The 125,450-nt window shown below is 41.4% G+C and overlaps 8 protein-coding genes and 2 pseudogenes across 18 annotated transcripts; 4 read left to right on the forward strand and 6 right to left on the reverse strand.

The window, feature by feature from the left end:
* The first annotated feature begins 17,626 nt into the window (after nucleotides 1–17,626).
* On the forward strand, nucleotides 17,627–20,541 carry LOC107390802 (tubulin alpha-1B chain-like; annotated as a pseudogene).
* Nucleotides 20,542–26,119: 5,578 nt separating this feature from the next.
* Nucleotides 26,120–44,582, reverse strand: kcnc4 (potassium voltage-gated channel, Shaw-related subfamily, member 4). 2 transcript variants are annotated; one of them, XM_015967737.3, is made up of 4 exons: nucleotides 43,835–44,582; nucleotides 32,919–33,855; nucleotides 31,433–31,570; nucleotides 26,120–26,330 (listed from the first exon to the last, which is right to left on the reverse strand). In XM_015967737.3, exons 1-4 carry the CDS (start codon nucleotides 44,447–44,449, stop codon nucleotides 26,263–26,265), a joined length of 1,758 nt encoding a protein of 585 aa, XP_015823223.1. In that variant the 5' UTR covers nucleotides 44,450–44,582; the 3' UTR covers nucleotides 26,120–26,262. The 2 variants fall into 2 exon arrangements, with proteins under 2 accessions (XP_015823223.1, XP_015823222.3); XM_015967736.3 differs by having other exon boundaries at nucleotides 31,433–31,621.
* Nucleotides 44,583–45,850: 1,268 nt separating this feature from the next.
* On the reverse strand, nucleotides 45,851–48,450 carry LOC107390799 (heat shock 70 kDa protein-like; annotated as a pseudogene).
* A 1,524-nt stretch (nucleotides 48,451–49,974) lies between these two features.
* On the reverse strand, nucleotides 49,975–64,264 carry ahcyl1 (adenosylhomocysteinase-like 1). 2 transcript variants are annotated; one of them, XM_015967727.3, is made up of 17 exons: nucleotides 63,895–64,264; nucleotides 58,537–58,651; nucleotides 57,647–57,790; nucleotides 56,932–57,032; nucleotides 56,754–56,856; nucleotides 54,816–54,910; nucleotides 54,621–54,727; nucleotides 54,099–54,215; nucleotides 53,948–54,011; nucleotides 53,759–53,847; nucleotides 53,530–53,600; nucleotides 53,268–53,362; nucleotides 50,817–50,915; nucleotides 50,633–50,701; nucleotides 50,466–50,544; nucleotides 50,244–50,364; nucleotides 49,975–50,148 (listed from the first exon to the last, which is right to left on the reverse strand). In XM_015967727.3, the coding sequence occupies exons 1-17, from the start codon at nucleotides 64,084–64,086 to the stop codon at nucleotides 50,142–50,144; spliced, it is 1,668 nt and encodes a 555-aa protein (XP_015823213.3). In that variant the 5' UTR covers nucleotides 64,087–64,264; the 3' UTR covers nucleotides 49,975–50,141. The 2 variants fall into 2 exon arrangements, with proteins under 2 accessions (XP_015823213.3, XP_070400744.1); XM_070544643.1 differs by lacking the exon at nucleotides 63,895–64,264 and adding an exon at nucleotides 60,377–60,486.
* Nucleotides 64,265–65,775: 1,511 nt separating this feature from the next.
* nfyal (nuclear transcription factor Y, alpha, like) lies at nucleotides 65,776–73,838 on the reverse strand. 9 transcript variants are annotated; one of them, XM_054745856.2, is made up of 10 exons: nucleotides 73,701–73,838; nucleotides 72,933–73,031; nucleotides 69,521–69,589; nucleotides 68,754–68,900; nucleotides 68,543–68,674; nucleotides 68,089–68,191; nucleotides 67,847–67,998; nucleotides 66,353–66,526; nucleotides 66,167–66,277; nucleotides 65,776–66,062 (listed from the first exon to the last, which is right to left on the reverse strand). In XM_054745856.2, exons 2-10 carry the CDS (start codon nucleotides 73,011–73,013, stop codon nucleotides 66,000–66,002), a joined length of 1,032 nt encoding a protein of 343 aa, XP_054601831.1. In that variant the 5' UTR covers nucleotides 73,014–73,031; nucleotides 73,701–73,838; the 3' UTR covers nucleotides 65,776–65,999. The 9 variants fall into 9 exon arrangements, with proteins under 9 accessions (XP_054601831.1, XP_015823216.1, XP_015823217.1 ...); XM_015967730.3 differs by having other exon boundaries at nucleotides 67,829–67,998; XM_015967731.3 differs by having other exon boundaries at nucleotides 69,518–69,589.
* A 289-nt stretch (nucleotides 73,839–74,127) lies between these two features.
* On the forward strand, nucleotides 74,128–75,546 carry ngrn (neugrin, neurite outgrowth associated). Its single transcript, XM_015967726.3, has 3 exons — nucleotides 74,128–74,579; nucleotides 74,648–74,758; nucleotides 74,830–75,546. The coding sequence occupies exons 1-3, from the start codon at nucleotides 74,347–74,349 to the stop codon at nucleotides 75,398–75,400; spliced, it is 915 nt and encodes a 304-aa protein (XP_015823212.3). The 5' UTR covers nucleotides 74,128–74,346; the 3' UTR covers nucleotides 75,401–75,546.
* A 1,693-nt stretch (nucleotides 75,547–77,239) lies between these two features.
* On the reverse strand, nucleotides 77,240–90,819 carry sort1b (sortilin 1b). Its single transcript, XM_015967724.3, has 20 exons — nucleotides 90,347–90,819; nucleotides 89,014–89,073; nucleotides 88,842–88,915; nucleotides 88,661–88,763; nucleotides 88,418–88,579; nucleotides 87,455–87,528; nucleotides 86,088–86,137; nucleotides 85,691–85,818; nucleotides 84,500–84,644; nucleotides 84,021–84,176; nucleotides 83,682–83,788; nucleotides 83,495–83,597; nucleotides 83,241–83,412; nucleotides 80,984–81,174; nucleotides 80,728–80,917; nucleotides 80,404–80,520; nucleotides 79,976–80,087; nucleotides 79,791–79,903; nucleotides 79,587–79,716; nucleotides 77,240–77,471 (listed from the first exon to the last, which is right to left on the reverse strand). The coding sequence occupies exons 1-20, from the start codon at nucleotides 90,611–90,613 to the stop codon at nucleotides 77,457–77,459; spliced, it is 2,469 nt and encodes an 822-aa protein (XP_015823210.1). The 5' UTR covers nucleotides 90,614–90,819; the 3' UTR covers nucleotides 77,240–77,456.
* Nucleotides 90,820–98,511: 7,692 nt separating this feature from the next.
* On the forward strand, nucleotides 98,512–105,695 carry LOC107390795 (sodium channel and clathrin linker 1-like). Its single transcript, XM_015967723.3, has 7 exons — nucleotides 98,512–98,647; nucleotides 98,813–98,915; nucleotides 101,482–101,577; nucleotides 101,817–101,882; nucleotides 102,498–102,568; nucleotides 105,099–105,183; nucleotides 105,382–105,695. Exons 1-7 carry the CDS (start codon nucleotides 98,598–98,600, stop codon nucleotides 105,499–105,501), a joined length of 591 nt encoding a protein of 196 aa, XP_015823209.3. The 5' UTR covers nucleotides 98,512–98,597; the 3' UTR covers nucleotides 105,502–105,695.
* An 882-nt stretch (nucleotides 105,696–106,577) lies between these two features.
* sypl2b (synaptophysin-like 2b) lies at nucleotides 106,578–109,681 on the forward strand. Its single transcript, XM_015967721.3, has 6 exons — nucleotides 106,578–106,745; nucleotides 106,887–106,964; nucleotides 107,379–107,497; nucleotides 107,569–107,770; nucleotides 108,389–108,577; nucleotides 108,658–109,681. Exons 1-6 carry the CDS (start codon nucleotides 106,728–106,730, stop codon nucleotides 108,778–108,780), a joined length of 729 nt encoding a protein of 242 aa, XP_015823207.3. The 5' UTR covers nucleotides 106,578–106,727; the 3' UTR covers nucleotides 108,781–109,681.
* A 4,371-nt stretch (nucleotides 109,682–114,052) lies between these two features.
* On the reverse strand, nucleotides 114,053–118,001 carry amigo1 (adhesion molecule with Ig-like domain 1). Its single transcript, XM_015967719.3, has 2 exons — nucleotides 117,861–118,001; nucleotides 114,053–115,909 (listed from the first exon to the last, which is right to left on the reverse strand). The coding sequence occupies exon 2, from the start codon at nucleotides 115,801–115,803 to the stop codon at nucleotides 114,265–114,267; it is 1,539 nt and encodes a 512-aa protein (XP_015823205.3). The 5' UTR covers nucleotides 115,804–115,909; nucleotides 117,861–118,001; the 3' UTR covers nucleotides 114,053–114,264.
* Nucleotides 118,002–125,450: the final 7,449 nt, after the last annotated feature.

Consider the following 125,450-nt stretch of genomic DNA (forward strand, 5'->3'; position numbering starts at 1 on the left):
GAGTAGCCTACAACATTAAAGACATGAAAAGTAAAAGACAGAACGAGACAAACGTGCTCATGTTTGCTTCTAAAAGGTTTTCGCTGTGATGTCATAGAGATAAGAAACGTGGCCTCTGCATAATGAGTTCATGTTTGTGAGAAGAAACAATTTTATTCACTCAGAACTCTGGTACGATTTATTTACCTTCCTCCTTTTAAACATCTTCCTCATTTAAATGATTCAGATGCTTGGCTCTGGTCCAGATGGGTCGGAAACAGAAAATCTTTGTAGTTTTAAACATTTGTAGGCTAGTTTTCTAAACCACCAGGAATTAAAATATCCCAGCACTGACATAAAGTGGGCCTGCTGCCAGAGCAGAGGCTGTACATCCGCTACAGAAACACTCTTCTGCCTCAGCTCCCCCAGGGGAAGTCAGGGCAGCCAGGTAGAATTCATGTTAGCGCTCATGTATGGGGTGCTGCATGTAAAGTTCAACAATCAAAATTTCACATCAATATTTTGGGTTATCACAAAAGAAAATAATAGATGTATTTTCACAATGTCATTATATATTCATAAATGTCACAGTTCTAAACTAAATGTTTTATTCATGGCGCTATGATTATCTTGGAAAAACCAAATATTTGATCAGACGCTAGCTATTTGTTTTGTAAAAAACAAAAAATTTGATTTGGAGCTAGATTTTTATTTTGTAAACTAAATAATTACCTAGGAGCTTAATATTTAGTTGTGAACGAAATATTAAGTTTGGAGCTAAATGTTTTGTTTGTAAAATACATATTTAGATCCAAATAAATTATTGTGCTTGCTAACTGAATACTTAGTTTCGAACTGTGGCATTTATGAACGTATGATTGAAATAGTGAAAATATTACTTTAAATGAACACCCATTTCTTTTTCTCTTGCAACAAACTAAATAACCCAAAAAATTGCTGTAAAATTTTGACTGTGTACCTTTACGAATGGGACCCCATATTTATATACATTTAAACAGAGACAATGTGTAGTTTTTACCATTAATTTATGGAAATATCCATCAAAATCTTGCTGAAAATGAATGAAATAATACCCAGTTGTTGAAAAATAGTGGCGGCTTCGTAACATATAACCATAAAAAACAGGTCTAAAATAGACATGGGAGTGGGTCTAAGTCTCTGGGTGACGCCATATTAAATGCCATGTTTCCTTCTACGGGAGTCCATGAGGACAAAATGCATTTCCTGATTTGTAACATTTCAATTTAATTCAATTCAAGTTTATCTACATAGCGCCAAATCACGACTAGAGTCATCTCAAGGCACCTCACATAATAAACATTCCAATTCAGGTCAGTTTATTAAGCCAATCAGTAAAAAGTTTCCTATATAAGGAACCCAGAAAATTGCATCAAGTCACTGACTAGTGTCAGTGACTTTACAGCAATCCTCATACTAAGCAAGCATTTAGCCACAGTGGAGAGGAAAACTCCCTTTCAACAGGAAGAAACCTCCAGAGGATCCTGGCTCAGTATAAGCAGCCATCCGCCCACGACTCACTGGGGATCGAGAAGACAACATTTCATCATTCATAAATGTTGTTGTTTTACACATCTACTTCTTCACTTGTTGCCAGTGATGAAAAGGAGTCTGATGTGCTTGTTGTTTTGCTAAAGTTTGCACTCCCCAAGGTTTTTTGACCCTAATGGGCATCCATTGGTAAGGTCTTACTCCAACACAAAAATACTGCTTGCTTACAACAGTTTAGGTATCTACTGTTCCCCTATTACCAGGAAAAATACACACTGTCACTTTAATGATGGATATTTCCATTTCCGGGCTGTGCAGTGGCACAGTGGTTAGAGCTGTTGCCTTGCAGCAAGAAGGTCCTGGGTTCGCTTCTCAGCCTGGGGTCTTTCTGCATGGAGTTTGCATGTTCTCCCTGTGCATGCGTGGGTTCTCTCCGGGTACTCTGGCTTCCTCCCACAGTCCAAAAACATGACTGTTAGGTTAATTGGTCTGTCTAAATTGTCCGTGTGTGTGTGTGTGTGTGTGTGTGTGTGTGTGTGTGTGTGTGTGTGTGTGTGTGTGTGTGTGCAAGATTGTTTGTCCTGTGTGTCTCTGTGTTGCCCTGCGATGGACTGGCTGTCTGTCTTGGGTGTACCCTACCTGATTGCCCATTGACCACTGGAGATAGGCGCGATCCTACATGGACAAGCGGGTTCAGAAAATGGATGGATTTCCATTTCCATCTAAATATTTATTTTTAAAATGAAATGTGTTGAAATTTATGATAAAACGTACTGACTTAGAGAGTGTATGATGAGAAAAACACCCGTAGCTTCTCTTAAAGATATTTGTTCCACAGAAACACACATCCAGGAAGATGCAACCTGATTTCTCACTGCCCCACCACCTAAATCTAAGAAAACACTGTGTCAGTGAACACTTTTCACACTTCATCTTTAGGGCAGACAGGGTTTGTGTGGGCAGGGATCCATCACTTATACTTTCACTCAACTCTCTCAGCTACAATTTGATTCTACAGCAGAGCCAGACTGTTGAAAGGACAGGCCCGAGAGCTATGGCAGCATCAAGGTTTGACCAACGATGAGTAAAATCCACAAACACCACGGTCAATTTCATGCTGTCCTGAAGCTATTAGGTTCTAGCTTTCTCTTTGGTGCAGGAAGGTGTGGGGACTGGTTGAAGCATTGTGTGCAAGAATGAATCAGAGTGACTCCTTGGACTCACAAGCATCTGAATAAAATTTGGTGATCTTTGTAAAATTGTAGCTTTCTTTGTGACAACAAGGAAAATGTTTCCATTATCCAGGCATATCCAGCTGTTTTGTATTATTATGCGTGTGTCAGGAAAAATGGGTGAAGTCATTATCAGCTGGCTGTTTGGAGACAAAGAAAAAGGTCAAGAAGGTCACGTGTTTCTCTTCCATTTGTTTTTTTTCCCTGTTGGACAAGCATCAAGTTGTGTACGAGGCTCCATGCACAGCTGAGAGGGCTGGAGGTTAATTATTTGGCACCAAGTGAAGGAAAGCAGGAAGCAGCAGTGAAACTTTCAGAAACATCACTGTTTACGTCAACTGAAAGAAAAGGTTGTTGGAGCATCAGGTGAAAGTTATCCTGAGCTGATGTTATGATTCTTTGCAGAGAGAGATAAAACCTCAGAGGAGCATCACGTGGGCTCCAGCTATTATCTTGAGCTCCTGGTGGACTCATGCACCTTGTCTCACTGATCCCAATTAGGTGTCTGAGTCCTGAAAACCTGCTGACAAGCAGCAACCTCAGCTAACAGCAGCATCATGAGAAAATGACTGCTTTATTTGTTTTCATACAGACAGAAAACTTACTAGTACCTGAAATTTTTAGGTTTTCCACATATAAAACATACCTACATGCTTCAGTGATGACAAAGATAACATTTGCATTATCATTATCTGCTAAACTGAAGGATCATAAATAAACAGGAAGATTTTAAAAAGCACCAGGAAGTAACAGGAGGTCTGCAGAGGTCACAGGATGTATCAGAGGTAAGAAAAACAAACAAGCTCCTAATCAAACGCTACCATCAACCTACAGCATTTGTCGTTTCATTTCTGAGAATACTTTTTAGAGCCCATGCGAAGCATGTGTGTGTGTTTGTGTGTGTGTGTGTGTGTGTGTGTGTGTGTGTGTGTGTGTGTGTGTGTGTGAGTGAGTGAGTGAGTGAGTGAGTGAGTGAGTGAGTGAGTGAGAGAGGGACTATGTGCCACATCAAACTCATACTTTAGTCTGACATCCAGTAGTGCCCCAAAAAGATGGCCAGGGGGGCCATGGCCACCCTGAGGCTACCCCAGAAAAATTTGCTGCCTTAATAAATGACATTCATGTTTAAATAAACCCAAAAATGAATCTCTGTTAATCAAGACATAAATGTCTAAGCTAATAAACGATTTTAATACATTTTCAATAAATAATCTATTTAGTGACTTACCGTTTTTTTTCACACATATGTGTGTGTAACAGAAGTTCATCCCTACCCCCCACCCCCAAAAAACTATAAAATCCAATCTTTTTGTGAATATTTCTGTTGAAACGGCAACAGGAAAATTAAAAATGATGAATTCTAAAACAATAAAATTTGAAACCATAACTGAGAGAACTGTTCAAAATTTTGTCATTTTCTGAAATGTTCATGTTGGTCAAATTTGAAGTAGCTGTGTTGGATGAATTTTGTTTTTTAATGAAAAAGAATAAAGGCGGAATGAAGAAGAAGAAGAAGAAGAAAGAAGAAGAAAAGATCTTTTCTATAGCACCTCTCAAGATAAAAATCACGTGGCGCTTCACAAAAAACGTAAAAACATAAAAAAGAATTTAGAAAATGGTTAAAATATACTTAAAACGAGCAAAAAATAGACACTTTTGATTAAAAAATGTAAAGAGAGAGACAGTGAATAGGAAAGAGGGAAATCAGTGGATCCTGAGGAAGGTGGAATAGGTGGGGGGAGCAGAATAAAGAGAGTGGTGAAGAAGGTCATGCAAAATCCAGCTTGAACAAGTGAGTCTTCAGCTGCTTTTTGAAGGAGTCCACTGAGTCCACTGATCTCAGGCTCAGGGGGAGAGAGTTCCAGAGTCTGGGGGCCACAGCAGCAAATGATCTGTCACCTTTGGTCTTTAGCCTGGTGTTGCACAACCAGTAGGCTTTGATCACTGGACCTCAGGGATCTGCTGGGGGTGTAGGGACTAAGAAGATCACCAATGTAAGATGGTGCTTGTCCATGTAAGACCCTATGGACCAGAACCAGGATATTGAAATGAACCCTGAAGTTGACTGGCAGCCAGTGAGGCTGGAGGAGAAGTGGGGTGATGTGGGTGTGTTTGAAGGACTTGGTCAGAAGCCGAGCACAGGCATTCTGAATCACCTGCAGACGGTTCAGGGAGGTTCTGCACAGACACGTGAAAAGAGAGTTACAGTAGTCTAAGCGTGAGGAGATGAAGGTGTGGATAACTGTCTCAAGTTCAGAGCGAGACAGAATGGGACTCAGCTTTGCAATGTTCCTGAGATGGAAGAAGGAAGAGCGAACAAGAGAACTGACATGAGAATCCAGGGTGAGAGCTAGGTCAAAGGTCATGCCAAGATTCCTGATGGAAGGTTTGGTGTGAGAAGCAAGCTGACCAAGAGAGTCTCTGACTTTGGGAACCAGCTTGTCTGGGGCACAGATGAGGATCTCAGTTTTATCTTCATTCAGCTGAAGAAAGCTCCCAGCCATCCAGGCTTTGATAGAGTCTAAGCAGGTGTGTAACAGCTGCAGCTTAGACATCTCATCGGGCTTAAAGGAGATGTACAGTTGGATGTCATCTGCATAAAGATGGTAGGAGATTCCTTTGAAGGAGCTCAGGATGTGCTGAAGAGGAAGCAGATAGAGGAGGAAGAGCAGAGGCCCCAGCACAGAACCTTGTGGGACACCATGGGTAAGAGAGGTGGTGGAGGACCTAAACTTGGAGACGGCCACAGAAAAGGAGCGTTCAGAAAGATAAGAGGACAACCACTCCAGAGCAGTTCCTGATAGGCCTACCCATTCTCTCAGCCTCTCCAGTAGCAGGTGATGGTCAACAGTGTCAAAGCTGCAGTCAGGTCCAATAGGACCAGAACAGAACAGTACTCTGCATCACTGTGAGTCAGAAGGTCATTAGAGACCCTAAGAAGAGCTGTTTCAGTAGAATGAGCTCTACAAAAACCTGACTGGAAGAGATCATAGATGTTATGTTGATCCAGAGCAGCTGCGAGCTGTTTAGCCACAACCTTTTCCAAGATCTTGGAGATGAACGGAAGTATAAAGATAGGTCTGAAGTAAAACTCGGTTTCTTAAGAAGTGGGTTAAAGTAAGCAGGGACCTGACCAGAAACCAGAGAACCATTAATTATGAATTATTCCATCTCAGCTGCATCGCACAGCTACAGGCTAAACTTTGGTGGAGCACCCTTAAATTTTCACTGGTCTCCCATGGAAAATCTCTGGGGCCGCTCCTGCTAACAACAGTAGAGAAGCTTTTGACTGTCAGATTATTTTTAACGGACTTCCAGAATATAAATCAATTGAAACATGTTGTCACATGTCAGCGTTTTGTTTTGTGGCAGCCGTAAAATGTGTTTTACGTCATCCTTCTCTGATAATACACTTGAACATCCCTCAAACACGTCGTTATGTGAACTCTGACCCCCCTACTGTAGTTCATAATTGAATTTCTCTCCTTGCACCTTTCCTGTGTATTTCTGGTGTGACTCTGACCTTCCCTGCTCCACCTAATCAACCTGACAACTCACCCAGGCTGCCAAATAATAGACACAGCCTGCGTTAGCTTGTAATGGTCTAGATTATTGTATTTCTGTGCCTCTAATTCCTGATCCCTGCTTCTCACCTCCAAGGTGAATTGCCTTAGTCTCTAGATTCCCATGTCCATGTTCAGTTTTTCCTGCTGCATGGTCTCCAACAGTTTAACCTTTCAACCTTCCCTGACACTCCTTAAATGCAACTTCACGTCATATAATCCACCCACGTGCAATCAAAGCTGCCTTCATCTGACAGAGCAGCAATTAGTAGGAAGATATAGGAATATCAATATTTAACAACATGATATTGAACACTGAGAAGCTAAAGGTACCACAGTAATTCCTTGGTGAAAAACGTGTGCACCTAATGGCTTCCTTCTTACCTGGTAGTGGGCGTAGAAGGTTTCATCATTAATGCATTTGCCATTTTATGTGTAAACGCCACATCAGAGGGAATAATTGCAGCCATTCAGGCATTCTGTTGGACTGGAGCTCTGCAGCTCTTTTGTAATGACAGCTGAAGAGCATTAGGCTGCTGATTAGACCACTGCTGAGCAGAAAACCCTGCTCTCAGAGTCTTCATTGATTCAGACACAAGTAAAGTGTGTCTAAAGAAGAAAAACTTCCGCTTCCAGTCGGTAACAAGATGGCGCCTGTGCTTGGCTTAGCCACAGTCACCGGCCACTTTTTCAAACTTTTCTCCACTAAACTCCTCTTTTCCACCTTGCTCCTGTCTGAGATCCTCTTCAGTAGTGTCCCTGCTACCATCTCCTATGATCGGCAGACTCTTTTGTCCTTCCGTTCGTTCACGTTCAAGATGCACCGAGGACGTACCTCCCTGTTTATTTGAGTGGTGCACTGGCCTGGAGCCAAACAACAATTCCAACCAGGGCACCTCCAGCAATGTTTATCCGGTCCCGGGAAAATGTCGGAGGAAAAGAGGTAAACGAGCAGGAATCCAGGTGAGAAAAAGACTTCTCTTAAAGTGTGGTTTATCTAGTAAACAATGGCGTGATCTTCTAGCTTCTTGTCCTTTGTTTGGCGACTTGAGCGCCACTTCCGCATTCCCGCCAGGCCGCGTTGCGGTGCGATTTCTCCGTCCAAGTTTTTTAAGGTTGATTTATCCTCATTCCTCAGTGGTTTCTCCTCCTGTTCCCTCCATAAGTGGTTTTTATAAACACAGTGGATCTAACCCTGCTCATTTACGTCCACTAACTTCATCTGTTTCTGTAGTTTCTGATTCCTCCACCTCACTCAGCATGGCTCTATTAAATACCCGCTCTGTTAACAATAAGTCCTTCCTGCTCAATGATTTAATTCTCTCTAAAAACCTGGATTTTCAATTTCTGACTGAAGTTTGGCAGCAAACAGCTGATTATTCTGCTCTGATTGAACTCTGCCCGAGTGGTTATTCTTTTCTTAGCCAGCCCCGGGGTTCCTGTCGTGGTGGAGGCTTAGCTGTTGTTTTCAGAGACCATCTTTCATGTAGATCTACAACCTCTGGTCACTTTGCTTCCTTTGAACTGCAGCTGATTAAAGTCGGGCGTAAAGACCCGTTCTACTGTGCTGTGGTCTATCGTCCACCTGGTCCAAACAGTTCTTTCCTTCAGGAGTTTAGTGACTTTCTATCCTCCACTGTGAAGCTGTCCAGACTGGTGATTGTGGGGGACTTTAACATCCACGTTGATGATCCCTCTGATCACTTTGCCATGAATTTCTCCAGTCTTATGGGCTCCTTCTAGCCTAGTGAACTAGACCAAATTCTTGCTTTGCAAAGTTAAATAATACATTAATTTAGTCTGGTTTGCCAGGCTAGACTCCTTCAGCTTTACCCAGCATGTTCTGGCCCCACACACACCAGGGATACCACATACCACTCTAGACCTTGTTTTTACCCTGAGTCTAAATGCTGACAGTGTTTGTCCTGAGGACGTTTATATTTCAGATCACCATTGCATTTTCTTTAACTTGTCAGTTTCTGCATCCCTACCTCCTGCTCGCCGTATGGTTAGTTCTCGTTTTCTTAATGAGAGCACAGCTAGCAATGTTTCTGCTGCTTTTAATCCACCCTGTTCTTCTGATAACGACCCAGATTCCTTAACTTCTCAGTTTAACGAGCACTGCCTCTCCATTCTGGACAACATCTGTCCTGTCAGAACCAGATCAGTTCCTGCAGTGAACCCTACTCCCTGGTTTAATCACAGCCTTCGCAGCCTAAAGCACCAATGTAGAAAAATTGAGCGCTTGTGGAAGAAAATCCATCTCCACGTCCATCTGCTGCACCTAAAGGACCTTCTGACATCCTTTAACTCTGCAGTCAGAGATGCTAGGGTTTCCTATTTTTCCAACCTGGTGTCCCAGAGCAAAAGGAACCCCAAGGTGCTGTTTAACACCATCAGCAGCATCGTCTCTCCTGCCTCTCCTACAGCCTCCATCCACTCTGTTGCAGACTGTGAGAACTTTCTGACTTTCTTTGTGGACAAAGCCAATAAGGTTAAATCTAGCATCTCTCCTTCAGCCTTATCGCCGCCTCTCCCAACTCCAACTAGGCCCATCATCCTAGATAGCTTTGCTCATGTTTCTTTGCCTGAGTTAACCAAACTAGTTAACTCTATGAAGACCTCTGCATGCCCCCTCGACATCTTACCCTCATCTTTGTTTAAAAGTGCTTTTCTGTCCATCGGTCCCAGTGTGCTCTCTATAATTAATGCTTCTCTGGTTTCTGGTCAGGTCCCTGCTTACTTTTAGAATGCTGTAATCCACCTGCTTCTTAAAAAACCGAGTCTTGATGCCTCTCTCCATAGCAGCTTCAGACCCATCTCTAAACTTCCGTTCATCTCCAAGATCTTGGAAAAGGTTGTGGCTAAACAACTCACAGCTGCTCTTGATCAACATAACATCTATGATAGCTTCCAGTCAGGTTTTCGTAGAGCTCATTCTACTGAAACAGCTCTTCTTAGGGTCTCTAATGACCTTCTGACTCACAGTGATGCAGGGGACTGTTCTGTTCTGGTCCTGCTGGACCTGACTGCAGCCTTTGACACTGTTGACCATCACCTGCTACTGGAGAGGCTGAAAGACTGGGTAGGCCTATCAGGAACTGCTCTGAAGTGGTTCTCCTCTTATCTTTCTGAGCGCTCCTTTTCTGTGGCCATCTCCAAGTTTAGGTCCTCCACCACCTCTCTTACCCAACAAGGGTGTCCAACAAGGTTCTGTGCTGGGACCTCTGCTCTTTCTCCTCTATCTGCTTCCTCTTCAGCACATCCTGAGCTCCTTCAAAGGAATCTCCTACCATCTTTATGCAGATGACATCCAACTGTACATCTCCTTTAAGCCCGATGAGATGTCTAAGCTGCAGCTGTTACACACCTGCTTAGATTCTATCAAAACCTGGATGGCTGGGAGCTTTCTTCAGCTGAATGAAGATACGACTGAGATCCTCATCTGTGCCCCAGACAAGCTGGTTCCCAAAGTCAGAGACTCTCTTGGTCAGCTTGCTTCTCACACCAAACCTTCCGTCAGGAATCTTGGCATGACCTTTGACCTAGCTCTCACCCTGGATTTTCATGTCATTTCTCTTGTTCGCTCTTCCTTCTTCCATCTCAGGAACATTGCTAAGCTGAGTCCCATTCTGTCTCGCTCTGAACTTGATACTGTTCTCCACACCTTCATCTCCTCATACTCAGAGCCGGATTAACGCAAAGGCAAAGTAGGCACGTGCCTAGGGCCTGATTGGCTGGATGGGGCCCCGACAGAGGAACAAAATTACAAATAAATAAATTAAAAATTAAATGTACAAATGTCCTATGATAGAATTTGTAGCTAGGACTCCAATCTACAATTTGTTTAAATAATTTATCAATTAACTAAAAATAGTGACAATGTTTATCTTAACCATAGACCGTTTCATTGGCTACGTCACACCTCTGGGGTCCACGGACAAGTATACGCGTCTTTTGAACAGGTCTGATTTGGGATGCTGTAGCAGCAAGACTCCGCCTCCCTGAGTTTCGGTTTCAATTCGGCTTTAAAAAGGAGATTATAAACTACACCCCAGTTTTTAAATTTTGTTAATAGGCAACGTAAAAGCGGAGTTATACTAAACTAAAAAATGACCTATTTTTAGACAATCTGATAACTTGTCAAAACAGCGGTTTAGTAATCTGTGAGCGGGAATGTGCTTGTGAACATTAAAAACCCACAAAAACACGAGATCCTTTTGCTGTTGGTGGAAGTCTCACATATTCAGCTGACAAAAAGTATTATGTAGCTGAGAGAGAGAAAGGAAGGCTGCACGAGTAACGAGATGTGCGCAAAAAGGAGCCGCTTCGCAGGGAAAGTAGTGGCGCGAACGGAGTAACAACAAACAATTAGACAGATATTGACGGTAAATGTATTTTGGAGCGATCCGGACAGATATATTGTCGCTGCAGTTTAGTAGGCTTTTATTAGGCTTATATAAAGGATGATGAGAAGGATAAATGTCCACCAGGCAGTTCAGATAGTACGGCTGTTTTTTGAACTGGAAGCAGAGGAAGTGGACTGAGACTCGCAGCCGGAGTCTGAGGCAAATAGCGAGGATGTTGATGACGATGTGGCAGATCCATCCTTCCTCATAGAAGAGTTGGGTCATGATGAGGTAGAGGATGAAGGCAGAGATCCAGCTCCTCGGAGATCCAACAAGAGGAGTGGGCGGCGCCGCGCAGCTGTCAGATCTCGGCTGAGACGGAGCCACTCTTCTCTCTCCAAAATCCATGTATATTATTGCCAAATTAATAAATAAGTATAAATTCAGATAGTCCAGGTTGTCCTGAAATTAATGATACCCCATAAGGCAATATTTATTGTTTTTATTAGAAAATACAAAAGACAAACCAAAATGAGTCAAAAACGGTGATTTACACTCTGGATCCCAGAGAGCTAATAATTTTTTTAAATTAGTTATTTGCTATATTTAGTCACATTTTTTATAAATGTACAGTCTAGATTACCAGTCTAAATGATAAAAAACATTCGTCATAAATGTTTGTTGGTTTCACAGTAAAATAAACAACTTTTTTCCTATTCAGATTTTATGTTTGTGAGTGATTTAAGGTCTAATATGCAACCCCTTTATGTCCAAATATAAAAAATAAGCATAGATTCATAAAGTCCAGGTTGTGCTGAAAAGATTGATACCACATAAGGTAGTGGTTATGGTTTTTATTTTGGAAATACAGAGGAAAACTCACGGCAAATTACACCCTGGACCCCAGAGGGTTAAGGCGCCACCCAATGAAGGACGTCAGAGAAGCGGTCAGAGTCAGAGCGGGACACAACAAAGCTAGCAGGTGTTTTTGAGTAGGCTAACTTTCACGATGCTTTCGGGTGTGGCAAAACGTAAAAAAAAAAATGAAGAGGAACTAAAGAAGAGACAGCCGGGGGGGCTTTACAGAAGTTTCTGTCGGGCTGCTCGGGCAGCCGTCCGACAGCTGTGAACATGCTCGAGTCAGCAGAGCCAGAGGCCGGCCCGAGCAAGACCCGGAGGAGACACAACCCGAAGACGCAGTGGAAGATGCGGCGGAAGACGATGTAGCGCCAACGCCGTCAACATCAGCGCCTTCACAGAAGGACAAACTGGAAGAACAGCAGCCAGCCAGAAGTGAGCCCAATATAGTCTTATAGGAGCCTCTAGACCCAGACAGGGTATTAACAACTAGCTACCCATCTGATCCTGCAAAGTGGTACCAAACTGATGAGTACTTTGCACTAAACTATCCCTCTCAAAATATTGGATATTCTTCTGCATCACAGAGGAAATCTGGAGACATAGACTGAAGCTTAACCAAGGAACATTTCTTTAGACGTGTTTCTGCTGTGACTGAGGCCATGTGATGCTGGAAGGCTGAAGATTATCCCAGAGTAGATAATGCTAAATGGTTTCCTTGGTAAGTGTTGCTGGTTTTATTAATTATTTGTCAAATAATTTTATTAATGTTCAAATAGCAAAACAATAAGTTCACACTCAGAAAATTGACACAGAATTTCTGATTCAGCAGAGGCAACAGCCTACAACACATGACTTATTTTGGCATACAAACAACCAATTTGTAACCAAAAACTAGGCTATGTAAAATGTGAATGAACTTTTATAAGTACATTTTGTAAGTTTCAGATTTCAATTCATTACATAACATCGATGAGGGGGGGGGGGGGGGGCTAAAAATGCAGCCTGCCTAGTGTAGTCCATTTATTTAATCCGGCTCTGCTCATACTTAGACTACTGTAACTCTCTTTTCACGTGTCTGAGCAGAACCTCCCTGAACCGTCTGCAGGTGGTTCAGAATGCCTGTGCTCGGCTTCTGACCAAGTCCTCCAAACACACCCACATCACCCCGCTTCTCCTCCAGCTTCACTGGCTGCCAGTCAACTTCAGGGTTCATTTCAAGATCCTGGTTCTGGTCTATAGGGCCTTACATGTACAAGCACCAACTTACATTGGTGATCTTCTTAGTCCCTACACCCCCAGCAGGCCCCTGAGGTCCAGTGATCAAAGCCTACTGGTTGTGCAACGCACCAGACTAAAGACCAAGCGTGACAGATCATTTGCTGCTGTGGCCCCCAGACTCTGGAACTCTCTCCTCCTTAGCCTGAGATAGTGGACTCAGTGGTCTCCTTGAAAAAGCAGCTGAAGACTCACTTGTTCAAGCTGGCTTTTGTATGACCTTCTTCACCACTCTCTCTTTATTCTGCTCTCCCCACCTATTCCACCTTCCTCAGGACCATTGATTTTCCTCTTTCCTATTCACTCTCTCTCTTTCTTTACCTTTTTTAATCACAATTGTCTAATGTTTGCTCATTTAAAATATATTTTTAACCATTTTCTAAATTCTTTTTTATGTTTTTACTTCTTTTGTTTTTATGAAACCCCTCGTGATTGTTATCTTGAGAGGCGCTATAGAAATGAGATTTTCTTCTTCGTCTTCTAAAGACTTCATTACGCATGAGTGAGGACTCTCAGGTTATTATCTGCAGGAATGATCTGAAGAAAGCCATATAAGTGATATAAATTCAGCAGCCTTCAGCTGTTCACTGCTCTTATTTATCTTCAAATTCTTTTCCTTTTCAGGAAGTGAGTGTGTAGGAATGGATCTAAATGGACCCGGTATTTCAGAGGCCTCACAGGGCAAACGCACACGCTAATGGCTGTTTTATTTCCTGTCTGTCTTGAGACATAATGGCCGAGCTTCCACACAACACGCTACTCTGCTCAGAGGAATCTTGTCGACGGTAACATGAAATAAAAGCTTTGAGCTGTCCGGCTAATGCATGAAGATGTTTCATGGGCCTTCTGGATGTTTATTTGCCTTCTGGTTTAACAGAAAGCTCCTCAACTGCAGCTGTCTCTGTTTCATTGACCTATTATATTAAAGTTGTTTTTCCAAATGATATTAACCTGTTAAAATAAAATGTAAATTTTTCTTTTGCTTTTGTCATTTTCATTCATATGTGCCAATGGGGATTATAAAAATAATAATATGATGAAATGCAAAAACATTTAAAGCTTTGTCCAAACATTCAGATGTTACACACACACACACACACACACACACACACACACACACACACACACACAGAAGTCCAGAAGAGACTATCCTTCTGTGGAACAAGTAATTATTTAGGGTTGATTTAACTTATTGCTTAATGTTGTTGTTGTTTTTTTTTTGGGGGGGGGGGGGGGGGGGGTAAAACAGTGATTTTAAGTCATTAAGTCAAATTATTTTATTAAAAGTAATTAGAAAATGTAGGTCACCAGTCAACAATTCATAATTTTACTTTAAAGCTGTGTTTTTTGACCCTGTTCCTATAGGGAACTGTCCTTCGTGTTTTCCATGTTTCCCTGAGGACCAACGCTTTAAAGGAATGGTGTTGTGCAATTTTAAAGCTTTCAGAGGAAGGATGGGTCCATGAAAGCAGAAATTTTACTATTGGCAACATGGAGACATCATTTGTTCTGAAATATGAGTTATTTTCTTGAGACATTTTATCAATGTGTGGATTCACTGAAATCTCACCTCCATCTGTGTGAATTCCACCCATTTCACAACGTAACCCCTGATCTCCAGCATACCATGGACCATGAAGAAAACAAACTATGAGTGCAATACCCCCATTCTCTGTCGAAGAACACACAACTCAGATGTTGAAAAGGTGGCCGTTATGAATCGTCATCCCAGTCCGTCCCTGAGGCACACACACTCACCCACCAAACTTTATCACCATTCATCTAAAGGCTGGCGGTCAGCATTCTGGTCATACTCACCTCTGTGGCCTCTCCATCAGCTGGTTTTAAAGTTGGAATGGCGCCGGTTTGAAGAAGTATTTGTCTGAAAATCCACTCCAGTACTGGCGAGGGACGGCAGTCTGTGAAATCAAGGTCATATTCTGGCTCCGTTTCTAAGAGCTCCTGAAGACAAGATCCAAAAATGTTGGTGGTTAAACTCTTCTACAGGAAAACTGGCCAGGGATCCTGGTCTCTCGCAGACAAAAATGCATTTTCACGCTCTAGGAATCTTATAACGTGCAGACTAAAATAGAAAAAAAATAACTTTTTCACAACTGTGGATTCATCTCCCAGCTAGATTCTCAGAGAGAGTGGGTGCAATGAAGTGATTTTCATTTCAAAAGAGGACACACACACACACACATACACACAGGCTTTGAGCGGTGGTGGTGGAGGGGAGGTGTCAGGATCCACATTTTAAACAAATTTTTAGAACATTTGGTCTCTAGACTTCATCAAAAGAAAAAACATAACATCCTAACACATTTTAGTAAAAATAAGTAGAAATCATGGAAGGATCAAAACAGAAAAAGTGTTCTTAAACTCATCTTTCAGCTGCTGGACCAGTTGGAACCAGAGTTACAATTTAAAAAAGAACTTTAACAACAGAAGCAATGCTAAGAATTGCATTATAATAATGAAGCGATCTCTCTCTCTCATTGGTTAGGAGTCACATGTTTCAATCAGTATAAATAATCAGTCTTGATGCTGCTCACCTGTTCCAGTCTGGTGAAAGCTGACCGATATCTTCTCTTCCCTCTAGAACCCAAATTTCTCAATTGCAATTGTAAGAGAATAATTGTTGGTGTGATAATAAACCTTAGTGTTTTTTTATTTTTAGCTGGAAAGTGAAATGAGATGTTTAACATTTCTAAATGCAAGAAAGTCTCTTTGGCCACCATGAAGTTCTTGTTATTTTGAAAAAAAAGTCTGTTTAGTTAAACGTGACGTGTGTCGGGTGAAGGTAGTCATGAGTTTCTTTCACTAGAGTACCATTTCTTTATTTTTGTAAGTGAACAGAAGGCAGATGTGTGATTTATGACTCTCAGAAGTCATTTGAAAATGGGCCAAAGTACAGATCTCTTTTGCCCCCCAGCGTGAGTGCATCTCAGTGCTGCTGGTGTCCAGATTGGCAATGCCTGCTGGGAGCTCTTTTCGCTTGGACATGGGATTCAACCTGATGGCCAGATGCCAAGTGATAAATCCAATGGAGATTGAGGAGGAGGAGGAGATGATTCCTTCAACACCTTCTTCAGTGAGACTGGATCAGGGAAGCACTCCCCAGAGCCATCTTTGTGGATCTGGAGCCATCAGTTATCGGTAACAATTGTCCTCCAAACTGAGTTGTATTAAAGCACAAATGTACAGTATTTACTACTTACTACAGTTTGAAGGTGCAAAGTGTTCCATTTGAATTAGGATTGATGCATCCGTGTGGTATGGTGTTGGTATTTACAGAGTAAGCTGGTTCACTGTTGTTTAACCTCTCCCTGTCTCATGCTTCAGTCCCAAGCTGCCTCAAGTCTGCAACAATTATTCCCATCCCCAAAAAATCTTCCATAGACAGCTTAAATGACTATCAACCAGTTGCCCTCACACCTGCAATCACAAAGTGTCTGGAGCGACTTATCTCCAACCACATCCAAGCCTGTCTCCTCACCTCCTTCGACCCCCATTCAGTTTGCCGGGGAAACAGATCAACAGAGGATGCCATCGGCCTGACGCTGCACACAACACTGAGCCACCTAGAGGCCAGAGGAAGCTACGTCAGGATGCTCTTTGTTGACTTCAGTTCAGCTTTCATTACCATCATCCCAGACATTCTTATCTCAAAACTGCTGAGCCTTCAGATCCCTCCCTCCACCTGCCACTGGATAAAAGACTTACTCACAAATCGACCACAGCATGTTAAACTTGGCTCCCATCTCTCCTCCTCCATCCTGCTCAGTACTGGCTCTCCTCAGGGCTGTGTGCTGAGCTCCCTACTGTACACTCTGTACACATCGGACTGTACCGCATCCCACCCATCCACTGCCATCTTCAAGTTTGCAGATGACACCACTGTGGTCGGCCTCATCACAGACGAAGACGAGGCAGCGTACCGGGCAGAGGTCAGTAAACTGTCAAGGTGGTGCTCAGATAACAACCTCACTCTGAATATACAAAAAACAAAAGAGCTCATTCTGGATTTCAGAAGACACAGTCACACACACGCCCCTCTCCTCATAAATGGAAAGCGTGTGGACCGTGTCCCCTCCATCAGGTTCCTCGGCACCATCATCTCTGCTGACCTGTCCTGGTCTGCCAACACCAGAGCTCTGGTTAAAAAAGCTCAGCAGCGGCTGCACGTTCTCCGGGTCTTGAGAAGGTGTGGCCTGGATCAGAAACTGCTGCTGGCTTTCTACCACTGCTCCGTGGAGAGCACCTTCACCTACTCTCTGAGTGTGTGGTATGCAGGCTCCACTGCTGAGGACAGGAAGGCTGTTCAGAGGACAATAAACACTGCCCAGAGGATTATTGGCTGCACCCTGCCATCCCTGGAGGCCATCTCCAGAACCCGCTGCTATCCTCTGTGACCCCACCCACCCTGCCCACTGCCTGTTTGCACTGTTGCCCTCAGGGCGCTGCTTAAGGTCAGTTAAATCACATACCACCAGACTTTCCAACAGCTTCTTCCCTTGGGCCATCAGAACATTCAACACAACAGCACCATTCAACCCCCCACAGCCCCATCAGTAATGTGGACTAATCTGTTTTAAATCATTTTAACTTATTGTTTTAGCAGATCCGAATCACTGGTTGTACTTTCTTGTTGTTGCTAAATGTTTTGAAATTGTTTTTAGCCCTTTATGGTTTTCACATTTATTGTCTTGTGCGCTGTTGATGGCGGACCATCTGTAATTTAATTGCCATGAGCAATTACAACAAAGTCTATTCTATTCTATTCTAGATCCGCCCTACAAGGGATCGTTTCTAATTTGTTGTGAACGAGAGCAACATGCATGTGGTGTATAAAGATGGGAACAAAGAGCTTGGTAATGACTTTACTGCTAACCTGAGCTGATCTGAACTGTTTGATCCAGTCCCCAGTAAATGCGGTCATGTTGTCTTCAGATGAAGTGCGTACTGGAACCTACCGCCAGCTGTTCCACCCTGAACAGCTGATCACCGTTATGGAGGATGCTGCCAATAACTACGCCCGCGGACACCATCGGTAAAGAGCTCATCGACCTGGTGCTTGATTGGATTCGCAAACTGGTAAATGTTTGAGCAGTTTTAATGATTATTTTAATGATTATCCTCAAAGTGATGTGAATTGATGGACGTTTCCTCCTCAGACTGACCAGTGCACTAGTCTTCAGGGATTCCTGGTGTTCCACAGCTTTGGTGGAGGCCCCGGCTCTGGTTTCACCTCCCTGCTGATGGAGCATCTCTCTGTGGACTACGGCAAGAAGTCCAAGCTGGAGTTCTCGGTCTATCCGGCTCCCCAGGTGTCCACTGCTGTGGTGGAACCCTACAACTCTATTCTGACCACCCACACCACCCTGGAGCACTCTGACTGTGCCTTCATGGTAGACAACGAGGCCATCTACGATATCTGTTGCAGGAACCTGGACAATGAGCATCCCACCTATACCAACCTGAACAGGCTGATCAGCCAGATTGTGTCCATCACTGCTTCCCTTCTTTTTGACGGCGCTTTGAACGTTGATCTGACGGAGTTCCAGATCAACCTGGTGCCATATCCTCGGATCCACTTCCCTCTTGCCACCTACGTCCCAGTCATCTCTGCTGAGATGGCCTACCACTAGCAGCTGACTGTGGCAGAGATCACAAACGCCTGCTTTGAGCCAGCCAATCAGAAGGTGAAATGTGACCCTCGCCATGGCAAATACATGGCCTGCTGCCTGCTGTACCGTGGTGACGTTGTGCCTAAAGATGTCAACGCAGCCATCGCTTCCATCAAAACGAAGCGCAGCATCCAGTTTGTGGACTGGTATCTCACTGGGTTCAAGGTGTGCATCAACTACCAGCCATCCACCGTGGTTCCTGGTGAAGATCTGGCCAAGGTCCAGAGGGCTGTTTGCATGCTCAGCAACACCACCGCCATCGCAGAGGCATGGGCTCAGCTCAACCACAAGTTTGATCTGATGAATGCCAAGCGAGCCTTTGCACATTGGTATGTGGGTGAGGGAATGGAGGAGGGGGAGTTCTCTGAGGCCAGGGAGGACTGGCGGCTCTGGAGAAAGATTACAAAGAGGTGGGGACCGACAATTTGGGAGAGGAAGATGAGGAAGAACATTGACATCACTTCATTAAATAAAATTCTTTGCATTGACAAATTTTATTTTGGTTATTTTAATTGAAGCTGCTGAAATCAAGTTAGCTTCTCATAACTTGAAGCAAATTATTATTTTAAGCAAATTTCAACATGGAAGCTAGTTTCCACTGCTAAGATCTACATTTTACTCATACATCAAAAATCATTTTGTCATTTGGTTTTGAACTCATTATGAGGCTAATGGCTAATTATAGGACAGAACACTGGGCAGACATGGTGAGGAAGAAGGAAGTGCACAAAGATTGCAGTAGAGTTTAGGAAGGTGCTGATCTGGAGAGCTGGGTCTTGAAGACGAGACGGGTGTGCACCTGATCTGGGGGGTCTAGAGTGAAATTTTAATGAGGGAACTTAGTGAAAAGGTAACTAAAGGTCCAAAAAGTGGATTTTTGCATGACTTATTCCTTAAAATCTAAACTTGTCTGTTAAGTGCACAGTATCTTGTTAAATTGAGTGAAATAAAGAACATTTATAAGATTTTGTCATCTGTAAGGACAAAATGCAATCAGTGAGAATTGATGGGGGGTAAAGATTTATTGATCACCGCTCTGGTTTCAGCATTTAGAGTTCCAGTTGGTGGTGAGGTAAGCCTCTCAGCCATGTTGGAATCTTTGAGGCTTTGCTTGAGCTGCTTGGGTCATTTTTTTTTCACACATTCTTTCAACAGTATCCTGATATAAATGCTTTCATGTTTCTACAGCTTCAACTGTGATTTAAATATCAAAGATAAGTGATTACATTTATTTTATTTGTGAAATATTGTAACCATTTTTCAGATTTTAACTTCCTCTTTGAGCCTTAAACTAAGACATTTATTAGAAATAAGTCTATGTTGGTTTTTCCACTGTGCCACATGAAATGATTCAAAATGAAATGTTTCTGAGACCTTCTCCATGGAAACGCTGCTCATCATTGTCATGACAACCTTTGACAGAGAGGAAGGGAAAAATAAAACGAGGAGTAATCATAAAAGGGAGAACAGAGGGCTAACGGGACAAGCCCTGACCGATTTTTCCTTCTCACCTTCAGCTTTAGTGCTTTGTTTTTCAAAATCACATCCCGACAGATCGGAGTGTCGTTATTCCTCTGGACTTCCCGGAGCAAGAGGTGATGCTTCGCTAATGAATCCTTCAGGTGGAAATCTATTAGTTGCTAGGAGACGGGTCCTCTGTGGTGATAAAATAATCAAAACGTGGCATTTAGTTAAATTAAAACATCCAACTGAGCAGGAAAATTAAAGCAGATCCCAACTTAAAAGGGCATTATGGAAGTTTGATAGCCAAAACATGTATAGAAATAATAAATGTCTTCTTCATATATTCTCCTAGCCTGGCAAGCCAGACTAAATAAATGTATTATTTAGTCTGGCAACGCTCCATTGACGGCTCTCGGTTGTGGGGCGGGTTCTACCGTTGTCTTTCAAAAGATCTCCGCATGCTACTGGACAAAGAATGTGACATACTCTTGTTTCACTCTGTTGCATCATCCCACCCACCAGGCATATAGAGTGCCCTGATTGGCGCACAAAGCGAATAAAGCTCTGTGATTTGTTCACTTAGCAGATAGAACACAATGATTGGCCCACCATTATGGACCAATCACAGCTCTTTATGTGTTTGAAAGCCCACCCTGGTAGGAGCTGCGGAGGCTCCAATGGAGCGTGCCTAGACCAAACTTTGCAAAGCAAGAATTTGGTCTAGTTCACTAGGCTAACATTCTCCTGCAATGCCCTGGTCCTGTAGAATGAGCCCAGGCATTTTTACTGTGATTGCCTATTTTTCTGTAAAATCACAGAAAAAGAGAGCTGCTTGGGTCGAGCAGGCTGCTTCGTGCACGTTCACGTTCAGGCATAGCCCTCCAAACCATTCTTAAATGGTACAGATACGAGTGACGTCACTGGCACGTTAGCTCGCCTGGTTAAGGTTGGTTTATGCTTGACGCATCCGCGAGGTCCGCACGGCTCCGCACGGCGAAATTGCGTCATTTTAACAACCACGCCCCTCCACCGCACCTCCGCACGGCCCACAATTTCCGCAACGCGCACCTAGGAAATGTTCTAACCACGCGGACGGTCGGACGCGGAAAAACATGGCGGATCGGCAAGATCTAGTACGGCAGAGGTTCGTAAATACAGACATTTGTATGATTCAGCTCTCAGAGATCACCGTGATCCACATGTTGTTAATAATTCTTGGAGAGAAATAGCTCGCACTGTCGTAAAAGACGAGGAAGCTGTTAAAAATGCTGGAATGCCATGTTGTAAACAACAGTAATTTCTACTTCTACTACGGTGTTGTGTTGAGTGCATGCTGTAGAGCTCCATGCTGCCCCCTACAGTTTGGGACAATATTGGCTCACCGCAGAGACAAGCCGCATGAACCATAAACGCTGCGAGTTGTGAAGCGCGTTCCATCCGCGAGCCGCATCACCGCGCGGAAAGTGAATGCGTCAAGCATAAACCAAGCTTAAGACTTCGGACTTTCGTGCAGAAGACCCGGGTTCGATTCTGGATGTGAACATAGTTTATTTAGAGTTTCCTTTTTACATTACTGGTATATTTTTTTACAGTAAGATGCCCAAATTTTTATTTGAGACTTGCCGAAAGGCATTGAATTCACAGATAAAAAAGATGTGGGTTCAACTTTCATTTTGGAACAATTTTTCAAGAGCATGCAGGAGGACTGACCCATCTTAAACTAGGGGTTGTTTGAACTAGTCGACTAGTCGACTTCACGGCTCTGTAGTGACTTTTTATGCCTGTCATCGACTAGTCGCTGTCACGTGATAATGACTGACAAGATGCAGTCCTCCAGCAGGTGATGAGGATTACTTGGGGAAGGGGACTGGGATGGAAGTATGGGATCTATGGGGCCATTTTAATCTGTAAAGCACTTTGAGTTGCATTTTTTTTGTATGAAAAGTGCTATATAAATAAAGTTGATTTGATGAGCCCCTGCGTCGGGAGGTGGAGGCGACATGCTGTGCCAGAGCGTCGGTACTGACACCGGCGGTAAAACGGTCATTTAACCAAACTGTGACCTTTTCCCTCTTGCAATTTTACCTTCCCCTCACCCCCATCCTAATCTTAACCAGTTTGCGCATGCAAAGCTCTGATCGTTGACGCGCTCCAGACATCTGCGTCCTGAGCACCGCCAAATCAGGTGTCACCACCTCAAAAACAAATTAAACACGCGATCGTTCATGTAGGCTCATTTCCTTTAATGTTTTCTGTCTGTTATTTGTGTCTGATGCGTTTCGCTGCTGCGGAGCGAGGCTCATCACATGTTTTGTTCTCCGGTGATGCACCCCCAAAATTCCACTATCTCCGCTCCGCTCCGGCACAAACTCCGCAACAAAAACGGTCCCGTTGTAGTCGGCCGGCGAGCAGCGGCACTCGGCTGTTTTTGTGGTCGGTAGATCTTTTAGAACTGCAGTTCAAAGGTAACTCATAAGGTGAATATAAATGAACCCAGGTAGCAGTTTTTCTTTAGGATTGAGAGGAGATGCGGAAGATAATAAACAGGCAGGACAGAAAAATAGTCAAATAAAAACAAGTTAGTTTTTGTACCTGGTGGTTGCAACAAACAGACACCATTGAAGGTAATCAGAAGTGAGGAACAGAAAATGAAATAACTATTTTAATGTTTAGAGCAGCAGGAACTCTGAGAGGCTGCAGGCGCACCAGTGAGTTTGCGGCCGCTGCGCAGGGGGAGGGGGGAGAGGGCTGAAGCAGAAACTACCGTTGTTAAAAGAAATGTGTTTAACTTTGAAAATGTGGGCGCAATTTTAATTGTCAAAAACTCCAGCGAACCTACCCCCCCGCGCGCGCCGCTTCAGGTGTATGACGTCATCAACGACTAGTCGAAGTCGACTCGATTTTCATTACTTGACTGTCGACTTTAAAAAAAATTAAGTCATGCAACCCCTATCTTAAACCTTTGTCGGCTGTGCTGAAGAGAAAGTTACAGAACCAAATTATCTGCACGTTCTCCCGTCCTCTGTCCTCCGGGCCACACACACACACACACGGAGCTGACTGTCTCAGCTGTTATTTTCGTTAAGGAGTGTGCACGTACAGCATCCGCGCCTTGTGCACGAGCCTACTATTCAAGCTGCTGTTACACTTTTGGCCTGAGGGGGCAATCGCGAGCAAAAAAATTCAAAACTCCGTAAAGTCCCTTTCAATTCCAGGAGAAATTTATTTTTCAATAATTTATTTAAAAAATTATATTATTCCTGGGATAGAAGGCCTGAAATTCTATGTTTGGTTATTTGGGTTTTGTTTAATCGAACATGAAAGGCGAGGGCCTTCATAGATTTTACATTTTAGCAGCAATTTTCCCAATATTATTAAAAAGCATTTTATTATTAAACTCATCCAGTTGATCTAATTAAATGAAAAAAAAATCTGCTTAAATCTAAAATAATCGATTCACTTTATTAACCCGTTTTTCTACTTTCGTTTTGGTTGCACTTAGACTAGCCGTTAGCTCATCAGTCCTATAGGATGTAAACAAAGGCTGTTTATAATGAATCAGATGGTAATTCTAAGCTTTACACAGTTTTAAAAAGCAGAAAACATCATTTTAACCTATGAGCAACAAAACAGATTTTTTTATTTATTTCCTCAAGCAAATTTTTTTTCATGGTGTCCCTCCTATGCTTTTGGTAATTTAAGATTTCACACAGTAGGATAAATTTCAACCTTTACTTCCTGATTTTATACTGTTAAACAACAAAAACATTTTATTCAATGAATAAAATCAACCATTTTTATGCAAACAAAATATTGATTTAAAATCATTAAAATGAATTATTTTAGATTTCAGGGGGATTTCTTGTTTTTAGCAGGTGAAATGCAGCTCAAAGGTTGAATCTGGAGATCTGATTAACTTTTTGGTAGTTTTGGTGCTTATGAGGAAAGCAACAAGAATCCTGAACCTATACCAAAAATAAATATATCTGCTTATTTTTATTTTTTTTTAAAAAAGCTCAACTGATGGAAACTGTGATCCTAATCTAAACTAATGATCTTTTGGAATAAGAGCCTCTTCTTGGTGCTTTTCTCTCTAAGTTTATGAAAGCTCTGGTAGAAACCACAAGCTGTTGCTCGTATCCATGTGCTGCTCATGCTTTCGACTCCCTCTGACATGCTGCTCTCCTTCTTCCCCCTCTGCAGCAGAGTGTGCTGCAAAAAAGCATCCCCAAGCATCAAACATCCCCTCCTCTCAGGGAGCGACTGTAATGATAATCCTGCTTATAGGAACAGAGGATGAGTGTATATATGAGAGAAAAAGAGCTCAGCGTTTATTTGCATGTGACAAAGGAAGGGAGAGAAAGGATGCAGGCAGCCGAGCATTAATTAGTGTTGCCTGTCATCCCAGATCTCCATGGAGACGTGTTCTGTGTGCCATCTACACCTTTGGCACATAATCACAGACGCTGGAGAGAGCAGGAGGCACATCTGTGGTTGTTGTTACAGTGCTGCGAGCAGCACAACGCTGTCTGCTAGCTGGTTTATAAATAGCTGAACAGTTAACGGACTGAGCAGCTGGAACTTTGATTTACAGAAAATATAAAATAACACCAACTTCTCTTTAACACCAGGAAAAGGATGAGTTTTATTTGTATTTCTGCATAGAGAAACATGCCTTCATGATGTGACACACATCTCTCTCTCTCTCTCTCAAACGCACACACAAACAGACCAGACAGTTTGGGCTTTAGTTCATCACTAATACAATCCATAATGAGTAAATATCAACATGTGCTTGTCTGATAAGAGAATTGTCATCAGCAAAAACAGAAAACAGGTGTTAGAAATATGAATTATCAAAATAATAATCTTTCTTTGTTGGTTAACAGCTCTTTATGCATCATTAAAGGGTTGAATGATTCACAATATTCTACTGTGCTACATAATTACAGCTTCATCTACAGAAAAACAGACTCTAGGTGTAGAAATAGTCTAACAATAACACAAACTTCCTTTTTGTTTATTATTCAACATAAGGCCTCTATGGTAGACCATGAGGAAATGTTAAACAGACAATAATGCTGCTGCTTCTGGGGTTTTAACAGGTTCAACGTAAGCTTAAGCAAAAAGACACAAATTAAATAACATTACTGCAGACATATAAACTCCATTACGCACCCATGGAATTGTGACGTTTTTACTTGCATACGCCCTGTAATGTAATCAAGTCTGCTTTTTGGTCCAGAGTCAGCCACTAGTGAAGCATCAGCTGAGCAGAGATGAAGGAAAACACACAGATAATACAGCCAAACCATTTTTTTTAACTTTCCTGTTGTTGAAGAGTTTATGGTGAGTGATACGAGGCAGAAACAGGAAAACCAGATCATCCAGACTTCTTACTCAACATCTCTGATGTTTCTTCTGAAGGATGATGCGTCTGAGTTCAGCAAGGATGTTGAACAACCGCGGGGCTGACATAAAAGGTTATTAATAAAAGTTGCCGTCATGGACTAAAGTTGCATTGTGAAAAAGAAAAAGTGTCCTGGTGATTTTCTGTCAAAGATACATTTACTGTTCATTCTAATGCAGATTTTAAATGAAAAAGCATAAATTACACATAAAACATGTCTGAAAGTCACAGAATATTCAATCTGACTTTTAGGCACATTAAGCAGTGTGTGGTTTCACCCACTGGTCCAAGTCTGTGTGCGTCATCTGGACATCACGTCACATTAATTTTTATGGGAATGACTGACAGCCTCCTCAACCCTGCAGAACTCTACCACTGGAATTTGTCTTCTCTTAAAAAAAAGACATCTAGAAATGTAATTTTACAGTATAAATACCAGAATAAACCTTGTTGTACACCAGTTTACAAATATGGGAAGTTGCAGACACGTCTGTTTTTTAGCAGCTATCAGAAAGGGACAAAAAAAGTAAAATAAAAAATAACTACATTTTTCCAACTTTGAAGGAAAATTTGTTCTCCAAATATATAAGCAGGAGCCCAGTGCTCATAATAAAACAGTAACTGAGAAGAATTTGTATTTTGTATCCACTAAATGACAAGAATACAACTTTCTGCCAGATCTTTACTTGTACAGCATTCAATCCTGGACCATGCAATACATGCAAAATGTAAACGAGCGTATATGTTTACTGAACTGATGTTCTACAGGCTTTTGGATACACGAGGAAACAAAAAACTTGTCTCATATTAGAAGAACTGGGTCTGCAGTTGGCTTATGGGGAAATAAAACAGCTGTGATTTAATAAACAGCAGACTTGATGTCCTCTCCGTACGCCGAGTAACTCATCATCAGGTCAGAGTGGTGACCTCTGGCTGAGAAAAGTTTCCAGTCGCACTGAGAATGTCTTTACAGCTCTCTGTTAAGAAAGACAAATCAGAAATTATTCACGTTGTTGTTAAAGGTTCAGGTCAGATTACATATCACCTGTTACAGATAGATCTTTAAACAACTTCCGTTCTGATCTTTGTTGCAACCCTGACTTCCAACAGGAAGTGCTACAGCCACTTAGCTTCAAAGCTAATTTCCTTTGGCTGGCTGGCCAGGCTACGGCCCAATCTCAATAGTCACACTGCGCCCTGCGGTCTTCAGCAAAGTGCACTTGGAGAAAGTGTGCAGTAGGGTTCGAGTGCGTAGTACACAAGTGTGCAAATAATTGCCGAATTGAGACAGGAACCATTGCGTCATTGATCGCAACACATGAAGGGATGCTGGTCGCTGTGAAACTGTTTTCAAAAACCCTTATTAACAACTTTCAAACAAACAACAAAGCTATTATTTGAAATTAATTTCACTTCATTGCTGCTTCGTCTAAAACATTCAGAGCGTCAACTAACCATCCTAAAATCAACTAATTTCATTAGAAAATACATATTTTCAGAAAAGGAACTTGAGTCTTTTCTCCCGCAGCAATGACTTGACTTGTGGGTAATACCCTTGCCCGAGGTCCGTATCGTTGCAGACTCGGGTGAAGTGCAGATTAAGGGTGCAATGGGGGCGTGGTCAACTTCCACACTTGAGAATCGGAACGCCCTACGCACTCGCACCCCTGGCCGGGAACGCGCAATTGAAGGGCGTAAGGGTGCAAGTGTGAATATTGAGATTGGGCCAACCTCTTAGAAACCATATTGCCAAAATGTTACCCAAAAGAGGCTACAGGATCACAAACGGTCACAGAAAAGCACAAATGTTTTGAGTGTGTTCATTCAAACCTGACACCAATCAGCTATTTTCGGATTAACGGAAAACGATTACGTGAAAAGGGGGCAAAATTTGCATTTTGGTCAATAGGAGCACCTTGTAGCAACAATAGTTCATGAGTATTTTCTATTGCTAATTAATAAAATAAAATGCACATAATTTTACTCTATTTCAGGAGCCAAAATCTGATTTTTGACAGAAATCATTCTTTTGAAATTTGAGTTTTTATTGGAAACCTGAGTTGGACAAAAAATCAATTATCCAATTAATCTGAAACGAGTCTCAGTGGAAAAATAGCATTCAGTGGAGCGTCTGAAACACGTTCTCTGTTGGTTCAAACATCCGTTTCCTTCTTTTTGCTGCAGCATCATCACTGCAATTTGGAAAGTGTTTGTTTTGTTTGTCTAAATTGTAATTGTAACAAACAGGATCCCTGTGAAGCCTTTTATCGCTGGAACATTCTCTTCTTGTTACTGCGAGCGTCCACTTCCTGTCACCGATAACCATCTAAGTGCATGTTTAGACCTCCATCCATCCGTCATAACGCCTCTGTGGAATAGTATCCATACCTCTAACATTGCATTGCATCTGAAATCAGCCAGCATCCCGGTTCTCTTTGGGCTTCGCTCTGAAGAGCAGTGAGTCATAAACGTTTTACATCTAACCTGCTCCACACAGCTGCAAAACCACACAGGCAGCTTTTTGTTTGCCTCCATATGAAATAAAGAAACTTTGAATTCTGAATCCTGTCAAAACAACACACTGAAAGTCCATTTTGACCCTATTTTTAGTAATAATGTGGACTGAAATGTGTTGTGTGTGTAATATTAGCCTGTAACTGAATAGGATGCAGAGGATCACCAGATACAAAGCCTGAGATTTAATTAACCTCCTCCCCTCTCCATCATAGATTCGTTTTGAGGTGTTCTGGCTTTGCTCAGCTTTCCGTTGTTTTGGTGTCTTCTATAAGAATAAAGCAGAACAAATGAGAAGGTAAAGTCATCATTATAAAACACTTTTATTCCCAGGCTATTTCCTTCCTCCTCATCTTATTTGTCTACCAGAAAGAAATAAGGATTTCATTTTAATGGCATGTCACAACATGCCGTCGCCTTGCTGGCGTGCAAAAAAAAGTAGCTGGGTTAATCAACACTCGGGACTGATCAGGCTTTCAGGAAATACATTCAAGTGTAATGTCTGCATAATGGGCTGTTGAAAAAAACACGGGTGATATGAACTCTCACAGGACCCGGGCTGCTGTAAAGTGCCTCGTTTAGGAGCTGGTTTCTGCTTCTCTGGCAGTGATGTGCTAATGAGCTCTTGTGCTGAAATGCATCTGAGTGAAGTGCATTTTGGCAGGAAAAAAACCTTCAGTGCTGTTGAGCTATTCATGGAAAGGATTCAGGAAATGTCCCATTTGGGAAGAGTGTGGAATCGGTGGTAAGGATGTGATGAATCCAGGCGTCATTAAACAAAGCTATATGAAATCCCTTTTTGTATTTAGAATATTTTTACAGAGCTCTTTGTTTAATCACAGTGAAAGAATACTTGTTTATTATTTAACTTCAAAGCTTTTAATCTAAGGCTGTAAAGTCAATGAAAACAATATTTTAATTTCAGCTCTAAATAATCATGAAATCAATTAAAAATCTATTCAAATTTTTATTTTGTCACATTCCACTTTTGTATTCTGTTCCAAGCAACACTCACTTCAACTCTTTATGTTTTTATAAAAACTAAGAGCAAACAAGGATGGCAGAACGAAGGCAAAACATAGCGGTTTTTGATGCAGTCAAAAGAAACACTTCTGATGTTTCTGAAACTTGACAGAAGTGAAATTAGAAGAAAAATTTTTCCAAAACAAAGAAAGTAAAAACATAATATGACCTCTGTAAATGCTCTGTAGCTTGGCGCCAAGAGATATTTTCCTGTTTTATTAGAAAAATATCAACATTCCTAAACGAAATGAAATCAGACTCCTGAAGGAGCAATCAAGTAGAAACTTGTGTTTAATCCTCACGCTTTTAAATTATGAATATTACAGAAATGTTTTTTTTCTTAAATAGACATTGTAGTGGCCGTAAAGGTCAAGAGGTCATCTGTAAGAATAGTATAGAACTGAGCTGTGGATCCTTTGCAAGAAAGCCTGTTCATCTCATGATGATCAGGGGGTCCACGAGTCAAAAAGGATCAAATCTAACAGCTGAAATGCTGCTGATGATGATGATGTGATTCATCAATAAATTAAACAAATGACATGGGTTCATCATCTATAACATGCAGGAAATTTCCTGAAGGCAGACTGAAGCACCAGGTATGTCAGCTCCATTTTCCCAACAGAACGGCCCGCCAGTCTGAAGTTGCAAGTGGAATATTCTGTCCACAGGGGGTGACAAGGGCTGTGTGGCCTTTCATCAACCCTGTAAAGGGTCGTTTTAGCACATACTGGCTCAAGAAAATGATTTTAAATTATGAACAGTGGCAAATTATCCCTTTAAAATGTAAATTTTTTGATAAAAATGTTTCCAAGCCATTCAGTAATCCTTTTGAATAACATAGTTTTATTGACCATAATAATAATAATAACTAGAAAATTTCTGAAGACATTTTGAAAGGGGCCTGCCATCTGGCACAAAACGGTGGCGACATGGTGAGACACCAGTTGCCAGGTTAGGGTTAGCGATTGTTCATATATAAATTACTAACCAAACAACTGGTCTTAGCACTGAAGCAGTCAGACATGAAAGCAGGTCAGGGGTGAAAAAGGTGACCACCACCCCCCTCACCACCCCCGCAAGCCATAATTATCACAATTCTAGCAAGTGAAGGCTTGAAACCTTTGAATACTGAAATAAATGAACTTTTGCACCATATTCTGTAATTTCATCAAAAAAGAAACAAAACAATGCCTTGATTAAAGCAAACACAGCAGGTGGATCGCTCCGCTGCACACTTTCGTCATTTTTTTACTTTTCACTCCCGATCCGTATTAACGTATACGGAATAATAATAATAATAATAAAAATAAAGAGACCATTTGGTCAGTGCATAACAGTAAGGACCCTGCCTGTTCGGCAGGCCCCATAATTTGGATTTTGAGCCATATTATGACTCTTATCAGACATGTGAGCTGTTCCAGTATGATTTATTAAAAATAACAATTTAAAGAGCAAGTCACTTTGTAGGTTTTTCCCACTCTCAGACACACAGATGAAGCAATTAGTGCCGCAAAGCTCTTCTATTGATTTTATATTGACTGGAACAGTAAAAACCCGTTTTATTGTTGATTTTAGCCTTGCAGCATTTACTGGTTAAACAGTTATCGGTCTGTGGATAAAAGTAGTGCCACCTGCTTAAAATTGACCTGAAGGTGTCACACACTGATTATTTCAATAAATCTGCCGTGGTCTCTAATAAAATAAATGTCCTGTGAGTCTTTCTTTGTGGAAGCAAAGCTCTGGCACTCTCCATAAAACAGCACGATTTGGAGATTTACTCATTAAAATTCATGATGTTTGGATTTTTTGCCTCTGATTGGCTAACAGCAATGTGATTCTACCACTGACACCATTTGCTGTGCAATGTTGCTGTTTTATCTCCACAAATAACACAAACCTGAAGAAGTTCTGTCATGCTATGGAGTTGCTAATGCTAACGGTTAGTTTCTACAAGCCAAGATGCGCTCTGCTCTCTCCTTGATGCTAGGTCAGCAACAGCCCTCCCTGTCGTGAGCTAAGATGGGAGAGTCCATGAATGCAATTTTACAGTGTTACTCTGGCTTTTTCTAACCAGGGTGTTTCCATGTATATTTTCTTTCACCGGCTAATGCAGTAAATAGAGGTAGAAGACTATTTTCACGGTAACAAGCATGTGAAACTCAAAGTGAACACTCATATTGCAAAAGGAACTAATAAAAAAGGTTTATCAGTGAACTACAACTTTAAATTTGGAAATATTGCATTGTTCAGCCACAATGCAAATGGTTTAGCATCGCCAAGAAGCTAAAGATGTGGATGCACCACACTGAGTTTATCATCCAGTTTAATACGTTGATTTTAAGCGCGACTCGTGTTGCGAAGGACCACAGTCACCAATTCTTGTCATGTGTCTTGCCCATGTATGTCTGATCTCTGAATTGTGTGTACTGAAACTCTAATTTCATTTCTCTGTATGTCTTGCACATGTGGTAGAATTGACAATAAAACTGACTTTGACTTTGAAACAGCAAAAGGAGTCTGTACTGCTATGTCTGTAACTCACCACCATGGATGTTGGGGTCTGCAGATGTCAGGAGAAAACAGGTGGCCTCTTTCTTGTTCTTGCCTTTGCCTCGAGAACACCGCAGGGACCACTTCTCACTGGGGGACAGCGGCTGGGTCATACTGCAGCCTTCCTCATCTGAAAGGGCCACATTTGCATCCCCATTCTGTTTGGAGTCTGACAGGATGACTAAAACGTACGACAACATAAATGCCAAAGCTTTTACCGAGAGTCCCCTGAGGACCCAAAGACAGAGGTATATTACATAAAACCATCATTTCACTGTGAAGAGATCCAATTTGACTCAGATGCAATGAGGAGTAATCTAATTGTTATCCATTGCTGTCTTTATGATTGAACAAAGGTCATCTGTCAGAGAAACTCTAAGAATGTACAAGTCAAAAAAACAGCAGCTATTAGACAATAAACACCAAATGGAAAATATAAATATCAGGATACGTAATTAAAAAGGATGAAATAACTTGACTTAAAAAAGAAGCTGCAGTCAGCTGCAGATGCTATTTTTGTTGAATATGTGCATGTTTTCAAGTATTTCTCTAATATTTCCTACAAAAAAAGACACACGGTTTAACTTTTAGTCAGAGCTTATTGCATTTTTAAAAAATATATTTAACTGGAATTTTTTATTAACTATTCCCAATGACAAAGAACTTAATATTTGCAGAAACTGTTATTCTTTGACAATTTTTCTCAGAAATATTTTGTGAAATGTATCACTACAACTAGCTGTGATGCATGTTCCTGCTGTTTTGAAGTATGAAAGCACGCCCTTTAACACCTTAATTTAACATCTGAAATGTCTCCTCAGCCTTCATTAGTGTCTACAGGAGTGGTTCATCACTAAATTAAACAAATCAGCGGAGTTCATGATCTAAAACATGAAGGGAAACGCGGTGGAAGCAGACTTCAGGGACAGGTATGACAGCTCATTTTTTGGCCAAGTCACAACAGACAGGACCGGTAACTCTGAAGTTGCAAGTGGAATATTCTGGCCACAGGGGGCAATAAGGGCTGAGTGTTTTTCTCTTCTCTTCTCGATCCCCAGTGAGTTGTGGAGGATGGCTGCTTATACTGAGCCAGGATTCTCTGGTTTCTTCCTGTTAAAAGGGAGTTTTCCTCTTCACTGTCGCTTTATGCTTGCTTAGTTTGAGGATTGCTGTAAAGTCACTGACACTAGTCAGTGACTTGATGCAATTGGCTGGGTTCCTTATATAGGAAACATTATTTCTGATTGGCTTAATGAACTGACCTGAATTGGAATGTTTATTATGTGAAGTGCCTTGAGATGACTCTTGTTGTGATTTGGCGCTATATAAATAAACTTGAATTGAATTTTTTTTTCATTAACCCTATAAAGGGTCATTTTGGCACATACTGGCTAAAGGAAATGATTTGAAAAATTAAAAAGTAGCTAATTATCACTTTGAAGGGGTAAAGGAAGAATCAGGTTAAGCAACATCTTTACCTGAGCGGTTCCTGCTGATGTTCTCCTCAGCAGCCAGTGGGTACGTGTCGCTCTGAGTGCTGTCTATGTGTGAGTTTGTTTCCGATTTCACAAACGAAGCCGAGTCAGTCGGGGCGTCTGGGTTGTACGTGTGCGTCTTTTTCTTTTTTGGCAGCTTCTGCTTGGCCATAGCGAGTGAGTAGTACATGCCAAAGTTGTTGACGATGACAGGAACGGGCATGGCGATGGTCAGCACGCCAGCCAGCGCGCACAGAGCCCCTACCATCATGCCCAGCCATGTCTTTGGATACATGTCCCCGTAGCCCAACGTTGTCATGGTGACCACTGCCCACCAGAAGCTGATGGGGATGTTCTTGAAGTACGTGTGGCTGGTCTGCGTGGGGTCCCTGGGGTCAGCTCCGACGCGCTCGGCATAGTAAATCATGGTGGCAAAGATGAGCACCCCCAGAGCCAAGAAGATAATGAGCAGAAGGAACTCGTTGACACTGGCCCTCAGCGTGTGACCCAGAACACGCAGGCCAACAAAGTGGCGCGTAAGCTTGAAGATCCGGAGGATCCTTACAAACCGCACCACACGGAGGAAACCAAGCACGTCATGGGCAACTTTGGATGTCAGGGTTTTCAGGCACATTTCCAAGTAAAACGGCAGAATAGCCACAAAGTCAATGATGTTAAGGGTGTTTTTAACAAAGACCACTTTGTTTGGGCAGCAGATGATACGCACCAGGAATTCAATGGTGAACCACACCACACAGACGCCCTCCACCAAAAAGAAAATTGGGTAAGGGACCATCTCAGGCATCACCTCTTCCTTTGTGCTGCTGGCTGTGACATCTGGCTGTGTAGTATTTTTTAATTCATTGAAGGCCTCATGAGTCTCCAGGCAGAAGGTGGTGATGGAAACCAGGATGAAGAAGAGAGAGATGAGGGCCACTCCCTAAACAAGACAGATACTCAACATTAATCCATGCAATGATACAATTTCCTGTTTCTTTAATGCTCCAAACATCAATGCATTAATGCCAATCAGCTCTTTAAGGCAGCATGCTTTAAGACATCCATCATCCAGCTTCAAGGATAAGACTGTTAGGGTACTGACAACAAGCAAATACTAACACCATTACATACACACTGGTTTAACTTTAAGACCTTAACTCAGATACAACATTTTAAAACAATCACAGTTCTACGTTGCTGCATTTAAAGGTACTCTGCATGTAGAAGAATCTGGAAAATAAATAAACCAGGAGCCTAACAGGCCATTGCCTGTTTGACCAAGGCCAAATTCGCCCTGTAGGTCTTGATGTTCAATTCCATTTTTTATGAGATCTGATTTTACGAGTGGTTGTTTACATCACAATTTAAATACAACCACCGTCAGACTCCAGTGTGAACAATGTGGCCATAAAGTGGTCCACATGAGCAGAAAAAGTCATATTGGCCGTGTTCGAGTTGAGCTGCGCCTCGCCTGGAAAACAGACGAGAGCAGACAGAAGCAGCAGGGGGAGTGGCTGAAAGCCAAAATTTAAGTCGGACACAATTTCCTGCATGTGTAGCTCGCGGGTGACGATGGCTGAAGATATCACGTTAGCGTTCACACTTGTTTAATTTTGAATTTTAATTCTGGTGCCTGTTAGCAGCTGAAACACATCCTCACATGCTTGTGGATATCATATAGTGTATATGAAGACATGACTGTAATAATAAGTAAAGGTTAGCAGCTGTAGCTTCAGTGTGCTCATAGGAAACGTGACAAAAGAACACAAAACACATTTCTCTTTATGGCCTATATAGTTGTCATCATCAACATTACATGATTTAAAGAATACATGTGACCAACTAACATTTTGTGTTCTACCACCGGATGTTTGGATCAAAATATGAACCAATCAGATCTTAGATCAGGTGAGAGCCAGGCGTTTCCCGTCATCCTCTAGGTTTTGCAGCCGGTGGAGAGCAACTGCAGCGCCTTGCTCCAAAATCTGCGGCCGCCTTGATCTCACGAGGTTATCGTTGCCTACGTATGCATGACGTCAGAGCAAGTCGGCGTCAAGTCGGACACAAATCTAACCGGCATGCACTGCTCGCCGATCACCACTGATCTAACCTGCGCAGAACTGGCTTATCTCGAACACAGCCGTTGTCTCACATAGCACGCTACAGAAAGACAGGCCACTCCCACCTCCTCCAGTGCAGAAGTGTCATCAGTCACTCTTCAATGACAAAAAAGTGCAGCATAACTTCAGATAGGACATATAAAAGTGGTCTGGTTTTGTGCTTTTCATTCAGTCATTAAAAACATCACGCATAAGCAAAGAGAAGTTAGATTTCTATGTTTCCCTGCTGTCTTAACAAAGACCACCTTAGCTAGCTAGAGCTGTTTTGGTCGACTCTTGAAAACAAAATCACAAAAATGTCATTCAATTCATTTGCAATCCCAGTATGGAGTTGTGGCTAAATATCTGTAAGACTGATTTGCAGCATGCTTGGCCTTGCTATGGATGATTAGGTGTGGCGGCCATTTTGAATTGGATTACTTCCTAAGTTCCATTAAAATTTGCCTGCAGGTTTATGCCTTTATTTTGCTGACACACACACACACACACACACACACACACAGGTCTATCTCCTGTTGACGGGTTGTTATAAAACACGACTGCTGTGTCTTTTCAGTGACTAATGCTCCAGCACTATGATTCCTGAGATCCAAACTGAACATAGTGGCCTCTGGCCAACTGATCCACCACAATGGCAGCCTGTCCGTGTTTGTATTGATGCTGTGAGCGTATTCAAACGAAATCACCTGCTTTGTTACCTGAGGCCTGGGCTTATTGTAAAGAGCCTCTCCAACCCTTCTAATTTTCCAGCTGGATAAATAACGTCCCTGTAACCGGCGTGCACTTAGACTGTCGCACATCCTTCAGCTGTACCCTTTTCACTCTGGGATTAACAAAACAAATAAAGCATGTGAAGCTTGTTAGGGACACCAGATCACAGGAGAGCAACCTGAATGAATTAGAAACTGTACTGTTAATGGAGTTTGAAGAGTTGGAATTATAGGAATATTTTATTTGATGTTCAAAAGAATATCATCGTATTGCTGTAGTGTGGATAATGCACAGCCATCAACCATGACAACACTCAAAGCCTTTGGGAAGATGAAAACTTCACTGTGAGACGTGAGGAGAAGCTTCAACTAAACCCTGTCCTGGGATAAGCCCTCAGGGGACATTAGAACAAGACAAACAAAATGAACACCTAAAGGTGGAGAACTCACTGATCTGGCATAATAATGTGAGCAGATATGAAACATTTAACATAAATCCTAATTTATGCATTAACAAAATCTTAATGACAGCCTTTATTTTAATAAATTAAGTATAGATTTGCTAGCATCCATTATTTCTGCAATTTAATCATTCTTATTCCTAATTTTAAGCATGTTGACAAAACAGTCAGATCAAATAACCGAGCTGGTCAAGCGATAAAGTCCAGTGACAGCAGAAACTCGATTCACAAGCTAATTAATAAAAACATTACCCCATTCCCTATAGACTCTACAGTACTGCTGCAGGTTTGGCATTTAAAAAATCCCAACAGTTTTATTCTAAGCTCATGATCTCTGCTGTGGTTCAGAGGTTTGCGGTGAGTCTGAGACGTCCTGAGTTTACAGAATCACAAATGTTTTATCCTTGAGCCTAACAGAGCTGTGTTTTGTCAGGAGGAAGAAGCTGGAAGTTCTGGCGGATACAAAAACTGTTTGCTTCGCTCATAAAAGACTCAACAAACAGGTCCAGTGTTACCCCGTGCAGTAGATGGAGAAGCCTCGGTCTCTCTGGCTCATTATGTGTGTGTGTGTGTGTGTGTGTGTGTGCATGCGCGTCAGGGCCGGATTATCATTGCAGGGGCCCCTGGGCACAATGTGCCTAGGCCCCCCCCCACCTCCCCCAACATTACTGTCACCCAGTTGCACTTTTAAGACATTTCAAAACACTGTCAATATTAAAATTTTCTTACTTATATTGACACAAAAGCATTTACCTCCAGGTCAAAATAGTTTTATAACCTAATCACAAACACTCATGCCTGATGATTTTCCTGTTGTGCCTCACTCATATGTCTTTCTTCCTCTGTCCTCTCTTTTCTCCTCTTTTTCTGTCCCTCTCTCTTCCTCACAGTGCTCCTGTCTATCTTCTCTTCTGTCTGTACTAACAAAAATGTTGTTAATCTGTGGGACAGTGGGGGCAAGAGTCTGCTGTAAAAGAGATACACTGTCCAACTACCACAGAAAGTAATGCAGGATTATTTAAAAGATTATACAGTTATTGAAAAGTCTGCAAAGAAGAAATATCTGCATGTTTTTTGTTTGTCTCCTGTCTCCTTCCACCTCTTATCTCCTCAGGGCTTCATGACAATCTTTTTTAAAGTCTACCGTCAAGTAATGAAAATCGGGGGGGGGGGGGGGGGGGTGTTCTTCGCTGGACTTTTTGACAATTAAAATTGCACCCTCATTTTCTAAGTTAAACACATCTCTTTTAACAACGGTAGTTTCTGCATCTATACTGCTCCGCTTCAGCCCTCTCCCCCCTCCCTCTGCGCAGCGGCCGCAAACTCTCTGATGTGCTTGCAGCCTCTCAGAGTTCCTGCTGCTCTAAACATTAAAATAATTATTTCATAATCTGTTCCTCATTTCTGATTACCTTCAATGGTGTCTGTTTGTTGCAACCACCAGGTACAAAAAGGAACTTGTTTTTATTTGACTATTTTTCTGTCCTGTCTGTTTATTATCTTCCTGCATCTCCTCTCAATCCTAAAGAAAAACTGCTACCTGGATTCATATATATTCACCTTATGAATAACCTTTGAACTGCAGTTCTAAAAGATCTACCCACCGCAAAAACAGCGGAGTGCGCGCCGGCCACACCAGTGAGGTGCGGAGCCGGAGGACAAAACAGGTGATGCGCTCCGCTCCACAGCAGCGAAACGCATCAGGCACAAATAAAAGACAGAAAACATGAAAGGAAATGAGCCGACATGAACGATCGCTTTTTACTTCTACACCCTTGTGGCTGTGGGCCCCTGGGCCTGTGCCCAGTTTGCCCTTATTATAATCTGGCCTTGGCGTGCGTGTTCTTGTTGGAAATCTGCCTGCATGTCTCGTTAAGCATTCAGCACAAAGAGAATCAGAATCAGAAGTTTTTATTGCCATATGTGTGCCAAGTCACAACATTAGGAAACTGCTGCGGTATTTGGTGCAGAAGGTAAAAAAGAAAAAAAAAATAAATAACATAAATTAAGAGATGAGCAAAAATAGGAAGTAATAAAACACTCATGATAAAATTATTAATGAAAAAGTGGCAAGAATTAGAGAAGCAGCTATCTACCCTGTGTATGTACTAATCTGAGTGTTTTTCGAGCACAGCATCGGGTCACGTGCCTGGGACCAATCGACTTGAGTGGGCTGCCCTAAGATTTTCATTCAAAAGTCCAACTACAGAGGGGAAGAAACTGTTTTTGTGGCAAGAGGTTCTGGTCCGAATGGATCTGAGCCTTCTGCCAGATGGGAGCGAGTCGAAGAGACTGTGTCCAGGGTGACACGAGTCAGCTATTATCCGACCTGCACGCCTCAATGTCCTAGAGGTGTACAGATCCTGTATGGAGGGGAGTCTGCAGCCAATGACCTTCTCTGCAGAGTGCACGACACACTGCAGCCTCTTCTTGTCCCTGGTGGTAGCTCCAGCATACCACACGGTGATGGAGGAGGTGAGGATGGACTCGATGATAGCAGTGTAGAACTGCCTCATTGACTGTGGTGATAGGTTGAATTTCTTCAGCTGCCTCAGGAAGTACATCCGCTGCTGGGCCTTTTTTCTGATGGTGGTGATGGTGGGCTCCCATTTGAGGTCCTGGGTGATGGTGGTGCCCAGGAAGCAACATGAGTCCACCATCGTGATAGGAGTGTCAGACAGGTTTAAGGTGGGATGGGGGGGGGGGGGGGGGGGGGGTCGCCTAAAGTCCACAACATTCTGGGTGTTTAGCACCAGGTTGTTGTGGCTGCACCAGGACACCAGCCGTTCCGCCTCCATTCTGTAAGCAGACTCATCCCCATCAGAGATGAGTCTGATGATGGTGGTGTCGTCAGCAAACTTAATTAGTTTGACAGACTCATGTTTGGAGGTGCAGCTGTTGGTGTATAGGGAGAAGAGAAGAGGGGAAAGAACACAATTTTTTTCTCAATATATAATGTCACGATAAATAACATTCAACTGTTTGTATTAATATCGTCCTTGTAGTTTTATAAGCTGATAATTAATCTGAAGCAAACATCTTTACTGTGAACTGCATTTACTGCGTATCTTCATTCCTTTTGCCGTCTTTTTTCATTTGATTTTTCCTACTGGGAAGATAGAATTTCCGAGGAGAAAGCGAACGCACCATTAGCTGATAACAACGGTGGCAATGGAAGCTAACATATCAAGCTAATGTTATCTTTAACAGCTTATTTAACTGATGGAGCAGATTAAAACGATGATGCCTCACACTTAGATCGTTGTCGCTGGTTTCATCTTCACCCAATCACCCGCATTTAGTAAAGTGAAGCCAAACTTTAGAGCGCGTTCATGGTCTAGTCGGAAATTCGGAGTTCCGAGGAGAAAGCGAACGCACCATTAGCGAAACGGAAGCTAACATATCAAGCTAGATGCCTCACACTTAGATCGTTGTCACTGGTTTCATCTTCACCCAATCACCCGCATTTAGTAAAGTGAAGCCAAACTTTAGAGCGTGTTCATGGTCTAGTCGGAAATTCGGAGTTCCGAGGAGAAAGCGAACGCACCATTAGCGAAACGGAAGCTAACATATCAAGCTAACGTTATCTTAAACATTTTATTTACCTACCGGAGCAGATTAAGATGAGGATGTCTCACTTAGATCGTTGTCTGTCGCTAGTTTCATCATCACCCAGTTACCCATCACATTTAGTGAAGTGGACCCAAGCGTTAGCATACTTTCTTTCTACCCATGCTGCTCTGTTTACAACTCGCTCGCAGGGACCGACGACATAACGCTCTTGCGCATGCGCAGCTGTCTTGGAAAGTTCTCGTTATGAAGGACAGGTAACGAAACGAGGCACCGTTTGAAACGACGTGAATCGGTGCTCGGTCGGTACTATGGAATTCGGTCGGTACCTTAAAAAGTACCGAATTCAGTACCCATCCCTAAAACAACAACCTTCCCCATCGGGAATCAAAATGGGTGAGTCCATGGATGTTCAGTTTGACGTAGATCTGCCAGGCTTTTCAAATCCTAGAGTTTCACCGTCTGTTTCCTATCAGAAGCTAATGCAGGAGGTAGGTGTGGGAGACAATTTTTATGTTCAGCCTGCATGAAAAACCCAGAGTGACTTATTATAATCAGAAATTATCTTTAAAAATGTATTTTCAGTGAACCACACATTTGAGTAATTACATTTCTGGATAGTTAGGTCATTTGAAATATTAGTAAAGTTGTGTTCATATTTATGTTTCCACAAGCCATAAAAACAAAATTCAGACCAACACATTAATAACAAAGTAATGGTGGTTGGAAATTAACATTTAGGCCTTATGAGGTGAGTGAGAGAGCAAATGTGTTGGATAATTCTCTGTGAGTTTGTGGAAAGCAGCAATTATGTGAGCTGAAACAAAATAAGTCACGTGCTAAAACCAGCACTTTTCTAAGAGGTTAATTAGAATCAATGCCAAAAATGTAAATACTGTAATATTATCAAAAGATGTTTTTAACATAGTTTATATCTCATTACAATATTGGTCATTAGAATTGAACAAGCAGTAATTATTCAATCATACGAACGCGTCAAGCATAAACCAACCTTTATTCTGCTTTCCCCACCTATTCCACCTTCCTCAGGATCCACTGATTTCCCTCTTTCCTGTTCACTTTCCTCTTTCTTAACATTTTTTTTAATCACAATTGTCTATTTTTGCTCATTTTATATATATTTTTAAACATTTTCTAAATGCTTTTTTATATTTTTACATTTTTTGTTTTTGTGAAGCGCCTCGTGATTTTTATCTTGAGAGGCGCTATAGAAATGGTACTTTCTTCTTCTTCTTCTTCTTCTTCTTCTTCAAAGGTAAGCCACCTTACTGCTTGTACCTGTGCTTCAGGACTTGTATCAGGTTGTGACAGATAAGAAAAGATACCTTAGGTAATGAGAGCTTAGCCTCTCCTCCCTATGGTAGTGGGACATCCTAAGGGTGATAAGCCGTATATGGTTAGTTGGTTCAAACAGGCTCTGTTCTGCACATGTGAAAAAGTCTCTGGCCAGCGTGGGAAGGAACCATTTCAAAGGGTGGCTCAAGTAGATTAATTGATTAATCCATGTTAGACAGATCACCTAACGGGAATCATTTTCTAGTTACCACCGCCCACATATGCTGACAGAGGCGCACATTAATCCTGATAAGACCCAAATAATAGTCAGCTGTGTTGGCCTCCAGTAACCATTCGCCCTAGTACTCAAAACCACTGAGTAACGGGAACCTACAAGGAAGGGTGTGTTGACTCTGGAACCAAGTAGGGTTACGTAATATTCTCCATTCCACCTTAAAATAGAGAACAAGTCCTAAAGGGAGTCCAAACCAGGGTCTGTACAATAAAACTCACCGCAGCCTCAACTACCCTGAAAAAGCAGCGTATTCTACGGACCACAAAGTGGACGCTCGCTACATAAGCAGCCACTGGATTTGGTGTCGCACTGATTCATGTCTGTGAGTCGGTGCACCTGAGGACGGGGAATTAATCTCCACTACTCAGTCTGACAGCCACATTTCTGCTGGGTATCTGTGGAGAACTACTTTATTATCAGACATTTATATTTCATAAATTCAGAGAGCCAAAAATACCCAGAAAGATGGTGGTGAGTATCTATATATCACGTATAACGAGACAAATTACCAAGAGGCTTAAGTCACAGGTCTCTGAGGAACAATATGTCCTTCTCATCTTTGATAAAGCTTCACGTATGACCGTTGTACAGCAGCAGGAGCGGTCCTCATCAGTTAGACGAGAGGCGAGGAGCTCCTCCACAGCACTGAAGTAGATTATAAGGATGAGAGCAGACAGAGATGCTGAGCATCAACCTGAGCACCTCAGAACTCTTCTCTGTGCTACCGAAACATGAGTGTGAATTTCAAAACATCACTACCAAACGAGAAAGTGTAAAAGTGTTTTTCTTTGGTTTTAAGAGACAAAAATGGACTTCAAATGTTTATTGGAGATGTTTTAGCTTCATCCTAGAGGCTCCTTCAGTTCAGGACTGGGTAATTGAAGAACAGCAACATTTGTGACAGACATACTTGGAGACATGATTTTGACACAATCGGATGAGGTTGCCATGACAACTGTGCCCTGCGTTACTGCCTGCAGCAATATTTCATAAGAAGTTCATTTGATGTGAAGGTAAAATACCTTCAAATTTACACTGAAAGTCTGAAATTCAGATGTAAAGAAGAGACAAGAGAGCGTTTCAGCTGGGTTAAGGCTAAGCAGACCTATAATCTCCTCTGGTGATAGACAGCTTTTAGGAATCACATTACCTGATTTGAGCTCAAGAGCTCTCTGAAATTAAAAGGCCATAAAGGAAACGCGAGTACCTTCATCCGCTCAGAGAGCATGCTCCCATAATGCATGCAGAGTGAACATACATGCGTGATCTGTCTGGATAGGAAATGAAGACAGCATCATGACCGGGTCAATATATCTTCACTAGAAATTTGCTTCTGTTAGCCGACCCTCAGAAATCTGCACTGACTGACTGGTGAATATTCAGCTCAGGAAACAGAAGTGATGAACTGGCAGACACAGCAGAAAGAGGGGGTCAAGGCGAGGCAACACCAACGCGGTTCTGACTCAGAGATGTCTGCTTTTCCACAACAACAGCCTGCAAATGCCACCTGGTCCAGACGCTATAGCAGACAGTAGCTGCAACGAGAGCTGGAGGAACATTAGGCGGCTGCAAAATGGAGCTTTTCTGAATAGAGCATTCAAATGTGCATGGAAAAACAAACAGAGAAAATGTGCATCTCTCTTTTGGAACTAAATGCATTTTCTCTCTTAGATGTTTGGACAACTGCTGGTGACACGCGATGCTTGCTTTTACACTGACTCCATAAGCACTCTTCAGCTGCTGCTGCTGCTGAGCCATTAGGTATAAAAGACACTTCAAAAGCTTACAGAGGAATTCAAACCCCGGTGAGAAGAAAGGAATGAAAGCAGAGTCAAGTTGAATTTTTACTTCTGCTTTTATCTACGAGCTAAACAACAGTTTATTTTGTTGCTCAGAGGAAAAATAGTTTAATGTGAGGAATTCACATTAAATGTCAGATCCAACTAGTTGACTTCTCATGTAATTGAATAATTTCCCCCTTTACAGCAGCAGAGCGTGTTTCCTTTGAGATAACAGCAGTGTGTATTTTTACACTTGTTTGGAGCTTATCAGCACGCAGAAAATCAGTCTTGTTAAAACTGGAATGCTGCATCAGAGCAACTTGGCCTGTTTTAGGTTTTAACCCACAAAGTTAAACTTGTAGATTCTTGTGATCAAGTTACAAACATTAATAACAATTTATAGTGACTTTAATATTTCTTTATGACAGTCCGAGCCAAATATGCCACTGTCCTCCCACCTGGTGACCCAAACTGGAGTCCTGTCCCCTTAAATAAGTACAGTGCTCTATATATGACGCATGCCTTTTACCCTTACCCCGTAAAGATGTTTCACTGCAAAGCCTCCTCAACACCTGTTGATTCCGAACAAAGAGCGCCTTTTTACGCACTTGTTAATCAAACACATCCATTCTTAGTTAGAGGTGAAAGAAAATGACCTAAAAGGAAGAGACACCTGCCGGACTCACCCTGGCAGCTCTGGATGAGTAAGGGTCGTCGAACAGGGCCCAGACTTTGGGTCGCCAAACTTCGCAGCAGCCCCTGGACCTGTCGCTGCAGTCCTCGATTCCGAACCGCTTCGGCGTGTCTTTGTCATCGTCGGTATCCTCCGGGTCCGGTGGCTCGAATGTCTCAAGGGCCTCCTCTGCGTCCCGGTGCTGGCGGTAGGTCATCCAGCAGCATGGCTCCACGTCGGTCTCGTCGATTCCCCAGAAGGCGAGCTCCTCCTCGAAGAGCGGCCCGCACGCGTCGGCCGGGCAGTGCAGCTTTCCGGTCCGGTAGTAGTTCAACACGTAGGCGAAGATGCCCGGGTGCCTGTCGAAGAAGAACTCGGTGCAGCTCGGAGGCTCTGCGTCCGAGTCGCAGCTGCCCTGCGAGTCCGACTCGACCAGCCACGCCAGGCGCGTGCCCGGAAGCGTCCGGAGAGTGCTCTTGTAGGTCTCATGTCGGGTACCGCCGACGTTAATGATGATCTTGTCCGAGTCTTCGCCTCTGGACATCTCCTCCTTCAAACATGATCTGGACGGAGGTTTGTTTCCTGACTTGCGCCCTCGGTAAGTCGAAACGCACACCGAGCTGATCATTTAGAAGCTGGTCGCTCCCGTCTCAAACCGAAAAATTGCTCTCAAGAAGATCAGAAAACGCAGCCTGTCATGTCAGAACCCGGTTCTGATGATGACCCATGGGGCGTGTTGAGATCCAGACGGAGACAAAGTGGTGCGCAGCGTGAAAACCACCTGTAACCGACTGAGTCTGTCCAAGTGGCTCGGCTCGTTGTTTTTAATTAGATGTTTTCATCAACTTACAACGATTCCTCCACACTTTTCACAATTATTAATCTTTGCTGCATTAGGTCAGAAATCTACTGATAAACACACAAAAATGGCCTTTTACGCACGGCACGCGCCTCCAAGAGCCATCTGTCTCTCAAATATTTCCCAAATAAGATAAAATCCGCGACTTTTCTTCTCTCCGCTGCTACAGAGTCACCCTGGTATCGGCTCGGCTCAGTTAAACCACGGAGACCAAGGTTTTTAAATGTTCCATTTGCGCGCCAGATGTGTGCTCCTTCACCAGCCGGAGACGTGACGCTCCTCCTGAACTATCCGTTCATCCCCTAGCGACACAGCCCGGTTGGACTGCGGTGAGCAACAGGCTCGGTGAGTTAACCGTTTAGGTGCTGGGCGGATCCAAACCCCCTAAATAACCCCGTTTATTTTGTTCATGCTGTTTTATTGTTATACACATAAGACAAACCAACTCATAAATTATAACCAATCAATGCGAATAAAAGATTAAATGTATTTACTTTTGAATTATATGATGATTTTTTTATAATAATTTTGTTTTAAGGTGATTTGTTTGATCCAACAGGTAACTGTTCTCAGAGGAACAGCTCGAGGCTGTCATCTAGTGGCACATTTAGTGAAAAATATGTCAAATCAACAATTTGTTTTGTTGTTTTTTTAGAACTAATTATGAATGGTTGAGGACTGCTATCTAAACTTTAACTTTAATACAATCACATAGAAGGCTTTTGTGAAACATGATTTATTTGGAAACAAAGGAAGTGAGATCTGCACTGGTTTTTGATTTAATATGTTTATTTTAACATTTTTGGTAAATAATTTAGATCCCAACTATTGTTCTTTAAACTTCCATTCTATATTTGTTTTCACCATTAATGACAGCATTTATTAAGTTTATGCCCCAGAAGGATGATTAGGGTTAGAGCTAATGAGACCTAAACCCAAACTGTTGTTCGGAGCCTTACTTTGCAAAATTTCTAAACTTCCAATGTTCTCTTCCACTTGACTTTCAACTCAGTAAACTCTCAGCGATACTATAGGCAGCTCGCGGGCCAGGCTTGTGTGAAGAACTACCAGCGGCCCTCGGACCATTACATTTGAGTAACCCTGCTCAAAATGATTCACTTTGGGACCGACAGTCAGGGTGAAATCACCATTAGTCTTTCTTCTGTGGATTTAATCCACTTCTTCAATGGTGAGACTATGAGAACTTCCATCCTGTCCACTGGATCTTCCTGACTGTGCTCCTTGATATAACTTAAGCTTGATTCATTCTTCTGCTTCTGCGTCGGTGCGGAGACACTCAACGCCATTATCCGTCCTTGCGGGCCTGCTGGAGAGCCCTGCAAGGAGGTACGGAGTCGAGCTCTCTTTTCTAAACATCTGTCCATCGAGACGGAGAACGCAAGCTTGTGATTGGTCAGGGCACCGCTGTCGTCTACACCGCTGCCATTGCTCCCTCAAAAACATAAAGAGAGCTGAGGATAACTAGCGGCAGACACGGAGAAGCTTGAAGAACACCTTGTGAAAAAACTCTAAAAATATGAACGTTTAATTCCTGGAGGAGTGAAAAGATGCGCAGCAAGCATTTATTTGTGGACCGAAATGACAGGAAACGTGGGTTTAGAGGTGGCGAGCGCATGAAGAGGTGGAGGAGAATGAGAGACAAATTTGTCAGTGTTAAAAAGTTTCTAATATATAAAAAAACACAATATAAACACTATCTTGGACCGATACATGACAGGATACCACAGAACAGCGCTACGCCCTCTGTTGTCCTAGCGGGGAATTGCTTTGCAACACTCCCCAGGAGACGGAGAAGTATGAGGGCAAAATGTCTCCGTCCATGCGTGTGTGTGTGTCTCTCCCTGTTGGAGCTGATGGAGAAGCATGAATCAGGCTTTAGTCACAACTGGCCTGCACACCTTCCCAAGTTATTTTTGCTGATGCTCATACTCACCCTTCTCTGACTGTTCACCAGCCAGAAAATTGTCTGGTTGCATTTGTCAACGACCATTTTTTTTATCCTCCTCACTAATTTTTCCTTTCATAGCTTCGTCGTCCACTCTGCTCTTCATGAGGAAGGCATAGGACTCCAGAGAGTTCTTTGCTGCAATCTTCTCTCTCTGCTTGTCGTCTTCTGCCTTGTCCTTTTCTGCGCCTTGTACCATCTTCTCAATATCGTCTTTGCCAAGGCGACCCTTGTTATTGGTGATTGTGATTTTGTTTTCCTTGCCGGTGCTTTTGTCGGTGCTGAACACGTTTAAAATGCCATTAGTGTCAATGTCAAAGGTTACATCTATTTGTGGCATGCCTCTGGAAGCAGGAGAGATTCCTGTGAGCTCAAACTTCCCAAGGAGGTTGTTGTCTTTGTCCATGGCTCTTTCCCCTTCCTACACCTGGATCAGTAATCCTGGCTGGTTATCGGAGTATCTGGAGAAGATCTGGGTCTGCTTTGTGCGGATTGTTGTGTTTCGTTTGATAAGAGGTGTCATAACTCCACCTGCAGAGATGGGTACGACATCCAGGAGCAGCAAATTCTGTACGTTCTCTGAGGTGTCTCCAATGAGAATAGTAGCCTGGACTGCTGCACCATAGGCCACAGCTTCGTCAGGGTTGATGCTCTTGTTCAGTTCTTTGTCATTAAAGAAGTTCTGTAGGAGCATCTGGATTTTGTGAATTTTTGTGGCAACCTCAACCAAAATAATCTCATGGATCTTGGATTTATCCAGTTTAGTGTCTTGCAGGGCCTTCTCAGCTAGTTCCAGTGTTCCTCAAAAGGGATCCGAGTTGAGCTCCTCAAAACATGCTCTTGTGACTGAAGTGTAGAAGTCAATGCCTTCAAACAAAGAATCGATCTCAATGCTAGGCTGAGAACTGGATGACAAGGTCCTCTTGGTTCTCTCGCAGGCTGTCCGGAGTCTCCTTACCGCTCTCTTGTTCTGACTGATATCCTTCTTATGTTTCCTTTTAAACTCTTCAACAAAGTGGTTGACCATTCAGTTGTCAAAGTCCTTCCCGCCAAGGTGTGTGTCTCCTGCTGTTGCTTTTACTTCAGATATGCCATCCTCAATGGTCAGAATAGACACATCAAAGGTGCCTTCACCAAGACCAAAGATAAGAGTGTTACTCTCTCCTCTTCTGTGTTCATCCAGGCTGTAGCGATGGCTGCTGCTGTGGGCTCGTTGGTGATCCTCAGAATGTTTAGCCCAGAGATCACCCCATCATCTTTGGTGGCTTGCCTCTGTGAGTCATTGAAGTACGCTGGCACTGTGATGATAACATTTGACACCCTCTGTCCCAGGTAGGCCTCAGCAATCTCTTTCATTTTAACCAGGACCATTGAAGAGATCTCCTCAGGACAGAACACCTTCATCTCACCTTTATATTCAACCTGGACTTTGGGCTTTCTGTTGTCACTGATCACCTTGCAAGGCAGAGCATCGTGTCAGACTGGACCACCGGACCGTCAAACCTCCCAATGAGTCAGTTGGCATCAAAGTTGGTGTTGGTGGGGTTCATGGCTACTTGGTTTTTGGTAGTATCTAAATCTCTTGCCTTCATCATTGGCAATGATTTCCACTTTTCCATGCTGGAAAACCCCAACACAAGAGTAAGTGGTGCCCAGATCAATGCCGATGGAGATTCTCGTAGCGGACGACATGTTTGGAAGGGCCTAACCAGATTCTGATGAGAAGAAATATTAACTGTCAAAGTTCTGTTGGTTTAGTCCACAAAATAATAGTTATTGGAATTTCTGCAGTTTTCTCTTGTCACTCCTGCCGTCGCTTTTTTGTTCTTTACTTGTGCCTGGACCGAATCAGGCCTGTAGCCTATATAGTAACAAGCACATTTCCAGAACCCTCCCTGCCACTTCCTCCTCCTCCAAGCCCAGTGACTGAACTGATAATATTAGAAAATCATGCTGCATAGAAAGACACTCAAGTGACATTAAGGGAAAGTAATGCTTACCCCTTTATTTAGTCTGGTTTGATTAATAAAAACAAATTTTCACTGTTACCAGTATCTTTCAAAAACATTTGTTTTATTGCTGATTTAATGCATTCATTTTTTTAGAGTGTTCATACAGTAGCATACACTTATGTCATTTTAATTACATGAAATGTTAAAGATCACCCTGTTAAATCAAAGGAGGACAGTAGCAATGATATGTCCAAGTCTAATATGTTTCAGCAAACATACATGAAGTTAACAGTTTCTACAAGCAGAGAAGGAAGACATCAAAAGCACATGAAAGTGGTTTTACAAAAACTTAAATTAAGGTCAGTGATGATGAAAGTTAAACAAATCTGTTTCTAAACAAGTTGGGAGGCTGTGAGGATTGCAAATTGGGAAAAAAAAATTATAATTTAGACAATTATTACATGAATCTGAAATTTTCTGATCAGGTGAAGCTTTAAAACACCTTCTATTCAATCTTTCTTTACGCTTTTGGCCAAGTTAAAGTTTCTGTGATTCCTGTTAAACAAAACTACATTTAACTGCCCCGACTTTCTTCCTGTTTCATTTTCTTAAACCTGTTTGAATTTTAGAAAATAAATGTAACCGACATAAAATTCAAATTTCGGTTTTAAAATATGTATATACTCAAATGTTTGTCCAGAGTCCCAACTTCTTCAAAGACAGGGCTGTTACAGATTAAAAAGGCACATCCATACCAAAACCTTAAAAGGCATCGTCCATTCAGAAGGCTTAGTGACAAAGATCTCAGGTGGAATGTGAGTGAGCAAATGGAAACTTGGATTAAATAAGACATTTTTGTAGTTGGAAAAAGCTCCTGTGGCTCTTGTCCTTGGAGGTTTCCCACATTCCTTTTGGGGGGAATATGGAAGGCCAGCTATCTTTAAACAAAACACACATTAATCCATCTAAATCTCTTGTTACCACAGAGTTTTATGATCCTTTCAGTAGTGATCTGCAGCTCCACAGGTAAGGTATTAAATCATATTAAAATCCAGTCACTTTGTTTAAATAACTAGAGGCTGTAAGCACACACACCATTCATTCAATGAGATAATTTCATGCATATAAAATATTCATATAACTCAAGTTTGTTGTGGCTCAGCCTAAACTCCAGCTCAAGGAATGTGCCTGTCAAATCTCAATGCCACTATATATAAATACGGCCATAATTTGGCACTGTGCGTAAGTAGAGTAAACGAATGAATCGGCAGCTTTGCGATCAAGGAACAAAACTAATCCGCATCAACACATGCAAGCAGGCCGCTCTTCAAAGACAAGACAAAATGTTAATTGGTTATATATTAAATTCTTTCTATATGCATTACTCTGAAATGTTGAACTACTTTTTGAGGTGCTATTAATAAGTTACATTCGGCTTAAGTAAAATAACTTCTCCGTTTTGTAGCATTTTTGAAAGTAAAATAGACATCTCTGTTCATCCCGTGCCAACTTTGAACCCTTCACCGAGTTCCAGACGTCCTCTCTAATACCTGAGAACAAAATACAAAGTCGTCAGCTTTTTGCACAAACATTGTGTAATAAATTTTAAAAAAGCAGTGAAAAGATGCATCAGAGTGACACCGACCTGTAATAATTAGGTTTGAAAGGTCCATTCTTGTTGAGCCCCATGTACTTGGCCTGCTCGTCAGAAAGCTCCGTCAGGTGGGCGTCAAAGTTGGGAAGGTGCAGACTTGCCACATACTCGTCTGATCACAGAGACGGATTGTAACACATATGATCTTTGAGTGGTGCTTTTCTCAAGTAATGTTCAAAAGTGGAAGCAGTGAGCAGCAGCTCCAACTCTTACCCATTTTCTTGGGCAGAAGATAAACATCTTGTTTGTATCTTCCTTCTGGAGCGTTGTACAGCTCGATCAAAGCCAGGGCCTACGGACAACACAGAGCGTATAATGGCTACAAATCATCACAATGTCTTTAAAAACCCCGTTCCTTCCTGCAGGATCAGACCTCTTACCTGAGTTGTAGCAGTGATGGACAAAACAAAAGTAGGCACCGTAGAACAGCTCAGGTTTAAGAGGCGACCCTGAAAATGGTCCAGAAGACACACGATTGTGGATTTTGCTTTTCTGGAATAAAATAACTTTTATTTTGTGTTGCTCACCAACGGTGATGAAAAAAAAAACTTTGTGAGAGTTTACCTCTGCCAGCAGGATCACCCTCTTTCCATCTGGCCAGATGATGTGGTCAACCTGAGAGCGAACCCTCTCCCAGGTCAGTTCAGGGCTGCGGAGACTTGCCTGTGGATAGAAAAATATATATAAACATCTAAAAAATACTACACTTCAACAAACATTACCTATAATAATCTAAAACTAATTTAATCCAATAATCAGCCTTGATCTGATTCACTAGTGGAGTCAGCCCTAATTCAAGATGGCCACCAAAGCTGATCAACATTCTGAAAAACAAAATGGCTTTAACTTGGTCAAACATACAGATTCTGGGCTCAAATCTGATGTGTTAGCAGCTGGGAGTCACTCCCACTGCATGCTCTGAGTGCTAGCAGTTGATATTTAGTGATTTGGTGAATAATAATATTCTCAAGACTTAAAACAGCTACAACTGCATCATTTTGGCATGAAAGGCAGCAGGTGGTATGCAGTTCAAAAAATACTAGAAATGTGTTTATGTGTTAACCTACAGACATAAACACATATATGCCCCATGGACTGGCACTGCCTATTAGAGCTGCCGTAGTGGTCGACCGCCATCTTAGATGGGTCTCCATTTGCCCCCAGTGGATTCATTTCTACTGAGGGAGGAGTTTACCTACTAAAAAACACATTTTATCAAGCTTTTTCACAAAATCAGACATGTTATGGCAGTGGTCCTCAAATGGCGGCCCACGGGCCACGTCCAGCCCGCGAGCCCTCTCTTTGTGGCCCCCAAACCCTGCGTGCACCCCCCACCCCGACGGCTGACCGGGATGTGTAGGATAGATAGAGCTGAGGAAAATAATCAAATAATCAATGCATGAGATGCAGGCATAAACGATTCTGCATCATAGAAGAGGAGCCATAATCAGTTATAGTGGAATGTGGTTTTGTTATTTTAATGGCGGCATCAGTGCAGCATCCACATCTGTCAGAGCGGTGTTCTCCACATTTACGGGGTAGGAAACTTTGTTCTGCCTTTATGTGGTACTGCAGGGCTGAGCACTGGAGTTATAACCTGAGACCGAACCGAGTCAGCCCGATAGGTTCTGTTGGATTTGGGCGGTGAATTATGTTAATTGAGCGGGTTGTCGCGCGGCACGCTCCGCTCGCTCAGTCAGCGACTGAGAGAAAGAGAGAGAGAGAGAGAGAGAGATTGTGTGCTCTCACACAAGAGAGGATCGGAAGACGCGGCTCCAAACGCGTTATTATTTTCATAATTTCATTATTGTTCCTCCTGGAAGCGCTCAGTCAGACCGAGTGTTGTGATGTCGGGAGATCCGGTCTTGGGGAGGGAGCGGGGCCAGTGACGGCGGCTGCAGCGTAATCATCTTATTTAGGGACACGGAGAAGTTATAAATAGAGAGAAATAGAAGATAGAAGTTCTTGTTCCACTTTATTCTTTTGTTTCATGATGATAAACTGATGTTAAATTCAGCTTAAAGAGAAGCTGGGAGGAAGCTTTGGTTCATTTTAAGTTACAGGAGATCTTGTTTCCTATCTGCTCCTCCAGAGACAGCATGGACATGAGGGTCACCTGGTGAGGGTCACACAGGACAGGTTAGTGCAGTCACACAGCCGAGCTGGAGGGGGACAGGTGCTGTCCTGCTTTATATTGCAAGCTTGTGTGTTATGTGCATTACAGCCAGCGATCCAAAGAAAGAGCAGCATCCGGCCCTCTTGATTCGGACCATTATAATTGAGGACCCCTGAGTTATGGCATGATAATTTAAATATAAACACAATTATACTAAATAAAATAAATAAAATATAAAATTTCATCAGGTAGGCTAAAAAAGTAAATAGTAATCCCTCGTGATCTGTTTTCAATAGTACACCAAACAGGCATAGTTGCTCATTCTGCTTTGACTTTGGAGACTTGGGAGACCTATCCAATATGGCGGCGACACTGTTACACTCTCCAGCACCCAATGAGGTGTCTATGTTCATCTGCCAATAAAGATGATTGACATTTACTAATGTGCACACCATAAACAATGGCTGAGTCAGTGCAATGTTCAGTTCAACATGACAGGAAAACGACGTCCAGACTATTGTACGATGTTGATGGAGGTCATTTCTATACAGGATTATGGTATTGTGACGATAAACAAACTCTGGTTAAACAGTCTCTGCTGAGGGAGTTTTAAAAGCTCACCAAAGAGTTTGTTGGTCAGTTGTTGCCTCTTTAACAAGTAAGCAGCTCTCTGGATTTTTAAACTGGGAGCTTTAATCCTGATAAATTAAAGTTAGGAATAAGGCCTGGAGACGTTTTTGTGGAATTTACTGGATTATTTGAGATTAGAAAGAACAAACCAGCATGTCTCTTGAGTGTGAATGTGCCAATCTGTACTTTACATTCTAATATGCATTTGATCATGAGCATATTACCTTGGGCTTTTCTGGAAACCTTAAAACTTCAAATCTGAAGCTTACCACATCTATCTCAGTGTTGGAATGTCCCATATTGCAAACGATGCAGCCGTTCTTCATTCGGTCAAGCTGTTCTCTGGAAACGACATTTTTGTTGCCTGTTTTGATTGGAAAAATAAACATTAATGAGTTTATTGCTGCAGAATCTTAAAAAATGACACCAACCAAAATTCTTTCAACTATTCAAACGTAAAGTTCAGTTTCATACAACAAACAGTGACCATTAAAGCAGAAGTAATAGATGTCCCAGCACAGGGCACAGTACCGGTGCAAGTTATCACCACATCCATCTGCCGAATGACCTCGCTCAGCTTCACCACTCGGAATCCATCCATACTGTTCAGACACAAACACACACGTTTATGCTGATTTCAACAAAACGATGAAAAACAGACGATCGCAGCTAACTGAATACAAAAATCTGAAAAATGTCAAATCTGGTGGAGCGCATTTGTTGACGTAGAAGTGCTGAATAGTGATGTGTAGTGACTCACCAAGCCTGCAGGGCACAGATGGGGTCAATTTCTGTGATGCACACAATGGCTCCGAGTGCTTTAAGAGCAGTGCAGCAGCCTTTTCCCACCTACAGATTACAACACGGTGAAACAAAAGGTCCACAGCTCCGGTAAAAACAAAGATCAGTTTATGTAAAGTTTGTTTTTTTTTACTTAGAAATGAGTCACCTCTCCATAACCACACACAACCACTTGTTTCCCTCCAAACATTATATCAGTGGTCCTCTTCAAGCTGGCGGAAACGGACAGAATAAAAGATCTAGATCATCTTCATGCATTTGAATTTAACAGACGTTTCTGAAGGGCTCAGTCTGCTCACCCGTCCAGGATAGATTCACGGCAGCAGTACAGGTTGTCAAACTTCTGCTTGGTGACTGAGTCGTTCACATTCATGGCAGGGACACACAGCTTACCGGCCTTAGACAGCTGGTACAATCTGAGAGGACACGAATGTTCGGACTAATCAGAACACTCGACGCATTTCCAAGAAACCCGAAAGGCCGTTCCTGAATCCTGCATCACCTTCACTCTCCAGAGCATCTGGTTAATCAAGTCTAGTAAGAGCTGCACACATAGTGTTGCTCAGTCATGTTTCTTGAACAGCCTGGAGTCAAATCAGACCTAATTAGATTTTCCGTTACACCGTTGTTTATTATCATGACTTATATAACACAGAATACGGATTCTGTTGACACAGTCATCAGAGGCTGTGTTTGTCCATCTAGATCATTTCATACTGAGCCACTTCACACAGATTCAAATAGGCACTTGTTGTAGTCTAAACACTGGATTATTTCCTGTTTGAACATTGATCATCCATCAATTAAAGTCCCCTGCTGACCTGTGAACACCAGTGACGCTCTCCTCCACAATGCCCCGGACTTTTTTGAAGACGCTGGGATACTTTTTGTACACCCAGTGGGTTAAATCTCCACCATCGTCCAAAATCTATGAGATAAAGATCAATTAGCAGCTGAGAGATAGGGCCCGGCTAAAGATGGTTGTTAAAAACTGTGACGATCATCTAAAATCATACCATGTTGGCCTGCCAGCCCTCGGTGTTGACACAGCGATCGATGCACCACCAGAAATCATCCTCTGATTCACCCTTCCATGCAAACACAGCAACGCCTGCAGGAGACAAAACACACACACACATACACACACACACGATGGATGAAAAATAAACAGGTGCAAAATAAGCTCATATACTGTATATACAGTGGGGCAAAAGAGTATTTAGTCAGCCACCGATTGTGCAAGTTCTCCCACTTAAAATGATGACAGAGGTCAGTAATTTTCATCGTAGGTACACTTCAACTGTGAGAGACAGAATGTGAAAAAAAAATCCATGAATTCACATGGCAGGATTTTTATAGAATTTATTTATAAATCAGGGTGGAAAATAAGTATTTGGTCACTTCAAATAAGGAAAATCTCTGGCTCTCACAGACCTGTAACGTCTTCTTTGAGAAGCCTTTCTGTCCTCCACTCGTTACCTGTATTAATGGCACCAGTTTGAACTCATTATCTGTATAAAAGACACCTGTCCACAGCCTCAAACAGTCAGACTCCAAACTCCACTATGGCCAAGACCAAAGAGCTTTCGAAGGACACCAGGAAAAGAATTGTAGACCTGCACCAGACTGGGAAGAGTGAATCTACAATAGGCAAGCAGCTTGGTGTGAAAAAATCAACTGTGGGAGCAATTATCAGAAAATGGAAGACATACAAGACCACTGATAATCTCCCTCGATCTGGGGCTCCACGCAAGATCTCATCCTGTGGGGTCAAAATGATCATGAGAACGGTGAGCAAGAATCCCAGAACCACACGGGGGGACCTGGTGAATGACCTGCAGAGAGCTGGGACCACAGTAACAAAGGTCACCATCAGTAAGACACTGCAACGGCAGGGAATCAAATCCTGCAGTGCCAGACGTGTTCCGCTGCTGAAGCCAGTGCATGTCCAGGCCCGTCTGAAGTTTGCCAGAGAGCTCATGGATGATACAGCAGAGGATTGGGAGAATGTCATGTGGTCAGACGAAACCAAAGTAGAACTTTTTGGTATAAACTCAACTCGTCGTGTTTGGAGGAAGAAGAATACTGAGTTGCATCCCAAGAACACCATACCTACGGTGAAGCATGGGGGTGGGAACATCATGCTTTGGGGCTGTTTTTCTGCTAAGGGGACAGGACGACTGATCCGTGTTAAGGAAAGAATGAATGGGGCCATGTATCGTGAGATTCTGAGCCAAAACCTCCTTCCATCAGTGAGAGCTTTGAAGATGAAACGTGGCTGGGTCTTCCAACACGACAATGATCCCAAACACACCGCCTGGGCAACAAAAGAGTGGCTCCGTAAGAAGCATTTGAAAGTCCTGGAGTGGCCTAGCCAGTCTCCAGACCTCAACCCCATAGAAAATCTGTGGAGGGAGTTGAAAGTCCGTGTTGCTCGGCGACAGCCCCAAAACATCACTGCTCTCGAGAAGATCTGCATGGAGGAATGGGCCAAAATACCAGCTACTGTGTGTGCAAACCTGGTAAAGACCTACAGTAATCGTTTGACCTCTGTTATTGCCAACAAAGGTTATGTTACAAAGTATTGAGTTGAATTTTTGTTATTGACCAAATACTTATTTTCCACCCTGATTTACAAATAAATTCGTTAAAAATCCTGCCATGTGAATTCATGGATTTTTTTCACATTCTGTCTCTCACAGTTAAAGTGTACCTATGATGAAAATTACTGACCTCTGTCATCATTTTAAGTGGGAGAACTTGCACAATCATTGGTTGACTAAATACGTTTTTGCCCCACTGTATAGAGATTTAGTGTTTTGTATTCTTAATTCTTTGCCACTATAAGCTGCAAAAAATCCTGGTTTTATATTTTTAAAACCGTTATACAATGAAATTCATAAAAAAAATCATAATGACATCATCTGTGGGGGTGGGGTGGGGGGTGACCTCACCTATCTCAGCAAGAGAAGCTGCCACTTCGTTCTGAGTGGAGTAGATGTTACAGGCCGTCCAGCGACACTGAGCTCCGAGAGCCACCAGGGTTTCTATCAGCACCTGAGAGGAAAAGATGAAAAATACAGATGCATAAAAGGTAGCCGAGGTCAAATCAGACGGAATGAGAGTACGTACAGCTGTCTGAGCAGTAATGTGAGTGCAGCCCACTATCTTGGCCCCAGCCAGTGGTTTCTCCCCCTGAGCTCGCTTCCTCAAGGAAATCAGAGCAGACATGTCTGGGGCGGGAGACATCAGGTAAATGCAGCATTAGGACAAAAAGGTTTTTACTCTCATTTAGGAACAAAACTTGAGGCTTTTCTACTGAACACAAACTAGTTGGGAAGTAGCATTAGTACCCAGTGGGGATGCACCGATGCCGATACCAGTATCGGCCCGATACGATACTGGTATCGGTAAAAGCTAACCGATACCAATGCAGTGGCTTCACTGTAACTTGCCATTTCTGTTCAACTAATATTTTAGTTTTGTGATCATTTCTATTAATATATTGTATTGTTTATCTACCTCACAGTCTTTTCCTGTTGAAAGCAGAGAAGAAAATAAAACCTGTATTCCAATTCATTGCTATTTTTGTGGTAGAAGTATCAATATCGGTAATCGTATCGGCGAGTACTCAGATTCAAGTATCGGTATCGTATCGGTTTGGAAAAATGTGGTATTGGTGCATCCCTAATACTCAGTAATAACCACAAAAAGCATCAACGTCTCTCTTTCAGGGAAACACATTTGGAACAAAAGTTGCAAACACAGTATTTTATGGGAAGGAATTTGTCCTTTTAACCTCCAGTCTCCTGAAGAAGCATCTACTGGTGTGGGCTGAGCCGCATACCTTGCTCTGCTATTTCAATTTCTCGACGGCCAAACTCTGCCTGTTTGATGTTCTTCACGCAGAAGTCGGTGCTGCCGTGGGAGTTGACCTGGGCTTTGTCCCGGGGGGAGGTTTCATCATCGGAGCTGTCGGTGTACGATGCAGCTAGGAAATGAACACAAGATCACTCTGGTGGTAAAGTGCAACAGGGAGCCAATTATGAAGTAAGTCAGCTGTGTGAAAGGAGAATGCTTCCTTCATTCACCTGTTTCCTCCCCGGCAAGTGGCTTCATAGGAAGCATCCTTTGTTCTATAAAGCTATCGTCTCTACTTCTGTCTCCTGGCTGTCTCTCTGATAAACTCCCTCTCTGCTTTCTAATTCTGAACCCTTTAATCACATCTTCAGCTTTTGCTACCTTTTCCAAACCCCACCTCCTACTGCCACAGCCCCCCCCCCCCCCCCCTTCTCTCCTCCCACCACATCCTCCCTACTGCATTGAATGCTCGACTCCATTTACATAAACTCATCCACCTTTACGGCTTCTCCTTGGAGCTTCACCATTAAACCCATCTCTCTCTCTCTCTCTCTCTCTCTCTCTCTCTCTCTCTCTCTCTCTCTCTCTCTCTCTCTCTCTCTCTCTCTCTCTCTCTCTCTCTCTCTCTCTCTCTCTCTCTCTCTCTCTCTCTCTCTCTCTCTCTCTCTCTCTCTCTCTCTCTCTCTCTCTCTCTCTCTCTCTCTCTCTCTCTCTCTCTCTCTCTCTCTCTCTCTCTCATTGACTCACACGTTTTCTTAGGTTTTGGTTCCACCTGTTCCCTACTCTCACTCCAGAGTTGACTTTCTAGTGTCGGGTTGTTAGAAACAAGTTCTTCAACAAGGAAATGTTAATGCTGGATTCACTTGTTCCATATACCTGAGCTGTAGCTGTCCGTGGAGGACTGAGAGATTGAGCGTGACAGCGAGCGACGGCCTGCCTTGGTCGGGAATTTGCTGAATTCCTGTTTGTCTTCTGCGTTTGCAAACTGAATCTAGAGAGAAAAAGAAGACACGGGGCACAAATACCCAAACAGTTAATCTACAATAAGTGTTCATTCTCTGATTATGTTTGGACTCGTTTTGCTGCTTCAGCCACAAAACTATCAGTTTCAAAAAATGAACTCAGCTTCTTGCAGTCAAACGCAGGTGAAGGAGGAAGAAGGGGTTTATTTTTAGATGTTCTTTCCTGCTCTGTGATTTATGATTTGTTCTAACACACAGGCTGATTCATCATGCTACCAAAATCTTCAAAGTGCCCAAGATCAAAGACCTGGGATCACATGAGATGGATCAGAAAATGGTTACAAGCCTAGCATAGAATAAAAGCCTCTACGCTTGGATTTTAGGGATATTTATACTTTTTCAGCTCTTAAATAACTGTAACTTTTGCTGCCTCTTGGCCAGGACTCCTTTGAAAATGAGGTTTTTAATCTCAATGGGACCTTCCTGGTTAAATAAAGAACAAATAAATAAAAGAGAGAGATGGCAAGGTCACGGGTGACTCAGTGACGTGGGACTTTATGGGAACAGGAAGACTGAAGTTGCACTTCAGGAATCATGTGATGTCTCTTTATTTCAGGGAGACAGAGGACGGCAGAACAAGCCTACGACAGTCTTCTATGACATTAACACAACTAGATGGATCGGGTTTGTATGATCTCCGTCTGCCTTTTCTAAGAACTCCTGATCCCTGATCAGACTTTGATATTGAGTCTGTCAAACTGCCCTGTTTAATGTCATAACACCGCTCATTGTGATGCAATCATGTTTGTTGTCCATCTGGAGCTCTTTTTCCCTGGAACACTTTGCCTCTCCTACTTAAATCTTTTCTCTTTCGTCGTCGACTTAAAATGCTTCTTCTGTGCCTTCTGAGACATTTGCTGGTTTCAAATGTCTTCCTTCAGCGTGACAACGTTGAGTTTTTCATTTGGCGCCTTAGTTCTATTGCCTATAACGCGTGTTTGGAGTCCAAACGAGCAAGCGCGTCTGCAGAGTTGACACAACACACACAAGATAAATTAGGAACTGCACTAATAGCAGACTAACAACTAGATGGGTATGATGTGAGTGTCATGTGCTCTATAGGCTCATTTAACATCCCAGATACACGATACGATCATTTTCTCGCCCAGTTGTAACGAGAGAATTCAATGAATCAAAATGTTTCAGTTGTCACTAAAAGTGAGAAACGAACTGATCCAATGGTAAAATAAAAGCTAGATTAAATATTAAACAAAGTCAAATAGCAGAATATAAAAATGTCTCAGTTGCCTTGTAGAGACCACATGATTTAGTCTCATTCATCCTGATTAATGATCAATGATTTAATCTTTTGATTAAATCACCATAGAAACCTCCCAATCCTAATTTCCATAGGCAGCGATACCTGGGCTTCAATAATCTACTGTGAGCAAGTAAGAAGAAACCCAAGAAGCTTGGGAGGCAGAGTGAACTGAGCGTTTCTCTGCACGTCTCTGTTTTCACAACCCCGAGTGTGACCTGTCTCCTAAAACAGAACGCAGAGTTTCATTTTGCATCATTTTGCACTGAATTCAGCAGAATCGTTAGATATGAGGCCTCGAGTTTCACTTTAACGGCAAGTTTTAGTAACAGAGAGAAAACATTTCTGCTCACAGCAAAAAAAAAAAAAAAGATAATTCACAAGAGATAATCAACATGTAGAAGTTAAATTCACTGATGCTTTAGTAGTAACTCACCCGTTCTCTACTGTGTCCATGTTTATGTGCCATAGTCACCCGTTACCTCTCTCTCTCTCTCTCTCTCTCTCTCTCTCTCTCTCTCTCTCTCTCTCTCTCTCTCTCTCTCTCTCTCCCCAGGTCTCCACTCTACCTCTCTGAGCCTCGGTGTCCTCTGTGGGATGGTACCAGGTGTCCCTGATGCTATTATCCCAGAACACTCCCAGGCAGAGCGAGGGGAGGGTCCCACCTAGCATCATGATTTCTAATGGACTGAAACGGAAGGAAGACGCTTTCTCTGGCTCTGCTCTTGACAACCAGCAGCTACACTCTTTAGGTTTTAACTTATAATAAAGTCCAAGAACATTATAACAAGTCACATGTTACAAAACCTATTTATTCATCATTTAAATGACTGAATGCAAGGCCACTGGCAGGTGGAATCACGCCCTGTCTTCATTAGCCTTCTGCTGCATTAATCGGCACCCCTCTTGTTCCTACAGCTAAAAATACCCGTTCTCTCTCAGATAGCGGGCCAGGTCACAGACATAAGCTGTGGAGTGTGACTGTCGCTCAGTGGCGTAAGGGCTCAGTGTGGTCCTGACATAAGGCAACACTACTTAACCAGACACCACTACAGGTCTAATGCACCATCTAGCTGTAATCCACAAACATCTTCATTGCTTACGCACAACGGCTGCACCCAACAAACACACAACCTGATGCACAAACAGAGCACAAACAGAAATGTAAGTGAAGCCGAAACTCCAAAATCAGTGCAAAAGCACCTATTTAATCAACACATGCACAACCGATTACAGTGTTGTGAAAAAACACACAGAGCACTAATCCGTCTACCCTCGGAGACTGTGTGACCTTTAGCTGAAAGTGTAACTTCCACTGATTACCAACATAAAGCACCACAAGATTTCAGAAGCAAACAGAACGGAATGCTATGGATCAGTGAGATTACACAATGCAAATAAAATTAAATAAATAAATAAACTACATGTGCTTTTAGCCCATCGACAGCCGATAAATGAGAACACCTGGATGAATCCTGATGGGTTCAAATGGATAAGTCCTGTAGGAGAGGGAAACCACTCAGATGAGTGTGTTGCATTCATCAGAAACAGCACCTAAATTAGTAAAACTGCTTTAATAACTCAAAAAGTACAATATAAAAGAGGCTTTTGGTCTTTAGTCGTACACATCACAGCTGAGCTTCAAACGGCAGGTTTCTTTTTTCCTGATATTTGGACATCTCGCCCTGGTTTGGATAACTGCAACGCGGCTCTACTACTGACTCTGTTTTGCAATGTTTACATTTGATCTCCACAAATAACACAAGCCTGGAGGAGTTCTGCTGTGTGGTGAAGTTGCTCATGCTAATGGTTAGCTTCTACTAGTCAAGATGTTCTCTGGTGTTTCCTGAATGCTAAACCAGCAACAGCCCTCCCCCCGTCGGGAGTCAAGATGGGTGAGTCCATGGACGTTCAGTGACAGTGTGACGTAGATCTGTCAGGATTTTCTAATCCTAGTTTCACCATCTATTTTCTATCAGAAGCTAATGATAGGTGTATTAGACTATTCTCATGTTCAGCCTGCATGAAAAACTCTTGAGTGATTGATTTTAATCACTTAAAAAATGTTTTTTTTTTCAGTGTTCCACATCTTTAAGCTTTCTTTAACCAAGCTAGAAGCCAAAACACACTTGGGGATGCAGCAGAAAACGCCATCACCATCATACTCCAACACTTTCTCATCCACTTTTTGCATACGTTTTTTTTTTTCAAAACCAACAGGGATTTCTCATCAATAGGCCCTCACATTCATTCATATGCTGGTTTGTTTTTATAGGCTCAGTGCACATTCCTGTCATCCAATATGTTTTCTAGGCTCCCTCAGGCGGATCGCGGTCCGCACGCTATTGCCTGTCAGGCAGGAGGTCTGACCCAATATTCTGAAGCCCCGCTGCTGAGAAAATAAGTGTTTTTATTAATCAGACATGTTTGTCCACTTTTTCAGGAAAAATATAAAGAAAACAAACTTTCTTTTGGAAAAGTAATCATTTTGATTCTGTTAGTGTAAATGTGCAAGAGGACACAGTCTGGTTTTTTTATTACATATTGTCAAGTAGTGTCCATCTGCAGAGTGAGTGTTCTTTTCCATGCACTGTCATGTGACACTGACACATGCAGACAGTTGTTCCACAATCATGAAAGGCATACGATATCTGCAGGGGTTTGTAATCTATTACTTAGTCATTTTTGAGTCACAGAGACTAATTTTTCCCTGAGTTTTAGGAAGGTTGCATTAAGCAGTAAAACATGCAACTTCTAAAAAAAAAGGGGGCAGAAGAAAATGCAAAAAAAATGTGCATTATTGACACTAAAAGCAGGGTTAGAAGAATGAAGCGTTAAGCTTCACTCTAAATAATTAATTAATAGAGTTTAAATGATGAACGCTCATTCGATCCACAATGATTTGATTGCTTTGCGTCACTTAAAAATAGCTGTAATACATGCAACAATTATAACAAATATGAATATTTTATACAGTTATAACAAATATGAATATATTATTACTGACATATCTGTTTAAATTTTCTTTATTTGTTTTTTTTTTTATGTTTTGAGAATGGCAAACATCAGCATCCATATCAGTATTTATAGGCATAAATCTAGTTTCAGGTCATGATGACTTGATGGACAAGATGAAATGAGCATCAGGGGCTGATTAGTGGCGTTAGGTTTAAGCCACTGCTGAGATCAGAATAAAAGAAAACCTACTTTTTTAAAAGATGGCGCATTTTTCAGACTCTGGGAAACAAAAGATGTCCTCTACCCTATCACCCGTGCTTCAGCTCATGTTTACTCATGGCCTGTTCCCAGCTGCTGCACACAGTGGTGGACCTGTAATATGAACAGCCACCTAAGGAGAAGGGTCTTTCTGTTTAAGCCATTGTTAACCAGGACAGGAACACAAGGTCTTTTCCCACAGGTGTATGGTGTGCAGCAATCACTTCCTTATTTTGCACATCTGAACCGATGATCTGAACTCATTCAATTGGTTTCATTAACTAAAAATGGGACATTCCTGCATGTTGAATAAATGTCTAATTGAAATTTATGGTTGATTTGAGTAAATTATCACAGTAACGTCTTCATTCTTTACACAGATCTCCTCTCCCTGAAGCAATGTCTCCACTTTCTGAGGCATAGATACTTTTTGATAACATTGTGTTGCCATACAATAAAGTAAGGCAACATAAATAACGCCTTAATACTCACGTTTGTTGTAATTGCTTTACATTTGCTTTGCATAGCTTTGATAAATATGAGATCGTGAGCTTTCACCATCCGTACAAACAGAAGTGAGAAGTGTATGATCTGACTCTGCAGCCGACTGTCCTGTCAGCAGCTGACTGCGGTACAGTTCTGCACCAACGTGAGTTTATCGTTTATCCTCCTCACATGTGACGGTCTGATCTCTGTCCAATGACAGCCGGTGATGGCGGCGGGCATCACGTTCCTTACCTTCTTCACGGATTTCAGAGTCGGGACTGCGGTGAATGCTGCGGAGGGCATCTCCCCGACGTTCATGTTCACATCGCTGCTGTTCTTGCTGACAGTCAACGCGGAATATTTCTCCGCCACGTTCTCCGTCTCTTTGACGTATTTGGTGGCTTGTTTAACCTCCGCCTTGCTGTCCACAGCCGAGTCTGTCATTGCATCGGAGTGACACGGATGCTGGATGGAGGAGGAAAAGGAGCAAATGATAGTAAAAGATAACAGAAAGAGCCGGCTCTTGATGGAGTTTAAACGAACGTCACGTCGCCTTCCTGCTCTCTAGTTACACTCAGTGGCTTAAAATTAAAGAAGTAATGCAAAAGTGCAAAAACCCGCGTCAAAGTTCCTCTAGTTCTCTGGAAAAGAGCAGCTTGTTTCGCTCCTGTGGTTCGGATGTCAGCCACGGACAGGGGGCGGGTAGCTAGAGCCGTCACCTGAGGAAGTAGGCGGTATCCGGGCTGAGTCATCCAGTCAGAGCCGGCTGTTGGATTAGAAAAAAACACCAGCGTTACTCGTTACTTGTAGTGAGAATATTTACTTGTAATTTGCAGGATTGATGCACGAGTTAGCGCACGCGTAGATAATTTTCCGTTGCCATGGTAAAATCTGCCAAGGAAACTGGGATCAAGCCCCGCCTCACTTTGATTTGATTGGTTAGCCACATAGCCAATTTCTACCACCTCAGCCTCTGATTGGCTGCGTTTGTTTTCATGGTCCTGTACCAGAAGGTCCAGTTTAAGGATAGCATTAATAATATATTTGAGATTTTCATTCCATTTCCTTTAGAATGGGATGGAAAAAAGAATTTTTACATTTTAATATCAAAGTTTAAAGTAACTTGATTTTAATAAATCCTGTAATGTGACCTCATAGAATGGGATTTCAGAATGTTTAATCTACATGCATGAAGGAAATATTGGAGGTCTGGTCCAAAGGTGATCACCTATAAGCACAAGAACATGCAACAAGAGAAAAGATTATCCAAATAAATCAAATTAATCCATAAAGAAGCTTTAAGCTTGGATAAAAACTATTAAAATGACTCTCATAAAGCACATAGAGCCCAATGACTTTTTACTTTGATGTCAGATTTATTTAGCTTTACTTCACTGAGAATCTACGGCCCCACTTATATTGTTCCTGCATCAAGTCTGGAAATTAGAAATGTGCCATTAATTTAAAAAGAACTAGAAATATGTAATTGATGACTGCTACTAATCTCAATAAACACAAATAACCTTGAATTATTTTACAAAATTTTTATTGACACATTTTATGAAAGTGATGTTCAACCACTTAACATTGTAAAAAATAGTATTGACTGCACTTGATGCATAAAAAAAAGAAAATTATTACCTCCAATAAAATAAAAACCACCTATGTGGACTAAAAGAAAAAAGATCTACTGTACACTGATAGTGTGTTAATGTGATGCAATACTCAACTATTCCTTGCTTCAGCCAAAACACCAAGTTTAACTATAAATTGTATGAAATGCACCAACAGAACTGGTAAGGATGTCAACACACACGAGGGAACAAATATTTCTCTGTACAATATTTTCAAAGTACTAACACAACTCCTCTTTTGTCCTCAGACGATGGAGGATACACTCCAAATAGTAGAAAGGTTTAAATAATTACATTTCAAATTAAAAGGAATTCTTAACAATACAAAACAGCTGTGTTGTGAAAATAAATGCTTAAAAAAACTGGTACCATTTACAAAATGATTTAAAACTAAATGCATCAACTGGAGAAAAGTCTTATTTTTTTTACAGGGTTTGACAGAGTATGGCCTCATTTCTCATGTTTCGACAAAGTCCAAAGAAAACAAAACGCTGCTGGTCCTGTAAACGAAACCAGACAACGTTAGCATGAATGCATCCTCACTGGCTCAGCAGCGACTCTCTGGAAAAGCAGCAAAGACGTTTAGGGAAAAACAAAAAGCGCGCCACTGAGTGCTCGGTTGGGCGTAGTGAGTCAGAACGGATTACAAACGCGTTCGATGCTTAGCTGGGATGAAGAGTCCGAGGAAAAATTCAGACAGAAGTACTGATGTTGGTGACAGTGCTACGAGACTCTGATCATCTGGGCCACCGTCTCATCCGGCGCCGTCTGGCCTACGTCCTGCTGCTGCGTCATACGAAGGAAAAACACATAAATTGAGATCAAATTACCCACATATGTCAGTGAAAACTCAAATCTGTCATTTAAAGCCTTAAGGTGTAGACTCTTACTTGTGCCAAAGCCAACTCCATTTCTTCCTTGTCTTTAGGGGAGAAGAACCGTCCTCCGTCTCCTCGCTTACGCTGCATAGCGTGACGATGGCGAGACTCATGTAGGTATTTCTGTAAGAAATAAATAAATGACCATGAATAAACGGTAAACCTTTCCTGAAGTACCTAATACTGGAGACAACGTACCCTTCTCTCTTTAGGGATCTTGCCCTCAGCCTCCAGCTTGGCCCGGGCCTGCCGTCGCTTCAGAATACGATGGTATTGTTTGGCGTTGACGTACAGAGGCTCCTCCTCCAGCATTTCGGCCCCTGGCAGTGGGATGCGCTGCATTGTGGGAACTCCGCCCCCTCCGGGCACCATCTGATAGGAGTAAAGCAAACAGGCACGGCCCACACAACTTAGAACCCCTGACAATTCAAATGAAATGCAGACAATTATAAGTGAACTATCTGAATCTGTATCATCAGATCTGCTGTTAAAACGTAACAATTACATTGTTTTGGACCCAGACAGATGTTTTTAACAAGAATTGAGTCGCTCTAAAGGCCGAGTCTGAGAGGTCCGTTACTGGGGAGCTGGATCATGTCTGATTCTAAAGGTTGGTTTATGCTTGACGTGTCCGCGAGGTCCGCACGGCTCCGCGCGGAAAAGTTGCGTCATTTTTCGTCATTTTAACAACCACGCCCCTCCACCGCGCCTCCGGACGGCCCAGAATTTCCGCAACGCGCACCTCGGAAAATTTCTAACCACGTGGACGGACGGACGCGGAAAAACATGGCGGACCAGCAAGAACTAGTATGGCAGAGGTTCATAAATACAGACATTTGTATGATTCAGCTCTCAGAGATCACCGTGATCAACATGTTGTTAATAATTCTTGGAGAGAAATAGCTCGCAATGTCGGAAAAGACGAGAATGCTGTTAAAAATGCTGAAATGCCGTGTTGTAAACAGTAATTTCTACTTCTACTATGGTGTAGTGTTGGATGTTTGCCGTAGAGCTCCATGCTGCCCCGTTCAGTTTGGGAGAATATTGGCTCACCGCAGAGACGAGCCGCACGAACCATAAAAGCTGCGAGTTGTGAAGCGCGTTCCATCCGCGAGCCGCATCACCGCGCGGAAAGTGAATGCGTCAAGCATAAACCAAGCTTCAGACCCACACCGCCCTTAAAGTTGGGCAGACCTCTATCAGAAAACACACAGCATCAATACACACACACACACATATATACACACACACACACACACACACACACATATATATATATATGTATATATATATATACATATATACATATATACATATATATACATATACATATATACATATATACATATACATTATATATATATATATACATATATAATTAAGATTTTGAATAATTAATTCAAATACTATTTACGCTTCCAACACACGTGTGGTGACTGGTGAATTAATGCATGCGTAGGAACAAATATGACAAAAATAACTGAAAACAACTGGGTGAATGGTTCTCATGTTCTGTGATTAGTGATTAGTACAAGGACACGTGGTGAAAAGGTGACTGTTGATCAAAGTAATTTTAAAAAAGAGCTACTCTTGTTGTGAGATCTTCCCCACTCTCCACACCTTGGTGCTAGTCTAGATTCAGAAAGAAAAGCAGAGTAAAAAGATGTTGGGTACCTCAGCACAGGGTCTTACCATGACCATTCCACCTGCATTCACCATGTTGCCAGAGACGGGCAGGGTGACGGTCACAGTGCCTTGGCCGCTGTTGGTAGTGTTGGTGTTGGCGCCCCCTGCCTGTACAATCTGGGCCCCTGCCAAACTGGCAGCAGGGATTGTGATCATTCCTGTGCACACGTAACACAACTCAAGTCAAAATCACGTCTCATTAGAATCTTTGTTTAATTTTAAATCTAATTAAAGAAAAAAAAAAGTACCCTGCTGCAGGACAGAACCATCTGCATTAACAGGCTGGTAGACGATGGTCTGTCCGTCTGCTGTCTGAGCGACCTGCTGACCCTGCACGCTGATCTGCTGGCCCTGATAAACAGGTAAACGTCAATATCAACGACTCTGCATCAACACACAAGTCATAAAAATATAAAAGTCTGTAAAAGGAACACAAAGAACATCGCTGTGCTCAGCACTAAATTCTCACAACAGAATTAAATCAACACATGCAAACTTCCTGCAGCACAACTCAATTCCCAACTTTCATCCAGATGTACTAGTAGTACTAGTTCTAATAGTAGTAGTGGTCAGCGCTTATGAGCTTTAAAACATGATTCAGCATTTGGGAAAAATCTCTAAACTGCTAAAAACATTCAAACAAGCAGTTTATGAGCTACATAATATTTTATATTATTGTAATTTGAGAAGGATAACAAATACCTGGTTCTGTCCAGCGGTGATGGCTGTTTGAGGCTGCTGGATGATGATCTGCTGGGGTTGACCCTGCTGACCCTGGAGCTGGAGAGTCTGACCACCTTGCAGCTGTATCTGACCAGGCTGCACCAGCTGAATCTACAAGATCCAACAGTTCCACCCTCATTGTGGCTTTCTTTACCAGTCATAATGAGACTGAATTATGTTACTTTTTTACCTGCTGCAGCCCTTGAGCTCCAGAAACAGGAACCTGCATTATGGTTTGACCCTGACCCCCCGACATGGCCTGCACCATGATGGGCTGTCCTGAAGAAGTGATGAGCTGCCCACCACTCACTTGTACCATCAGAGGCTGTCCCTGGACCTGCGAAGGGACACCGAGCTGTTACAGCATCTCTAAGACTTTACCTCCAAATAACGTACACGTGACTGGCAAAGCAGCATGCAAGTCAAACAACAAACGCCAAGGATGCCATTTAATCATCCGGTACATTCCACCTATTTTAAAAGTTTAGGCTGCGATATGTGAGATGATCCAACTTGATCTACCGCTCTAACCGCACTGTGAAAGCAGATGTATCACACAGAAAAATGACGGTGCAAAAAAAATAATAAAAAAAGCATTATGTAAGATTTAGCTAAAGGATGCAACGTGCCTGCAGCTGCAGCGTTTCCATCCTTCAGTACAGACTCACATCATGCACACTTCCAGCAGTTAATGTTTGCATCAAAGAAGAAGTTCAGACTTTCTGAACTTGCTTTTAAATGCCAGAGTAAAAAAAACCAACTCAGAAATGACAGCACGAGCATTAGCCGGAACACACGCTGCTGAGGAACATGCAGTACAGGTGGTTGCAGGGGAACGCTCAAAGGGAGGTGATGAACCAGACAGCACTGATGGGTCATGGAAACAGCCCTGGAGGCAGCATGCAGACGGGAAGCTAGCTTAACGTCTGTGGGACAGGGTGGAGATGACACCACTACCTGGAGTGTCTGCACCTGCTGGCCTGGAGCCTCAGCTTGCAGCTGCACAGCCGTCACTGTGCCTTGTGTCTGCAGGCAAGGCAGGACAACACAGTCTCAGACAGATACAGTTAAGCCCAAAATTGTTCATACCCTTGCATGTTCCTTTATTGTTTAAAGGAAAATGTCTGCTCTGGAGGGAAACATTAAAAACAAGAAAACCACTGTGAAGAATAGAGAAAAGAATGTACCTGAATCTAACCAAACTTATGCTGTTCCCAGCTAGGCCTCCATAAAAACATGATCACTGCTGTTAACCAGAACTTCTTTTGAGATTATTATGATGGGAAAAGTTCTCAAGAAGATCAGGACCAAGTTTTCGTTCAGCAAAGTGTCTGATTGTCCCAGAATGTGATGATTTCTTAAGTTTATACAAAGTCCAACCACAAGAACCAAGGCAATCCTGATGAATCTGAGCAATTCTAGTTCCTCCAGCAAAAGAGCAGCCATATTCTACAGAAAATGTTAGCCATGAGCTACGCTAGCAGTCACTTAAGCCTGAATCATGCTTCTCCGTCAGCTCCAACAGGGAGAGACACGCACGCATGGAGGTGTTTTGCCCTCATACTTCTCCGTCTCCTGGAGAGTGTTGCTAAGCAATTCCCCACCAGGACAACAGAGGGCGTAGCGCTGTTTTGTGGTATCCTGTCATGTATCGGTCCAAGATCGTGTGTTTATATTGTTTTTTTTTGTATATAAGAGACTTTTTAACATGGACAAATTTGTCTCTCCTCCTCCTCCACCTCTTCATGCGCTCGCCACCTCTAAACCCACGTTTCCTGTCATTTCCAGTCACATTCAGTTCCTGACTGGGACCAGGAAACGGGACCACATCAGTCCGGTTCTGGCCTCCCTGCAATGGCTTCCTGTTTGCTATCGTTCACACTTCAGACTCCTCGTCTTTGTTTTTAATTACTTCCAGGGTGGTGCTCCCCCCTATCTGGCCACACTCCTGAACAGACATTCCCCATCACACGCTCTGCGCTCCTCTGACCAAGGCCTGCTCGTTGTCCCTCGTTCTAGGTGTCGTACCCGTGGGGACCGGGCTTTCTCAGTCCAAGCACCGTCACTCTGGAACCAGTTGCCACCCTCAGTTAGGCTGTCCCCATCTCTGCCAGTCTTTAAGAATCACCTAAAAACACACCTCCTCTGCTTGGCGTTTCCTGAACATGTTTGAATTTGGCCCTCTTTTATGTTGATTTTATCTCACAGTTCTCATTGGTTCGCTTTTTCCCTTGTTTTACACATTTGTCTTCTACTAGAATGTTTCACATTTTTTTGTAAATTGTAATCTGTAATTTGAATTGCTTTTATTTTCTGATTTATTCACTTTATTGAACTTTGTACTGTACCATGTTCAGCGCCTTGGGCTTCCTGACAGGGTTGCGGAAGGCGCTTTATAAATAAAGCTTTGATTTGATTGATTGATTGATTGATTTCCGTCCACAAATAAAACGCTTGCTGCGTATCTTTTCACTCCTCCAGTCACGAGTTAAGATTCTTCCAGCCGTCTCATAAACTTGTACATTAAATTTCTCAGAAGTGCCTTAAATGTGCACACTCTCAAAGAAACAGACATCTGACTAGCACTGCCTCCCCTGGGAATTTTGAGGAGGATTCTCATTGCAACACTGTATGCCACCTGTAGCCGGTGCAAGCTAGACTTGTTATAGAATGACCACAGATGTGCAGTATATAGTGGTGTGCAGTATGCATTAAATAATGCCACTTTAACAGGTGTGGAACAACTGCTAAATTTCCATGCAACGGTGTTTGCTTGCACGTATAGCTTGCAGCACTGCCTGTAAATGTCATCATCGTCGCTCATATTGGCTGTGATAAAGTGTCCAAGATATTTTATCTTTTCACAGACCGCAAGACTGTTGCCGGACAACTCAAACACAGGAAAATTAAGCATTTTATCCTGGGTGGTTCTGTAGATGAGCACAGCACTATTGCTCGAGTTACATTTTAAATCATATTCCATTCCATACCCAGTACTATCATCTAGGAGTAGCAGCAGTCCTGCATTACTTGGGCTAAAAACTACGAGGTCATCCGCATACATAAGGCGATTAATCAAAACATCACCTATCAAACAACCTGCGTTACAAGCTCTCAGACGCCCAGATAACTCATCGACATATAAATTGAACAAAACAGGAGATAAATTTCCACCCTGCCTTATCCCATTGGACACTAAAGGGATTAGAAATACTCCCTTCCCATTTAACATGCATCTTCTGGTGGGCATAGCAATAGGCAAGCACTATCACAACACCTCCAGGCACACCCCTTTGCTTTAATTTAGTAAAAAGCTTTTTATGATTCACTCGATCACATGCTTTGGAGACATCAATAAAACTCATGAGAATAGTAGAATTTTTTTGACCTAAATAGATTCACTATTTCCTTAAGAGCATAGATACACATATCCGTACCATGCTTAGACTTAAAACCAAACTGATTATCAGAGGAAAATTACCCCTTAGTAGGGGTAGACCGATATTTACTGTTTTTTATACATCAGCTGATATTTGTCCTTAGCAAAGCCGACTCAAAACCAGGCACATCCTCGAGCAGCCCGGTGCTGTTGCAGCATTTATCTTAAATGTATTTTTAACACTCTAACTTAACTTTATTTAGATGTCTGACTTTTATGCTGAGCAGTGCACAAAGTTCAGATTTAACAGTCAGTTACATTCAGAGTTGAAAAACTAATTCAGCTTCAAAAAATGTGTGCATCAGCGGATGTTATTAGTGACATTTTAGCATGAAAACAAGGTGAAAGATGTCTAGATAGATATCGACCGTGGAAGTCAGCCCATAAAAAAAATCAGCCATCGGCTGGCCGTCGGTATCTGCAACAGAAAAAACAATATCGGTCGACCTCTAGGCTTTAGCAATAAAGAGTTCGGGAGGTGAAAAAACAGATTAAATTTCTAATTCATGGATTTCCCATTAATCTGATTATGCTGAATATAAGAGTCGTCTCTCAACATTTTATGGACCTTCAATATGCCACAGCAGAGAGTTAAAATGTTAAATTGTTGCATTGATTTACAGAACTTTTATTTTATAGAACAGCCTTATCTGGTACAAAACACATTTAAAAGCCCATTTAAGTGGTTACAGTAATCTACTTTGTCACACCTGGCATTTCCAACCAGGAGAAACATAAATAATAAACAACAAATAAATGCATTAAAATAGAAGGGTTAGAGTGACAGGAAATGTTGCAAAAGGGATGAAATTTTGGGTTTAAATGTAATCAGGAAGACAAAACCAGTCAGGAACCCACTAAGACTCAGTGGGTGGTTATTTTTCTGTCATCCTGAACGATAAAGGTACATGGGTGAGATTGTGGGCTCACCTGCTGTTGGATCTGTCCATTTGCAGTCTGCACAACAATCTGCTCCCCTGTTGTAGTCGTGGCAGTGGTGTACTGCTCCATTCCCTTGCATCAATCTTCCTGAAACAAATGAACAAGCTTTTTAAAAATAGCTTAGATTGTTCCTCATTTCAATGTTTTATCATGATTTTAAACCAGGATTGTCTCTTTGGCCTTCACCTCTGTACAAAGTAACACACCCGTAATCTAATTAGGCTTTAACTGACACTAGCTTAATTTTAAAGGCTATATTGTAATTTAAAGTTGAATGTGTTGTTTTTAAGTGATCGGATGGATGAAGAACCCCCTAAACCATGGGTGTTTTATTAAAGGGTTAATATTGAGCTAGGCTAGCAGAGCTAGCAACAAAGCTATAAGGGTAGTAAATTCTAGAAAGGACAAAATGGATGCTCGCTGTCTGAATAGCGAAAATGTTATTTTGATGGTTTGTTTGTAAGAGGCGGTGTGTATTTTCTTTCAGCGTGTGCGTTCAGTAAAGCATTACCAAAGCTGCCTTTGTTTGACAGTCGTTATATTTTAGCATACGTTGGCACGGCACAGGGCTCAAGTTTCTTCGCAGCAGCTAACACCGAGAAGACGAAGCAGGCGTCTTTTGTGTAGAGGCACATGAGGTCCGAATCTAACTTAAGTTTGACTTTTTCGCATTTAGCAGAGTTAGTAATTTGGTTGGTCCATGACAAACCAATCCGTGCTGACAACTACCAATGCCTTCAATCGTGGCTCCCTTACCGCAGCTTCACTGTCCGGTTTCCCTCTGATTGGCTCCAGTACAGCTCGCTAAAACCCAATCAACAAAGTGAGCGGACAAAATGGCGCAAATGAAACAACGGCGGCTGGGAGGAGGTGCGCGGCTGCGTGACACATGACTACAGGGGACAAGGCTGGCGGCCGCTGCTCACCACCAGGTGGCGCTGTTTATGGCTATTATAATAATAAATGTTTTATAAAGGTGTCCGGTTTTATTTACTTTTTTATCCCGTGTAGGAAAACTAAATTGGCGCTAAAGCCATTTTAAATGCTTTGAACCATACATATTTTTTATTACATGACATTCATAAAATAATATTATTTTGTTCTAACAAGTGACCGCAGGTAGCGATTTTGCCTCCGCCCTGCTAGGTGGCAGCACTGCACCGTTCACGCGCTACAACCACTGTTTGCGGAAGTAGTTAACATGCACATTTGCATGTGAATCGTGACCACAGAGGGGTTTAGTTTTGGTAGAGGTCTAACATTTTTTTTGTTTAGAATCAAGAAATTTAAGAAACCCTTCCGAAATAAGGCATACTTAATTTGTTTTATTTCCATTTTCTGTCAGTATTTTGTTCTTACTAAGCTAAAGAGAGGAATGTGATGTAAACCGTGTGTTAGCAGCATGGCCGGACGGGTTCAGTTCTTCTCTCTGCTCTATAAACTGCGTGCTTCATCAGTTATTTCTTCAGCTTCTTTAAACAACTACCGATTCTCCAGCAGAAGCAGCAAGAAAACGTGGACAGGACAGAGTTTTGGCGTTTATAAGGAATTCAATGATCAACACCGATACAGAGATGATGGGTCTGATGGAGACGACCTGGAGGATGTGGAGGACAAGATTCAGGCTTTGTTAAAGTAAGATTTGAGTTAAATAACATGGTGTTAGATTTATGAATGTGCTGTTTATATATTTGTTTTTCCAGTGAGGGACGAAAGAGACAGAAGACAGTGAAGTATCACATACTGAGGAGGCAGATGGTCCCACCAGGGGCGCCACAGAGAAAGTTAACATGGGATGCTATTGAGCAAATAAGGTATCAGTTCATCCAATAGTTTACATGTAGGTATGTACTTAAAGGTCAGAACTAATCTTTCTAATTCTTAGGTATCTGAAGCAGGAGCTGCCAGAGGAGTGGACGGTGGAGCGCCTGGCCGAAGGCTTCTCTGTCACCCCAGATGTCATCTCCAGGGTACTGAGAAGCAAGTTTACCCCACCTCTGACTAGAAAAGCCAAGCAGGATGCAAAAGTAATGTCTGGACTTGGACTAGGGCTACTTCCCTCTGGTGCAAAGACCCCACAGAACCAACTTAAACTGGCTGGGAACCACACACCTGCTATACTCATACCTGGAAATAAAGAAGCCACGTTAGTCTCTGTCACTGGTCAGACTCAAATGATTAAAGGATCTCCAGTTAGAAGTCCAGCACCCGTTACTGATCTGACTCCACAATTAACAAAAGGGCTCAGTAAAGAGTTCCTAGAAGCATCTGCAGATGGGGGGGAGAACAATGGCTCCCAGCTCAAAGAGGAGGGTGATGAGCCTGAAGACAGCTGGGATGGGGAGGTGTTGACAGAGGAAGAACTTGAGGAGTTTCTAGAGCTGGATAACCCTCCTGTGGTGCAGGTGGGGAAAGATTACTTTGACGAAGAGGGTAAATTTCTGTATAGAGTCTGAGGGCATCTGCTGTTGAATTGCTAGGTAAATGTATTAGCCTCTTCTGTATTGATCATTTTAATAAATAAAATTAAATGTATCCATTTCTGGATTTTAATATTTGATTCATCTAATAAAGTATTAGAATGAGCTCAAAAAAAGGCAAATTACCAGTCTCATTTTCATTCTGTGATGCTTCTTGTTCATAAAGATCATTTCTGAACAAAAATGAGGAAGATAAGAATTTATTGTCAAACCCAAAGAAAAAATGCATCAATTATACAGAAAGAAGAGACAGCAGTTCAACTTTTTATATTTACAAAACCTTGACAATGACTTCAATAAAATGACACAGCAGTAAGGAAAATATACACACCCTGACCCTCATAAAATACAGTAAAGCATCATTCAACACACCTTCTCAGGTGCCGTCCAGTGTAATGCAGCTACATAGTAACCTGCTTCCACTTCGTCTTTCCTTTGAGTTCAGAAACAATTTAAACAGCCAATGAGACAGAAACTTAACAGGTTATTGATCACTTTACTCACAAAAAATGCAATTTAAGTTGTTCATAGTTAAGATTTTGGTGGAAGCCCATATAAAATAGACATTTACAGCTCAAGATGCCCTTTTATGCAAGTGCAACTTTGAATCGATCATCACTGACAAAATGCATTAAACTGATTTAATGGACAACAGATAGATGCTGGTTGCCTGTCAGATTCTCTCACCAGGCACTTAAATAACCACATCCTGTTTACTGCACTCCAGCGGACCATCAGTTAATACAAGTCGAATAACTGCAACAAATGTTTTAAAAGGACAAATAAAATCATGACATCACATGATTTTTTTCTTTGTAGAAGAAAGAATAAGAACCTTGACTAACCCTGTTCTTTTAGAGATAAGTTGCTGAACCTCAGATAAAAAACTAAAGATTTGCAGATTTTCTAGCAGGCTAAACAAGTGAATATTATTATTATACAACATTTACACAATTCAGTAGTTTTTTCACATAGCTTTTAAGTTTCCATCACCAAATTATATTAATGTATTTGGTAATCTAAATGTTCTAAAAATTCACAAGATTTTTTAATAGAAAAATTGCTCAAATTATCACAAATATGCTTTCTATGATTACAGTGTTCATTCTTGCACATCATTCATGATTAAGAAAAAAGTTCAACACCAGATTTCTAAAATACAAAAGACTTTTGTGCTTTCAGCATTAAGAACTGCAGTCAAATTAAAGCTCATTCTGTCCTGAAACAAATAAAAACAGTAAAAGATGCTGTGCCAAAAGGATTACCCTGCATGCATGGAAAATATGCTTAATGTACAAAATCTCTACTGTTATTGCTGGAAATTCCTGCTCAAGCTTTTCAATTTACCAGCTGAGTCTGATGCAAAAATAATCTGGCAGCCTGAGGACTTGTTTTCCAAGAATAGGCTGAAAGTAAGAGCTTTCACAAATCAGCTAAGTGTCAGAGTCATGTCCTCTTGGTCACGTGGGAACATTATAGATAAATACTTCAACAGGAGGGATCAAGACTCAAGTGGTCTAAGAAGATTATAAACCAGAGACCACCCACCTGATCGCAGATTAAAAACTGATATATTAATTCATGATGATGTATGACAACATAAACATGGTCTTCCAGAACCTCTCTACGTGACCAGACAGAAACAGTACAGCAGTGGAGAAGGATTTAAACACCTGGCTGTTGTTGCAAAGATTTCACTTTGGCTCTTTTAGCAGTGCAGCTGTTAAAGATTCAATCCTTCATCAAATAAAATAAATAAGTGACATTAAAACTCACATCACAGAACTGATAAATGAAACAGAACAAGACTTCCCCCACAGTTCACCTGGACAGCGGCACCAGCCTAGGGAAGTGTTCGTACATTCATAAACTTCATCGGCGGCGGCGGCAGAGAGACAGCCTCAGCCCATTGCTGCCGTTTGTTGCTGAGCATTAAAGTAGGAAGTGACTGAAGACGAGAGCGACGGGAACAGCGGCCGGTCACGAGAGGGACAGGAAACCTGTTGCTGGGTTGTGTAACAGGTGGCCCCTGCTATTCAAGCATGTCCTGTTCAAACAGAAGAGAGCATACCGCTGAAGGTAGAACAACAAGGCTGTGTTGACACATACACACCTAACTCTGTAAACCAGTGACCTACATCTGCATTACCTAAACCTTTAAAGGCCTTTTGGTGTAAATAAAATAATTATTGGATTATGTGTCAGCTGTTCCAGGCTGGTCTGTTCCACATCACCAAGTGTTTAACCAGAGTAAACAACCCAGACTGCGCAGAATAATCACTTCCTACCAGAATTAGAGGCATTTAACCTGAAAAGTCCTGCAGACACACACGATTCAGTTAAAAACTGTCAAGTCTTCTCAAACTTTAAAAACGCTATAATATATGGTACAAAGATTACAACAGGAAATATTAACTTAAGGTGATAGCTTGGCTTTTTTGAAGCGAGTTCTTATCTGTTGTCAATAGCTCTGTGAATGAGTGACCTCAGCTGGGTGAAACAGATCAGTTCTGACTGATTGATGGGCTAGGGATGAGCAAGGCAAAGAGGACTGATGTCCTACAAACTAAATAAATAGCAAAATAGCATTTCTATAAACCAAAGTTATGTTTATGAAATCAAGAGCTGCTTCCAAACAGACTACATGCCACAGACACCCAGCTTGATGCTTCCTGACAACCAGCTGAACCACTTCCGTGTCACAATAACGTTAGTGCTGATGATATGCTAGCTCTTTACTAGCCAAAGTTAGCACAGAGGAGGCAACATTAACAATCTTATCAGAGTGATAGGGTAACATCAGAAGTTTTGTAACCCAAAGCAGAATGTTTTAAATTGACCTTCATAGTTATGAAAGTAGAGACATAATTTAAAACCTTTGTCTGGATTTGATTGTGATGTCTTGAATGTGGCCTGGATTCTCTTGTGTACATTTTTTAACATTATCGGCAGGTCTGGCAGCGATCACGCTAAAACGTTATAAAGAACAGAAATTTTACTGTGACCCGGATGTGATTAGGCTTGCAACTAAATTCAAGAAGCGTCAAACTTGAGCATGTGCCATAAATCTGGTCAGAATTCAGCTCCGTTTAACAGAGGAGGTCACCATTTTTAAAACTTTTATTTCATTTACTATGTTAACTGTTTTGTCGACAAGTTAAAACCATATTCCAATGTTAGGGGACACTAGGCCAGGACGATAAATCGATTTGATTAATTAATTTGAATTTTTTGTTGCGGGCGACTTAAAAAAATGTAAATAGAATTTTTATGTAATAACGCCATTTTGGCCCCCCGGAGATTCCGCAGCATTAGTTTCACATAACCGCGACAACAACGTCACAGCATGCACATGAAACAGCAACAGCAAGCGACTCTACGGACACCGGTGGGAGTGGGAAGTTTGTTCTCAAGAAAGGAATGAAATCATCCGTTGTTTGGAACTGGTTTGGGTTTGCTGCGACGGACGTGGAGCGTGGTACTTCTATTCCAAGAGGGTGTTCATTTCTTCATTATTTATCTCAGAAATTAGGGTTACATTTGTCTTGTTTGTGATTAAATAAAAAATAAAATTGGCTTTAAGGTGCCTTCCATTTTTCCTTATTGCTATTCTTAATAATTGAGGGGGAGAGAATCGGGAAAAAAATTGTAAATCGAATAAAAAAAAATTGAATGGGAGATTTTATTTTTAGGCCCAGCCCTAGATGACACTCTAGAACTAAAAACTGACTTTTGCTCTTTTCTGACTAACAACTTTTTAAAATAAGATTAAATTAATTACCAAACACACTTAATAAAATAAACAAACTTCATCCTAATATTCATTCTTAAAGGCCGTCTTTATTGCAGTGATGTCCAGTCATGTAACTAGAGCCATTATCCAGCATGTTTGAATTGCTTTCTGGCTCCAAAACACCTGATTTATTGGTTGATTAACATCCTCTAGCTCTGTAGAACCCTGTTAATCCTCCCATTGATTCTAATCAGGTGTATGGGAGTCAGAAAGCATAAAAAAGCTGTAGGACGGTGGCCCCAATCGATAAATAAACACAGCAGCCCCCCAACAAACTAGACTGCTTTTAGCATCAAGTGGTCATGGAAAGTAAACCTGTGGTGACTGTGCCTCTGGTTTGTGTGTAGGGGAAAGAATAATCCAGTGTACCTCATCAGAATCATCATGAAACACAATTTTTCCATTTTGAGTGTGGTTGCTGTCCAGCGGGTCGTCCATCTCTGCTGTCGCTGTATCCTCAACGTGCTGCTGCAGCACTGAGTATCTGTGTACCAAAAACCTGATGGGCACATTAAAACTATCAGGTCTGGTCAAAGTCTATGAAAATGAAAACCCAACATGTACTGCACCAACCTGCCGCCACAGACGTATTTCTTGACAAAGAGCACTCCTGCTGCGATGCTCAGCAGCATGACGATGATGACCGTGGTCACGATGACTGCAGACCGGGATCCATGGCCGTCTGACTGTAAAAAATATGAGGAGAAACAATTACAGCCTGAATGAACGTCCAGATTAGGTTCTTCAGAGATACGGACCTTAAGTAGCTGGACGTCCACCAGGTCACTGACGCATTTCTTTCTGAGGTCGATCTCGTTACGTGTGGGCATTGTTCCCCCTTCGCATTTATCTCCAGGAATTTTTCTATACCTGCAAAATGATTGATTATCTTATTGAAGTTTATTTAAATCAATATGTATTAACCCTAATGGTCAGTCTTTATTATCAAGGACTCACTGTCACCTAGATCTGGTTACTCGGACATTTACTTCCTCCTGTTAATACATTATCTCTACTTTTGATACAAACCGTTAGTCTGACTCAGTTTCTCGTCACCACCCCAAAATAAAGTTATGAAGCAGGATTCACAGGTCAACTCGAGTTAGTGGGCGGTAATGATAAAAGGTATAATCTATTGTGTCATTTGTTGATGACTTGTGTTCAGAAGCATTTACTGGATCCTTACCCAGTAGTTACCAGCTTCTCCTCTTTGCCCTGCAGACAGAACTCCAACACTTTACCCTTTAGGTCCGGCTGCTCCACACACTCAGAGCTGTTCTCTTTACGGTAGTACCCAAAGTCACTGCAAAGAGTCCAAAAATACCAAGTTCAGAGGGCTAAACCCACATTTCCTAGTGTCACAGTAGTAACTGGGCTGTTGGGTGTAAGTTTTAAATCATTTAAATGGTGATTTAGGACAAAAATAATTTAAAACTTCTAAGCAGATACTAAATTCTCCACATCAGCTCCACCGAAAGATTTTAAAACACCTGTCCAGGGATCGTCTTACCATAGGAAGTCATCCAGGGTGCAAGGACATGGATCTGGCTTTTTGGTGATCAAATAATCACGTCCGTTCCAGCAGACCGAGTCTTTCCTGAGCCGCCGAAACGTCTCTTTGTAACCCAGCATGCAGCCATCATTCGGGTCACTGATGTCATCAGAGTGGGCCAGCCACTCCACATAATCCTTGTCCTCACCTGAAAACATGAGTGACTCTTAGAAACGATCCATATGAGATGTAAATGTTCCCTTTCGAAACCTACAGTCTCTGGTGAGAAGCTCCCTGAAGTCAATGGTGAAGGAGACCCAGTATTGAGCCAGGTAGGCATCTCTGTAGCCCCAGATGCTGACACTCATGGAGCGAGCTCCTGGTTCTGAAGCCAGACCGGTGAAATAGATGGGCTCGTTGGTGAAGTTATACACACTCCAGCACTGTCCTTCATCAGTGGAAAATCTGACAGGAAATGGAAGAATGATCAAACACAGAGCTGAGCTGTAAGGCATCACAGTGAAGTTTTATTCTGCTTAAGTCAGCCGTCATCAGCATCTAAACTGCTCTGGTCATTTCTGAGATCAGCAAGTACAGGTACAGCAGGATCTGATCAGCAGTACACCAACGTCTGCAGAAAACTCTGCAGTGGGAGCATCCTGGAGAAGCTCGGACACAAACACTCTCAACTTTGCGAGAAAAAAAACGTAAATATTAGAGATCTCTGAATTTATTTCAGAGGCAAACCAAACTGAACAACCAGAACTGTGTGCTATTGCTGGAAAAGTTGAGAACTTTTGTTTATTTCACCCTTTAGCACAAACATCTGGAATAAAACTGGTTAACTATGAACAACTTTTTTAATTTCATGCAGCTTTAAAATAAAATCATTCCAGGTTCTGTAACTCTTCGAGCAGCTTAAAGAGATCGTTTTCATTACTTTTTTGTGTTTTTGTGTAAAAGTTATAGCTACTATATTATTCATTGTGGATGGCTTACCAAAGGGCCTCTGTTTGGAGAAGAAAAGTTTCTGATGAGCTCACTAGTCTGAGCTCAGCTAGGACTAAAGGGTAACGCTTCCTTGTACAGTCCCCTAATTACTAAGTACTTACATCACATAGTAAATTAAAGTGTATTAATGTTTCAGAGTTCTTAAACAGTTATTACCATGAAACTCAGGTTCAATGCTAGTTTTTATTTTTATTAATCATTCCCAATAAATACTGCTTTAAACAATAATTGCACTTTATTACAATTACACGGTTTGATTACACAATAATACACTTTAACTATGTAATTACCATGTAAGTACTTAGTTATTAGGAGACTGTAAAAGGAAGTGTTACTGACTAAAGTGTACAATTTCCATTTTAAAGGTAAACTTTACTCATTTTTAATACATTTGCAATGGTCTCTTGTAGGAATGAATGCATTATCAGATGTTTTGTGAGGGGGGGGGGGGGGGGAGCTCAGGTGTGCTTGTTGGAGGACGCTGAAGTCAATGGGAGGAGAAAGTAGGCTCAGATGGCAGTATTTGGAGTCTTATTTCCTGATATGTTGAAATCTTGCCTCTGATTGGCTAACAGCAATGCAACTCTACCACTGATTCAGTTTACTTTGCAATGTTGTTGTTTTATATCCACATATAAAACAAGCCTGGAGGAGTTCTGCTGTGTGGTGGAGTTGCTAATGCCAACTGTTATTTTCTACTAGTAGAGACATTCTCTGCTGTTTCAGCCTTCCCCGTAGCGAGCCAAGATGGGTGAGTCCATAAATGCTCAGTGACAGTGAGGTGTAGATCAGTCAGGCTTTTCTGAACCGAGCATTTTTCAACTATTTTTCTATCAGAAGCTAATCCAGGAATTAGAGGTAGGAGACTATCTTCACATTCAGCCTATGTTTGAAAATCAGAGTGAGGGCTCATTTTCTAAAATAAAATAGCTTCTCAGTGAACCTGCTCTTAAAAAACAACTCACAACTTGAAGAGTTTTCAAGTTGAAGAGTAGGTCTTCTGGTGCATCCAAGGTCGAGTCTAGTAGGAATTTCAGAATATTTATGTAGAAAAGGAGTGTAATGCAAAAAAGTCATGTTAAGATTTTTTAAATAATACAACATAAATCAATGTGACATTTTAGAAGTAGGAGCCATGTAAGAGCTGGCTGTGTTGCACTAGTGGTTAGCTCATCAGTCCTGTGGGATGTAAATGATACTTCTGCAAACTGAAGATGTTCACAGTTCTCTCAGAAACTGGTGGGATGGCAATTATTTAGAATTTTGGAGTTCTAACATCAGACACATCTGCACTTCCTGTTTATGAATCACTGAATGTAGTTGTTATAATCTTTTGGTTTCTGTTTTAGATTGTTTTCTTCTTTACCTCAGTGGCTTTTATATCAGTTTTTATTGTTTGTCTTTTTTTCATAAATATTATTATTGAACAGCCTTTGGTTTTAACCTCATCTTTTTAATTGTGTTTTATTGATAAATCAGGACTTTGACTTTCACACAGAAACAAGAATCTGTTAACCTACTTGACCTGATTGATGAGGTCATTGCTGCTCTTCTCCACAGCCACCAGCAGCCCTCCTGAGTCCAGGATGGCGTAGTGATGAGGCCCATCGAGCGCTTTCAGCCAGGTGTAGCCACCGTCATCAGATACATACACATCAGGTCGCATCACCGAGATAGCGTCACCAACGCTGCCTGTAGAAACATTTGAAAATGGTCAGCAGGTCAAAAGAATCCATCTTTATTAAAACAAAAATGATATTGTTAGCATGACTACCGTGAGCTAAAATGAGACCCACGGCGTTTGGCTCAGACAGAGGCAGCACGGGGACATTCAGCTTCATGGCGATGCTGTACGCGGCGTGGATGTGGAGACTGCACTGCAGGTCCAAACACAAGTTGTTTCAAAACGTAGTTCCCTACCCAAATATCATCAGCTTAATATTCCATTCTCCTGGTTTTACCTTTTCTGGGTCCTTGGCTGTAGCATCACACTTTGCGTTGGCCGGTTTCTGCAGAGGAACCCACTCCCCTCCCTGATCGAAGGACACCACAGACTGAACAGAGTTATCTGGAGGCACAAAACCAGAATACGGCAACTTTAAAACAAACTTCAACAAGTTAACAGGAAGATGAAATGCTGTAATCTACACGGCACAGCAGCAATGACCAAACAGCATCAGACAACACATCCCAGACTGAACAAATAATTAAATATTTACTTCACACCCTACTGCCTGCAGGTAACAGACACCTTATATGTGTGGGTGCGTTTTCTTTATCCAAGAACAAAAAAGAGGTACCTTCAGCCAGCACACTGGTGATGAAAACTCCCCGTAGGGAGGTGACGTTAGTAAAGTCCGTGTCTCCCCCAGTGGTGGTGTAAAGGTGGTGTTCCAGGGACTTGGAGTACACCGTGCCCCGGTAATCTGATACATAAATAGTCCCGAATCCTGTATCTGTAAACCAAAACACTCAAGGTTTTCTGGGTTATACCACAATAAACCATTTTTTCTGCTGTAGGTTTAAAAGTATGAAACACCAAAGGTTTCAAGGGGATAATAATGCAGAGTTTCAGTCATCATCATCATTATTATTATTATAAAAACTATTGTAGAAGAAGCTTTGCATGAGTGAAACCTGAAACTAACTTCATATTAGAATCTCTTTTCGCTAGCTCTGCCTTCCACTTCCTACATAAGCAAACACACCTTGCAAAGAGCGTCAACACCATCAGCCTAAGCAGATGAGAAAATAGAAATAAGTTACAGCAGAGACTGACCTCCAGGCTCATCAACGTGCATGAAGACCATATCATCGTTCGCTGCTAGGATGGAGTAGAACTGCTCGTGACCAACAGGCGGCAGCTGGGCCTCGTTCCAACTCTCACCGTGGTCCACCGACACCTGGATGGCCCTCAGTGTTCCCTGTACAGCAAAAAGGAATGGAACATTGAAATATGGAGAGGGAGTGAGAATAAAAACAGTTGGGAGTAGGGCTGTCTTGTGTACTGAGCTTCTAGACATTCAGGAAGTGTTTTTGATCAATCATCTCAAACATATTTTTAATCACTTTTGAAATCTTTTTATACTTAAATTTTGTTTGTTTTTGTGAAGCATCTCGTGATTTTTATCTTGAGAAGCTCTATATAAAATCGTCATCTTCTTATTCTTTTCAGTCCTTAAATCTGACCATGAAAGCATGTTCTGCTTAACATAAGGAAAGTAAACAAGTGGAGGAGAAATAAAGAAATGTCAAACATGAATATTATATCTTTTGTTCGTTCTTGCTGCGTTTGTCTTCGAATTCCATTTTTGGTTCTTTCTTTAAACACAGATAGACGGTTTTGTTCGCAAACAAAACCGTCAGCAAGGTAAAGAAAAACCTTACCCGTGTTTAAAAAAGAACCAAAAATGGAATGAACATTATATCTAAAGCAGAAGACGTCTCTGAAAGTCGTGTCTGTAAGAAAGAAACAGCAAAGACCTGAAACCGGATGTAAGGGATGTACCATTCTTTATCTGGTCATCTGCTTAGAGAATCTACCCGATGGTCCCTAAAATCATATTTCCTGTCTGTCACACTGCATTGGGATTTTTCTTTTCAACATGTTTAGGAGCCTTTTACTCCTAAATCATTCTTAAGTCAGAGTTGAGGGACCTAAATTAAACATTCTTGGTTGGTGTAACTGAGAAGCAGCCAAAAGCAAGCAAGAACAATTCGGATCATGATTACTTTAAAAGTCTGCGTGCTTGCACTACAGAGAACTCTACCAACTTCCTACTCACCAGTTAATAGGCAACAGCATCACATTTCCTAAAGCGACATGTTATCTGCATGGTAATGGGGCAACTTCTCTTTTCCTTTAAGGTCAGATGCACCAACCAGCAAACTGTAACCCCGTAGGCCTAATTTCAACATGCCTTCTCTTTGTTTAGCTGTACCGTACCGACTCCAGTTCCTTCATACTAACCTTGCCCGTCATTACCGAGGCGAAGAGGAAACGTCCGCCCAGACCAAACGAGTAGATCTTACTGGCTACAGTCTTAATAGTGTGACCGTAGTCTGTTGTCCTCTTCAGGTCTAACATTCCTCGATCACCTGAAAAAAAAATAAAACATGATAATACTACCACCATGTTTGACTGTTCTTTTCCTAAAATGCAGTTCACCATTACAGCTCAAAGAGCCTCAAAGCTTGTATAGCTTAGTTTTCCTTAAAAAAAAAATTCACAGTAAAATGTGAAAGTTTTAACAGAACCGTTATATTTATTTATTATTATTTCATCAGTTTCACCTACACAAACAAAAGCATGGAGGTAATCGCCTCGATTAAGGCGAGGGTGTACATGTATGGGTTCTGGTACTTACTGCAGGACCCATTTTGGCTGGCTGTAAAAAAGATGGTGCTATTCCTTCCCCTAAAAAGAGAAGAAGAAAGGATTTGAGAGTAAACTTGTGAGTGAAATAAATGATTATTTCACTTATTTATTTATTTATTGATTTAACCCTTTAACATTGTCTCGGAAAAAGACAGAGAAATCTGGAAACTGCTGCTTCAGAAGAACGAGGATTTCCTCAATCTCCCTGCTATTATAACATTAAATATGTCCTTCACTAACATTTTTAAAACATTTGTAGAGGTCTCCAGTAGGAATGAATTGTAAGTCGTACTCTGGGGGGGAAAGCTCCGGTGCACCCGTTTCAGGAACTAGAGGATTGCCAGATCAGAGAAGAAAGTTGCTTAAGACGGCAGGACGTTGGGTCTTTTTCCTGATATTTGAACATCTCGCCTTGGATTGAATAACAGCACTGCTCTGCAACATTGATGTTTTAACTCTACAAATAACACAAGCCTGAAGAAGTTCTGCCGTGTGGTGGTGGTGGTGGGGGGGGGTCTAATGCTAACTGTTAGCTTCCACTAGTCGAGACGTTCTCTGTGGTTTGCTGGACACTAAACCAACAACAGCCTTCCCCCTCACGAGTCAAGATGGGCGAGTCCATGAATGTTAAGTGACAGTGTAACGTAGATTTGTCACGCTTTAAAAATCCTAGAGTTTCACCATCTATTTTCTATCAGAAGCTAATGCAGGAGAAAGGAGTAAGAGACTATTTTCACATTCAGTCTGCTTGTTTAACTGAGATTGACTGATCCTTTTCAAAAATAAGTAAAAATTGGTTTCTCAGTGAAGGACCTATTAAAAGCCTCAAAGGTACGAACCATCACATGTGAGAATTTCTCAAATAAATATTTTAACTCCATTAAACTGACTCAATTTCCTGCAGGTTGCTCAGGTGAGTCTATCCTAGGGCAGTGATAATAAATGATGATAGACTACTTTCCCACACACACACTTTCAAACACAACAGAAAGATGTTTCCTGCAACATGAGATAGAAATACCTTGTAAATGTGATAAACAAGATCTACACACACACACACACACACACACACACACACACACACACACACACACACACACACACACACACACACACACACACACACACACACACACACACACACACACGGTGTGTGGTTTTATTTAGCACCTCTCAACATGAACCAATGGACAAAGAAGGAACTACAGTTCCCTGCTGCAGGCTACTGTTACCAACAAGCTGTTCTACAGAATTAAACTTTTAAAAAAGGTAAGATTTTTGTTTCCACGTCTCACAGAAGACAGAATTTCTGTCACCAAGGACCTGAGGTGGCATCGTTTTTTTCCAGCTGCTCACCATTTCATCAGACACACCATGCTGTGGATCTTCTTCCAGGTGCTGCCAAAGTCTTGAGAAATCCATAGATCATTCTGAGAACAGAGACAAAAATTAACTCAGTAGTGTATGCTAATAAAAACTACTCTACAAGCTTTAAACAGACGTATCTACTCCTGCTCATAAATGTCTCTGTCATGTTAATAAGTACACAGACAGAAAACACACATACACAAAGCCTCATGAACTAGTGAAGCTATTTCATGTGGATTTTAACCTTTATCTGAAACTCTTCTGCCACATTTTACTCACGATATCATTTGATATAATAAAATAAAAACTACAAAAAAGATTAAAATATAAATCTTACATACAAATCAGGTGTTTCCATGAAGGTTGTTCTAAAAAGTTGTTAACATGAATATAACTTGAATAAAATAAAATTATTTTATAAAAAGTCCTGAAATAATTTTTTTCCAAGAATCCAAATAATTTAAATGGGCAGAAACACATTTTAGAAAATAAAAGCTGAAAAACACAAACATTACAAGTTAAATAGGTGAAAACACAAGAAAAAGATTGTTTAGTAGTATTTTACCGTATGGTGTGATTCTGAATGATCATTCAAAAATATATATAAAGGTAACCACTGAGCATTTTTACTCTTTAAAAAATGTGAGTTTTAGCTGCAGAAATGTCCAAATATGTTAAATATTGCTGTTAGAATAAAAGTTTAAAGATAAATGAAGTTAGTTTTTTTAGATATTCAAGATTTTACACTTTTTTACTTTTCTTTGAAGGCACCTTTAAAAATATCTAATTTGGAGAATGCACATTAAACTATTTAAAACAAGAAAGTACATTTCTAAAAACCTGAGATGGAGAATCTTGTTTTGATTTGAGGTATATCATCCCAGATTTGACCACGCACACGCTGATGTTTCATGTTCATTATAACATCATAAGACTGACTTCAGTACTTACACTGATGCTGAGCGCCATCAACACATTGGACGTCTCAGGATTGTATGAAATCTGCATCATGGGGTTCAAAGGCAAACTCTGGCGACGGAAACTTTTCCCAGAATCATCAGAGACAAAAATCTGAGCCTCCTGGACTCCAGACACCTCCGCTGTCAGGATCACCTAAAATCAAAGGAGTTTTTTTTTTATCTAACGGCATCAGAAGGAAGTAAAACTCCGTAAAATACTTGAAGTGTGACTCACCTTGCCTGAATTATCAGGACTGATCGCGATACCAAACTCTGCTCTGATGAAGGTATTGTTGATCAAGTCCGTCACGTCCTTAAATGACTTCCCGTAGTTCTCACTGGCAGACACGAGGTTAAAACAAAATGAGAGGCAGCTTGATACCATGTGCATCCTTACCCCAGCAGGTGATACATACCTACGGTAGAGCCTGGACTGTCCAAACCTCAACATGAATAAAGGCACCTGAAAAGTTGTCAAAGCCAGGATAACCTGCAAATAAAAAATTAATTTATAGATGTAATGTGCATTAAAGTTGATGATGGTGTGACCTCTGCTATGACTAAAGCAGCCATGTTTGATCTACTCACCCCTGTGCCATCTCCAACCCAGGCCAGTGACACAGAGCCACTCAGGTCGTCGAACTTAAACTGAACAGAAAAAAAACTACAAGTATATGAACTGCTGTTGACATCTGTGACACGTTTCTGAATCTAAACAGTGTGATTTTGCTTTACTTGGCAGTACGTTTCCCATCTTTCAGTGTAAAATTAGACATGACAAGTGATACAAAGCGAAACTAGCTGACAGCCAAACAATCAGATAACGATTCAAACTAGTTGCCTTCAGCAAAATTCTAAATATAAACACATTTTATCAAGAGGGATTTTAGATTTTTGAAAAATATGTCTGCTTTTCCTGTCTGAGAGCAATCTGCTGACTGTCCAAAGTCTTTAATATCTTGTGTCCCATCAGTCCTCACACATATTGTTCACAGCAGCTCATCCTGTAAGCAGATCTGGTGCTAGGGGACCTGCAGGAGCAACCTCAGGGAAAAGGAGATTCTAGGAACTTCTTCAACCTGAGATTTCTGGTGCTGCAATGCAAAGTTGATCACATGGCTGAGGAGCTAGGCAAATGAGCAGCACGGGGTTCTAATAAAGTTTGCCTCCTTTGTTTAGTGGAAAGTTTTAGTTGTGCAACATTTTAGAAACTGTAAACAGATGTGTCCAAAAAAACAGTACTCCCTGTATATTAACCTGGTCCTAACATGACTTCCTGCTTCCTGGTTTGACTATTGGGGAGATACAGCTTTGAGTTAGGAAATTAACACCACCGTGGCAGTCACATGGAACTCGTTTAACCAATTTTCCTGTTAAATCTGTTTTCCTCTGAGTCTAGGAAGAAAGAAACTGGGATGGATCCATAAAGAATAGATGGAAAAACACAGAAATGGATCATAAACTTCGAAAAGTTGACTGATGTGTCTTTGCATAGTTACAGTTTAACTACATCACTGCTCTAGATCTGAGGAGAAAAGCAATGCAAAGTGTGAAGTCTTGTCAACAAGCTTGTTGTTTCGTTTGTTTGACTCCTACTTTTGTTTTATTAAATTAAATACCAAGTTTAATTTTCTCTATTTGAACAAAATAAAGACCCCATTACATACAGGGTTATAAATGCTTAAAACAAATATTTCACTTCCTTGTCTCGTAAATGTTATTCAGCTAAAATGATTTCTGTTGCAGACCTTTAAATAAAATGTTGGTCTTTTTGAGGATTTGGAGCAGCTGTGAAAGCCCTGCTAGGTAAACAGCCACCTCGATCGGTGATTAGCAGGTTTGGCCTGCACCTGCGCATCCTCCTCCTCCTGTTTAATTGTCAGACTTGCGGCTTGAAACAGGAGCCGAGTTGGTAACTTACACTGTGGGTGTTGTCATCTAACTTGGGTTTATATCCCTGATGCTGCTGACACGACTCTCCCGAGTCGGAGCTCCTTCGCTGTATCTTGTGGTTCGGCGAAGCAGCCAGCCACGACGACGGCAGGGACCTCTTGACGATTTTTGCAGCTCTTTCGGTGCGTCTCTCAAAAACCGACAGACCGAGCGGCTTCAGCTCCCGCTGGAAATCCAAGCCGGTTGAGAAAGTGCAGACAGAAACCAGCAGGAGACCATACAGCAAGGGTCCCATCCTCCCCACAGCCAAAAAGTGCTAAACAACAGAAGCTAGAAGGGGAACTGAGCAAAAACAAACCACCTAAAACGAGTCTTTGTTTATGCTAGTAGACCTAAACTGAAGGTCGCTGCAGCTCCACAGCGGATGACATCAATAGTCCACCTGACAGCTTGAGCTCTGAAAGCAAATAAAACGTCATGAAAAATAAAAACACTGCTAAGTATTCTTTTAAAAAGCCCAATCACCTGCTGTGTTTGACAACAAGCCCAGCTACTTCTGAGAAAACATGTCAAACAATAACGATGATAGAAATGGTGTCTGGAGGTAGTGGAGCTTCTTCTTTAGGGCAGGCTCGCTGTGATTGGCTGCTTCTACAACGCGTCCTCCTTTTCGCCTATTCTATTGGTCAGATGATAAAGAGGGCGTGAAAAAGAGAGTGGATTTAAATTAGCTGTCAAAGACCATCATGGTAGGTTGAGTAATACTATGAGCCCGAAACTTTCACTTTTTTGTTTAGAAATGGAACCAAACATCATTTAATTCAAAGGTGATGATCTCATTAACAGTCACAGTAGTAATAAAATTACAGTTTAGCTTATTTAACAATTTATTTGGTCTTTTCTAGATGACACATGGAGACATTTGTGCCTTATATGCGGGTTTTAATGCATTTTTCTTCATTCTTCACAAAAAAAAACATAAAATTACATGATTTCCTTTTTTGTACAATTGTAACTCTGAGAAATTTTTAAACAAATCATTACATTTGTTTTAATGAAGAATCAACAACCATTAAATTAAATGGAATGTAAAAGGGAAAAAAACTGCATGCTGCTCGCAGTTTTGTAGAAATATAACGTGTGTGCGCGCGCGCACGTGTGTGTCCTATTCAAAAAACACATTAGCAATCACATTAAATTAACTCATTCTTCTTACCTTACTCAAAATAATTGTGGCAGGTATTAATATTTAAAAAATATTAATAGTAAATTTTCAGTTGTTGGTTTGTTTAACAACTTGTTCAGTCATATTTGCACCAAAAACTTTCTCAGAGAGTAAAATGTGTTATGTGATCTTAGTGTGCAAATATATTTGGAAATGTTTTAATTTTTTTATATCCTGCCGCACTCGTTTTAACTAAATTAACTCTCTATGAGAGAGGATCAAAATGTGTAACAAAACCAAGAAAACCTTTCGTGCAAACTAAAATATTAAATAATCCCCAAAACTGGCTTGCTTTGACTGATTTTTCCCATCTTTGAACAGTGTAGCTTCATTTTAAGAAAGTTTTATTTTTCCTTTTCCTCTACCACTTACAGTGTTGCCTTTGTCATCCAAGTTTATGCTGCTGGTGAGTCGTGTTTGCTTTCTCTAGGGGTGGCAAAACTGGTCTATCAAGTCCTGCAACAAGAGAAGAAAGTCTGTGGTTCTGAAAAGGTTTTTTTTATTGGTTCAAAAACCCCTCAAGTCCTGTTCATAACTTCTAACTTCAGTCAGATGTACCTTTGACTATTAATTGTCAGATGCATGTTTTACTTATATATCATGATGCTTTTATTTGCTCCTGATAACCAGTCGGGGCTGAGGAGCTGCATTCCTCTGCTGAAGGAATTCCAGCAGGCAGCCCAGTTAACAAACAAAAGCTGGAGAACAAAATGACTCTTTTTCCTTCAAAATGCACCCAAAAAAAAATCCCAAATCACTGGGTCTGTGTATAAATTCAAGAAACGACTTTTCTAGTAAATAAAATGGAAAAAGATGTTTCTGGATGAATTCTAATGGAAGGAACATGAAGTCCACACTTATAACTTCATACTGCTGTTGTCCACTCATTTTATCCTCCTGTGATGCCACACAGACTTCACAGCTCTGGATGTAAAATCCTCACCATTCCCGATGAAGTCATAAAATTATGATAAAATGTCTTTCCTCAAAGTGGCAAAATCCGTACGTTGCCCTCTACTGGTGTGAAAAGTAGTTTTCTTTACGACCACCAGTTTAACAAAGACTCAAAATATGTTAAAGATTTTGATTTCCTCGTTGAGGAACTGGACAAATATTTTGTCCTGGGTACAAGAAGGATGCTGTGGCTGAATATTTTTGTGGGAATCATGAAGGAATAAAAACCAGCTGAGCTTGCTTTATGGGTAAAGAAGTGTAATCATGTGGGCTATGACCTCTTGTTTTTCTCTAATCTGTGTTCATGCCAAGTTCAAAAACAGTTTGTTTGGTACAAAACAATCATTTACGCCCAAGTTACAAAACCAAAAATGATTCTGGCTTCACACTACCCTATAGGTTTACTGTTTATGTGTTTGTGTGCAAACGCTTGATGTCTCGCAGATGTGAAAAGAACAATTGATATACACTTCCTAAAAAATATTAAAACATTTATATTTAACTTGGTTTACAACCATGTCACATTTATGGTCTCTGTGATTGATTCTAAGGTGTTTTGCAAATTCAAATCAAGACTTGGGCCACACCTTCTTTGTGTTACACGGTCTGATAATCATCACCAACTGTGGAATGGTGAGAATGGAATGCTAATGTTTTCATGTGCTAAATATATCATGTTTGCTCTATATTTTAGGTTGTAAAAACTGAAGAGAAGTTCTTTATTTATCCTTGTAACTATAGACAAAGTTGCATCAGCATACACATATTGCTTCAGTCAAGAAAAATACTTTAAAACAATCTTTGTGTATTAATAACACAGACAGAATTATGACTAAGCACTTAGACTTCTGAAGGAATACTTGGGGTTGACCTCTAATGCCATCCATCCATCCATCCATCCATCCATTTTCTGAACCCGCTTGTCCACGTAGGGTCACAGGGGGAGCTGGTGCCTATCTCCAGCGGTCAGTGGGAAATCAGGCGGGGTACACCCTGGACAGAGTGCCAGTCCATCGCAGGGCAACACAGAGACACACAGGACAAACACTTATGCATGACATCTAATGCATTTTCACAATATCTTCATTAAATCCATTCTGTGACTAATGATGCCATTCGGAGGGCACACACTTGCTTATGGAAGATCTTTGCATGTAAAATGTTAACTGAATTTGAGGAAATATTTTCCTGCAGTTACTCAAATGCTGAATCCTCTCACTGAGCTGTATAAGAAGAGAATAACCTTTCTGCAGCATTGTCTGTCAAAGTTTTACTTCACCAGCAGGTGTCACTATAAGCACCGAATTGAAGCTAGGACATGGGTAATACAGGAATGAGCTGCAATCTGCAATGCCTCACAGCTTGATTAAGTTTATTTTGGCGGATACGTGCGAGTAATTTGACGTTTTTAAAATAAACTAACATATTTTCTGCGTGTTTCCCATCGACATATATGTGGCCTTTCCACATGGTTATGAAGAAATAAGAAGCTACTCATTGCACCTGCACTGAACTTATAAATCGTCCATGCAGCAATTATTCATCAGAGGGCACATGACAATTTACTTGTTGCAGTTTGAATTAGCATATTCCACTTAGGTTTAATTTGCAAAATACATCCTCTTTTACAGATGTGGGTTGATGAGGTCAAGTTACATCCTCAGATAAGCATGTGACTGATGCTACACAGTTAACAAACTTAATACTTATGATGCTTAAGTCTTTTCCCCCAAAATTAAGGTGTTTTTACATGTTATTTTATTTATTTTTAGTTTATTTTTACAGTTCTAAAACATTTTAAAAATAATAAATAAAATAGTTCTGGAGAAAAAAACAAGTTAATATAAAATAAAATAAAAATTTAGAGTAGGAAGTCGATTTGGGGGCCCTGTTAACTGTATCTTGATTGAAAATATTTCAGTACATGAAAATCTTTATTGTTCACTTCTAACAGGTGTTGTGCCATAAATCGACTCGCTGCCAAAAAGTGATTAGCCACCGCGGGATCGCGCACGGTTGGGGTAATTGCATTTCTAGACGAAATTCCCCAGGATTTCGCCCTAAAACTCAGCATATCTTGGACATTCAGAAAGCAGAGATAACCTCTTCCAGTACTTAGATGTTTATCGCGGATATTAGTTTTTCCAGTTCGGAAGTTGTTTAAGTGTTGCTATTTGTCTTAAACTTTCACAATGAGGATATATTAATCCTTTTTGCAATACTGGCGATTGAAAGATGGTTTGTGGTAAGAACTGGCTTTCTTTATGTTACAGCCTTGATACTAAAAAATAAATAAACAATGTAAAATGGCGCCCTGTATTGGATGTAAATGTTGTATAAATGTAAATAAACATTTCTCCAGCGATTTGATTTTTTTCCCTTTCCTTTCTTTAGTCCACTTGATATGGAGCCACAGTTAACTAGTTTGGGGCACATTTTTACTTGAAAAATAGTATTTAAACTGATCAAGCTTTGGCTTAAATGACACTGTGTAGTTACTATCTATTCATTACTTTGCTTTAAAAGTAACAAGATAAAAGCACTTTAGCACATAAAATTAAGATTGTCACTTGTCAAATAGAGACTACACCCTCCTGTAATAACTTTAACACATAACATAGTTATCATTTTCCTCCCTTTTAGTCCTATCTATCTATCTATCTATCTATCTATCTATCTATCTATCTATCTATCTATCTATCTATCTATCTATCTATCTATCTATCTATCTATCTATCTATCTATCTATCTATCTATCTATCTATCTATCTATCTATCTGATGCTATGGGGAAAATGGACGCCAAAGTGGCGTGATGACGTCATCGATATGTAAATTAACAGTCGGCAACACTGCAACTGCAACCATCCACTTGAGCAGATAGTGAGTAAATCACCGGGCTGTGCTGTTGTATTTATGTATTGTAAGTTGGTCTTCTGAAAAACTATGAAAACCTAGACATTTTATCAATCTATGAAATCTTCCCCCTAACAGCACACGAACAGCAAAAAAGTCATGGAAAAGGTTTGGTCATCTAGCATGCATCGTTTTTAACCGTTATTGCTGTTGGCTAACTGTTACCAGTAGATGAGAGAAACATTGTCCTCTTTTATCTACTGCTAAGTAAGTCAATATCAAAAATGGTAAAACTTGACATATGTTTGGCGACAAACGACCGCGATCAGCGGAATTGTTATTACGGGAGGCGACCCGCGGCAACGGCCAGCGGCAAAGCCGTCTTCGCGTTCCGTTCCATGGCAAAATTGAACCCCGTTGTTTTGTTTGGCTGTGTCAGGTTGGAGGGAATTAAGGTTATTTAAGCGGTTCAGAGTTTAAAAAGTGGTAGATATGATGTTTCACAAGGTGCTGCTAGAGTTTTGTGAAATATTATTTCTGATTTTACTATATAAAACAATAATAATCAACGTCTCCTCCGTGTTTGCTCGGAGATGTCATCAACATGTATACGGGAGATGTACGGAGCATCAGCCCGCTCATTGGTCAGTGAGTGAAACGACCGTTTATTGGTCCTCGTCCGAGCGACAGCGATGAAAAGTTGAAAACATTTCAACGTTCTGGGATCGCGTTGCTGGGTCGCCTGTGCACGACACGTGCAGGAGCGCAAAATTTCACACGCACGTTTTTCGCGTTTTGCTTAGTAGGAAGGAGACCCGCGATTATTGCTTTGTCGCGCATGTCTCATTGAAAATGAGTGTCGAGCCCATCAGTCTTTTTTGTAGGGCTGCACTTACAGCACACTTTTTCTTGCCGAAAAACCATTGGAAGCGGTTGCTTTCTTTCTTTTCGACATGGTCGACGGAAACCTACTTTTCACCTATTTCAGCTTCTTAACTTTTTAAAAAATCAATTAATCTAGTAGTTCAGCTAGGCTGTCGGAGCGTGGAGTTGACCAGAGAGTGGAGCCTGATGTAAATGTAGCAGTGTGAGTGTCCTGTCACAGTGTCCCGATTGATCATGCGCCCTGGCTACTTGGTCAAGAGGATGTCCCTTTGGCTGACTGGTTAGAGCATGACTCTCACCTGGGAATCTGGGGATCGAATCCCGCCCGGGCCCTCGTTTCTCCACCCTGCCCACACTTATGGGCTCGACACACGGGAGGCGACAAACGACCAAGATCAGCGAAATTTGTCGCTGTCGCTTTTATTACCTGTCACACGGGAGGCGATCTGCGGCAGCGGCCAGCGGCAAGCCCGTCTACGCGTTGGCGAAATCGAAACTTCCGTTGTTTTGTTTGGCTGTGTCAGGTTGGAGGGAATTAAGGTGATTTAAGCGGTTCAGAGTTAATAAAGCGGTAGATATGATGTTTCACAAGGTGCTGCTAGAGTTATGTGAAATCTTACTTCTGATTTTACTATATAAACATAATAATAATCAACTTCTCCTCCATGTTTGCTCGGAGGTGTACGGAGCATCCTGCCCGCTCATTGGTCAGTGAATGAAACCTCCGCTGATTGGTCCTCTCCCGAGCGACAGCGATGAAAAGTTGAAAATGTTTCAACTTTCTGGGATCGCGTCGCTGGGTCGCACGTGCACGACACGTGCACGAGTGCAAACTTTCACACGCACGTTTTTCGCGTTTCGCTTGGTAGGAGGGAGACCCGCAATTATCGCTTTGTCGCGCATGTCTCATTGAAAATGAATGGAGGAGAGGCGATGTCGCCTCCCGTGTGTCGAGCCCATTAGATCGTAAACGTGAAAGTGGAATTTCCGTGCGATCAAGGTCAGATCAAACCGGCAAATGACATCTTTGATGGCATCTGAAATCTGTGAAATTTGTAATTCTGGGGGGAAAAATCTAAATACTTTTAACGTTTTGATCTATTTTCAGTCGGCAGGTTAAATTCTGCTCTCAGCCAGTATCAGCATGGACAAAACGTAAACATCAGTTAGCTCTTAAAAAGGCTGAATCGGATCTTAGATTATATCAGAATCTGATGCAGCCATATTCAATGCAAATAGAATATTATCCATCTTATAATCTAAATATTGCCTCTGTCAGTGTGCCCCAGGACAGCTGTGGCTACAACGTAGCTCATCACCACCAGGGTGTGAATGTGTGTTATGTGGATGACTGATACACTGGAGTCCTCAGACTCAGAAAGGCGGTATACAAGTGCGGGTCATTTATCATCCATCATGTGTCTCTTTGCCACCGTAGAGTCTCTGTCCCCATTTTAAATGTTTTGTACTGAAGTCATTTTGGTTTGATCCTGTTCTGGCTGCTAAAAGGAGACCTGGGGTGTATGAGAGTTGAGGGGTTGAACGGGACATGCTGGCTTCATGTCACTCACAGTGTCACAGTGAGTGGGTGAAGTGAGGAGAGAACACACAGTACTCTATGAATCATATAAGAGCAGGATAAACTAGGATTATGGTTTAATGCTTTTGACATGACTGAGAGGAACGGAGGACAAAACGTGAAACCAAACTGGAAATGAATGTTGAATTTTCACGTGTTTCTTAGCAAGTATGCATAAAACTTACTATGAACTCAAATGAGTTCAATAAACAGACTTATCATGGATATGAATGATGAGCAATGATCTCATCTATCTCTGTTTTGTTTTGATGACTCAGCAGATGGGAGTGTTTAGTAGAATTGGATGAATGCAGGTTTTTTTGATCAAGAGGTGGAGGAGACACAGCAGGCAGTGTTTGCTGCACCCTGGCTCTCAGATAGAGGGTTGGATGAGTTATTATCTCAATCGTTTTACGTGTAAAACATATGACACACTTTTGTGACATCAGTGTTCCTCTTATGTTACAGTTTAATGGCTCCTCTTCTAACAGAAGAGGAGCCATTAATGATCCACATCTCATCCATGTGCCGAAAATACATCGGCACATGGATGAGATGACTGAACAGCTGCAGAAATACCAGGTAGGGTTTAGTTTTTACCGGAGCGTTCAAACTCATGGCCTTATGAGTCAGTTTGGCTTTTTAAGGGGTGCACTCTGAAGGAGCAGGCAAGGACAATTGATTAAAAAGCTGATGATGAAAGCCTCTTGAGAGATCTCTTTGTCTCCAGGTAAAGTTTCTGAAGACGCTTGGTGCCTCTGTGCTCATTTAAAAAGAGGTGATGGCAGACCTCAACCTGAAGGTGGAGAATGTTGCGAAGGGAAACAAAAGGTAAAAAGAAAGTTTCACCCGTGCAGCTATGCATCAGTTAAATATTTCACCAACCTTCCAGTGTGTTGGTTCTTACTGTTAACAAGGCACTGACACTGAGGATGTTTTATGTAACATTTGAAAACAAACGGAGTGCCATCTGCTAATGCCTTCCACCTTCTGCAGGGTGCAATCAGAGCTGAGGGAGTCTGACGGGCTCCACTCTCTGCCCGGGACGTCAGGAGCAGAGAGTGTCAACATCGAAAGCCTCCAGCAGCAAGTTCAGCAGGTCCGTGCACATCTAGTCTTGGTGTTAAAGCTCTTCTAGATGAAGCATTCAGTCACAGAGACAGCAGTAGCTCAGGTAGAGCAGGTTGACAGTAATCAGAGAGGTGCAGGACTGATCCCGGCTCCCACCAGAGAATGCTGCTGTTGTGGTCTTGGGCGAGACGCTTAACCTATCTCACCTGCTGGTGGTACTCGGCAGCCTTGCCTCTGTCAGTGCACTCCGGCTATATCATAGCTCATCATTAGCAGCGTGTGAATGTGTGCGTGAATGGATGAATGATGCACTATAATGTTAAACGTTTTGGAGTCCTCTGACGCTGAATGGTGCTACACAAGTGTGGGTCATTCAGTTATTAATGTGCATGTAATGTTTCAGGTCAGTTTCACTTAGCAAATATTTTCTGTTATAATCTTTTTTACACACAAGGACAGAAGTGACTTACAGACATTTAAACAAAAATAAAAACTAGGTTCACTAGTGCTTTTAAGTCATCACAATAAACTAAATTAGTTGGAAAATAATTAGCAAAACATCACTTATTTCCCCTAATTTACCTAATCAGTTTGCAGACCAGAAGAATAGTTGATTTTTTTTTTCTTTCATTCATTTTAGGTGCACAGCGTAACTATTAGAGGTGCTGAAAAAAACCGATTCAAGTCTGAATCGGGATTCTTATAAAGATACAGAATCGATTCACAAAGGTTCAGAATCGATTCCAAGAACTCAAATATTTGGCATGTTACAGGTTTGAGATGTACTTTTTTGATCTTTGTTAGAGTCAGTACTCCATTTACTTGTATGGTCCCATAAATTGAGATGATTTATCTTTGAATCTGCTGATAAGAGGGCACTTGAATGTAATTTTTTTCCATACTCAGAAATTTGAGATATTCTCATATTTATTTTCTAAGTTGATAAATGAGTACTCAGGATTACTCATGTAACTTGTTTCTACACATACTTGAAAAGTATTTGACCGTATTACTTTCAAAGCTACTGTTAGGTAACTACAGATTTGTTATATTTTACAAGGTAAGCAAAAATAAATGTTGCCTTTTGGTCAAAAGATTGCTTCTGTTTACAGTTTTAGAATCACTTTATTTTATATTATAAATTTGCATTATTGGAGCATGACCAGTTTAAAGTCAAATAAAAATGTCCCATAACTTTAACTAACTTGTACAACAAAGTAGTTCATCCTGGAGCTGACTCTCTGTTAATACTGATTGTGAATCGATTTAAATTGAGATTGAGAATCGATTCTGAATCGAATCGGCACCGCAATAATCGGAATCGAATCAAATCATGAGTTGCTCTAAGATTAACATTCCTAGTAACTATATTCATATTTACTTTTTAAAGGTCTAAAATACATTTTGTTTTTTTATTCATTTTGTTATTATTATTTGTACTGATGCTCAGACCAGATTGGGAGTTTAAAATCATGCTAAATGTTAGCGGATTTCAACCAGCTGCTGATTTTTTTTACTGCGTGTCTAAAAGAACACTTATAAATCATCTGGATTTCAGTTTAACACTTTAAAGTGGTACTTCAAAAATGTTTTTATTATTATTTTTCATTGTAATCAGTCACTCTGAGTTTTTCATGTAGGCTGAACATGAAAATCGTCTCCTACACCTATCTCCTGCATCAGCTTCTGAAAGAAAACAGGCGGTGAAACTCTAGGATTAGAAAATCCTGACAGATCTACATCACACTGTCACTTAACATTCATGGACTTACCCATCTGGACTCATGACGGGGAAGGCTGATGTTGGTTAAGCGTCCAGGAAACCGTAGAGAATATCTTAATTAGTAGAAGCTAACTGTTAGCTTTAGCAACTTCACCACACAGCAGAGCTCTCCCAGGCTTTGGTTATTTGTGGAGATAAAACATTAACGTTGAGGAGCAAACCGAGTCAATGGTAGAGTCGTGCTGTTGTTAGCCAATCAGAGGAGAGATGTCCAAATATCAGAAAGTAAGTATCCAAAACCTGCCGTCTAAAGCGCTGATGTGGCTCACTAGGTCCTGAAACAGATGCACTGGAGCTTTTTTCCTCCAGAGTACGACTTTCAAGGCATTCATTTCTTCTAGAGACCGCTGCAAATGTATTAAAATATGACTAAAGGATCTATTTAATGGACTGAGAAACAAACAAATCCACATAAAATCTGTATATAAAAAATCTGTTGCTGCATTAAATGGTAAAAAATAAAAACGCAACCATGATATTAAATATATCAGCAGATAAGGTGATGCTGCATGTCTGAAGCACTCCTTATGGATTCTTAAATTGCCTCTGAGTCTTTACTGCGCTGCATCAGAGCTGGGGTCGGATGCAGGTGGATGCTGTGAGCATTCATCATGACTGGAAGTTAGACGGTCCGTTTACTTTTGATCTCGGCGTTCCGCTGAAAGCAGCGGTAATCTGCCACTCTGGCTTTTGTCAAAGTATTTCCTGAAAACTTTCAACCAGCTTTACCTTCCATAGCAACAGAAAGTGAGACATGTTGTGTGTGTGTGTGTGTGTGTGTGTGTGTGTGTGTGTGTGTGTGTGTGTTCAGAAGCAGGCCATGGAGCTGTTTGAATTGACAACTGAGGAGCTGGACCGGCTATATCAGGTCCACCAGAAGACCGTCTCTGAGATGCAGCAGCTCAAGGTTTCAACACCAAGTTGCAGAGTTTGCACATTACTTACTGCACAAATATAGAAAGTATCAAACTTGTCCATTTATTCACACTTTAGGTTTGTCCAAACTTCTGCCTTCTGCCTCCAGAAGGTCTTCACCTCTAGGCGGAGACCTTATCAGAGCAGCGGGGTTAATTAGAGTTGTTTGGTCCCAGATAATTAGGAGGTAATTGCTATAGCGGTTAACTCTTCCTGTTTTTTGCATTGCAGGATCAGCTTGACCAGTCCCAAAAGCACAATTCCGAACTCCTAATGACCAATCAGAATCTAGAGTCTGTAAGTAATGCTTAAATAGAAGTGTGTTAAATCGCAGCCTTCCAATTAGCCGTGAGATGGAAATGCTTTGCTGTTTTCTAAAACGAACCCTGCTCTAATAATGAATCTTGTGAGTGAGTGAGTGAGTCGGTTTCTGAATCGCTCTGGTGCTCGGGTACATTGGACTGTCAGCTTACCCGGTAATCCTCCATCTATCTGGGCTTTTTTCTTTTGCTGCCGTCCGCTACCGTGTCACCTGAACTCACAGGTACTTTAAAATCACACCTCTCAGGCTGTGTTTAAGAGGAGCTGACCTGACTTCCCTGCTGTGGGTATACATAAAACATACACACACATTTGGTGTGAGGAGTGCAGTGATACTATATCTCTCTAATGCATTTTTAATGTGTGGCTAAGCATTGGGCTCTCTCCTCGCTAGCAGCTTTCTTCACTGCCTGCTTGTGAGAACAATTAACTTTGTAGCAGCGACTGACTGACACCGGCTCCTCGGGCGGGGGTGGGGGGTTCTGAAGGGACAAAGTTTTACAGTAAAAGTTTTGATCAAAAGTTGGTTTGGACTTCATGTTTGGAGCCACGCCTCAAAAATGGCACTCCTGTCTTTCCTGCCACACACAGACGAACCAGCAGATCCTGACGACGGTGGCGGAGCAGAGCAGAGAAATCGTGGAGCTGCACTGTCAACTCAGGTAATACAAGCTACGAGTAGCTGCTGCAGCTGAGGACACGGCGATGCAAACCTAATCCGTAACATCACGTTAGCTCATTAAAGGTGTGAAACAAGGACAAACATATTTATGATTATTTCTGATTCTCACGGGTCCCTCTGAGTGTTTCATGCAGGCTGAACATGAAAATGGTCTCCTACACCTATCTCCTGCATTAGCTTCTGATGGAAAACATACGGTGAAACTCTAGGATTAGAAAATCCTGACAGATCTACGTCACACTGAGGAGTTTCCTGCTCCTCCACCCTACTGGTTGAAATTGGAATTAAAAAGGTCGTTAACAACTCTAATAGCACTAACAATGAGCTAACACTGACATGAGCCATCCATCTGTCCATTTCCGTCCGTTTATCCGGGGTCAGGTCCGCTTATCCGGGGGGGGGGGGGGGGGGGGTGACTGTTGTTGGTTTAGCGTACAGGAAACAGGAGGGAATGTCTTGGCTTGTATAAGCTAACCATTAGCATTAGCAACTCCACCACACAGCAGAACTCCTCCAGGCTTGTGTTAGTCGTGGAGATAAGACATCAGCATTGCAGAGCAAACAGAGACCAGTGCTAGAGTCGTGTTGCTGTTAGCCAATCAGAGGAGAGATGTCCACATATCGATAAATACAATCCAAATCCTGCCGTCTGAAGCCATTTTCTTCTCCAGCTGATTTGTTCTTCCTGAAACAGGCATATCTGAGACTTTTTTCTCCAGAAAATATAACTTACAAGGCATTGCTTCTAGAGTCAGCTGCAAATGTATTGATTAAACGAGTGATCGACCCCCTAAAGCTGTCTTTTAAAGGCTCGGTTGGTGTTTGAAGCACAGGAGCTTCACTGTAGTCCCTTAATTACTTTAAACAAGTGAAATCCAGTCCTGATCCCTGATGTCTGCTGTCCGTCATGTCTCCACTGAATCAGAAGTGTTGGACAAGGGAGACACATCAAACACTGGTGCCCAACACGCATTTGTGGTGTTATTTTTCATTTTTGCTCCTTAAAATAGACATATTAGTAAAACATTGAACTTAAAATGTTCTGAAGCATGACTCTACATCAACAGACAGTTGGAGAGACAGAAAAATCTGAATTCTAGAAATCCTATTGTTGCCCTCCTTCTCAACTCAACTCAGCCTTTATTTATAAAGCACCTTAACAGGCATGAGCATGCCACCAAGGTGCTGTACAACAAAAGAACAAAACAATAAAACATATAGCGCCACAGACATAATTAAAATCACAAATAAGAATTACAAAATATAAAACATTAACAATTGCTAACCCACAAAATTAAAAGCCAGATCATAAAAGTAGGTTTTGAGCCTCATTTTAAAAACTGCTACTGATGGAGAGTCCCTAATAGTTAGGGGCAGTGCGTTGCACAGTTTCGGACCCGCAACAGAGAACGCCCTGTCCCCTCTCAACTTCAACCTGGCCTTAGGAGCCACATGTAGCAGCTGGTTCTCAGAGCGGAGTGACCGGGCCGGAACATATGGCTGCAGCAACTCCGTCAAATAGGTTGAAGCCACACTACTCAGCGCCTTAAACACCATTAAAAGAAGTTTAAAACGAATTCAAAAATCAACAGGTAACCGGTGGAGAGCAGCCAAAATGGGTGTCACGTGTTCATGCTTCCTTTTGTTGTCCAAGAATCTTGCTGCAGCATTCTGGACAAGCTGCAGCCGGGTTACAGTACCCTTACTTACACCAAATAAAACGGAATTGCAATAGTCGAGTCATGAGGTACTAAAAGCATGAACAACAGTTTCAAGGTCACGTCTAGATAAAAACTGCTTTACTTTAGCCAAACGTCTTAAATGATAAAATGAAGCGGATACTACAGTACCCACATTAGCATCCATGCAGAATGCACTGTCCATCTTCACGCCTGCTGAAACACCCAAATAGGAGTTCAGTTCACCGCAGTCTACATTGGAAAAATCAACATGTCCGCTCGGATCAAACAACAGTGCCTCTGTTTTTTCCCCATTGAGACACAGGAAGTTTTCTGCCAACCATATCATAATTTCTGCCAGACAATCCAAATAAAAAATGTATTGTGTGATCACCGGCGCCATCTAGAGGCAAGTACAACTGGCAGTCTTCGGCATAGAGATGGAATCCATTTCCAAACTTTCGTAAAATGTCACCCAATGGGAGAATATTAATTGAAAACAGCAAGGGTCCCAGTATTGAACCCTGCGGTATCCCCCATGGCAGATGTGAGAAGCTCGATGAGAAGCCACCCATCCTCACTGGCAGACGGCAAGCCGATGACACTGGTGCCATATTGCCCCAAACTCTCTGTTGGCATCTGGCATCTGTTGGTTCTTCCACGTGGTGTCCTTGTGTCCATGCTAACATGGCGACCCAACAAATCACAAGCCTGCTTTCAAAACGACGTGACCATTTTTTTGTTCGTTTTCTGTTAAATTGTTTCTGTCGGTTGCACGGCCCGGGATGCGGCGTTCTTTAACGTTGGCGTTTCCTTTCTGTACGTCTATAGACAGGCTCAACTCCTAACAGCCACCAACCAAGTGGACAAGATGACCACACTGTGCAGCATTTTCCAAGAGAACATACGCAGGAGAGTGAGTGAAACGCGTTTCCTCGTTTATTAGCAGCGAGTTTTTAGTGGATAAATGAGTGTTTATTTTGGATCACACACTGATGTTCGGCGTAAATGTACACCATTCCTTTATGGATGTAAAAGCAGAGTTTGGGCATTGCTATGGGAACCATTATGAATAAAATGATGCACCTGTTTAGATATTTGTCTTTGTAATCAGGAGGAAGATGTTGCAGAGGCTCAGACACGCAGAAGTGTTCAAGCTGCTGAAGAGGCCGTCATGCAGAAAGATCAGGTGACTGCGCGTCTCCAGGCCCTCTGCTTGTTTATTACTAGCTGAGTATTCCCAGCTTCAACGTTCTCACAGCCCAGCACGCTTCCCACTGAAACAGCTTCCTGTCCTGACGTGTCCTGTAATATTTAGGTCAATTTAACCCTTTACAGGTGACCAGAACTCTGTGATAAAGTTTTGGCAAGGGAAATTATCATTTGTTGCCATTTTTGAGGTGTTTATAGACAGTATGAGTACAGTAACATCAACAGATAATACATAAAACCCTTATTTGGTCAGTTTTAGCCTCCATGAAAATCTGAGCGATTCAGTCACTTTTTGGCAAGTAAAATGCCATTTTAGTTGTCTACAATTAAATCATCAATAAAGAATTTAAAGATATTTTGAGGCCTTTCTTATAGGTAAACAGGAGGGTGTAGTCTCTATTTGACAAGTGACAATCTTAATTTTATGTGCTAAAGTGCTTTTATCTTGTTTCTTTTAAATAGAGCAAAGTAATGAATAGATAGTAACCTACACAGTGTCATTAAAGCCAAAGCTTGATCAGTTTAAATACTATTTTTCAAGTAAAAATGTGCCCCAAACTAAACTGTGGCTCCATGTCAAGTGGACTAAAGAAAGGAAGGGGGAAAAAATCAAATCGCTGGAGAATTGTTTATTTACATTTATACAACGTTTACATTCAATACAGGGCACCATTTTACATTGTTTATTTGTTTTTTAGTATCAAGGCTGTAACATAAAGAAAGCCAGTTCTTACCACAAACCATCTTTCAATCGCAAATATTGCAAAAAGGATTAATATATGCTCATTGTGAACGTTTAAGACAAATATCAACACTTAAAACAACTTCCGAACTGGAAAAAACTAATATCCACGATAAACATCTGTTTAAGTACCGGAAGAGGTTATCTCTGCTTTCTGAATGTCCATATTGCTAGATATGCTGAGTTTTAGGGCGAAATCCTGGGGAATTTCGTCTAGAAATGCAATTACCCTAACCGTGCGCGATCCCGCGGTGGCTAATCGTTTTTTGGCAGCGAGTCGATTTATGGCACAACACCGGCAGCTACTACCCACTACCCCTCCTCCCAGCTCCTCCACGTCGCAACGTCTGTGGTCACGTGACGTCACGTGGCAGCAGTTGCAAATCGCTTGAGTTGTAGAAAAGTTTGACAAGACCGAGAATCCCCAGGAACAGCTGTAAACGAAAAAGAAAATTTAAAAAAAGTGTAGCTGTCAAACTCGCTTTAGTATTTTCTGAGAACAAACGATGGACTCCGTGGCCCAGGTATGCTTCGTAGACATGAAAAGTCGCAGCGGGTTTTTAGGCGTTAATGGAGGATTTCGTTTTTTAGCTAACACGCCTACCTCTTCATGTAGCCCTACAGCGATCTGTTTTATTTTTCTTCTCTTTTCTGTTTTTCTTCAGAAAGTGCTGACCTCCGGATTCAGTCTCGATTTTGGACCACTGAAGGAGCCTTTGGCCTTCATCCGTTTACTAGAATGGGTGAACTTTAATCTCTTTGCTTTCTCTTTGGTGTTCTGTATCTGTTCGTCGCTGGTAGCAAAACGCTCCCCACAGATCGGGTAAACTGTTGGTCTCGTGACCTCTTTCAGCCACCATAGGAGAAAACTCGCTATTGTAACTGCAACACCCTCCCTGTCGTGAAATGTAGCTGAACAGTAAATAAATGTGTTTCAGACTTGTGTTAACAGCATGTTTATTGAATGCAAACTTTTAATTTCTACACCTCCTTGCTTTTATTCTGAGGTTTTATGCGGTAAAACATAATTCTGCACAACATTTTTGTGGAAGTTTGTGATTAAGCTTTCCTGTCAGAAGAACATGTGTTTGATCAGCACTCTTGAACATCCTTGTTGGCCAACTGTGTTTCCTCTTATCTCCCCTCTCTTTTTACAGCTGTTTTCCATATTTGCCTTCGCCACAACTGGAGGTTATGTTGGCTCAACCAGTTTCACTATCGCATGCCATGGAGGTTCAAACGAAGAAGTACCAATAAACTTCAACTACCCGTTCAGGTGTGTGTAAACAGCAGGTGTGTCTCTTACACATAGAGCCTTTCTGAAATATCTTCCCTCTGTTTGTTTAGGTTATTGGATCACACCTATATGGTCCCTGACTGTACCGACAACAAAACCAGCACCGTTTACCACTTGGTTGGAGACTACGCATCCAGTGCCCAGTTTTATGTCGCTGTCGGAGTGTTAGCCTTCCTCTACACCATCGCCACACTAGTCCTGTACCTGGGTTATCAGCACCTGTACAGAGAATCAAATCGTGGACCCATCTTGGTATGTTGATTCTTTATTACTTGGATTCTTACAGGTGATATAGATCATGTGCTTTAGTGGAGTAAACGTTGTGTCAGCTGACGACTTTCAGAAGGTTGGAATCTGACTTGAGGTCAGCGAGAGAGCATGTAACAGAGCTGTGAGAGGGAATTACTGGGAAGGGTGTGGCTTTTCCAGACAGTCCACATGTAAAGTAAAGCTATTCTCTAATTATTAAAAACCTTCTCTAGGTTGCACGGCTGTAAAATAATACAAAGATATATTGTTGTCATGAGTTCATAATGCATGTGATTGCGATGAAGTGAGGTCACAACAACAACGTGAATCTGTTGCTTACTAAAAACACGGCTCCAACAACCTTCCTAGAGCTATTTTCCTGCATTAATTATAAACATGTTTTATTTGAATCGTGGAATGAATTATAAATATTTTCTACAATCCTTTACAGTTGGTGTTGTTAGATGTCACTGAAAGGTGCTGTTCCACATTCATTCCATAATTAGTTTTTAAGTTAACGTATTCGATTTTGTGCAGTAAAAAGTGTCCATGTATGCTTCATTAGCATCGCTTTAGAGTGTTGATTTTTACGCTGATTTTTATGGTTTTGTGTTTGGTAAGGATCTGTTGCTGACTGCAGCCTTTGCCTTCCTGTGGTTGGTGTCTTCCTCTGCTTGGGCCAGAGGTTTGACAGATGTGAAGTGGGCCACCAGTCCTTCACATATTATCACTATGGTTACGGCTTGCAAGGACGCCAACACGTGCACCCCTGGAGCCACGCCTCACATGGGCCGATTAAATGCCTCTGTGGTGAGTCGCTTGGGGGGGTGGGTGGGTGTGCAGCTCTTGTTTTGGTTTTAATTCTCTCTCGTGTTTTTTTTTTTCCATAGGTGTTTGGTTTCCTTAACCTCGTCCTGTGGGGGGGCAACTGTTGGTTTATTTACAAAGAAACGCCTTTCCACAAATCAGCCAACCAGCCAGCCAACGTGGAGGGGGGAGCTCCGCCCTCATAACCACATGGCTTCCTCATCTCAGGATTGTTTAACGTCTAAAAGCGAATGCCGTTGTGTTATTATTTTTTTGACCTTGACTGAAGTTTAGTTTTTCAGGAGAAGCTGTTTTTGGCTTTAAATGTTTGGAGAGCAGACGTGAAATTAAAGCTGTCCAAACTATCCTAATGAATGCTAACGTCGTACACACGCTAACGTCGTACACACGCTAACGTCGTATAATGTGTTGAGTTTAATGAAGACATTTCTCCTTAAGGTTCATGGTAAAATTCTAACAGCTTTCTATCAAATTTAATGTGCCCCCTTTCACTAGAACTGCATTTTTGTTTTTGGGGGATGTTTCTACTGATCTTTTCTGCCACCGATCCTCTATAAAAACTCAGGGCTATTAAAAGGTAACTGATCTATTGAAAACATGTGTGTGTTTGGAATTGGAACAGAAGTAGAAAATAACTTTAGCCCAGGGCTCAAACATTATAAAGTCCAACTGTTGATGTGAGATTATTTTTATGAAAGCAGTTTGATTCTCTCTTTACTGTAATAAGTTTTCATTATCTCATGTTACTGTTATATTTGTAGTTTAGGACAGCAGTTAATGGTGAATGCTCCTTTACTTCAGTGAGTTGTTGCCAAACATATGTATTATTTTGAGTATTTGAGTGTTACAGTGATGTTTCCTCAGCTAGGTTTTGTCTTTTTTTCCAAGTACCTTTTAAGCAGCTCTTTACTCATTGCATGCTTTTCATCCTCTTATTGCTTTCTCTTGACCTGCTCTTTTTGATAAGGGACATTATTTTACTTATGAAAACACTCCTTAATTCTACTAGTTCTGCTTTATCTTTACTTTGTAGATCAACAACTTTACAGAGCTCTGCGGTGTGCTTGTGTTTTTTTGTTGTTTTTTTTTTCCTAGATCTACCTGGTGGTTCAGTTAAAATCTCACAAGTGAGACTGGATTCTGGTTCTGGTGGATGTACCTTTGTCAAATAGTGTGCATGATTTAGTCACAGATTTACAAAAAAATAAAATAATAAAAGCCTTTTGATAAACCTACACACTAATGTCCTGATGTGAAATATTCAATAAAAAAACTATAGGTGTGTGTTAATGAGCCATATCTGTATTAATTATAAAAAACAGACAAGAGTTTGGCTTAGTCTTTATATTGTTTAATTTTTAATATTTGACTAATGGTTCTCCGTTATTGTATTAAAGCAGTTGTAATTAGCTTGCTAACAAACAACCTCAAATAAACTGGTCAAAAATAAACAAGTTGCTATGTTATTTTTGATGCACGCATTCATGTCTCTCAGGTGAGTTTAAGTGTTATGTAGTTATGAGTCACCTTCTAATTCTCCAGTTTTTTATAATTTTAATTGTTCCAAACTACTAAATGAAGAGTCCCATTTCCTAACACAGGCCATTTGAACTTGTTCCTCCTGTGTCCGGAGCGTGCACAGAGCAGGTGCATGGGTATTAGTCAGAATCATATCTATCAAAAACATACACCTATCTATTGCCTTTTACCTTTTTCCATTGCATAAACATTTGCAAAGCCATTTGTTATGATTACTGTATTGCACTGCCTTCATGTGCCACAAGATGGCAGTAACTCATAAATTAACTCTAAAATCACATGAAGATTCAAATTATTCAAATCTGTAAAACAGGTAAAGTAGTAAAATAAATAGATTTGAAAGAAACATGTTATGGGGAAACGAGTTTAACACATTTCTGTATTTCTAGTTGTCATCATTGCACAATACTATTAAGATAGTGCTGATTTAAGGCAATAAAAATCAAGACAACACAAACATTACTTTGTTTTTATTTGTTAAAAGGATCGTATATATTTGTACTTAATGCCTAGTGGTTTGCACCCATCATGCAGCCACAGAAGCCTTTAAGCATACCATGCAAAGCCATAATTCTTAAGCCGTGAGGCCTTTCTGTTTTACAGCAACGACCGAGAGTCTCAGCCTTGAAGTTATAGCCAATAAACGCTCTGCTTTTAAAACTCCCTTTGTGTCCCGTGGACACACATGGTAGCTCTCTGTGAAAGCAGAAAGCATTTTCTTTTTCACCTTATCACCTCATGGTTGCTTCTCTAATAGCTTTGAGTGGAAATATAGCTGGAGAACCAAGAGTGCCTGGTTGTCTTCTCTTTTAGAGCAGAATGGGGGGCAAAGAGCACTGATCTAAAAATCACAGATCTGATACATCTGAATTTATTCATTTACAGTAGAACTGACATAATCCTGAGAAGTCTAATGAAGCAATACAAACTTATGGAACTCACAAGAGATCTCTCATTTCTCCAATCTGACATAACAATCTGGTAAAGCACTGTGTTTACATTGCTTATGGCTTTTAGATCAACATCTAATACTGACTGAATAGATCCAGCGGCTTAGGCTACATACGGTACTCACTGCCATTTGGAATGCATCATCCTCATTTGTTTAAAAACTGTCTCTATGCATGCAGTTTTTCATTCATATTCACCGTTCAACCATGTTCTTCCTATAAATAAAGCAGGCCCCGGCCCACCCTGCTTAAAAATGACATTTATAATAAGACTTGGATGTTTAAACAACTGACTGAAGCACAGAAGTGGACAAAATGCAAAATGAACAATATTAGAATACAAGAATACAGTCAGTACACTGGTAGAACAGTTAATCAGTACTAAACACAGTGAGTATCAATACATTTATATATATATATTGTTAATGTAGATATACAGGAACGCTGGATCATTTTGGAGGGAACTAAGCCAGTCTTTTCCTCGATGTTAGGATCTTTGCAATAATTCATCACTATACAGAACAACAACATGTATCAGTGAGTGACAACACAGAGACCACTGCAGCCACAGCAGATTTAGTAAGATGGACACTGTGCTCTTGCAGGAAAACACACCTCCACACAATTTACCGTGCTGCTCCACAGACACCGTCTGTGACTTCAGCTGACCACAGCTTGAAATCTGATGAGGGGACTTGCACATATAATAAACCTGTAAAGCTAAAACCCCTTTTACACAAGACATGTTCATGGACAAATGCAATCGTGCGTGCTAATGAAGCTAAATGCGGCTTTATTTAAATGTCTCTTGGTATTTTTTGCTGCTGTCTGTTTCCCCACCTGGTATTTCGATGTGTGACAGAGTGAAATGATTCACACTCCACCTCTCTGACAAGTGTGACTTCCTTTTCCCACCCACACAGGAGATGCTGTGGTGCACAACAACAGTTGTGAATTTTCCACCACATCTTTATAGCGTGTCCCCCTCCCCCCCCCCCCCATTGCACCTAGAAATGTGTAAATTTGCCTTTAAAGCTTGTTAATTGAAAATTTTGAGATTTTTTTTGTGTGTTTCTTGAAACTTTTGATCGAAGGCATATCATATTCACAGATTGTGAAGTACTTTCCAACTGTGTGACTCATTTGGAGTGAAAATGTTCAATAAAAGCTTCAGGCGTTTCCCTCATCAACAAATTGCAGGCTGCTTAAAGGGCATCGCATTTATTTCCTGGCTGAATGATGGCTTTTGAACTTAAGAAGTGCGGCTTCGTGGTGACAGAGTAACGCAAACAAAAGTGAACACATCTGGGCTGAACCGGTTGCTGTCGGTATACACGGAGCCAGAGAAAATGCCTTTGTGTCGCCGTGACTCACGGTAACACATCAATCCTCTCCAGCTCAGACAGTCACAGACAAGAAAAGCAAAGAGAAGCTACCTCCTATCAAAAAGTGCAATAAGCATTTACGTCAGGGCGGACTTGTTGTATTGTGATACGAACACCGCACAGTTTAATGGCTTATGCCAAGGTGCTCTTGTTTGAACATTGTGATTAGAATATGCACAGCACACCAGGCGTCTTGCATGGTCAGTTAGTTCTACAGTATTGATACAAAGAACCATAAAAAAATATCATTTCGCATGTTGCTCCAAATTTCCTGTCAGAGGCTACAATGCTGAAAGCGGCTTTCTTATCAGTAATGGACAGTCTTATCATTATTATTTATAAGCTTATTCCAACAAGATACCATTAAGGTTTTTAAGATTACTCAGACTAATGCAGGGCTATTAAATTCCAGGCATCCAGCACATTTTAGTGGTTTCTCTGCTCCAACACATTTGATTCAGTGGTTGAATCACCTGTGCAGCAGCTCATCAGGCCCCGCAGAAGCCTGTTAATCACCTGCTGATTGAAATCAGGTGTGTTGAAGCAGGGTTAAAGCTAAAACGTGCCCTCGAGGCCAAGAATTGAATAGCCCTGCTCTAATGTTTTCCTGCTAAAATAGAACGCATTATCTTCTAAAAGCAAGTGTGACGCTGTGAACCATCCAACAAGCATGATCTCAAACTGAACGTCACTCCTTATCTATGGTGTCTGAATATGAGTTTTTTATTCAAACTGTGAAAAAAAGATGCATCTTTTCTGTATCTTTGAGCTTTTTGCACTGTAGCTAAGAGTTTAACACCCTGGTGACAGAAAGAGATTACATTACTTGGCCAAGAGGCAGATTTAACAGCAAGTGGCGCCTCAGTGGACATGAGCCAGAGCCCAATTTGTCCTTGTAAAGACTCTGGCACTTGTCTGTATACACAATTCAGACAATATGTTGATAATCAGTCCAAACAAAATACTTCTTCACACCTTCTGTGTATCTGGTGGAGAATGTTCACATATTCTACTTGTGCCAGGCTGCAAACCCCAACCCTAACTCTAGCTATATGCATAAATGAGAGTTCAAATTAATGAATTTTGAGCCTGCGTTTGGTTCCATGAGTTAAATAGTAGACAAAAAGGAACTGGTTAGCATCTTTATATGTTAGAGATAGGAGAAGTTCCTATTTCCCTTGCCTTAATCACAAATATCAGCCAAGAATCTCATATAATGGGGTCCTTATGGCATGCTGCTTTACTTTATATAACTCAAGGTGAACGTCTCTTATATTCAGAGCTTATATTCAGTCCCCATGTCTGCTCTGACAGAGGAGAGGCAAAAGTATCTACACTCTAAGATACAACAGTCTGTTCTAATCCTAGGTAATAAATATAATTATGAGTCTACCAAGGGGTTGAAGTTAAATCAGATGTGACCAGTTTTCCTCAAAATCCATTTTCAATCTGCAAATCTTTTTCAAGTCTCACACTTCCTGAATGCTGATAACTACATACCAGTTTCTCTCATAAGATTCTCTGTTTCCACTGTCCTCTGACACTGCCGCCCCTTCACAGTATGAGTAGTAATTGCTACAAATTAAAATGCTGGAAAAGTCCTGCTTTGTGTCCTTTTTTGACAAGAAGACAGCTCTTGTTTTGAAATCCCTTTGTGATATCAGGGTCCACTTGCCAGAAACTGCAGACGGACATCTGTCCAGTGTGCTTCCCACACAAGGTCACAGTCAGAGTTTACGTTAAATAAATAATGGCTCACATTTGCAGCAAGTCACGCTGCATCCGTTCTCTCATCTCAAACAACCATGGGAGTGTCTGAGAAGACAGAGCTAATGGACTCTGCTACTGATTTCTTTCTCTTCCCCTTCATTAGAGAACCAGCTTCTGCATCCTGATCGTCCTCATCCTCATCCCCGTTGGGATTCAGCTTGCCATTCTGGCCCTGCGAGTCTTTGGAGTCCATGAACGCCACGTGCCTGTTCAGCTCGGCTTTAAGCGCTGGGTCCTCATGGGTTGGAGTGACGCTGAGCATCGAGGAGTGGATGCTGTCCTCACCCCGAGTCTTACCCTTGTTAGGGCAGCAGAAACAGCGGCATGGCGTCAGGTAAAGGTACATCAGCACCAGCACCACACTTGCCAAGCAGCCTACTAAGGTGGTGTAAGCTGTGTTTAACGTCTCCCCAGACCCATGCATGGTGAAGTTGTGCACCTTCAACACCACATAGATGGTCTCGTTAAAGTTCTCACTCATAGCAAAGCATGTGTAGGTTCCAGAGTCCTCGGACCGGACCGGACTTATCTTTAGGTTTCCATCTGGTTCGACCGTTGCTGACTGGTTGCTTCCATGAGAAACCAACACGTTCCCAGGCAACATCCACGTCTTCACCATGTTCCTGCGTCTGGTGTCACACTTAAGGTGTACTGTTTGCTCCAGATAAGTCTCTTCAGCTTCCTCCTTGAATGTGCTGCAGTTCATGCTTTCACCACTGAGATCAAAAACACCTACTTGGGTTTTCTGTGGACCAGGCAGAATACACGTGTGGTCGTCTTTAAAGTCCAAAACAGGGTTTAGTTTTCGGATTTCCCAGTGAGCTAGGAGGGTGTACAGATCACAGTGACACAGCAAAGAGTTGTTGTGGAAGTAGAGGCCGTTTTTAATCCAGGCGGGTAGTGTCCGGAGCTCATCAATGGGCAAAACCTTGATTTTGTTGGAGGACACATCCAAGAGGGTGAGCTTCTCCAGGCGGGATCTCTCCTTGATCAGCTCCATGGGAAAACGGGAGATCATGTTCTGGCTAAGGTACAGCTTCTGAAGGTTGATCATGGTAATGAAGGCCGAGCGGTCAATCTGTGAAATCTGGTTATTGTAAAGCAGGAGGATCTCCAGGTTGACCAAGGGCTCAAAAGTGAACTCGTCTAGCATCTGCAGTTTGTTGGAGGACAGGTCTAAGTATCGCAGGTGCTTCACATATGTGAACGCCTCTGATGAGAGGAAATGCAGATTATTGTGGTTGAGCAAGAGGTTATGGAGATTGGGAAGCTTGACCGAGGTCCACTCTGATCGGAGCAGAACTATCTCATTGTAGCTGAGATCCAGTACCGTGGTGTAGTGTGGCAGACCAGTTGGGACAACGGACAGATTCATCTTGGAGCAGCTAACTATATTTGAGGCGCAGATGCACATTTTATGGCAGTTTAGTGTAAATCCTGCTGTCTCTGGTAGCCAGAGGAACGCCAGCCAGAGAGACAGAAATATGGCCCATCTCTGACTCTTATTCCAGTGAGGTAATGTTTCCAGCAGGTGATCACCTGACCTGGAGGAAGGCAGCAACATGCTGAAAGTTGTGCTGAATCCCGGAGAGGTTTGCTATGAGCCCATGTTCAAAAAAAGAGCACGGAGAAGCAGCTGAGGGATTCCCAAGCACATTGCTGATTGAAGGCTGAAAAAGTAAAACAGAAAGATGATTTAGACAGGGGACAGACACTGCAACCTAAATCCTAGGAGGCTTTGGTTTATTTTTAAGGTAACTTATTTTCAAAAGATGTCTTTGGTTGTGATCAAGAGTAAGGAGTTTCAGGTTTGTGTGTCTTTGATGGAACATTCATGCTGAACCCACCGTCAGAACTGGGAAAGCCTTTTGGATTAAAGCAAACTCAAGAGGGCCAATGCCCCCCAAAACAACACATTTAAAACAACATACAATAAAAAGACACTTAGATTTTCCAATGAAGATTTAATCAACCTATGGGCTCTTTGTTAAAATTATTAAATGAGAACAGTTTTTAAGATGGACTGCAACAACTTGTCCCATGGATCCCGTAAATGACAAAAAGCTAGATAATAGATCTCAAGATCTTACATGACTTTCTAACACGTGGTGTTTGTGTTGTAAACACTAACACGCAGAACTAGAGGAACTTCAGAAACATTTAAAGGAGTGGATTACTCATTTAACCAATTCATTTGCAGTGGTCTCTAGTAGGAATGAAACTCTTGTAAGTTATTCTTGGGGGGAGGAAATATACTAGTGTACCATTTCTTGGACCTAAAAGTTGCACACATCATAGCTGAGCTTCAGACGGCATGTTTTGGAGTCTCATTTCCTGATATTTGGACATCTCGCCCCAGATTGGATAGCAGCAACACGACTCTACCATTGACTTGCAACATGGATGTTGTATCTCCACAAATGACACAAGCCTGGAGGAGCTTCTGCTATGTGGTGAGGTTGCTAATGCTAATGTTAGCTTAAACTAGCCAAGAAGTTCTCTGCTATTTGCTGGACGTTCAACAACAACAGGCCTCCCTGTCGTGAGTCAAGATCGATGAGTCCATGAATGCTAATGCACAGTGTGACGTAGATTTGTGAGGACTTTGCCATCTATTTTCTATCAGGAGCTAATGTTGTAGGTGTAAGAGACTATTTTCATGTTCAGCCTGCATGAAAAACTCACAGTGACCGATCATAATTAGAAAAAAAAACATTCTAAATATTTTTTTCAGCCAACCACACATTTAAGACAAAATTATATTGCTTCCTATAGTGGAAGGCTGCAGTAGGTTTTAGATCGCTCCATAAAATTACATTTTCCACGTTCAAACCCGTTTTGAGTCAAAATTGTATTCATCATTTAGCTTTAATGTGTGACTAAACATGAACTAGATGTAAACGAACATCCAATGAAAATTTCCTGCAAGTTCCTGTTCAGTATTTCCTGAGAAATTTAGTGAAATATGCAAATAAATAAATAAATAAATAAAATTTAAGTAACTAAAACTGACTGGATAAATTAAGTCCCTAAAGTCATTATGGAAATGTCCCTGTTTAGTCCTACTTGTATGTGTCTGCTTTATTCCGGACTCTTTGTCAATTCACAGAAGTATAAAACATTGAAGGCTATAAGATAAGATGAAATGAAATGAGCACAATACACACACTAAAGCACAAAAGACAAATAATCGTGAAAAACCAAAACAAGAGACAATAACGGTAGTGTGGAAATAAACTCCCTAATCTAAATCTGTCCTCACTTGCATTAAAGTTTCCCTGCAGCTTTGCGCGTCTATAAAACACACAAGCAGACAGGGGACTCGCGCTAACGCATGTGCACGCAGCTCCTAAGACATATCATTGATTTTCATGCCCGTATCTCCTCCTCGCCATTTCCTTATCTGCATAACACGCTCTGATACACAAGAAAGTCCAAAGGGGGAAAAAAGGCGCAACACGCAAAAATCATGCAAATAACCACGTCGTGCCATTCTGCAATGCCCTTGCCCATTTGTGTCAGAGCTGTGGACGCGTTGCATTGCACCATTCTGTTTTTTAAAGGGGGGAATAAAACTAGAGCGTACCACGAGCTGGTGAAGATGGAGAGAAAAGCACTTGCCTTCAACCGGGATGTAGCAGCGAGGCTGATTTCATCTGAACAGCTCCTCGTTTGTTTACAACGTTGCTGCAAACAAACAACTCCAGAGTGAGCTTCCGTGTGTGCTACTGAGGAGAACTGATGCAGGGAGGAGGGAGCTCTGCTGAGATCTTCTAATCAAAATAATCCCGCTCCACGAGGCATCCAGCAGCAGCCGGAGCAACAACCATCATTAAGAAATCCGGTTTTAGTCAGCTGACTGGTTTAACACAATATGTAGCCCCGAGTACGCACGAGCGATGAGACGTCTTTTGCACGTAATTGGCGCATTCTGGGCAGGTCCGGATTATGTCGGGTCTCATCAGCAGCAGTGGGGATCATTAAAGAACGAGCAGTCTGGAGATGACACGCTTCCTGTGGCTCCGCAGGCCTGATGCTGCTGCAGTGCTCCAGTCGTTTCTCGGCAGCGGTGATGCGCTCCTATTCAGAAGGTGCTGTTTACCAAGTGATCGCACCAAAGGCGCACTGAGAGGAAAAGTCCACCTCCAGTCAGACAACACAGAGCAAAATACGATGTCTTCATTTGACTTCTCCTATTTTTTATCTGAAAAATCATAAAGGTTTTGCCACAAATAGGATAACACATCTTTATTTATAAAAATGTCACCTTACCCAAACAGTTTTTATTCTGCCGTATTCTAATCTTCTTCAAAGATGTGGCTGACTAAAAAATTTTTTTTTTAATTATTATTCTGATTACAACTGGTCAATTGTAGTTTTTCAGGCTAACATGAAAACAGTCTTCTATTTTCATCACATTCTGATAGAAAATAGATGGTTAAGTGCTAGGATTTGAAAATCCCCACATTTCTGTGTCACTCTGTGAATTTGCATTCATAGCCTCGCCCATCTTGGCTCGCGCCTGCCCATGGGAAGGCTTTTTTAAGAAGAGTGTTGGTAATTGTCTTTGCAACATGCCTGAATGTGTTCTATTAACCAATCAGAAGCGAGGTGTGTGCTTATCATTAATAATAATGAGCAATCCGGCTGTTTTCAGCCCACCACCAGCAGAATTCTGCATCTCAGAACAGGAGCATCATAGCCTTTTTCTTTTTTGAATGACCCATAAGGCATTGATTTACACTAGAGAACACTGCAAATGTATTCAATAAACGAGTGAACCACACCTTTAACTTTGATCTGTCGTCATAGTTGTAAAATTAAACTAATGTTCCATTATCCCTGTAAATGAGGACACATTTGTTTTTAAGACAAGCACCTTAGGCTGGGGTTTCCTGCCTGATGAAGACACAGATCTCACTCAGATTTAGCGGAATAGATCCAATAAAACCATCACACTCTTCTCTCCTTCCTGTACATCATCTCTTACCATCTGACAGTCTTAACAGAGACTGCCTGTTCTGAGTAGTGCCACTATTTTTATTTGCTATATGTAGGTTCTCGGGCCTTATAGTGAGACTATGCAAACTGAAAAATTATTTTGGTGTATGATGAGTAATTCATGTGATTCAGCTGCGATTAAAGTATTACCAGGTGTCTCATCTCCTCACACAGACAGCTAGATTGTATTTATTTGCAGTCTTCTAGGGACCAGGAAGACAGCAAGGGAAAGTGAATTACTGTCTATGGTTGATTAACCCTAATATGTAAATTTCTAACCTTGTCTTTAGGGAATTATTGTGTGGATGAGTGCCTCAGGAGGGCAGGCAGCCATCAGTTTGTCCACTGATTTAAACACACAGAGCTCAGGCTGTTCCTACTCAGATGCTGTTTATGTCTTTGATCAGGTCGGTGCTGACTGTGCAGGGGGAAACCTTGTCACTTTTTATTCAACTGAATCCACCCACAGTTTGTTTTCTTTTAGATTGTTTTTCCTTTTGGGAAGTCTCTTGAACACACAGATTTGCAGAATTTCTTATCTTTGGCAAAGCTGTGAGAGTCGGCGCATTGCCAGTAAACTGCTAGCCTCCTACTCAAAGTGCCACTAGAAATCCTGCGGTAAATAAAGCACACAGAGACACGGGATAAGATTAAAGAAATAGTTCAGATCCTTTGAAGTTTAGGGAGAGTTAATATTTCACCAAATGCAGACAGTTTGTAGAAACAGTGACTAGATTGGACTGATAAAGCACACTAACAGCTAATCCAGGTGGAACCAAGACAAAAGTCTGAAAAGGTCACAGCAGTTCATGCACACAATATACATTTTATTATTGTTATGCATTTATTTACAAAAAAATCTATAGTTATTTACAGTAGAAATTGTTTGAGGTGCTGTTAGAATTACAGAATAATGTACAGTTGATGAAGGTCCACAAAAAGCTTTTGAATGAACCATTATGACATGTTTGAAACTTGATTTGCTTTAGGGTGGGATATACTTTCTTTTTTTAACCTTGCGTTGGCGCAGGCAACACGCTGCATCTTTGTTCACATACTTGCTGCTGCACAACACAGCATGTAGTATTGGAGTGTTCCACTAGGGGCGCACTAAAGAACTTAGACCAGGCCAGTAACTGGTTAATTTTGAGATCATGACAGAAGAAAGACAGCAGCGTTATCCTAGACAGTATTAAAATCCTCTAAACCAGAGACAGAGTCACCATGATTACTCTCTTGCTTGTTTTGTCAACTCCACCTACTGGTTACTCGTATGTTGCACCATTCGGACGCTTTGCTTTTATTTTGGGGGGCACGCTCAAATGACTTCTCAAATTAATGCAGTTCACATGTGGCAGCCATTTTAAACATGCGTAGGCGTCGTTAACAGCGAGTACATTCCAGGCCTTAGGGTGACAGCGTTGTTACTGCCTTCACTGTGACTAGTCATTAGCTTATCTATCAGATCAATTTTCCTCCAAGTCCTTCCGGTATTCCCTATAACTCATTGGTGTTTACATCAAAATGTGTCGTTGACCCTATAAAACCCAGACATAATGACTAATATTGTTTGTAATTATTTTAAAGTGCTAAATGTAATTTTGGTCTAATACTTTTTAAACACCATTAAAAAGCCCATCTCTGCCACTTGCTGCTTTGAATCTGAGCCAGTCACTTTCTAATAATGTGAACTTGGATAGCCTCTCCTAACCTAATAAGTTTTTATGAAAAAGAAGGTTTCAAATGTTGATGAAAATGTTTAGACTTTTGTTTTGCAATTGGGCAGCTCCATTTAAAACAGGTGAGACATTAGCTATTCGCTTTCCACACAAACCAACTTCCAATTGTCATAAAAGGTTATTTTTAATTGACAATGGCTATTTGTTTTTGTAAAAAAAAAAGATTAAAGAGATTCATCAAGATAATAAGAAACTACTCTGTAAATGGTTGTGTTTCTAGAATAGACTCTGAAATCTGATATTTAAAATCCTCCCTGTACCTTTTCTCCTCGTGTTTACTCTACTTTAGGGAATAATCTGAGTCTTAATTTCCCTCTGGTCTGAATAAAGTATCTTTGAATTTGAATTTGAATTTATTCAGTGATAGTAAAGTTGGTTTAAATTACCTTCAGCAGAAGCACACATAAGACTGAAACCTGGTGGTGCGTTTGTCTCTGACAAATAATTGTAATAATTCTCACAAATATAATAACTGGGCAGATAAAAAATTTTTCTTACACTTTATGCGTGATTCATGGAATTAAAGCCACAAACCAGCGAGACTGAGCAAACCTCTGTCTGGCTGTATATTAGCAGTGCCGTGACTCTGGTGAGATGAAGCTGAAAGTGATTAATGTTCTGTTCGACTTCACTTCCTGCAGTGATAGGGATAGTGTTGCCTGGCAACTGCTTGCGGCCTTTCGTTGACTGTGTTTGCTCCGCGGCAAAAACTGGGTTGGCCTCATGTTCTCTAGTTCTTTACCTTCCTGCTCAGATGGGGCTCACAGAGCAAAAATGATATCTTGCTATCTACTAATTAGATTTCTGGAGATCCATTTGTACTTTGTGAGCTGAGAAACTTGCATAAACCTCAGTTTAATTTTTGTTTTTAGAAAAATGGGCTGCAGTTTGACCTTCCATGCAAAAGTAATTTATTATGTATTTGTTTAACTTTGAAAATGCCAAATCTGTTCAAATGCTTGAGTCTTTTGTAGAGTTCCACCTGCCCGATCTAGTTACAAGGTAAACAAACCCTCCTGTCTCGTCTCACAGCTGAACAGAAACCTGTAATCAGCCAGACTCCCTTCTTGCAGCAAACATCACAGCTTCAACTGGAACTGCACCAAAGAACTAAATATGCAGGTTTGTTTATCATTTGCACTCAGGGTTTTTTTATTTATCTCACTATAAAGTTTAGACTAAAACCTGCAAAAACCAAACACCCATGGAAATGACTACAGCTTGTGTAAACAATCTGTTTTTAATTACAAGGCAACATGATTTCATTAATAAAATGCTACAAAATTAATTGATATGTTAAAAGTGGCACAGCTTTAAGGAATCCATGCACCTCACTGCCAAGGTTTGTAAATAATCAAATGTAGCTAAATTATGGGGTTATGGATACTTAAACCAATATGAGTACATCTCACTAAAACAGCCATTTTTATGTCCCCTTGCGCATGTTGTCAGTCATCTTGAGTAGGATCAATGCCAAAGTTACACATGAATTCTTTCTTAGTTTCATTGAACTCCAACAAGTGATTCATGAGCTGCTTTCATAACACGTGCAGTACAAGAGAACACATGCACGCACACAACATGTTGCAGTTTCCCCTCATATATTATTTAATCTTGCATCTCACATCTCATCTCCTTCCTCTGGTGTTTAGAGGCAAGAAGAAGCAGAAACTCAGAATGAAGAAAAAAAACAGAAGCACCATCCTTTGTTTTGCCGTCTGGACTGCGCCTGGTTTCCATGACAACCCTTACAGTTTTGTGTTTGATCAGATGTGCGTGGACGACAAGGTCACTCAACAACTGTATCTTCAGGAAGAAACCAACATGGGCAGCACATGCTTTCACAAAGGAGAAGCCAGTTGTAATCTCATCTATGTCTTCTCCCATCGCTTAGCAACAAGCCAAATTTTCAGCCATGTGTGTTTTCTTTTGATGGCAGGCCACTACTCTAAATTATGGAGAAAGGGCTGCAGGTGTCACTGACAAAGGATATAATCAGGAAGCCGGGCACTCATTGTTTTCACTCACTAATTAAAGCCATGACCATGCTGCAGCTACACTGTTGCAACAATTATTCCTGTCAGGAGAAACTGACGGCGCTCATTGCATGCCTATTTTAAGTTGCATTTAGGTGATATTAAATATGCAATTAATCACCCTGCAAAAGACAAACACAAGATTGTTTTTGTTTTGTTTATATTCAGATGGATGTTGCAGGATGAGACATTTCCCAGGCTGTGTTGTTAATACCTGTTAATCTCTTCCTTGGGGCAAAGATAAAGGAGTGGATGCTTGTTGATGCTGCTCAGTGGAGACAGATGATTCACAGCTAATGAAGTGTATGGGAAAATAACAATAATCTTCAGTCTTTCCTATAACAGCATGGCCCCTGCTCTTGGCCAATCAGACGAAGGCCCCAAGAGATGAAGGAACGAGCTCTAAATAGTCACTGACTCACTGCTTTGAAAACGTTTTCCTTCTTGTGTCAGAAGAAAGAATTCAAATAGATTTTCAGCTGATTAGAAATAAAAAGATTTGGCTGCAGAGTAACGAGCTCCCGGCAACATGTCCTCCTGCTTTTTCCTGTTTTTAGTCTCATGACTGTCACTTTGGAAGCAGCAAGTAGCTGACACATGGCTCGCTTCTTTTGGCAGAAATAAAACTTCCTGTTCCTCATGAATGACTGAGACCTGAAGTGCCTTTTGTTATCTTTGCTAAAAGCCCATCAAGCCAGAGAGGACCAGTTAACGCTCTGACCTGTGCAGCTTGTCTGCTGAGCTCTTGGCTTTTTGCCCTCATCACTTTTTCAGCACCTGAATCTGTGACCACTACAAGTGCATGGAGCCTGGGAGAAGAGGTGCTCTCTACAACTCTTCAATGATGGAGCACCGCAGGAGAATGGATGAGATGTTACAGTGAAGCTGTGGAAAAAATAGAACACTGAATGGTCTGGAGAATAACACAAAACCTCAGTCCTGGGATGTCTCTGCTTTAAAAACAAAGAAGCATGCATGCAGGTGTAGAGTACTTTCACTGATGATATGAAATCATGAATTTCTGTATTTGATGAAAGAAAGATTTGATACAAGAAAATTATCAAAATGTACCAGACACACTTAGAAAGAGAGGGAAGAAGCAGTTTCACCAGGAACAGGAACAAAATAAGCAAATCCAAAACTTTCCTCAAGCATTACCACCCAAAAAAAACTCAAGTTATTTAATCTTCACACCATTTCCCTAAACCTGGGATGACGGGGTGCTTCTTGAGCTGCAGATGTGTGCTTGATGCAGTGGCATTCCCAGAAAAGTTTCATAGGGGGGCAAGGGAACATTTTAGTGTGGCACACCAAATCGGACCTTATAACTCTGGCTGAGTTTAGCCTAACCCTAACCCTATCCTTCATTAATTTTAATTAGAAAACAAAATACATTTATCTCAAATTTGAAAAACACAAATATTTCAGGAAAAACATTTCAAACAGTTCTTTGAATTATTATTTCAACCTTGTTTTTTTACCTTTTTTTTTAGAATTTTACAAAAGTTAAAAGCATGTTGCTGTTCTCACAAAAACTTCCACAAAAACTATGGAGATTCATGTGATAAAAATAATGAGCAGCAGCGATCTGTACACATTTTTATTAGTTATAATTAGTTTATTTACTCATAAGTTTTAACCCTCAGGAGGCAGGCGTTGCAGATTTGCAACGTTAAAACCTACCTGATTACTCCACGTACGTATTTCATGTGCATTTTTAAACTCAGAGGTACTCCTGAAGGACTTAGTTGTTCATCTTTTTATCAAAACTTATTTTGAGCCCGAGAGGGTTAATAGATTTTTTTTTCTCAAGAATTTTTTTTCTTGATAAAAGAGTAAAGAGGATGAATTTACAGTCAACAGAAATAACAGAAATTAACAGAAATATGATTAATTAAAAGAGGGGGTTATCCCTGTTGGGCCCGTGGGGTGGCTATGCCTCTCACCCCCAGATACCCCTTGGGGGCACCATTAGCTTGATGGGTCAAGGATGAGACAAAGGTGTCCGAGGTCAAATGTGAATTGAAAACAGCCTTATTGCTAAGTTAATCCTCTATGGAGATATCAGAGTTTAGATGATTCTCCAAATACCTCCTCTCATCTGACAGGTTTCATCCTTCTTTTATTGAGTTTATTTGACTTTTGGTCATCTATAAAACTGTGTTTGTCATTATTGAACCTATTGGATCAGCCAACAGCCCAACAAACTATCTTTATAGCATCATTTCTTCAACATGACCTGGTGGGGCAACATCATATGAAAGCACTTTGGTGTTGTTGCAGAAGCTAAATAGAATGCAGAAGCCTTTTAAAAATGGATTAGGCTTTAAAACAACAGAGAACAGTTTGTGGAAACTTTACTTAATGGTCTTAATGGTATGTGAAGCATTAGAGCAGAGTTATTAAAGTAGAAGTGCTTCTAACAAGGAGGAAGG

The sequence above is a fragment of the Nothobranchius furzeri genome, chromosome 15 (genome assembly GCF_043380555.1).
Source record: "Nothobranchius furzeri strain GRZ-AD chromosome 15, NfurGRZ-RIMD1, whole genome shotgun sequence".
Taxonomy (NCBI): Eukaryota; Metazoa; Chordata; class Actinopteri; order Cyprinodontiformes; family Nothobranchiidae; genus Nothobranchius; species Nothobranchius furzeri.

What these genes read in the sequence shown, in the direction of transcription:
- kcnc4 (XM_015967736.3), bottom strand. Translation starts at nt 44,449, where the DNA reads ATGATCAGCTCGGTGTGCGTTTCGACTTACCGAGGGCGCAAGTCAGGA. An exon ending in CATCAGCAGGAACCGCTCAG is followed by an intron (nt 31,622 to 32,918) that starts GTAAAGATGTTG and finishes CGTACGTTTTAG; the next exon opens with TCATCCTGTCAGACTCCAAA. An exon ending in AGACCCCAACATCCATGGTG is followed by an intron (nt 26,331 to 31,432) that starts GTGAGTTACAGA and finishes CTTTCTTAACAG; the next exon opens with AGAGCTGTAAAGACATTCTC.
- sort1b (XM_015967724.3), bottom strand. Translation starts at nt 90,613, where the DNA reads ATGGGACCCTTGCTGTATGGTCTCCTGCTGGTTTCTGTCTGCACTTTC. An exon ending in CAGTCCAGGCTCTACCGTAG is followed by an intron (nt 88,764 to 88,841) that starts GTATGTATCACC and finishes CGTGTCTGCCAG; the next exon opens with TGAGAACTACGGGAAGTCAT. An exon ending in GGGTCTCATTTTAGCTCACG is followed by an intron (nt 83,413 to 83,494) that starts GTAGTCATGCTA and finishes ATGTTTCTACAG; the next exon opens with GCAGCGTTGGTGACGCTATC.
- ahcyl1 (XM_015967727.3), bottom strand. Translation starts at nt 64,086, where the DNA reads ATGACAGACTCGGCTGTGGACAGCAAGGCGGAGGTTAAACAAGCCACC. An exon ending in TGTGGTGATAACTTGCACCG is followed by an intron (nt 53,363 to 53,529) that starts GTACTGTGCCCT and finishes CAATCAAAACAG; the next exon opens with GCAACAAAAATGTCGTTTCC. An exon ending in GGGTGATCCTGCTGGCAGAG is followed by an intron (nt 50,702 to 50,816) that starts GTAAACTCTCAC and finishes GACCATTTTCAG; the next exon opens with GGTCGCCTCTTAAACCTGAG.
- nfyal (XM_015967728.3), bottom strand. Translation starts at nt 73,013, where the DNA reads ATGGAGCAGTACACCACTGCCACGACTACAACAGGGGAGCAGATTGTT. An exon ending in ATGGACAGATCCAACAGCAG is followed by an intron (nt 69,590 to 72,932) that starts GTGAGCCCACAA and finishes CCTTGCCTGCAG; the next exon opens with ACACAAGGCACAGTGACGGC. An exon ending in TGGAGTTGGCTTTGGCACAA is followed by an intron (nt 66,063 to 66,166) that starts GTAAGAGTCTAC and finishes CGTATGACGCAG; the next exon opens with CAGCAGGACGTAGGCCAGAC.
- ngrn (XM_015967726.3), top strand. Translation starts at nt 74,347, where the DNA reads ATGGCCGGACGGGTTCAGTTCTTCTCTCTGCTCTATAAACTGCGTGCT. An exon ending in AAGATTCAGGCTTTGTTAAA is followed by an intron (nt 74,580 to 74,647) that starts GTAAGATTTGAG and finishes TTGTTTTTCCAG; the next exon opens with TGAGGGACGAAAGAGACAGA. An exon ending in GATGCTATTGAGCAAATAAG is followed by an intron (nt 74,759 to 74,829) that starts GTATCAGTTCAT and finishes TCTAATTCTTAG; the next exon opens with GTATCTGAAGCAGGAGCTGC.
- amigo1 (XM_015967719.3), bottom strand. Translation starts at nt 115,803, where the DNA reads ATGTTGCTGCCTTCCTCCAGGTCAGGTGATCACCTGCTGGAAACATTA.
- sypl2b (XM_015967721.3), top strand. An exon ending in CAAATCGTGGACCCATCTTG is followed by an intron (nt 107,771 to 108,388) that starts GTATGTTGATTC and finishes GTGTTTGGTAAG; the next exon opens with GATCTGTTGCTGACTGCAGC. An exon ending in GCCGATTAAATGCCTCTGTG is followed by an intron (nt 108,578 to 108,657) that starts GTGAGTCGCTTG and finishes TTTTTTCCATAG; the next exon opens with GTGTTTGGTTTCCTTAACCT.
- LOC107390795 (XM_015967723.3), top strand. Translation starts at nt 98,598, where the DNA reads ATGGCAGACCTCAACCTGAAGGTGGAGAATGTTGCGAAGGGAAACAAA. An exon ending in GTTGCGAAGGGAAACAAAAG is followed by an intron (nt 98,648 to 98,812) that starts GTAAAAAGAAAG and finishes CACCTTCTGCAG; the next exon opens with GGTGCAATCAGAGCTGAGGG. An exon ending in CTGAGATGCAGCAGCTCAAG is followed by an intron (nt 101,578 to 101,816) that starts GTTTCAACACCA and finishes TTTGCATTGCAG; the next exon opens with GATCAGCTTGACCAGTCCCA.